At 45.7% G+C, this 112,435-nt stretch overlaps 4 protein-coding genes across 8 annotated transcripts; 2 read left to right on the forward strand and 2 right to left on the reverse strand.

Moving 5' to 3' along the window:
• The first annotated feature begins 242 nt into the window (after positions 1-242).
• On the forward strand, positions 243-35,204 carry Slc11a2 (solute carrier family 11 member 2). 3 transcript variants are annotated; one of them, XM_040753809.1, is made up of 18 exons: positions 267-342; positions 683-843; positions 10,972-11,043; positions 12,659-12,807; positions 13,476-13,601; positions 15,286-15,405; positions 17,339-17,445; positions 17,935-18,005; positions 18,110-18,177; positions 20,065-20,220; positions 20,734-20,892; positions 22,016-22,102; positions 22,780-22,899; positions 23,051-23,200; positions 24,342-24,415; positions 25,899-26,052; positions 27,708-27,761; positions 34,650-35,204. In XM_040753809.1, the coding sequence occupies exons 3-18, from the start codon at positions 11,010-11,012 to the stop codon at positions 34,725-34,727; spliced, it is 1,707 nt and encodes a 568-aa protein (XP_040609743.1). In that variant the 5' UTR covers positions 267-342; positions 683-843; positions 10,972-11,009; the 3' UTR covers positions 34,728-35,204. The 3 variants fall into 3 exon arrangements, with proteins under 3 accessions (XP_040609742.1, XP_040609743.1, XP_005067299.2); XM_040753808.1 differs by lacking the exon at positions 683-843 and having other exon boundaries at positions 243-342; XM_005067242.4 differs by lacking the exons at positions 267-342; positions 683-843 and adding an exon at positions 1,371-1,505.
• Positions 35,205-40,759: 5,555 nt separating this feature from the next.
• On the reverse strand, positions 40,760-76,312 carry Mettl7a (methyltransferase like 7A). Of its 3 annotated transcripts, none has more exons than XM_013111397.3 (4): positions 75,693-76,312; positions 53,770-53,866; positions 49,369-49,503; positions 40,760-40,951 (listed from the first exon to the last, which is right to left on the reverse strand). In XM_013111397.3, the coding sequence occupies exons 1-4, from the start codon at positions 76,188-76,190 to the stop codon at positions 40,887-40,889; spliced, it is 795 nt and encodes a 264-aa protein (XP_012966851.2). In that variant the 5' UTR covers positions 76,191-76,312; the 3' UTR covers positions 40,760-40,886. The 3 variants fall into 3 exon arrangements, with proteins under 3 accessions (XP_012966851.2, XP_021081214.1, XP_005067297.1); XM_021225555.2 differs by lacking the exon at positions 75,693-76,312 and adding an exon at positions 54,429-54,711 and having other exon boundaries at positions 53,770-53,868; XM_005067240.4 differs by lacking the exons at positions 40,760-40,951; positions 49,369-49,503; positions 53,770-53,866 and adding an exon at positions 67,652-68,150 and having other exon boundaries at positions 75,693-76,287.
• LOC106020900 (COMM domain-containing protein 6-like) lies at positions 69,854-70,321 on the forward strand. Its single transcript, XM_040753810.1, has one exon. It carries the CDS (start codon positions 69,889-69,891, stop codon positions 70,153-70,155), a length of 267 nt encoding a protein of 88 aa, XP_040609744.1. The 5' UTR covers positions 69,854-69,888; the 3' UTR covers positions 70,156-70,321.
• Positions 76,313-84,633: 8,321 nt separating the features above from the next.
• Tmprss12 (transmembrane serine protease 12) lies at positions 84,634-100,821 on the reverse strand. The gene is made up of 5 exons (XM_040753811.1): positions 100,548-100,821; positions 99,355-99,550; positions 96,455-96,723; positions 86,660-86,802; positions 84,634-85,183 (listed from the first exon to the last, which is right to left on the reverse strand). Exons 1-5 carry the CDS (start codon positions 100,681-100,683, stop codon positions 84,932-84,934), a joined length of 996 nt encoding a protein of 331 aa, XP_040609745.1. The 5' UTR covers positions 100,684-100,821; the 3' UTR covers positions 84,634-84,931.
• Between the last annotated feature and the right edge of the window lie 11,614 nt (positions 100,822-112,435).

Below are 112,435 nucleotides of genomic sequence, written 5' to 3' on the forward strand. Positions count from 1 at the left end.
CACCAGCACCCATTGCATCCTGGTCCTGCCCTGTGGAATGGCACAGAAATGAAATCTCAGAAGAAAACTTTAACTCAATTAATTTTTATTAATAACTAGGAGTGGCAGAAATACAATGCTCCCTTTTCATGGCCGGTCAAAGATGAAACTGATTACGCTTTGGAGGGTGCGGTTTGAAGTTTTCCTCAGTCTTGACCTACCTCATGTTTTGTCCCTAACCAAGGGAGGCGCACTAGTCCGCATATATAGAGACTGCGCTCCTCCTGGAAAAGTCAAACCCGTTCTGCACCATGGGGAAGAGGCAGCCCAGGGCAGCAGCAGCTGCTCCCAACTGTGAGCTAAGTAAGTGGGCACTAGCGGCAGGAACGCTGGCCAGCCGAGCATACTTGGAAGCTGACAAACAGCCCCAGCCCTTTTCTTTTCTAGATGCAACGGAGGGTCCCAGAGGATAGGTTCTGGGCCAGAGGGTACTCTGGAACTAACGCTTGCGTTTTCTCTTTCAGGAGACCATTCTGTATGGGAAGCAGCTGCCCTTGCCAGGGTGTGGAAGTTTGTTTGGCTTTTTCTTCTTGTCCCCAGTTTGCTTTTTGCTGTTATCCTATTTTTTAATTCCCGTTTTTGGTGGGTTTACGCTTTCTTCCTATCTCTGTTCTTACCAAATAATGAACATTTCTCCCGGCAGTTTCTACATGAAGAAAACAGCGCTGCCATCTCTACTGTTGTAGCCAATAGGGGAAAACGGAAAAAAGAGTTTTTGGTGGCTCTTAAGAACTTCGTGGCAAGTTGGGGGACCTGTCAGGCCATTTGTTTTCTCCCCCACTTCGTCGCCTACAGAGGACTGAGGTGTGAGGCTGGGGATGGAGCGGGACGGCTTTGGGGCAGGCAGGATAGAGTGTGGGGAGAAGACTCAGCTGTGTGGGACGGAGAACAACTCACTGAGAGGCTTGGGAGGAGGACAACCGATGCGGCCCAACTGGCTCCGCTGCTCCAATTTCGCGGTTCCTCCCAGACGTGGGGTGTTCTTGCCGCATCGTTGGACACCTGCTGTGGTCCAAGAAGCCAGAAGAAAAGGGACTACCATGGTGCCTTATTATCGGTTGTAGCTCTATCTCGTGGTCATCATCTCTTAGGAGGAAACGGGCTTGTGGTTGCCAAAACAGCGATGGCGGGAACTATGTCAAAATGTTTATGTCCCTAGCATTCCCGGGCTGGGAGTTGCCACCGTGAGGAACGCGGTAGGTTTGAATGGCTGGGCTGGAGCTGGGCCACGCCTCCGGCTCGGACACGCCCCAACTAGGCCTCGCCCCTAGGCCAGCATGGGTGGGCGGAGCCTTCGCTTCCAGTCCGCCGGCCACGCAGTCCCTCAGCTGCAGGAGTCCAGCCAATCAGGAAGCGGGGCTCCCGTCCTGCAGTCCAATCGTGGGAGGGCAGGAGGTCGACCTGCTAGGCGCTGGTTTCTGGGATATGGAGGCGCCGGCGCGGCGTGTCAGGTGGTGGCTGAGCCGGTAAGCCGAGGTGCTGGTGGGGGTCAGGGGTTACGGCGTTCCGCTTTGTGCGAGCCGGCGGGCGGGCGAGCGAGAGGGCACGGCGGGCGGCCTGCGGGGACGGGGCGTCGGCGAGGCCGGCGGAGAGTCCGTATCCCGAGGAGACGCGGAGGGCTCCGGGGTCGGCACAGGCTCCGGTGGTCACGGGCCTGGGTCTGTCCCCGCGACCTGGGATGGCAGCCCACCGCTCCTCCCCCGGCCGGCCCGACGGAGGCGTCCCCGGGTTAGGGGTGCACATTGCGGGAGCGACGTGGAGCCTGAGGTCGGTGACGCAGTCTCCTCCCGGAGCCCGGGATCCGGCCTCCTGCAGCGCAGCACCCTGCCAGCCCTGCCTGCCGAAGGCCTCAAGCCTCAGGATTGAGTGCAGCCGGGGTCCTTGCGCCTTCCCGGCCTCATTCAGGGACACCTTGCACGCAATGGATGCGCCCCTTCTCGGCGGCTTCCTAGGCCCGGTACTTTCAAAGCTCGCGTGTTTGATATTACTCCTTTGCAGTCTTTGTCCATGTCGGTTCTCTGGTGCAGGACTTCATTGATACATCGGACTGTTCGGAAGGGCATCCTCAGGACAGAAGTTGAGCTTCCTCTGTGTAATACTGAGACACTCCGTTGTCCTTTTCGCTTCAACGATGTCATTCAGGCATCAAGAGCAAACATATGGAGGGAGAGCTGGCCAGGGCCCATGGGCTTCTAGGAGCTTCTTTCTGTGTGACCCGTGGGGAAACCACGGGAAGCTGTCCACCTTGTCCACCGTGGCATCTCCATCACTTCTTGGCTGTGTTGATGTTTTGTTCAGGCCGCTTAGGCTTTTTTCTGTTCCACACACTTAAAGTGTGGTTGATGGCGGGATCTTAACAGGTTGTTGGTATTAAATTAGTTAATACATGCAAAGCAAAGTCCAGTCCCCTGCCACCAAGTGTTTTTATTATTGCCTGCTCGTGCCTGCTGTTTCCTAAGGCTTTGACCTTCTCAGGAGTCTTTGCTTGGAATCCCTTGGGCTGTTGCCAGAGATTGCCCAGGCCAGTGCTTTGCAGCCATATTATTAGTCAGAAATTGCAGTTAATTACAGGTGAAGACAGGCTCTGTGCGGACAGTTTCTTCTTAATCCTTGTCTTTTCTTTCTGAGATTAGATCTTGCTATATAGACCAAGTCGGCCTCCAACTTGCAGAGATCCTTCTGCCTCTGTGCTGCGTTTACAACTCAGGCTTGCCTTCTGCTTAGTGTATATCAAATGAGTTTGGAAAGTAACATTCTACCCTATTTTCTGTAGTAGCTGTGTTGGTAAATATAGCCTTGAGATTGCACTGATCTTTTTTTTTTTATATTAGATATTTCATCCTCAGTCTTGCTTGGGTTAAGAGTTTATTTTGGACACATATCTAAAAGGCAGTGACTACAGCACACATGGTTTCTCACGTTTCCGGAAAGCCTGTGGGACGCAGAAGGGGAATTCCTGAGCATCCTGGCAGCACCTCTTGTTGAGGAATAGGGAAGCTGGATGGGAACCCAAGATTCTGCTCTGAGGAAAGCAGTGGCTCCTTGGGTTACTCAGCAGAGCGGGGGGAGCAGCTTTGGTTCAGTGAAAATTGTATCCACAAAGTAGCATCTTTTTTCTGTTTGACTTTGCAGCCAAGAGCCTGGCTAGGCGCTCTTTTGTCAGCCTTCATTTTCTGATATGCAAGTATGTTTGTATGAGCCTTAAAATCCCTCTTAATTCCTCTTGTTGTTGGAGACCCCAGGAGTTCAGCAGAAGCTGCTGTTCTTAGCAACATTGTTAGGAGCCAATCACTAATTGAGAAACTCTGTTTTTGGAAAAGCACAGTTTACAAAGCTTGCTCCATTTGCAGCAGTGCAGGTGGCCTAAGTTTACTTGCTCATCTGTTTTGAAACAGTTTAATACTTCTTTAGGTTGAAATATGTTCAAATTTGTATGTCACAGAAGAGAAGGCCACAAGTTAATTATTAAAATTTTATCAGGTTCCAAAGAGCAGAAGGAAGCATGTAAGGCTGAAGAATATTTTATTATCTGTTTGTCTGAGTTGACACATTATTTTTCTTCTACAAAAAGAAGGTAAATGTTGAAGGTAATACCTGTTAGGGTAAATGGGTTGGATGTGATGGAGAAAAATTATATAAACAAGTGGCAAAAAAGATTTGGGCAGTAACTTTGGGTGACGAGAGGTAGATTTCTTCTTTTCTTTTCTTCCCTAAGAGAGGGCCTTTGAACTTGTTCACAGGCTGGAGGTGTCAGGCCAGGTGACCAGATCCCCCCCCCCCCACGGGAAACTGCTGTAAAGCTGTGGTTAGAAGGAAGTTTGCAGGAAGCTTACTCTGTCAGAGGTGGAGGAACAAAGAAAGGCCAGGGTAGGGGAGGGCAAAGTAAACTGCGTGGTCCAGAGAGCAGTCAGGATGGTGAACCCTCAAGCAGAGAAAAGGAGTTGTTGTCCTGAGTGTGAGTGTGTACTGGCCTGCCTTCCCCATGTACACAGGAGTGCAGCTGCCCACTGAGGCTAGATGTGTCGGATCGCCAGGAGCTGGAGTTCCAGACAGTTTTGTAAGCCAGTTGACATAGGTGCTGGGATTGAACTTGGATCTTCTGGAAGAGCAATGAGTGCTCTTAACCCCCAAGCCATCTCCAGCCTCAGGCCGTATTTCTAAAGTCATGGTTGATAAATACTTTTGTCTAACAGATCAGTACTTGACAGCTGGGCCACATTTTTCTGTGTTCTTATCTTCTTTGACACCCAAGCAGGCAGCTTCATTATCAACTGTATTCCTCTCCCCAGATCTGTCTCTCCTCCCCTCTCCTCCCCTCTTCTCCCTCCTCTTCTTCCTTCCCTTCTCTGACTATGTGTGTACACTTGTGTGTGTTCAGACAGGATCTGGTGGTCTAGCTTAGTCTGGCTTGAAACTTCTCCTAGACTGGCCTGGAATGTAGCCTCCCACTTCAGCATTCTGAAACCTGGGGTTACCAGTGTGAATCAGTCACCACGCTAGGTTTTCCTTTTCCTGCCTTGTAATGTTTGTCTGTTTGAGAGAGAGTCTTTCTTTGTGTCTTGGAACTCACCACGTAGGCCACACTGGGCTGGAACTCACAGGGCCTGCCTATGCCTCCCTCAAGTGAGTGCTGAGTGCTGGGATTAAAGCCTGTGTGAAGCTGCCACTTCCCCACCCCACCCCGCATCCAAGTAGGTTTTTCTGTCAATCTCAAAGACAGAACTGAAAAGTCAAACTGAGGTGAGAGGCAGCATGCTGGGTGTTGAGCTGAAATTATAGTTCTTGAATAAGACAAGTAGGAGGAGAGATGATAACTATGGCATTTGAAGTTGCAAAATGACTGTCTCAAGTAGTGTCTCCATGACCATTGTGTCAGCGAGAGCCAGTCCTGATTCAGGTATAGTAGCTTTGTGTAATAGGAGCACTGTTTGTATTTTATGATCTGGGTGTCTTGGCTTTATAGTAGAACCCAGGTGAGTAGGGTGTATTATAGTTGTAAGGTCTTTTTTTTTTTTTTTTTTTTTTTTTGCTTATTTGTTTTTGGTTTTTTGAGACAGGGTTTCTTTGTGTAGCCCTGGCTGTCCTGGAACTTGCTCTGTAGACCATGCTGGCATTAAACTCAGAGACCTAAGTGCTGAGACTAAAGGTGTGGATGTCCGCCGCCCCCAGTCCCTGTCCCCTACACACACACACACACACACACACACACACACACACACGCCAGCAAGACTTGGAATCTTTGTGCTTTCCTCCTTTGGTCCCATTCACCTTTCTGAGATATAATCTTACTAAGCAGCTTCAAGCTGGCCTTGAACTTGTGACTCACAGGCCTCAGCCTCCAAATGTTGTTACAGGCCTTTATTTTCTTCTGAGTACATTAAAGCCAGAGAGATAGCGCCAGGCCAATTTTCAAAGTCCTTGAGGTAGAAGGATAGAATTGACCTTCAAGTTGTCTTCTGACCTACACAAATGCCCATGTGCATCTACCACCACCACACACACACACACACACACACACACACACACACACATACAAACACACACACACAACACACACACACACACACACACACACACACACTGTGTCTCTGGAACTTACAGTGTCAGAGGAGGTGGCTTTGCTGTTTCCCCATAGCATCCCTGTTGTTGAGTTACGGAATCTATTACTTCCTTGCAGACACTGTTTTTGGTTGCTTTTATTTTTTTATTTTTAATTTTGGTTTTATGAGACAGGGTTTCTCTGTATTGTTTTGGAGGCTGCCTCTGCCTCCCCAGTGCTGGGATTAAAGGCGTGCGCCATTGGTTGCTTTTATGTACATTCTAGTTTCTGATCTTTGATTTTATTGAAATGGAAGGTAGGAAGGAAAAAAGAGGCTTGGGAGATGGGGAGATTTAGACTGTATACAGACAATTCCCTCTTCCTAGTGTGGGGGTGTGGGTGATAAAACTTTCTTCTCTGTACCTTAAAATTAGTGAAATGGCTATGAATACCTTTACCTCCTACTAGGGACAAATATAAGAAACCATTGTTTTAAGCTCAAGCCTTTTTTCAATATAAGAAAAAATAGCTTGTTAGAATTATACATGTATTTAGTATTTCATACTTTATTTTATTTCTTTTTTAAGATTTATTTATTATGCATACAGCATTCTGTCTGCATATATACCAAGTGAATTGTCAAATTTTTTTTCCTGCATGCATGTCTGTGTGATGGTGTTGGGTCTGTGTGATGGTTGAGTTACAGCTGCTATGTGGGTGCTGGGAATTGAACCTGGGTCCTCTGGAAGATCAGCCATTGCTGAGCTACCTCTCTAGCCCTGTTATTTTGTCGTCCTCCCCCTTTTGGTTTTTTGAGACAGGATTTCTCTGTATTGCTTTGGAGGTTGTCCTAGAACTCGATCTGTAGACCAGGCTGGCGTGATCCATCAATGCCTGGCTTATTTTTCTTTTCTTTCTTTTTTTTTTTTTAAGCTAAGATACTACTGTGTGACCCTAGCTGAGCTGGGTCTTGCTAGGTAGACCAGGCTGGCCTTAAGCCTAGCAGTCCTCTTGCCTCTGCTTAGGGAATGCTGGGATTACAGGTGTGCATCACCACACCTGACCATGTGTGACTTTTAAGGTAATCAAATTTTCTTATTAAAGTAGCAGAAGAATTGCAAGGAGAACACCAGGGAGTAGATATTCTTACCATCTCAGAAGACAAGCTAGTGCTAGGCAGTGGACTCTTGAAGGGTACTCAGTGGATGGCATACCCCAGAGTTAGAGTCAGAAGTGACTCTGGAAAGAGGATGACTATTCCTTGTATTTGAGAGGAAAATCATTTCACAATTTGAACCACTATGTGGACACTAAGACAGAGGGACGAGTAGGTTAAGCTTTAGGCTGTCAGTGCCTGCCCGCTAGACAGTGTAGAGCTGACTGTCCACTCGGGGCTTCTATCAGATAGTTTGGCAGAATGTCCCCAGTGAGCGGCTCTCTGAAAGGATTAAGTAAGGCCTGGCGTTGTATGTCTGTCGCTGGAGCACCTGGGTTTGAGCCTCATTACTACATATAACAATAATATAAGTGTCTGGTGAAACATTTTTATTGCCAAAAAAGATGTAAATGAGCTCAGTGCTTACTTCCATTTGACCTGCTTTTTGCTTTCCTACTGCCTCTCTCTCCCTCCCTCTCTTCTTCCCTTTCTGGCCTGGAATTTGCTGTGTAGCTGAGGCTGGTTTTGAGTTCATAATCTTCCTGCCTCCACTTTCCAAGTACTAGGATTATAAGTGTGAACCACCAAACTTGGCTCCCAACTGCCTTTTCTTTTTTCCCTTAAACAACATTATTCCTTTATTTGTTTATTTATTTGTATGTGTGTGTGTGTGAGAGAGAGAGAGACAGAGAGGCAGAGGGAGAGAGACAGCGAGAATGAGAACATGGAAACTTGCAGGAATCAATTCCATTTTGTTTTCCCACTGTCCACCATATGGGTCATGAGGATGGAATTCAGGTAGCCTTAGCGGCAAGTACTTTTATCAGCTGAGCCACCTCACTGGCTCTCAACCAGGCACCCCCCCACACACACACACACTGGATTTCTTTGTGTAGCTTTGGCTGTCTTGGAATTCACTCTGTAGATCAGGCTGGCCTCAAATTCAGAGACCTGCCTGCCTCTGCTCCCTCCACCCCAAGTGCTGGCATTAAAGGCTCACACCACCACTGCCCAGCTAACAAATTTTATTTTATTAATTTTTTATGTGCATTGGTATTTTGCCCGTATGTATGAGGTTGTTGGATCCCCTGAAACCGGAGTTAAGAAAGCTGTGAGTTACTGCTGGGAACTGAACTCAACTCCTTTGGAAGAGCAGCTGGCACTCTTAACCACTGAGCCATCTCTGCAGCCCTCCTGTCTGTGTTCTAAGTCTGCATCTTCTCCTTGATGCAGCGGGATGACTGGAACAAGGTGGCTAATCTTCATGGGGCTTCGATCCTCCACAGTACCAAGTGTGTCCCTTCCCTTTCTGTCCTCCGTCCTAGTGGATCCTGCAGGCAGTGTAAACAGTGGGACTTGTGGCTTGGTTACTAAAAGCTGTCATGAGTAAATTGTAGAATCTGTTCTCTTTTGAGTGGGTACATTCTTGAAACGCCAGAAATGACCAGATGCTTTGCGTTTTGTTGGCTTTCTCTGTATTAATATAGGAATATCTTAGAATGCTGCTAGTAACTTCAAAACTTTAACCCCACGGGGCTGAAGTGTGACCATTGCTTCAAGTTCCAGGTCAGCATTGGCTTCAGTGTCTCAAAAGAACTAAAAACACAAAACAAAATGTATTCTAAAATGTTAACAATTGCCGGGTGTTGGTGGTGCACGCCTTTATTCCCAGAACTGGGGAGGCAGAGACAGGAGGAGCTCTGTGAGTTCTGGTAGACAGAGTGAGTTCCAGGACAGCCTTCAAAACAATACAGAGAAACCCTGTCTTGAAAAACCAAAAAAAAAAAAAAAAAAAAAAAAAAAGTTTACAATTTAATTACTTGCCTACTTGTATTACATAAAAATATACAATTACATCAATTGTTTGCTTTTTATTCTATTTTTTAAGTTTAGTGTGTGTGTATGTGGTTGGCACATTGAGTGTGGGGAGGTCAGAGGACACTTGTAGGAGTGGGGAGTTGATCTTTTCCCATGTGGGCTCTGGGGGATTGAACTCAGATCACCAGTCTTGGCAGCAAACACTTTTACCAACTGAGCCATCTTAATGGCCCACTTTCCTTTTAAAAACCTGATTTGGATTTTAAGAAATCTCTTTCAAGTGCATTACCTACACTGAGTTTTCTTAAACAGGAAATCAGCCCTTATTATGCAAGCAATCTGATTTAGTCAGTCTGGGTGACAGTTCTCAGAACTGAACAGAGAATACTCCTCATATCATGTGACCCAAAGCTCACCAAGGCACGGCTTGAAGTTTGCTGGTTCCTCATGGCCCACGTTCCTTTTCTTGTGAGAGCTCAGAGCCTGATCTGATGTGTAGTTTCTCATTTCGTATGTGTAGGATAACTGGATGTCTTGCCTTACTCACATAGAAAGACAAAGTTAAAAGGACACCAGGTCCTGGCTGTGATTGGAGCCCAGGGGAGTGGTCAGATGTGTGACTGCCCTCAGATGAGGCCACTGTCAGTGGATGGAAGAGACTGGATTGATGTGTGCTAATTGTCTGTGGGCTGAGTGGAGAGACGGGGCTAGTTGTCTGTTGCAGGAGAATGCTTGACCCTGGTGACTATTGAGAGAAAGGCAGTGTTTCTTAAATTAACCAGTGATGGTGTGTATTATACCCAGAAGACAGGTGAAACCCAGAGACCCCTTTTGGGTCTAGATGATAGAATCTAATAAGGTAGGATATGTTGGTTCATAAACAATATCCAGAAAATAAAGTGGAGGGCTATTCAGATAGGAGTGGTCTACTGGATAAGAGGAGAAAAATTGCTTCAGCATGGGAGGAGGCTCTCTTCGCTTTTCAGTTGGTAAGCACTTTGGGGATCTATGGGAGGGGGTGCCAAAGGTAACTTTCTCAATATATATTTGGAATCAAGTGAGACAACAATTACATAGTAAGTAGGCCCAGAATTGAAAAGTTGAGCCTTTTAGGGCAGAGAGGTGGCTCTAGAAAATAAAGGCACCTGTTGCCAAGCCTACAGATCTGAGTTCCATCCAGGGACCCACGTCGTGGAAGAAGAGAGCTAACTTCTGAGAGTTATGTGGGACCTATGCCCCCTCCCTGAAAACAATGTTTAAAAAAAGTTCAGCCTTTGAGGTGAGGCCCAGGTGCCGGTTTCAATGTGCCAGGGCTCCCCAGCTATGGCTAGGCCTTCAGTTCAGCGTGTTAGTGCTCCCCAGGCCCCAGCTGTGCCTCGATATGCCATTGGCGCCCAGAGAAGCACGGCTTCCCACAGATGTGGCCCAGTCTGCTGGTGCCTCAGCATTCTTGAAGTCCCCAGGTCAGGCTAGCCTGTGGCTGACTAACTTCTCCCCATTTTCAGAACAAGACTGGAACTTTCTTTAGTTTTCCCTCTGGGGAATACTGGCCCTCCATTTGAAAGGCACCTTCTAAGCCCTTCCAGAAAACTGAATCATGAGTTTACACTGTCAGAAGGGCCAGAGAGATCCAGGTTTCTGTCCTTTATTTCTATTCATTTTTGTGATTATACAGCTACTGCTGATCTTGATTTCCCTTTTCTGCGTCCATTTTCTAAATTTTGTTATTGCAAACCTGGTTACCTTCTGTTCTTTAAAAGTTGTGAATTTTGAAGGAGATTATGCTGGTGTTAGATATTTGGGTTAATGTTGAGGCTATTTTGGATTAATTTGGGCTAATAATAGGTTACTATTGAGGCAAAGACTTGCTGACTGGCAGTCTGTTACTGCATATTAAAACACATTTGGTAGGAGCTAGCTGTGGTGGCGCATGCCTTTAATCCCAGCAGAGGCAGGTGGATCTCTGAGTTTGAAGCTAGCCTGGTCTACAAAATGAGTTCCAGGACAGCCAGGGCTATTATACAGAGAAACTCTGTCTCAAAAAACCAAAACAACAATAACAACAGAAACCAAACAGATTTGTTGGCTGATTCGTCTGCTGTGCATACAGAGGGACCCACGTGAGTTTGAAACCCATGAGAACCAAGTGTGGTTCTGGTGCTGTCTGGACCCCTAGCACCAAGGCAATACACACATGGAGGCTCCTTGGGGCTTGCTAGGGCCCAGTCTTGCCATCCTCCTGGCCTCACCTTTTATTGTTTTTGTTAATGTCTCTTAATACTGTTCTGAAAGCTGTGATTATCTTCAGGGTTAGCTAACTGAGTAGAGGGATTGTTCTTTTCATACAAGGGTTCCGTCATACAGTGACAACGTGTCAGTTCTGTTCTTGTTAATCCTTCACCTTTCTGTTCTCTTGTAGAATCCTATTCTAAGAACACAGGCACTCAGGGGTCTACCATGGTGCTGGATCCTGAAGAAAAGATGCCAGATGGTAACTTATAGCTTCGTGTCATTATCTACATGGGATTGGGTTTTAGTCAGTGACAAGCCGTCCCTGTCCTTGTTATCTGTCCTAAGAAATCCAATCAGCAGTCTCATCTGGTGAGGGCTATGAATGAAATGAATTTATGGTTATAGAATTCTGCTTCATATCTTATTTCTAATTGCCAGCTGAGTCATGACTAGCTAGTTTGATTTCTAGAATAGTAATGCTTGCAAGGACAGTGTCATTCCCAGACTTGGCATTGACCTCCAATGTATCCGCTATATCTGCCAGTGTTTCAGATGTGTACAGAGCAGGAACACACAGGGACCTGTCTGAATCTGAGCTCCTCCTCTAGATTTGCCACTGCTTTCTGCTTAGTGAAAATGGTGGGGACCAAGAAAAATCAGAGCTCTGATTTTTTTTAGTTGGTTGTAGGGATTTATGGCAAAGAGAAGAAAGCCATGTGATGCCTGCAGCTCAGTGGACTTTGTATGTTTCTGTGGACTAGCCCTTTTCTGCTAGGCCTTACCCCCTGCATTTAAGATTAGCTGTAAAATGCAGACTTCAGGGAAACACTGCTCTTGGGCCTCTATGAATCCTGCTGTCACAAGGATGCTAGCACCATGATCACTGACCCTTCAGACCATGCCTAGGCCTTAGTCAGGACTCCCAGACTTCCTGCTTAGATGTTTCCTTTAGTGTCAGATGTTGTCAGAACTCTGGCAGGGTTTTCCAGTTCTCTCTTCTGTGGTGTGAGTCTGATGGAGCTATGGTAACCAAGAGTGATTCTTAGAGTAAGTCCTGCGGGATGATGGGATGGGAGGATGTCCTAGTTGACTATCTTACTTTCTTCTAAAAATGAGGATCCAGGGAGGACACAAAATTGGGGGAGGTAGGGCGTGGATCTGAGAGGAGTTAAGGGTGTAAGTAGGGTAAGGGATGAATATGATCAGAATTCATTTAAGGAATTCTCAAAGGAGTAATAAGATATACGCTAAACTGAGCCAAGACTGAGAGCTATTGGAGGCCTTTGAACTCCTCTTTCTATCCTTTGAGATGGGGTCTGGCTGTGTAGTCTCAGTCTTCTCTTAGCTTCCAACAGTTAGGGTTGCAGGCTTGTACCACGCCAGCTTGTGCACATATTACCCTGTAAAAACACTTAGTTTATTGGGCTGGGGATGTAGCTCAGTTTTAGAGTACTTGCCTCACATGTATGAAGCCCTGGGTTCAGTCCTCAGAACTACATAAAACCAGCTATGGTGGCATGTGGCTGTGATCCAGGCACTTGGGAGGTGGATGCAAGAGGACCCAGTTCAGCGTCATTTTGAACTTGACACAAACAGAGTCAACTTGGCACAAACCAGCCTAGGCTACATGAGACCCTGTCTCTAAATAAATATGCATGTTTATTTTAAAATGTAGATTAAATAAACTATTTAGGATAAAGGCAGGCTGGTCTCTTGTGCATGCAGGAGTAAGATAAATTGATTTTGGGTCTAAAGCTGTTGCTCAGTGATGGGTGAGTGCATATCAGACGAGGGTTAGTTCTCCATCAGGGGAAAAGCTTTGATTGCAGCATGACTGAGAATGCCCATCAATGGACTTTGTTACATTAACACAGATGGCGCTTCTGGAGACCACAGAGACTCTGCCAGTCTTAGCACTATCAATCCTGCCTATAGTAACTCTTCCCTCCCACAATCCACTGGGGACTCAGAGGAGCCCTTCACCACCTACTTTGATGAGAAGATCCCCATTCCTGAAGAGGAGGTAAGTGATAGTTCCTCGCAGGGCAATCTATGTCCTGGGGAAAGCCTTCAAGGGAAGATCTGCCAGCCACCTGTAGCTCAACAACCTCGGGTCTCATTTTAGCAGCTAGTTTTTGACATCGCCAGGATAAATAAGCCTCTGGGAAAGATACTAAGTGGTATTAGTGAGCATTTTTGTAATGTATGCAACTGTGGGTTTTGTGTTTTCCTTTTTTTTTTTTTTTTTTCTTTTTCTTTTGAGACAGGGTTTCCCTGTGTAGCTTTGGAGGCTGTCCTGGAACTAGCATTTATATACCAGGCTGGTCTCAAACTCACAAAGATCCGCCTGTCTCTACCTCCCAAGTGCTGGAACTAAAGGTGTGCACCACCACTGCCCGGCTGTGTTTTCCTTTTTCAAACATGACTCTGCTCTTGTGTGGGAGCAGGTGAGCATAAGGTATCATGTTTCTTTAGTTTAGAACGAGTGACTGCTGGTGGAGAGCAGGTAAAGGAGAGGCTGTCACTGAGAGAAGCGGCCATCGTGTTGGTAAAAAGCAGATGAGCTGGATGTGGAGCACATGCCCTGCCCATCCTGACCCAGGCCTTTGGTGATGCTCCCTGACATGTGGCAGAATAGTGGAGACATTAGAACAGGTGACGCTCAGGCTGCTTTTCCTTTCTCTTTTACAGTACTCTTGTTTTAGCTTTCGGAAACTCTGGGCATTCACGGGACCTGGCTTTCTTATGAGCATTGCCTACCTGGATCCAGGAAACATCGAATCTGACTTGCAGTCTGGAGCAGTGGCTGGATTTAAGGTGAGCATTCAGTTTTACCCCACCTATTGTTATTACTGTCATTTTTTCCTTGCTGAGCATGGCCTCGGACCTTGCCATGCTGTCCTCATCTTTTTGAGCACTCATTACACTTTACCCCTTTTTCCTGCCTTTTTCCTGCTCTTGTTGAGTAGACTTAGGCTCCACCTTCAGGTAGATTGACCCTTGAGCAGCCTAGGTTTAAACTGTGAATGCCTACTTACATGTAGGGTCTTTCTAGATTAGCAGCAACTTGTGAAAACCACAGATGAAGTGCATGGCTTAGAAATACTGAAAATTTAAAAGTTAGGTATGTTATATATGAAAAATATATATATAGATAGATAGATAATAATCCATTTTACTTATTTGTATAGCTGTCCTGGAACTCACTATGTAGACTAGGCTGGCCTCTGTCTTCCAAGTGCTAGAATTAAAGGTGTGTACCACCATGCTCAGCTCAGATAATAATCCATTTTATAATTTACTATCCCAGGATATATGAAGATCTACTGCATAAAGGTTAAAATATACCCCATCCTCTACACACACCTAGTTCATGGTGGAGCTGTTCTCAGTTGAGAGAAGTAAATGTAAGATGTGTTGTTAAGTCCTAGTCATATGCAGTCAGTTGTCATGTGTGCGTGCTTCTGTGTTAGCTCTCGTTGAGCTCATGTGTGATTGCTTACGATGCTGTGGGGCTGGTCACTTCTCTATGAGCAGTTTTTCTCTCAGTAAGTGATGCATTTCAATAAAAAGTGTTTCTTGGGTTTCACCACTTGTGTTATCCATGACAATTGCTGCTTGGCCTTTTGGCTACATTATGGGTATGACTTCTGATAAACAGGCTGTTAGTGAAGTTTTAGGGGATGAAATGTTATTCAAAAACTTTTTATTGCATTGCAGAGGAGTCTGAGGCTTGGTGTCTCTACCATCCTATCTTAGTTACTTTTCCAATGCTGTGACAAACACTATGTCAAGACAACTTATAAAACAAAACAAAGCAACTTTTCATTGGGCTTACAGTTTCAGAGGCTTTAGAGTCATGATGGTAGAGCAAAGGTGTGGGCAGTGGGAACAGCTGAGAGCACATCTTGATCCCCAAACAGGAAGCAGAGAGGACACTGGGAATAGCAGGAGACGTTTGAAGCCTCAAAACCAGGCCCTGTGACACACCTCCAAAAAGACCACACGTTCTAATCCTCCCCAAACATTTCCACCAACTGTATTCAAACTTATAAGCCCATGGCCATTTTCATTCAAACAACCACACTCCCTCATTGTTCCAGCATGCACACATCTTCATTGGCAGTGACACTTGCATGAAAAGTCCTTGCTATGTGGTCTCTTGGGTTTTGTTTGGTTTTGGTTTTGGCTGGCCCCAAATTCACAGAGATCCACCTACTTCTGCTTCCCAAGTGCTGGGATTAAAGGTGTGTGCCACCATTGCCTGGCATGGTCTCTGTGTTAGCCACATAATTTCCTTAGGGACACAATAGATGGGAAACTATGATCAGAAAGATGCCAGTTGCCTAGTGGTCATGTGTAGAAGCTGATACAAAGCTTGGAAGTAAATCCCTGACCTGGCTCTGCCCTGAGTGATCTGTTTCCAGTTAACATTCCCAAGCAACAAGGCAAAAAGCTGTTTAAGTCACCTAATGAGTGTTGGGGATGTTGTTCTCCTTAGTTGCTCTGGGTGCTCCTGTTGGCTACCATCGTGGGGTTGCTGCTCCAGCGCCTTGCAGCTAGACTTGGAGTGGTCACTGGCTTGCATCTCGCTGAAGTATGTCACCGTCAATATCCCAAGGTGAGTGGTGTGCTGTCCTGCTAGTCTGCTACCGTGCTGCAATCTGTGTGTCTGGTATTAGTGCTGGCCCCAGACTGGGTTGGGCCCATGGAGGAGCTGGTCAGTGACCCTGAAACTAGAAGTACCAAGGGGCTCTTAATGCTTCTTCTGCTCTCAGCCTTGGCCTCCTTCAGAATCTTAATATGAGACTCACTTTTTTGTTGTTGTTTTAAGACAGGCTTATGCAGCCTAGGCTGACATTGAACTCTATACTTAGCCAAGGCTAGTACTGAATGGTTCTGTTTCTACCTCTCAAGTCCTAGAATTACAGGCATGTGCAGATTTCCTTAGGGGAATTCTGCAGGAGTGAGCATTTACAAGTCACTCCTTATTTTGTTTGATGTTACCATCACTTTGAAAAAGATGTTTTTTGTGTTTTGTTTTGTTTACAAAGTATATGTGGATTTTTTAGTTATTTTCAGTTTACTTTGTTCCTGTAGCCTCCTTCTAAGTATCTTAGCTTTCTTACTTGCCACCTAAAGTGGGAATGAACCTCTGTTGAAAGACTTTTTGCAGGGGGTGCTGAGGACAAAACTCAGGCCTTCACATGTATTTAATGGGTACCCTAGAGACTTCTATCATGGCTGAAAAACATTTTTAAGTTAGTTCACTTATAGATATGGAACAGGCCTCCCTTGGGTGTGCCCTAAATGTTTAGTCTCATTTCTGACTGTGAACATAGAGGTTTTGTCTTGTTTTTCTTTTTCTATTCTCTTAGGCTAGTGGGTCAGCGGACTCTCTGTCTGTCTGTCTCTCTGTCTCTCTGTCTCTGTCTCTCTGTCTCTGTCTGTCTGTCTGTCTCTCTCTGTGTCTCTATCTCTCTCTCTCTCTCTCTCTCTCTCTCTCTCTCTCTCTCTCTCTCTCTCTCTCTCACCTAGGATGTTCTTGAACTCCTGTTAGGATTCCTGAGTACAGGTGTTATAGGAATGTTCCACCATGTGATAAATATAAATTATTTTTTTACTAACTTGCCAGAAAATGTTGCTGTTTCTAATTTCCTTTAGTGTCTTTTTCTTTGTGCATATTAATAACTATTTGTGACAGGAGACTTTTTGGATAGTATCTGGAGGTTTCTTTCTGGTATCAATAAGCCAACATTAACTAAATTTGTTTTTCCATTCATCTATTGGTCTAGATTTACTTTCCTGGTTGGCTATTTTTCCATCTATTCTCAACTGCTTTACCATGAACACTTTAAAAAGAAATTTATTTTTAAATTGTGCATATGTATTTGGATGCATACCTGTAATTATGGGTATTTGTAGAGGCCAGAGGCTTCGGGTCCACCTGGAGCTGTACTTGAAGGAGTTGTGAGCCACCTGACAAGGGCCTGGGAGCTGAGATTTAGCCTGTGCTTTTAGTCTTGATCCATTTTTCTAGCCCCTTACCTCAGATACTTGTGTGTATTTTTCTTCCTTGCTTGCTTATGGCTGTGGTGGAACTCACTCTATAGACCAGGCTGGCCTCAAACTCACAGAGATCCACCTGCCTCTGTCTGCCTCCTGAGTGCTGGGATTAGAGGTGTCCACCACCACCTCCTGACTGGATAGAGGTTTTCTTAGTTGCTCATTTCTTGTTCTCTCTTGACTTCCATTTTGACCATATTTGTATATTTATTTCCTCCTGAAACTTTTTAGGTTATTTTTAGGCAAGAAAGAAAGTAGAAAGTAAATAGAAATTCCACATTCTCCTGAGAAGGATTGAGGAGAGCCAAGCTTCCCTTGGTTCACAGTCTCCCACAGGAAGCAAGCACACCTTTCTACTCTGTGGGGCTGAGCACTGGTATTTCTCTGAGTCTGGGGGCTTTTGGAAGGCTGCCTGTGCCAAATTCTGAATTCCAGATGCAGGAGGAAGTTCTTGGAAATGCATAATCAGATCATCCTTTGCTTTGTAGGTCCCACGGATCATCCTGTGGCTGATGGTGGAGCTGGCAATCATTGGCTCTGATATGCAGGAAGTCATTGGCTCAGCCATCGCCATCAATCTCCTGTCTGCAGGAAGGTGGGGTCTTCCTCCTGAACACTGTCAGTATTGAGCTGGATTCCAAAGATGGGGTGAAAATAGAAAGCCATCTCGTTTTCAAAATTCAGTATTCAGCCTGTCCGGAGCTGCCTTCACCTTCCCCAGCAGACATAGTCTCTGCAGCTCTCACTCCAATGATGTGGACACTTGTATTTAAATGGGCTGTGTGGCGTTTTGTACAGTTACTCGTTTGTAAGGGAGGACTGCTTATGTCACTGCATAGTGAGGTCCTTCTGTGTCTGACCCCTGTTTTTCAGCCATGTGTCGTACACATCAGGCACAGTAAGCTCTCAGGGGGAGCGTCAGTGGATGACCTTTAGTGGATGCTGCTTCTCAGCCATGCATGGCTTCCTGCCTTTGTTGCTCCCCAGGCCCTAGCTGGGGACCCTGGTGTTCTTCTGTGTTGTACTAGATGTGAAGAAAGTGTCTTCAGTGGGCCTTTAATCTCTCTCTCTATCTCTAACCTAGGGTTCCCCTGTGGGGCGGAGTTCTCATCACCATCGCAGATACTTTTGTATTTCTCTTTTTGGACAAATATGGTAAGGACAGTAGAACTGGCGGGTGAATCAGAGCCACTGGCTTCAGGCACGTGGCTGTGGGGAAGTCTGTCCTCTGTGTGCTCACTGCTGCGTTTCCCCTTTAGGCTTGCGGAAGCTGGAAGCATTTTTTGGCTTTCTCATCACTATTATGGCTCTCACATTTGGATATGAGGCAAGTGTCCCAGGCTGTTGGTTAATCATTTAAAACAAAGTTTCAGCCAGGCGGTGGTGGCCCACGCCTTTAATCCCAGCACTTGGGAGGCAGAGGCAGGCGGATCTCTGAGTTCGAGGCTGGGCTGGACCAAAACAATACAGAGAAACCCTGTCTTGTAAAAAAAAAAACAAACTAAGTTTCATTTTGTTTTGTTTGTAATCTTTTATTATAAAAAGCAATAATAAGGCCAGACTAGCTTAATTGTATTAAATCAACAAAAAGCCAGTATACTTCTGGTCTGCTTTTGAAGGACATACATAGCCTATGGCAAGTATTCATGTACAGGAAGGCCTGTAGAGATTTTGGGGTTAAAAGTGACTAGGCCTAGCCGGGCGGTGGTGGCGCACGCCTTTAATCCCAGCACTCGGGAGGCAGAGGCAGGCGGATCTCTGTGAGTTCGAGGCCAGGCTGGACCGACAGCCTTCAAAACAATACAGAGAAACCCTGTCTCGTAAAACCAAAAAAAAAAAAAAAAAAAAAAAAGTGACTAGGCCTTTCAGGACCAGCATTTTCAGTCCCAAATCAGCTAGCTACCCAGACAGCAAACCAGCTTTGGGGTGGGACAGACAGAAGGTTACTGGCGACTGCTAACTCAAAGCATTTCTCTTTATGCTCATCATGGCTGAAATTAATTCATCAGCTTGACTATTTCCTGTATTAAACCAGCTGATGGCGGTTTTCAATATGCATGGTGGTTCATGCCTGCAATACTAGCTACTAAACAGAGGCAGGCTGGTCTCTGTGAATTTGAAGCCAGCTTGATCTACCTAGAGAGTTCCAGGCCAGGGCTATAGAGTGAGACAAAAACATATTGATGAGTGATAGGTGATTGACTACTTTCCTGGCTTGCACCTTGTCTGTCTCACCTTTTTATGTCCAGCTGTTGTAAACTGGTTTCTGTGTACAGGTCTGCCTAAACATTAAAAAGATAGCTAGTCTATGAGTAGATTTTTCAGGTTGTACCAAGGCTTGCAAAAGAAATCCTGAGCCAGGAGCAAGTCTGGATGAGCAGGGCTAAAGAGTGGCCCACTCCCTGCACACAGGTGGCAAGCAAAGGTGTTCCTGGATGATAAGGGTGAACAGCAGCGTGAGGGTATGGGTTCAAGAACTAGTCTATTCTTGGATCTGTATCAGCAGTTACAGTGACGCAAATAACAAGCCCTTTAGCCAGTTTGTTTCCTCAGAACACTGTGTTCTCTGTATATCTGCATTGTACATTTTAAGTGTCCTGTAAGATATTCAGAATACATAGTCCTGAATCCTCTGGCCCCTGGAAACAAGCCCCGGTATTAGTTATCATTGATGATTGCAACCAGAGTACTCGAGGAAAGTAGCAGGAGGTGAAGGGCATGTGTAGCTAGGACTTCAGAGGGCTCGTTCTGGCCTGCAGTTCCTTGGGCAGAAGCCCCTGGTGGCAGGAGATGTGGTGTAGGAGACCACCTCAGTGCAGACAGAAGCACAGACAGACAGAAGTGCAGACAGAGATGCAGGACATGGCTAGGGTCAGGATGCCCCCATGGATCTACTTCTTCCAGGGAGGCTCCACTGCCAAAAGTTTCCACCACATCCCCAAAGAGTACAACTGTAATGAGGCTTGAGTTCAGTCATGAGCCTGTGACAGACAGTTTACATTCAGACCACAGCGGCCCTTTGTTCCCATTCGTTGATGTGCTGCAGTTAAACTCAGAGCCTTGTGCACACTGGGCAAGTACTTGTTGATGATTCTGTATTCCTAGTCCAGGTTGCTGTTACAGAGGGGAAAGGAATGAAGGATGCCAGTGCCTAGTGCTGTGCTCCCCGTTCCATGTTGCAGTAAAGCCTAATAGGTATTATGTTGCTGTGTAGTATGTTACAGTGAAGCCCAGCCAGAGCCAAGTGCTCAGGGGCATGTTCGTGCCGTCCTGTTCAGGCTGTAGCACTCCACAGATTGAGCAGGCTGTGGGCATCGTGGGAGCTGTCATCATGCCACACAACATGTACCTGCATTCTGCCTTAGTCAAGGTGAGCAGTGCCCTTCTGTATCGTTTGTGGGAGATGTTCCTTTAAGTACAAGGGATACAAACTTAGTTTATGATTGCTGGAGCATGGTGTTTCTTAGGCTGGTTGGTCTGTGTTTAGCACCAAATTGACCAGGAAAAGTGACCCTCAAAATTCTAGGCTAGTGTCCTTCATGAAAGATCTTGAAGTCTTGGTCTAGAGGGAAGGAGGGCTTTCCCAGTAAGTGAGACCTTCCTTTGCTGAGACAGTGGAGAGGCTTGACAATTAGTCCAGTAGCCTCAGGACTGAGATTAGTCTTGGGAGCTCAGTAGTCACCTGATTGCTGGCTCTCCCATTTGGGGGTTGTGCAATGTTGTCAGAGGTTGCGGAGGTCTTCGTAGCTTAGTGAGCGAAGATCTATTTCTTCTAGTTAGGTGTTTGCCCTCTTAATCTTTCAGCTGACTCCACAGTTCTGAGTTGTTACAAAGGAACTTTCTACAACTGGTGGAAAGATGACTGCCGCTGTTGTCTCTCTAGTCTAGGCAGGTAAACCGGGCCAACAAGCAGGAAGTCAGAGAAGCCAACAAGTACTTTTTCATTGAGTCCTGCATTGCACTCTTTGTTTCCTTCATCATCAATGTCTTCGTTGTCTCCGTCTTTGCCGAAGCATTTTTTGGAAAAACCAACGAGCAGGTGGTGAGTAAGCCAGGATCATGGGTGATAAATGCCAGAGTGAATTGCATGCTGGAACGGGACAGAAAAGAGCAATGACTTGAAATCCAAGGAAATACATCTGAGGCCTAGGTGTCCCCTACTTCTCCAGGCTCTACACATCAGCCAGTCTGTGGTGTGGGCTGAGGAAGCCTATTGCACCCATTCCAGGGGTGACCTTGAAAGAGCTGGCCTTGGACTCATCGTTGCCTCATGCTATCATGCATCTTGGCTATTTGGTTATCGTTTGGTTATTTCTGTTTTCTTTTTTATTAGCTTCTGTCTGCATGTCTGCTAGTCTTGATGGTTATGCCAAGGACAGGTTAGGAGGCGGAGTCAGTGAAAAGGAAGTTCGAATTCTCTCCCATTTTGTTTGGTTGGTTTTTTTGTTGAGGTTTTTTGTTTATTATGGAGTATTTGAAGATGCCCAGGACCTTGCGTTCCACCATAGAGCTGCTCGTCAGCATTCCTGTCTAGTTTTGGTCATTATTTATGTCTCCAGGACCTCTTGACCCCTGGTTCTGCTTTGATGAAGGTCTTCTGATTGCTGGTGTCCTCCCATACTTGAAGCCTTCTGTTTTGTTTTCCCTTTTTTGTTTTGTTTTTATGTTTTAGTTTTTGAAGAAAGGTACTCATTGTGTAGTCCTGGATGGAAGTTTGAAACTTACTATGTAGATCAGGCTGGTCTGGAACTCACAGAAATCCACCTGCCTCAGCCTCCCAACTATTGGGATTAAATATGTGTGTCACCATATCTGGCAGTTTTTTTTTTTTTTTGATAGATTCTACCTGTGCATCCCAGTCTGGCCTCAAGTTTGGAATTCTTCTAGCTCAAGGCCCCTTAGAGTTTCTCTCCTTATTTGAATTTATAATGCTCCAGCATTTGCATGCTGTCTTATAAACTCTGTCTCAGTAAACACCTTGATGATGGAGAGAATAAAAGGCCTGGGGGGGTTGCAATTGGAGGTGCACCAGCTACTACCCGCATTGCAGCCCTCGAGTGCTTCCTCTGCTTATCTCATGCAGAAGAATTTAGTGAGACAAATACAGGGTTTTTATCTGCTTATTTCTAAGACAAAAATTGTTCTTAAACTGCTTTGGGCTTTAGGTTAATGTCTGTAGAAATAGCAGCAGCCCTCATACTGACCTCTTTCCTAATGACAACTCAACTCTGGCTGTGGACATCTACAAAGGGGTAAGTGAGCACAACTGGTTTGCAGTCTCTGCCCTTAGGTAAGTGTTTGCATATCCTCTGGCCTTTTCGTGAGTTCATTTCAGATCTGAGCATGACTCCTCTGAGAGTTTTATTTCTGAGGCCCATATGCCAGCTACACATTTGGGGCTCTGGGGGGCTGGGTAGAAGATGGGCTGATAGGTTGCACAGTAGCAACTCCTAAACTCAGGAGGACACTGTAAAGTTCTGCAGGCGTTGACTGCAGTAGTGGGTGAATTAATAGGTGTTCTTTCCTAGGCCCTCCTGGGCCCCTCATGCTGCTTCCCTTGTGACCCCCAAGAACAGAATATGTCTACACTGCATTCCCCACACAGGTTCACTGTCTGCACCCCTCCCTCCATTTTTCAGAGCCGTGTATTAAGGAGCACACTCTGGGAAGTGTGGGTTCTGCGTCTTTAGTGTTTGAGGTGGAGGTTAGAGATGAAGGAACGGAGAGGAGGGATGGAGGGACACCCAGCAGAGCAAGACTGGAAACCTCTAAGTCAGACCCAGCACTGAGACTTACTCCTGTACAGTGCCCAGCACGGTACTTGGTGTGTTGGTGTTTCACGAGGAGCGGGGGGGTTCTTCAGAGGGCTGCTGTTCTGAGTGTTATCTAAACACTGACAACCTGTCCTGTGTGTCTCCCCCACCCCCAGGGTGTTGTGCTTGGATGTTACTTTGGGCCAGCGACACTCTACATCTGGGCAGTGGGAATCCTGGCTGCAGGACAGAGCTCCACCATGACAGGAACCTATTCCGGCCAGTTTGTCATGGAGGTGTGTGCTGGGGTTGACTACAGGGGAGCAAAGGGGGATGGTGTAGCTCCTGAGTGTCTAACTCCATGCTTCCATGGGCTTCCCTGACCTTCCCCAACCATTTGTCTTTCTTCTGTCACATGTGGTCACCAGCCCCCACACTTTCTTTCAGGGATTCCTGAACCTAAAATGGTCACGTTTTGCCCGAGTGATCCTGACACGATCCATTGCCATCATCCCCACTCTGCTTGTTGCTGTCTTCCAAGATGTAGAGCATCTAACGGGGATGAATGACTTCCTGAATGTTCTGCAGAGCTTACAGGTGAGCAGGGAACTGGGGAAGCTCACACTGTTGGCAGTAAGTCTTGTCTTGGGCACCAAGCCTCATGCTGGAGGCTGGCTACTAGGAGTGAGTGAGGGGAAGGAAAAGGTCTGGATGTTCACTGAAAGGAGATTATAAGCTCTGCTTAACACAGAAGACAAGTTTAAAGCCACCAAGGTGACTCAGTGGCTAAAGTGCTGGCCGTGCAGCTGTACAAGTGTGAAGACCCAAGTTAGATCCCCTGAAGACACAGTAAAGGAAAGAACTGTCTGCAGAAGTTGTTCTCTGATTTCATATTCAGCCGCAGCATGGGCACATCTGTTTGTCAGTCTGTTAACGTAGTAATACATAAAACGCCACAACATTGTACCTCATTAATGTAGCAAGGGTAAATCATTAAATGAATTCTGAGAACACCACTAACTCCTATGGAGGTTACAAGACAAGTCATATCCAATATGTTATTTATTTATTTAAGATTATTTTTATTTATGTATATCAGGGTTTTACCTTTGTGTATGTATGAGCACTGTATGTGTGCCTGGAACCTGAAGAGTTCAGAAGAGAACATCAGACAGTTGTGGAGTTACTGGACAGTTGTGAGTTGCCATATGGGTGCTGGGAATTGAACCTGGGTCCTCTGGAAGATCAGCAAACAAAGTGTTCTTAACCCACTGAGCCATTTCTCCAGCCCCCATTGTGTTGTCTTTTCATGTTTAAATAAAGGCGTTGAGGATCATGATTAGTGCTGGATTAAGAATATGTTTGGCAAAGGCAAGGTGATAGGAGTGTCCATGGCATAGCTGAGATAGGATATGTGATTCCTTTTTGTGAGCTGTGCTGGTGTCTATGGTGGTACAATAACCTCATGTACCCTGGGAATCAGGAACCTCAACTGAAGAATAGCTTCCGCAGTTGATGTAGAGGGAGAGGGTGCCAGAGCCAGGCCAGTGCCAATAAGCAGCGTTCCTCAAAGTTTCCACTCAGGTCCTGCCCTGACTTCTCTTTGTGAAAGACTGTGACCTGGAAGTATAATCCAGATGATCCCCCAGCACCATGTCAAGTTGTTTTTCCTCATAGTGTTTTATCACACTTCAGAGAGGAAACTAACACCTACATAACTCCATCTTCTTTTTTCCAGCTTCCCTTTGCTCTCATACCCATCCTCACGTTCACAAGCCTGCGGCCAGTAATGAGTGAGTTTTCCAATGGAATGTGAGTACATTGTCGTCATTCTCCAGAAGCACACGGGAAGGGGATTTTACCCAGCAGGCCAGTTGGAAATGTCTCCTCCAGGAGAGCTATGTGTTTCCAGAGCAACTTCTAGCTGCTTCCTTTTTGGCTTAGAAAGAAACTGGTGAGCATGAGTTATAGGAAAGGAGGAGGAACTCTTCCGAGCTCTAGCTCTTCCCCTCAGCCACGGAGGATTGAGTTCTGTGTTATATTACTTGAGAGAGGCACACACTAATAATACCTTCTGTGCACACCTTGAAGGGGGTATTCTGCTGCTATGACAGATACTGTGCAAACAAACAGCCCGGGGTGGAAAGGTTTATTTAAAGTCTTAAAATTCCAAATTACTGCCCGTCATTCGGGGAGAAGTCAACGCAGAACTCAAACAGCTAGTCATGTCCATCCACTCTCAAGAATGAAGGGAATGAACACATCCTTGCTTGTATGTTTACCCTAAGCTAGCTTGCTTCTTTCTTGTACTGTTCAGGTCACGCTGGCTGGGTAATGGGGCTGCCCTGAGTGGGCTGGCTGTTTCCACATCCTGCCCCACGGATATGCCCACAAGCCAGCCCAATGTGATCATTTCCCGTTAAAACACCCTTCCCAAGTGCTGCTTGGCTGTGTCAAGTTGTCACTGAAAACTAATCAGTACAGGTGTTCATGTGACCTGTTAGGTTTCCAAACTCTCTAATTGTCACCACTCTAGAGGCAGTGGGACCTGGAAGAGTGGAGCTGGTAAATGGGTGGACTAAAGAAGCCTCATGCAATAGCCGCCTTTATTCAGAGCTTCAGACAATTGATACCTGAGGGTTAAGATAGTCACACATGCCAATTCTCATGAGTTCATATGTCTACACAAGGACTAGCAGCATATGGCAAAAACATGTTTGTCATAGAGGCACACAAAGGATAGTTTAAACATTTCATTGAGTAACAGCAGCAAGCAATAATGAGTGATCTGAAGTAGATTCACTCCTACCCACTGCACCTGGGAGGGATACAAAACACATCCCAAGAACAATTTCGTGTTTTGGAGAAACAGATTCCAAGACTGGGCCATGTTCCGGTGTCTAATGAAATGGCTGCATTTCTAGGACCTGCTGATTTCTAGGGTCAGGGGATAAATATGCTTGCCACACAAGCCTGATGACCTGAGTCCCATCCCTGGAAGTCATAGAGGATGAAGGAGAAAAGTAGCTCCATAGAAGTGGCCTTCTGACCTCCACATGCATGCTGTAGCATGTGTGCCCACACATGTACACGTCGTATGCACACATTAATAATAGATAAATGCTAGGCTCTATTTCCTCCGACCCCTTCCCCTCCTGCTTTATCATTAACTTTACCCTTTTTTTAAAAATACTTCTCTCAGCCCATGTCCCACTTACCACATGAGACACAGTTTTGTTTTCTGTCTGGTGACCCAGTTGAGCTATTGCACACTTACACACTCCTTCCTTTACAGAGGCTGGAGGATTGCTGGTGGAATCTTGGTCCTCATCGTCTGCTCCATCAACATGTACTTTGTAGTGGTGTACGTCCAGGAACTAGGGCACGTGGTACTATATGTGGTGGCTGCAGTGGTTAGCGTGGCCTATCTGTGCTTTGTGTTTTACTTGGTGAGTCCAATGTGAAGGGAGCAGGGGCACTGGGTATCTGGGATGGTTCAGATGGGGCTAACTTTCCTTTGGCAATGAGTGGTCCCCAAAGCAGTTTGCTAAGGCAGTCCATATGGCATTGTCAAATCAACTCTTTCTGAAATTCCATTTTTTTAGTATTGGAGAGTAAACACCGGCTTATGCAATGCCAAGCATGCATTCTAATGTTGCACTCTATTCTCAGCCAGATTTTTGTATTTTGAATCATCAAATTTATTTTAGTTTTTTTTTTTTTTTTTTTTTGAGGGGAAGGGGTTGTTTCTAGAAAGGGTTTCTCAGTGTAACAGTCCTGGCTGTCCTAGACCTCACTTTGTAGGCCAGACTGGCCTCAAACTCACAAAGATCTACCTGCCTCTGCCTCCTGAGTACTGGGATTAAAGGCATGTGCCATCATGCCTGTCTTATTTTAGCTTTTAATACCTAGTATTTTTATATTTCTGATGATTTTATAAGGATCCAATATTTAATTCCTAAAGAGAATGTTATGATATGTTTGAGAAACAAGATGGCTCAGTGGTTGCACAGCAATCCTAAGAACCTGAGTTCAAATCCCCAGGACCCACTTTAAAAGATTGGCATGGTTGTGTGTCTGTAACCCCAGCACTGGAGGAAGGGAGGCAGCAATAGAATTGCTGAGACCTGCCAGCCTAGCTACAGATTCAGCAGAAGACCCTGTCTCACAGGAATACGTGATCTCCGATGTCCTCTGCAAGTACATTAGCCACACACACACAGAGGACAAAAATAGATGTATTGTCTATTTCCCATCTTTGTCACTACTTTTACTAGTGAAAAGTATATAGCAATGAGAACAGATTCAATTACCTGTTTAATACAGAGTTCATACTAAGGTTGGGGTTAAGAAACAGCAAAACTTTGGCCATGTCTGCTATGGAAAATGTTGAAGATGGGCTAAAGCCCTGCTGTTCTCTCTAGAGCATTTCACTCCATGCATGCTGTGTGTACCACAGATTAGAATCAGTTTGAGGAAACTGTCAATGCATATTTTAATATGTGCCTTGGCTCAGTGAATTTTTTCCCTTTCCAATAAACCTTGGGCATACAAGGTTATACTCACCATAGGAGTTTGGAAACCAGGTAACTATATGTGTCCTTGGCAGGAATTGTTTTAAAATTCTCTTAGAAGTTCAGCCAGTTGTTCCTTCATGCAAATTGGATGTGAGTTGAGTCAAAACCCTCAGACTAGTGACATTGTCCAAGCCCCAAATGTGGAGGTAGGGTAAATTCTGTATCTTGGTTACTGTTGTTTAGCTCTAAACCAGGAGCTTCATAGAGTAGCTTGTCTTACTACTTACTAGTCTAGGGCTGTTCTCCGTGTACTTGGGAAGCTAATGAGAAACGGCCACCTGAGAGTTCCCACTGAGTGAAACAAGTCATAAACACAGCACAAAGAGAACCCAGTTTTGAAAAGCCTTGGAGGAAAACTCTGGGGTGTTTTGAAGCAGAAGAGGAGCTGAGAGCCTGACTTGGGCAGCCCTTGCTGCAAAGAAATGGACAGAGCTCAATGTTTGGGGCAGGAAGCAGGTGTGTCCCTGCATAGCGGGGATGTGCCTGCCATCTTGGCGGGTGAGTGACAATCGTGTTTTCTCTTCCAGGGTTGGCAATGTTTGATTGCATTGGGCCTGTCTTTCCTGGATTGTGGGCACAGGGTAAGCATCTCTAAGGTCCTGCTGAGCGAAGACACCAACGGTGACAATACTAAGTAAACACTGGGTCAGTCTGTCTGTCTTTACAGGGAGCCATCAGAGCCAGTGTGTTTCTATGGTTTACTGTGTGAACATAGCCACAAGTATGTGCTGTTGCACAGACTGCATTTAGGACTCAACTGTTAGTTGGGAAACACTGTTTTGTGTGTGTTTTGAGGTCTTTGTTTTGTTTTTGTGAAATAGGATCTTGCTGTGAAACACTAGATAGTCTCAAACTCACCATGTAGCTCAGACTGCCCTCAAACTTATGGCAATCCTGTCTCAACCTCCCCTGTGCTGGGATTATAGGCATGCACAACCATGCCTTGATTTTCCCATGTGTACTTAAAAGATGATTATTTTTGGCAGGGGGTGAGTCTCACCCTATAGCATTAGGCAGCCCCTGGAAAAAGTTACATTGGAGCTATTTTAAACACTAAGTCCCTAAGTAGCTATCCAAGGGCAAATAGCTTATGATTTGTGAATGATATGTGAATATTAATCAGACTGTGTATTCTTAAAACTATATGAATTAGGAATATAGTAAACTGCAATTATGTTTTTCACTAGGTGAATTAAGATTATAGCAACTCTGGGCATGCAAATTTTATCACAAGATAATGGATGCTGAAAGTTGAAAATGCTTTTATGCTCCCTTCAAACTATTTTAGTTATAAAACCCCAAATAGAATGATGCCATACATTTGAATTACAAAATTAGAGACAGCTGTCTTCTTTGAGTTCAGGATTTGTTTGTTTGCTTTTAAAGATAGGGTTTCTCTGTGTAGCCCTTGCTGTCCTGGAACTCGCTCTGTAGACCAGGCTGGCCTGGAACTCAGAGAACCACCAGCCTCTGCCTCCCTAGTACTGGGACTAAAGGCATGCGCCACCACTGCCCCTCTAAGTTCATGACTTTTTATTTCTACTTTTAATTTCTCAGTGGAAACTAAGAAGGGTAGGAAGCATAAAAGGTGGGCGTGGACAGGTGGTCCACCTGCAGGGAGTTGCTCATCACCTACAGGTTTTCTCTACGATGCAAGCTTAGCAGGGCTTCCTCTTTAGTCTTGAGGTTAGTAGCTTTCATGTTACTACCAAGGGTTTCTGACAGTGTTTAATCTTGAGTACACACAGTCGCAAAATCTTTGCCTTCCTCTTCTAAGAGAGCGGCGATAGCAGAAGAACATAACACTCATGAACTGATATTCTCATGAGACTCTAGACTCAGCATGGGTCAGAGAGCTAACTGCGTTATTCCTGAAAGTCACCCTTCACCACATCACGTCCCTGACACCCCAGTGCTTCATGTCCAAGATGACTCACAAGGCTTTAGAAGCTCTGGACCTAACCTTTGCAAAGTCAGTAGGTGTCACTGTGGTTGTGAAGTTCTCTCCCTGCAAGACGGGACTAGTTCCCTCAGAGAGAGCACCTGTTGAGGCCAGATGGCGAAGCTCTGGAGTCTTCAGCAAGGGACTGCTGCTTTCACTTCAGCCACGTCTGACATTTTTACTCGGGAGCCCGAGATGTGAGTCTGCCTTGTTGTCAGCGGAAATGAGAGTGGCCTTGAAGGACGTCCTCATCTTCGAAGCAATCTGGCTAACATGATCTTGGCTCGTCTGTACATTTTACACACAGTCAGAAGCTCAGCCTGGATAGATTCTTTATGAGGCATAAAAAATTTGGTAAATTGTTATTGCACTCACCCTACATCAGCCTTAGCCCTTCAGCTATTATAACACAAAATTACAGGTGACATGTCCCTACAGCAGTGGTCCTCAACCTGTGGGTCGAGACCTCCTTGGCAAACCTCTGTCTCCAAAATAGATTTGTATTACGATTTATAACGATAGTAAAATTTCAATTTTGAAGTAGGATGAAATAATTTTATGATTGGAGGGTCACCACAACATGAGGAACTGAATTAAAGGGTCACAGCACTAGGAAGGTTGAAAACCACTGCCCTACCGGGTCCTTCTCATACCTACCCCTTTTACCACCGTTGTTCCTAAAACTGATCTGAATGGTGCCTGAAGATGCTGGAGACTGACCTTTGAAACCTTGTCTTGCTGTAGAATGTGAAGGCCAGATTGATGGCAACAGAATTCTTACAAAGATGCTGTAGTAACATTTACATTTGTCTCTCGGGGCAAGATTCACAAACATTGATCGTCTAGCCCAGAGTGCTAGGGATGGACCTAGGGGCCTCGTGTGTGCTAAGCAAGGCCTCTCTCTGTTGTGGATCTTATTTCCCTACCCTACAGTTGTTCTATGTTATGTTTGTTTACAATAATAGAAGGTTCACCATAGTTAGGTGTTCTTTTCTGATTCTATGACTACAATATTTTACAGTGCCATTTGATTGTCACTGAGAAGGTGTACTTCCAACAGTACCCTGTACAGTAAACAATGTGTACAAATGTCTAGTCTTCCATGCCAGTGTGGTTCTGGCTGTGTATTTGTGAGCCATCTTTGCACTTTCCCTAAATTGGTACTTGTTCTCATGTGACATGAAATAATTGTACTGCTTCGGTACACTGCAAGTTGACAGGCTGGGGTATAGCTACAGCTTGGCTTGTGAAATCCTGCCAGGGCTGTAGGAAGGCGCTACAACGAGGCTTTTAGTGAACCTTTAATAGCTTGTAAACTTGATTTGTAATTAAAAAAACAAAAAACAAAAAGAAAAAGAAAAACTTTCCTTTTTCCTGTTTGCTTTTCTGGCTATTTTTTTTAAACCTTGAGAATACTTTATTATAGGGTCTCAACAGCTTTGATACAGAAATACAGACATGCCATTACCAGCAAGAGTGACACTGTAAGTGCCCAGTGTCCAAAAGGCTAGTTGGTAGTAGACACCAAGATTTTAATTTCACTTTAAGGGCTGAGAGGAAAGATGGTTTCAGAGGTATAGATGCCAACAGGCTTCACAACTGGAATTAGATGTCCAGGGTGCACACAGTGGAAGGAGAGAGTGCCACTCCTGAAAGTTGTCCCTGACCTCCATGGCACTTGCCTACTTGTCCCCACATAGGTACACAACAAATAAATAGCAGATTAAATTGTTTTCAGTTTAGATGAAAATTAATTTTAGTTTACCACTTAGTTAAATACTTTTGTTTGTGGTTAAGACCATAACTTTACCCCTTTGCAAGATGAAATTTTTTCTACTTTCCTCTACCCTGTCTGTAGTCTTGCCATCTAGGAAGGGTTTTAAAATATGTATTTGCTGCCAAAATTAACGAGAGAAAGCAGAATTAATTAGCTTTAAACCAGGTGTAAATTTTGGCAGACCTGATGTAAATGCAGATCCTGGTGGTGAAATTCAGGTATGATGAGCTAGCAGCATTGTTACCAGGCACGTGATGAGGAATATGTCCTTACTTGTCTGTCCCAAGACAGGCAGACTTCATGTTCCCTTCTTGTGGTAGCTTCTTAGCCCTGCCTCAGAAGGGCTGTCCCCAAGAAGTTGTCTGTGCTAACTGTATTCACCAGACTTCCCTGAATTTGGGTGTAATTTCAGAACTAATCCAGAATGCAAAGCAATTTCCAGAACCTCGTGTGAGCCTTCCCTGTTACCTCATATGTATTTACAAGTGGCAGTCACTGAAATTGAGTAGTAGTCCTGAAAGACCTTGGAACAGTAGCAAACAGTGGGCTACAGAGATGGCTCAGTGGTTGAGAGCAGGCGCTGTTCTTCCAGAGGTCCCAGGTTCGGTTCCCAGCACCTATGTCAGGTGGCTCACAACCATCTGTAACTCCAGCTCCAGGAGATCCAATGCTCTTCTTTCTGGCCTTTGTAGGTACCTCTCTCTCTCTCTCTCTCTCTCTCTCTCTCTCTCTCTCTCTCTCTCTCTCTCTCTCTCTCTCTCTCTCTCTCTCTCTCTCTCTCTCTCCTCACCCTCTATACTGAGAGGCAACTGAGCAACCTAAAAGCCAGAGGACTGTTGTTCATTCCCAAACCCATCTTGTGTAATACACAGCATATGCTTCAGGCTGTAGTAAGACTCTTCAACATTTCTCCAGTGTCACCAGGAACACCAAGACGGGCAAACATTTCATTCAGATGTTGATCTCAACACTTGAGAGGCATGCCAGAGGTTGGCAGACTGAAGGCCAACCAGTCCACACAGCTAGTCCAAGGTCAAAGTGACCTACACAGAGAAACCCATGTCAGCACTTATTAGTGGCTTTGGATGCTTGAGTCAGGCTTAGAGAACAGATAGTGTCCTACGTGACAGCTAAGAAACAATAATAGATACACTGGTGTATCACCTGTCTACACCCCAGAGTATTTTAGCCTATTGTGATACTTAGCCGCATTTCCCAGTGTCTCACAACTAGAAAACAAAATTCTCCAATTACGTTCTCTAAATGTTAATACTCTAATGTCACGGAGAGAGAAAGTCCACCATCTTTTCTCACTTGGGAGAGGCTTCCATGAATTATCAGTGAGTTTGGCAACAGTTATCAGTTCTCAAGCCTGGATGTCAGGCCTGCAAATGAAATGTCAGTGTCTTCCAGCACACTGGCTGGGAACATTTGACCCAGGAAACTATTCCGTCTATGTTGTCTTCACACAGCCACACAACATTCCTGTGAGATAACGTGGGACAGTGTAATGTGCTCAAAATAAACTCTTTAAAGATGTGATGAGCTATCTTATCAGTGTGCTTGACCTCTCCAGACATAGCATGCTTCCTTTTTACACACACGGAAGATAAGGAAGATACACAGAGCTCATGGTGGTGCTGCACGACTGTAATCCTAGCCTCACAAGGCAGGAGGATCACTGCGAATTCCAGGCTAGCCAGGGCTGCAGATTGAGACCCCCGCCTCAAAAACTAAACAAGGTGTTGGGACTTAGCTCAGTGGTATAGCACTTGCCACAGTTCTGAAAATAAAACCCAAAATATACATTGGAAGGACTAAACTAGGGCTTGGCCCCCCACCCCCTCCACCACTCCCGTGCCTGCTCTACAACATTCCATGATTGTAGTTCATTCATACAGATGTGTGGTCTGCACTCTACAACATTCCGTGATTGTAGTTCATTCATACAGATGTGTGGTCTGCACTCTACAACATTCCGTGATTGTAGTTCATTCATACAGATGTGTGGTCTGCACTCTACAACATTCCGTGATTGTAGTTCATTCATACAGATGTGTGGTCTGCACTCTACAACATTCCATGATTGTAGTTCATTCATACAGATGTGTGGTCTGCACTCTACATTCACATTCCATGATTGTAGTTCATTCATACAGATGTGTGGTCTGCACTCTACATTCGCACACAGGCTGCTGGTGTCAAGGGCGAGACTAATAGGAAAGTCAGCTTTTGTCCCAAAGTGTGTCACTGGACATTAAGTATGATTGATTTCATTGCCAGGTGTGGCAGAGCACACCTTTAGTCCCAGCACTCAGGAGGAAGAGGTTGGCAAATCTCTGAGCTTAAGGCTTAAATAGTAAGTTCCAGGCTAACCAGGGTTACTTTGTGAGACCCTATCTCAAAAAAAGAAAAGGAAAAAAAAAGCATAGATCCCAGCAAACCATCTGCATTTGGCTCACAGGAGTGGGGTCTAGAAATGTTCTTCTGAAGCATCGAGACTGGGACATGTTTATAAGCACCTATAATCCCAGTGCCTGGGAGGTGGGGGCTGGTATCAAGGCAGCATCCTTAGCTCCATAGTATTTTTGAAGCTAGCCTCAACTACATGAATCCCGCTTTGAAAACTCAAAACTACATGACATGAAGACAGCTGAGGTTCCTGATTCAGCCTGGCAAACTCTGGTGACCTATGGATTACCCCTTCTCAGCACACTCTTTTTGTTCTTTTAATGGGAGGCTCTACTCAACTGTCAAAGGATAATAGGACCAGAATTACTAGGCTTAGAATTTAGATCATTTGAAATCCGATTTCCAGTACATAATGCTAAAACACAAAAGCGTTCTGTTTGGTCATATTATCAGAAAGTCCAGTTGTCACAAGGTAGTCAGACATAATTTGGTACTGTCTCCATCCTTAACTCTTTCAGCTCTGTTAGTCCGTGTTAGAAACTACTTAGGCAGCTACACAGCACATACCCATAAAACTTGCCTCTTTCCCATAGGTTTGAGCATGCCTTTCCTGGCACTCCGGGCTCTGCCCTTCCTCTAGAATGCCTCTCTGCCTCCCGTCTGCTTGTCTGCTTGTGGATGACCTCCTCACTGGCTTTCCTCAAGCAGTACTTTCCTCTTGTGATTCACTGTCTTGCTCCGGGTGTCTTGGCTGCCTCAGAGTTTTTCTTTTAAACTCTAATAAACTTATTCCTGATGGGCTGGAGACATGGTTCAGCCATGATGAACGCTGCTCATGCAAAGGACCTAGGTTCTAGTTCCAAGCACCCATGTGATGGCTCACAGTCACCTATAGCTCCAGTTCCAGGGGACCCAATGCCTTCTTACCTCTGTGGACACCAGACACATACACACCACATACACGGAGGCAAACCACTGATGCATACAACACAAAAATCTAAAATTAACAATCTTGTATCCACATAAGGCATTTTCTTTTCTGTTTTAGAATTTTATTTGATATGCATTGGTGTTTCACCTGCATGTATGTCTGTGTGAAGGGGTTGGAGCCCTGGAACTTACAGACAATGAGTTGCCATGTGGGTCCTGGGAATTGAACCCAGGTCCTCTGGAAGAGCAGACAATGATTTTAAACACTGAGCTGTCTCTTCAGCCCTGCCATTTTCTGTTCTGAAATAAAACACAGAAATACTGAGAAAAAGGATCACTCTAAGATGTGGGTTTACCGTGTGGTTCCTGGACAGTCTCACTAACTCTCTCCTGTGTTCTTGTCCTCAGTACCACCTGGGATTGACAGCTCAGCCTGAACTCTACCTTCTGAACACCGTGGATGCTGACCCATTTGTGTCTAGTTGACTAACAGCCGGAGAGACTTTAAGAACATTTTCTCTAAGCCCTTTTGTGCTAAGTATCTGTTAACAAATCTCTGTTAGTTCAGAGGTGAGTTTGTTCAAATGATTTGAACAAAGGCAAAGATTTCCTGGTGGGATCAGGAGTAAAAGCTAACAGCTGTGTATGGGTGAGAGTCCCACCCGCCTGTCTCCAACAGTCATACCGTAAGGAGAGGTAACAACGGGCCTGTGGCGGCCATGGGTTCCCGAAGGCCTGTGTCTGCGCTTCTGGGATTTAAAAATGTATGAATATGTATTTATGTAAACCCAAACTTGCCAGTTTGGGTAAGATTTTAAGATTATAAAAACTGATAGATTTTTTTAAAAAAGTGTTGTTGAGGTAAATTAGGTATTTGTTTTTATCTCATAAGTGAGAAAAGGAATGAGTCTTTAATGTTGAACCTTCTAAATTAACTACCTTTTAAAGAGCTATTTTGCTACACTGGTTGTTTCAGTTCATTGTCATCTACCAGAATATCTGTTTGGTAGGTACTAATACTTGGACATCGCTTAGAGTGTGTGTGTGTGTGTGTGTGTGTGTGTGTGTGTGTGTGTGTGTGTGTGTGGTCATGTGTGCCTGTACGTGTTCATGCTTGTGCAGACCCCAGGTTGCTATCAGGCATTTCTTCAGCCTCTATACCTTACTTTTGAGATGGGGTCTGTCTCTGAACATGGAGCTCACTGGTTGGCTATGCTGACTGGCTAGTGAGTTTGGGGATCCTCCCAAGCCCTGTGCCCCAACACTGGGGTAACAGATTTGCTGCTACACTTGGATTTTACACGGTTCTGGGGACCCAGACTCAGGTCTTTGGTCAGCAGGTGCTTCACCAGCTGACGCGTCTCCACAGTCCCTGGCACGTCAGCTTTAACCTTTCTTCCGTTTGTTTTCTTATTGACTGTGTTGGGTGCAATTGTTTTTCTAGTGTTTGTGTTAGTCCATGGTGTCCTTTCTTTCCACCTGAAGCTCTGACACTCCACATACCATAGCTAGAACCTCATGCTCCTAAGGGCACTCCTAGGATGCCGTTGGGTGTGCTGGGGAATTCTGAGCATTTTAGGGTGTGTATAACAAGTGGTACGAGACTGGTGCTCCGTGGGAACCCAGAGGCTCAGTCTACACAGTCCGCTGCTTGCCTGTGTGCAGGTGGTAGATTTTTTTAATCCCAATTGCTAGCCAGAGGTTCTTCTCCTTCAACTTTTGTAATAAAGTTCATATTGAATAACTGCTCCCATGTAGAGCTCTTGCCTACAAGACAAGGTTTGGGGTATGATTCCCAGTAGGTCATACACATATGTGTACACATACATGCACTTGCTCACTCTCGAGTGCACACACACACTTATCATAAGTCTTTTACAAATTATTTATTTGTATTTCATGTGTCTTGGGGTTTTGCCTACATATCTGTGTGAGGGTGCTAAATCCCCTGGAACTGTAGTTACAGACAGTTGTGAGCTGCCATGTGGTATGGGTTGTGGGAATTGAACTCAGGACCTCTGGAAGATTCATTTCTCCAGCCCTCATCACTGTCTTCTTGAGGAATCCGTTACAGCACTGGACCCGCATTCTTACACAGCAATACAGTAGGCTGGAACAGGACCACTATCCATCGTCATTGGCATGTGAGCCACAGTGGCACTCGGCCCGTAGCATCCTCATTTCCATTTTGGCTCCCTAGGTGCTGAGTCTACAAACTCTGTGGACTTTGATGACCTTAAATGTCACATTCATCTTTCAGCACTAAATGTAATTGTCTGATCACCCTGCTTTGTTTTAGAGCAGTACCTTTTAGTGTGTGTGTGTGTGTGTGTGTGTGTTTCCAGATATGCCTGACTTGTTCAACATCTAAGTGCCAGGGAGTTTTCTTTTTCTTTTCTTCCTTCCCTTTTTTTCTTATTTTCTTATTCTGTGTTTTGAGACAGTTTCTCTGTGTAGCCCTGGCTGTCCAGGAACTCACTTTGTAGACTAGGCTGGCCTCAAACTCACAGACCTTCCTGATCTGCCTGCCTCTGCCCCCCCCCAGTGCTGGGATTAAAGGTGTGTGCCACCACCTGGCATGCCTTTGCCAGGAGTTTTCCTTTACTTCCACTTCAGGGCCTTTTTTTTTTTTTAGGGGGAGGGGCAGTCTCACTGTGTAACTCTGGTTGGTCTGGAACTTGCTATGTAGACCAGCCTGGCCTTGGATTTAAACAGATCGCTTGCCTCAGTGCTGGGACTAAAGGTATGTGCCATTATGCCTGGCCATAGGCCTCTTGAGATTTAAGAGAACAACCATACAACCAAGGTCACAGTTCTTCTGGTCTTAAAATCGAGACAAAATCAATGCCAGTATTTTCACTTTGGTAATTAAAGTTTCTGTGTTTCAGTTTTTGTGTACACAGATGGCAATCTTAGATGAACCAGTTTCTTGTCTACCGGCCCCTCCCCTCCAATTCTCTTTCTCGGTACTTCTCTCATGGGAGCTAATGTTGGAGAAGAAAGGTCAAAGATAGGTGTGTCCTGTTTTGCAGTTCACAAGAAGGTGAGGTAGTTGAACGGAGGTCAAGAACTCTGCGGATCTCTACTCTTTTGTGTGCTAGTAGGGGCAGAGTTGAGTTGGCACAAGTTCAGGAGTATCACCCTGAGGCCACAGCACTCTTGTCAGAAGAAAATATAATGCACATTAAATCCACTAGCGGACTGAGGTTAGAGAGGCAGCCTCCGATAAGCATCTGTCGTAAGAGCATGTAGAAGTTAGAGATGTGGTACCACAGGCAGAGTATCTGACTACCGTGCATGGAGCCTTGCACTCAACCCAGCCCTGAAAAAAATGTAAAGTAAAAATTGAAAAGAACCCAGGTCTGGTGGTGCAGACCAGCAATCCTGGAACCCTGGAGATAGAGGCAAGGGAATCAGAAGTTCAGGCTCATTCTTGACTTTGTATCAAGTTCAAGATGCTGGGGTTCGTTTGTTTGTTTTGTTTTTTTAAAGATGGGGGGTGGTGTTGCTGGAAAATTGGCTTAGTGGTTAAGAGTATCTATTGCTCTTGTAGAGGGCTTGGATTTGGTTCCCGGCATCCACATGGTGGCTCACATTATCCCTAACTCCAGTTCCAGGGGTTTCAATACCCTCTTCTGAACTCTTCAGACACTCGGCATACATGTGGTACACAGACATACATACATGTAGGCAAAACATACGCATAAAAAAATCTAAAAATTTTTAAATGGAGGTGCTAGCTCAGTAGGTAAAGACCCATGCCACCATGCCTGGTGACCTGAGTTACATCCTTGGGAGCCATGTGGTAGAAGAAAACCACAACTCTCACAAGTTGTCTTCTGATCTCTACACTCATGCCTCGGCTCCCGTGCACCCACCCACACATATGCACACAGATTCAAAGTGTAACTGAAAAAGTAACAAGACAGCATTAAACATTTAGCTAGGTATGGTGATCCATGCCTGTAATCTCAGATCATAGGAGGCTGAGCCAGGGGGATCTCATATTCCATACAAAACCCTGTCTGGAAACACAGGGGACGAGAGAGGTCTCTCAGTGGCTGCTCCCAGCACCTTGGTGGCGGCTCACAGCCATCTGTAACTCCAGCCCCAGGGCACCCAGTGCCCTCTTCTAGCTTCCTAGGGCACTGCACATGTGGTGCACACATGTGTATGTAAGCAAACACCCTAGACACAAAATAAAATAAATTTAAAAGCAAGTGAACCAGCAGCACGTCATCATTTTCTACTACATGGTAACAAATCTGGGTTTATGTAGTGGCGTTGTGCAGTAGTATTAATCTTTCTCAGAAAAGAGATTCGTTTATTTATCTCACAGTCTAGTTCAAGGACATGGGGCTAGTACTTCTCTCTAATGAGGGACCATGTCTGTGTCACCTGGTGAATGCTGTCATAGGGGGCCGCTAGCAAAAGGAGGAGAACACTGAGAGACTAAGATCTCTCTCTCTCTCTCTCTCTCTCTCTCTCTCTCTCTCTCTCTCTCTCTCTCTTCTCCCAGCTGACCTCAGCTCTCTAGAAGGACTGTTCCCTGTTCCCTTTTTATTTTGGGTTTCCTTTTGGGGGGGCATTTCAAGACAGTGTTTCTCTGTATAGTTCTGACTGTCCTGGAACTCGCTCTATAGACCAGGCTGGCCTCGAATTCAGAGATCCGCCTGCCTGTGCCTCTGCCTCTTGAGTGCTAGGATTAAAGGCGTGTACCACTACCAACTAGGACTGTCCCTTATAACAGCCTGCCCTCGTGGAAATGGAGTTCCATGAGAGCAGCCCATCCCTCCCCTGTGACCTAGCCATCTCTCATTAGGCCCCGCCTCTTTGGAGGCTCCTCCCATCTCAGCCTTGCACACTGGGCCCAAGCTTCAAAAACATCTTCAAATTCTCACCTGCAAATGTTAGTGTAGTCAATCTCTAGATGAGCTTACAGGTGTCCACTGAGTCCCTGGGACTGAACACGATGGCGTGTGACTGTGAGTGGACGCTCTGACAGTGTACACTAGAGAGAGTAGCAGCAGCCATACAACTGAGTAATTGTACTGAGCTTCTCCTCCTTCATAGCTGTGTCACCTTGCCATGGGGACAAGTGGAGAGCATGCAGGCTTGTGATGTACTTTAGTTAATGGACAGCATCAAAGATCTTACTATCCAGTGAAGATACCCTGTTTCAGACATTATGGCATTAGGCCACTGGAGTATTTCACCAATTCAGGTGTGTAGCACCTGTTTATAAAGCCTTCCTACAGTGACTCTCCCAATTTACCCAGACTCTTCTCATCCTTTCTTACATATTACTCTACTACTCACATCAACTGAGTTTGTAAGTCTGCATGCAGTGATGTCATTAAAACTTGGCATTGCTTTTTTAACAATAAGTATATTCTTTTCATTCACTCACTAATGTTACAAAGTAGGCTTTGGCAGGGTGGTGGTAGCACAGGCCTTTAATCCCAGCATCTGGGAGACAGGGACAGGCAGAATTCTGAGTCTGAGACCAGCCTGGTCTACAGAGCGAGCTCCAGTACAGCCAGGGCTACACAGAGAAACCCCCCCCAAAAAAAACAGCATTGTAAGGAGGTCTGAGACAGAAGGATTGCAGTTTTGAGGATAGACATTGCTGCATAGTAAAATCCTGCCCCACCCCCAACAGTGTTTTTGTTTATTTTTGAGAAATGGTTTCACAATAAATAACCCTAGACTAGTCTGGAACTTGCGATTTCCTGCCTCTAGCTCCTGAGGTTATAGGCTACCATCATGTCCCAATTTCTTAAAAAGCCATTCCCTCCCCCAAAGATTGATTTACTTTTATGTGTCTGAGTATTGCCTGCATGAATGTACATGCCCTGTATGCATACCTGCTGCAGGTGGTTGTGAGCTGCCGTGTGGGGATTTGGAATCAAACCCTGGTTGCCTGCACCCCCCACCCATTTCTACAGTTACTTATTTGTTTGTCCTTTGGGTTTTGTTTTTGTTTTTTTGAGACAGAGTTTCTCTGTAGCTTTGGAGCCTGTCCTGGAACTCACTCTGTAGACCAGGCTGGCCTCAGACTCACAGAGATCCACTGCCTCTGTCTTCCGAGTGCTGGAATTAAAGGCATGCGCCACCAACACCTGGCTCAGTTACTTATTTGCTCGTCAGCATACAAATGTGGGGATCAGAGGAGTTCATTCTCTTCTTCCACTATTTGGGTTCTGGTGATCAAACTAAGGTTGTCAGGCTTGGCAGCAAGCCCCTTCACTCTGAGCCATCTTGCCTCCTCCACAACCGTTTTCTAAGAAAACACACTTGCACTGCTTGCTGAGTGTATAGTGGCTACATTTTTGCTGAGAACCTGCTTAGAAATCTGTCAGTGTGCGGTTGATGCAGGTACAGCTGCTGCCCACACACACAAGAGCCTGGGCTCCGGCTGTTGTTACTGCAAAGGGGGATTAAGTGAGAAGACATCAGCAGGGTAATTTCTCAGTTCACTGCCTGTGGATTTCAAAAGAACTTCTTAAAAACACAGAGACATCAGTATGGATTTTATGTGCATTCTGCAAGGCACGAATGCAGGGTGATTTGGAGCACAATGAATGCCCTTTTGCTAAGGATCAGCACTCAGAAGGGTCTTGTCTTCTCTTCCAGCTCCTGGCTTTATTTTCTGGGTACACTGAAGAACCGAGGTCTGATGTAATCCTTGTACATAGAGTAGAGAACCCCTGGGACAGAAAGGCATCATATCAGTCATGTCCGTGAGAAGCAAACACTGACATTTCCCACATGCTGAAACTAGCACACTATTGCAAAATAGAGGGGCAAACAAACCCCTCTCAGGAAGCTTTGGCTCATGCAGAGGCTGCAGAACCAAGCAGCATTTAGTCATTTAAGTCAATATTGACACAGGTGCGCATGTGCACACACACACAAACACAAAATAAACCCATAAAAGTGCGAATTCTGTAATTTTTTAATTTAGAAGTCAATATTACTGTGAACTTAGGCTGTTACAACACTGTCCTCAAGTTTATATTTTTATTTTGTTTGTATTTTGAGACAGGGTTTCTCTATGTACCTCTGGCTGTCCTGGAACTCACTACATAGACCAGGCTGACTCTGAACTAGAGATCCTCCTGCCTCTGCCTCCCAAGTGCTGGAATTAAGGTGTGGGCCACCATGGCTGGCTACCTTGGTGACACATGCCAGCAGTCCTAGCACTTGGCAGGCAGAGGCAGGAGGATCCCTTCAGGGTAGTCTTTGCTGCACAGTGATTGCAGGCCAGCTTAAGGTACATGAAATCAAAAGAACAAAGCAAATCCTGGGAAACACTAGGCAAGTTTGGTCAGATACAGGCATCTTAATTAACCAGTCACATATTCAGCATCTGCCTGTGCTCAGCATCTCAAGGAACAGGTGACTGGATGGACCCTGCTCTGGGATTACAGCCAGTGGGGGAATTAGCGGTGAGGAGCAGATGCTGACTGTGTCTTCCACAAGGTTCCTAGGCTGTGTTGAGGGAGGGAGAGGGGGTACTTCGTGAACTCCTGGCGTGTTGGTAAGTCTCCATGCCCAAAAGCACGAGGAATCAGGACTGAGCTGTATTCTCATCACCATCCTATCTCTCCTGTCAAGACATTGGGTACCTAGTTATCTAAATCGTTCACTCCCCAAGGCTGCCCACTGCTGTCTTCCTAGGGTGCCAGAGGATAAAGACTGTGACTTCTTGTAGCTCCACATGATAGTAAGCTGAGGCCGAAGCTGCAAAAATTGTAGTGAAATACTAAAATAACCAGAATTGATGCATAGAATTCAAGCCAAAATATTTTCTTTTGAGCTGAAGTCACTGTAACTGACATGACATTCTCAGAGCTGGAGAAGTGGCTAAGAATGTTTACTCAGCATGCACAAAGCCCTGGGTTTGATCCCCAATGCCACACACACTAGGCGTGGTGGCACACACTTGTAATCCCAGCATTCAGGAGGCAGAGGCAGGGATGTCTAGATCCGTCATGCTTGGCTACACAGGGTTTGAGGCCAGCATTGGATAATCACACTGTCTCAACACATACGTAAGTAAAACCTCTGGACTCTTACCAACCGTCTCCCTGAAGTTAGCTCACTGACCTGTTGCTTCACTGGCGAGCCAGTTAGTTAGCCACCTAAGAGTGTGGCCGCCTTTATTTCTGTATGACACAACTCCATATATAACAGCAACCCCCAAGCCTCTTATCAGACTTAATTTTTGTTTGTGTATGCTGAGAGCAGGCATGCTTGTGCCACAGCCTGTGTGTGGAGGTTAGCAGAGCCTCGGGTGCTGTTCTCCCCGTCTCCTTTGAGACAGGGTGCCTCTGTTGTCAGATCCTGTGTACACCAGGCTAGCTGGCCAAAGCTTCCCGGGGTTCTCTCTCTAGCTCCCATCTCGCCACAGGCACACTGGAGTTTCAGATGTGCTCGCTGCACCCAGCTTTATGTGAGTTCTGGGAATCAGAACTCAGTTCTCAATGTGTAGCAAGCACTTTACTATCAAGCCATCTCCCTGCCTCTCCAAGATTTTCAATTGTATGTAAAGAAATGCATTGAATATGTCCTCAAAATGTGTCTGTTTTGAGACAAAGTTTTGACGTGGAACCCAGACTCAGACTGACCTCAAACTGGTAGCCTCCTGTCTCAGAGTTTCAAGTGCTGGTATTATAGGCTTGTGATTTATTTTTTTAGCTATAAATTTAATATAAGCAGTCTACACATTAACAAATTATGATGATGATGATGATGATGATGATGGTTTTTCAAGGCAAGGTTTCTTTATGTAATAGGCCTGACTGCCCTGGAACTTGCTTTGTAGACCAGTCTGGCTTTGAACTCACAGAGATCTACCTCTGCCTCCCAAGTATTGGGATTAAAGGCGTGCACCACCAACGCCTGGCTGCATTGTTATTTTTTATTTTAACCTGTTTCCTTTTGAGACAGGGCCTGGCTATCTTGCCTGGTGTAGCCTCTAACTCCCAAACTCAAGAGGGAGGACAGGTGGGTTCTCCCACATCTGGCTAGCTTTTTATTTCCAAGATACAGGGTTTTCTTCCCACATCCCTAAGGGCCTCCTTATACACAGGGTGTGAGTGCTACAATTCAAAGGGTTTGTTGGGGTCTCACACAGCCTAGGCTGACTTTTAACTTGCTATGTACCTTGAAATGACATTGAACATCTGATAATCCTGCCTCCACCTACTGAGTGCTAGGATTACAGGTATGAGCCACTATGCATGGTTTTTATGCCATGTTAGGTTTGAAGCCCAGGGTTTCCTACATTCTCTGCAAGCACCCTACTAGCTGGGCTCTCTCCCTAGCCATGGAGACATTTTGAATAGGGATTTCAGTCAGTATACTGTGAGACTAAAGGTTTGAGTCTAAAGTGATTGTCCGTCCAATGACTATGGACAAAAACCATTTTTTCCTCTCTAAACCTCAGGTTCCCAGTCTGTACAATGAGATAACAGTGCCTGTCTTAAAGTAGATTTGATGAGTCATTGTATAATGAAGAATGAAGACTGTCCCAGGGACGGCACTAGCTTCTAAAAAGCTTGTAACAATAGACTTTGAGTGCCCATGCCACAATATGGGAGGCTTTCTCATCCGGGACTCTTGGGGGGAGGACCTAGGTCCTGCCCTGGATGAAATGACAGATTCTGGAGACCCACCATGGAGTGCCTCACCCTCCTTGGTGATCGGAGTGGAGATTGGGTGGGGGACTGGGGGACCTGGTGGGGAGGGCAGGGGAGGAGGGGAGGGAGAGGGAGCTGGGATTGACATGTGAAACAAGATTGTTTCTAACCTAAATAAAAAATAATAATAATAACAAAATAAAATAAAAAGCTTGTAACTGCCGGAAAAATAACAGTGGCCATTATTGCTAAGCCTCTCCAGCCATACCAGAGGCTTATGCCATGAGAATACAGCTGGCATCAGTGTAGGAGGGGACCTGACACCTCAGTTCCTGGGCTTGTGGTCAGGACTAAATTGAATCCCAGCAGAGCAGGTGGACTCTGAAGAGGTGTGGTTAAGAAGAAAGCATTAACAGCAACAGAGGGCAGGTCAGGGAAATGTGGGGTGTTTACACAATGGAGCTGTTTTCTCAGCCAAGAGAATGAAGTCCTGTTGTTTGCAGGAAATAAATGTACCTAGAGATGAACAGGTTATGGTGACCTCAGAAAGACAATCATTTTCTCTCTTTTCTGGTTCTTAGATTCTATATAAATCTCTCTCTCTCTCTCTCTCTCTCACACACACACACACACACACACACACACACACACACACGGCAGGAAAGTAGATGTAAATCTGTTCAGGGAACAAAGGGGACTAAGGAAGGGGAGGGCTGGGAGGGCAGAGGAGAACATGCCCGCTATACAGTGTGTACATGTGTGGAACCCTGAAGATGCACTAAGGTAATGATGTGTAGGCTAGGATGGGGGTACTCATAGTGCTCGCTGTACTGTTCTGTCTGCTCAGCTTACTGTTCCTCAGCCGTGACCTTTGTTCTTCGTTCTCCGGATGAGGGAGGGACAGATCATTTCTTTGTACAAGCCAGGAACTTGGGAATCATTTGTTTATTGTGTGTTCCTGTGTGTGCCACAGTGGAGGTCAGAGAACAATGGATTCTCTCCTTCCACCATGTGGGTCTGGCAAACTCAAGCTGTCTTTACCTACTGAGCCATGTTGCCTACTTGGGAATTATGGTTGATTTCTCTTTTCTTTTCCCAGTCACTTGGTGGCTACATTATAAGTTCAGTTTTACAGAAGTCATTTCATGCTCCAAGATGATCTGTCTTCTACCAAATAAACTATATGGGGATATGTTAGCAGCATCACTGATGTCTCCAAATCCCTTGATGAAGGCACTCAATCTCCACGGTCCCATTTTGGCTTGCCATTTTGGAAGAAGCAAGCAGTTAGAACGGCATCCTCTTGGTCCTCTACCATAGAGGCTCTTGCTTCACAGGCTAGGGAACCAATGTGGGAATTCTGATAAGTGCTGTCAAGACAGCTCAGCAGGTGAGGTTTCTACCTCACAAGCCCAGTGACCTCAGAAACCACGAAAGGTGGACAGAGAGAACCCCTCCAGAGTTGTCCTCCACATGTGTGCCATGCGTCACACCTGCCATATGTGCATACTTCCATGCACGCATCACACACAACAATGCTAAACTGTGAAACAATCCTGAAAGTTTCTGCGCATATGTATCTATTCCAAGTCACATTCCCAAATTAGAGAGCAATACGGCCAGGGCAGGAGACAGCAGGATGTGTGTGAAACAGACCCTTTGCAAAACACTGACCTCTATGAACTGCACGTCACTGTGATTCTGCCAAGGCAAGATCTGTCAGCTGACAACCAATGTTCTACCCACCCCGGATAGTCTGATTATCTTCTCTTGGTGCAGGTTTCCTGGTAAATGGTTACAGGTCTCTTTGGGAAAAGCTAGAGAGATGATTATAATACATTTGTTTATACATAGATGTGTATGTACATACACGTTATATGTTTATATGCATATTTTGTGTGTGTTTGTAAAAACATAACTATGTTGGGATATGTGCAATATATTCCCTTTGGGGCCAGAACTCAACGCTGTGAGCTTTAAGTTCAAGCCTAGCCTTTTCTGCTTCTGTGATGCCCCCATTTTCAGGGTTAGGGCCACATAGCCAATGCCCACACCGTAACCAGTGCCCCTACTGTAACCAGGGCCCCCACTTTCAGTTCTAGGATCCCCACTTTCAGTTCTAGGATCCCCACTTTCAGTTCTAGGATCCCCACTTTCAGTCCTAGGATCCCCACTTTCAGTCCTAGGATCCCCACTTTCAGTCTAGGATCCCCACTTTCAGTCCTAGGATCCCCACTTTCAGTCTAGGATCCCCACTTTCAGTCCTAGGGCCACCGTACCCAGGGTCCGGATCTCTGTGGCTTACAGTTCTCGTCACCATTTGGACTGCTGCTAATCACAAAAATCAAGCACCCTTGCCATGGCCAATCAGATGCTACCAGCGACCCAGTTAAGATCAGCATCTCTCTGTCCCTCTTGAATCCAGGGAGGCCAGCCACTCACTGTAGCATTCTCGGAATAAAAGAGTGCTATCAGGACTTGTGAAGGGTGCCAGGGCTACTTGTACACGGACATTTCCTCCCCGTGGCAGAGGGGGGATAGACTCAGGGAGGCAGTAAGTCCCTCTGGCAGTCTATCTCCCTCATACTCTGGCTGCCTGCCTCGATGGCAGTTTCTCAGCCTCAGTGCTGGTGCCAGCTGAGGCTAAATTGTGTTTGCTCCAGGATGCCTTGTACTTTGCAGGCTAGCTGCCAGCATCCTTACAATGTTGGTAGAATTTCCTTCTGCCCCTGTCTTTCCTCTCACAACATGGCAAACAAAAAATGTTCCCATATATTACCAGATTAGATTTTCCTGAGGGAGCAAACAGCTTGTCACTTCCTAAAGGCCATGGGACCAACCAAGCCGTGAGCATTTGGAGACTCTTCATATCTAAACTGTGACATTTGGTAATAAGAGGACCAAACAGTGAGCACTCCAAGACCTTTGTCCCTTATGCCACCATGGAGTGGCTGGATGCAGCCATGGACATAAGGACACATAAGGTGGACAGAGGGTTGTAGAACCAGAGTCTTCTCAAGGAAGATTCTCAGAGACCCAAGTGCCCACTGAACTGTGAAAAAGAGCTTTGTTGGTGACACTAAAGACATGAAGACAGACACCCAAGAGATCATCTTGAAGAGATGGAGTGACTGACTCAGCGGTGGTAAGGAGAGGGGCTTTGTTTTTGTGAAATTCTTTCAAAGTCCACACCTGTGACTGTCCAAAGCAGCTCTGGAAGCCTAAGCTGTTGCCATTGAAGTGGAGTTTGTGGATAATGACAACTTTGCCAGTGTGGCTTTGGTGGATGGTCTGGTAACAATAGAGGCAGGTTTGGAGTTGGGGGGGACTACAATAGCTGGAGAATGACAATAATCAAATCTTCAAACTTGGAACCCACAAACAGAGGAAACCCAAGCAGGAGCTGGTCCTGTGGTGTGGAAGCCACAGTGACCAAAGGCTCTCTCAGCAGGAGAGGCAGCCACAGCTGTGGTGGGAGGTTCTCATTATTTCAGGAAACAAAGCTGGCTCTGCCAGAAAGTGGCAGAGCCCTGTTTCCGTGTACCTGCCTTGCTGCCGCAAAGGGACGTGTTACATTAGTTACTTGTGGGCAAAATCTTCGAGGTCCAGACTGTGACCAGTGCAGTCTGATAGTGATGTCTTTTAATGTCCCTCTCTAAGCTGTACCATGTAAAGTTAGTGTGTTCTGAAGCCACCTTGGTACACTTCTCCCTGGTGAGAAGTTTAGGGTCCCCTTAGGGTTCTGCCAGGTTTCATTGGAAATTGAGTTACAATTGCTTGGGTGAAATGGCCTTGTCTCCTTAGAAACTTTGATGTAATTGAATTGACAGTTCCTATTGTTGCAGTATAAAGTTCACATTGAACAGGTCACTTAAACATATTCTGCTGAGCCAGGCATGGAGCAAAGCTGTAATCCCTGTACCAGGAGGCCTGAAGCAGCAGGAGTTTAAGCTCCAGACAGCCTGGGCTGCTTCCTAAATTCTGACTTGGGCTATAGTGTAGCACCCTGTCTAAAGCAAAATATTTAAAGGGTTTTGGCACCATCTATGCAATATATAAGCTCTATAGGTCCATAGGAAATATATAATGCCCACATTAAAAAACACTGATATATAAAGTCCATAGAAAACAGCCAACCAGAACCACTGTAGGGATCTAGTCTGTCCTGTGTATTCTATCTAGCTAATGTTCAAAAGTTCTGAACTGTCCTTGTTCATCCTATCAGGAGGATTGTTATTTTGAGTCTGGCCTGACTAAATAGCGATTTTTTGAGGCCAGCCTTGACTACCTAGAAATACTCTGTCTCAAGCAAACAAACCTCAGAAATGCAGACCAGGCATGGTGGTGCACAATTGAAATCCAGCACTAAAGAGACAGTGTCGGGGAAGACCACCATCCGCTGAAGAGAGACAGTGTCGGGGAAGACCACCATCCGCTGAAGAGAGACAGTGTCGGGGAAGACCACCATATGCTGAAGGCCAGCCAGGCTACACAGTGAGCTCATTTTCCTAGTGTCTGATTGAGGGGGGAGGGCCCAGCTCATGTGAGTGGAACCTATGCTGGTGGTCCTGGTAAGAAAGCAGGCTGAGCAAGTCATGAGGAGCAAGTCAGTAAGCAGCTCCCTCCATGGCCTCTGCTTCAGTTCCTGCCCCCAGGTTCCTGCCCCCAGGTACCTGCCCTGTTTGAGTTATTGTCCTGACTTCCTTCAATGATGGATTATGATGTTGAAATGTAAGCTAAATAAACTCTTTTCTCCAGTTTACCTTTTGGTCATGGTGCTTCATCGAAGCAATAGAAACCCTAAGACATGGTCCTATCTTTTCTTGTAAGTACTTTGCCTACCGGGGAAAGCTTCATTCCTGGGATTGAAGTAAAAAGGCTGTTTAGAGCTGGGTGGTGGTGGCGCATGCTTTAATCCCAGCACTCAGGAGGCAGAGGCAGGCGGAATCTCTGTGAGTTCGAGGCCAGCCTGGTCTACAGAGAGAGTACCAGGATAACCTCCAAAGCTACACAGAGAAACCCTGTTTAAAAAAAAAAAAGATGCCCACCCCCTCCTTAATACCTGGCAGTGTCTTTGGATTTTATCAGGTGAAAATCATAAGAAATTAAGAATCCTCACTCCTACTAGTTTGCCTTTTTAAAGATTTCTTTTTATGTTATGTGTATGAGCACCTGAATGTATGGAAGTGCACACTGTGTATGCCTGGTACTTGAAGAAGCTGGAAGAGGGTTCCAGAACCCTCAGAATTAGAGTCAGGAATGATTGTAAGTGCCCACGTGAGTGCTGGGAACTGAACCTGAGGCCTCTGCAAGAACAGCCGGTGCTCTTAACTGCTTCGCCTCTCCAGTCCCCAAGATGCACTTTTCTATCTCCACCCTCCTATTGTCTCATGTTTATCTCTGCCAAGAATGAACAGAATAAGGCGACCAGAGTAAGCACACGCATGCTGTGGAGGACAGCCATCCCTGAGAAAGCTTACCTAGGGTCACAGCTCCCACGGCACATCCTTGGGCAGCAACACGCACATGGATGAGACGAAGGGACATCTTTTCCTCTCTTCTGGACTTTAACTTGTAAAGGCCATAGGACAGCACAGCCACAAAGCCCGCCACCCCTGTGGATTTAAAACACGAGTTAGATAAACAGGAGGCAGGAATTCCCCTGAGCCAAATGAAAGCCCATGTAAAGGAGGACTACCCAGAGGACAGCAGTCACCTGCAGGCAGAGGCATGAGTTCAAGACCAGCCTGGTCTACAAGAGCTAATTCTAGGACAGCCTCCAAAGCCACAGAGAAACCCTGTCTTGAAAACAAAAAACAGCAACAACAACAACAAAAAGAGTAATCTAATGCAGGTAAGCCATAAATCTCTTCTGGCCTCCAGGGGCACCAGGCACACACATGGTGTAGAAATATACCTAACTATGAAAACACCCATACATATAAACAATTACCAAATAAATCAAAAAATGTTTAAGTAAAAATCTTCTTAAAAACATAGTGCTGTTCTACTTGGGGTTCTCTGGTTGCCCTTCTGATTTATGTTTCTCTCCATCAGCAGCCACAGTGTCTGGGTTACCTGAGCTAGGAGGCAGAAGGCCTCCTTTATCTTAAACAAACAAACATCCCAGAACAGAACGTGGTGCACTTATTTGTAGTCCCAGCACTTGGGAGGTTGAAGCAGGGGGGATCAAGGAGTTAGAGGCCAGCCAGAGCAAGACAGGGACACTACCTCAAAAAATAAAAACCAAAAGCCAAGAGTCTCAGTGCACTTACCTATCATGAGCAAAACCTCTAGACTGCCCTCAAGCTCTGGAAAAGAAACACTGTTTTAGCTGTTGGAGAATTCATGATTTCCATATGCTATGTGTGTCTATGTACATGTGTATTGGCATGCTTGCACCTGTATACACAACATATAGTGACCAGAGGACACCCTAAGGTGTCTTTCTTCATGTGCTGTTCACCCTGGCCTGGAAATCACCAAGTAGGCCAGCCTGGCCGGCCAGGGAGTCCTACAAATCTGCTGACTCCACTTCCCCAGTGCTGGGTTTACAAATGAGCACCTCCACACCCCTGGCTTTTTTAATATAGGTTCTAGAGGTCAAATTGAGGTTCACATACTTGCCTTGCAAGCATTGTAGCCACAAAAACCTTGTTGGGATTGTTATGAGAATTATATTCATCCTGTGGATCTGTTGGGGGAGACCTGACCTCTTTACTATATTACAATATATATTACTAATTACTAGTCCATGAACATAGTACTACATTAAGATATTAATGGTACTATCCTTACTATATTAAGCTGTAAATTTATTATATATTACTAATTACTAATTCATGAACATAGTAGGTAGTCTGTTTATTCATGTCATTTGTGATTTATTTCATTAGAATTTTGCATTTTTCCCCCTTAAATTGCAGGGTCTATATGTTTGTTCATAGTTTATAGAATGCAGCTAATTCTTATGGGGACAAGAAGTTCTGGTTAACTATTTTGGCACAGGAGATTCTAGGGTGAATGATCACAATGCTGTGTTGTTTTTTGTTGTTGTTGTTGTTGTTGTTTTTGGTTTTTCGAGACAGGGTTTCTCTGTGGCTTTGGAGGCTGTCCTGGAACTCACTTTGTAGTCCAGGCTGGTCTCGAACTCACAGAGATCCACCTGCCTCTGCCTCCCGAGTGCTGGGATTAAAGGCGTGCGCCACCAACGCCCGGCCACAATGCTGTGTTTTATAGACTTGTTGAGTGAAGTGATTAATGCACAAGATGTATAAATAGCAAAAAGTAAGCCAATAGGACAATGATGATGGGGCCAGTGAGATGGCTTGGTGAGGCTGTGTGAGTCTGACAGCCTGAAGTCAATCTCTGAATCCCATTTAAAGGTGGAAGAAAGCTGACTCTACAGAGTTGTCTGTGATGTCCACACATGCCCATCCAAATCACACACACACACACACACCCCTCACACACACATTCACACACACACACACCCCTCACACACACATTCACACACACACACACACACTCAGTCTCACACAGACACATGCACTTACATATACACACATACACACACAGGCACACACACACACACACTCACACACACACACACTTACAATAAATAAGAGTCAAAGAGAGTAGAGAGACAGCTCAGCAGGTAGAGCACTTGCTGCTCTCCCAGAGAACCAGAGTCTGGTTACCATAGCCTGTGTCAGGCAGCCTAGGACCGCCTGAGACTTCAGTTCCAGGGCATCTGACTTCTCTTCTGGTCATCTGCACTGTGCTCATACGCACACACACATACACACATACACTCACACACACACACATGTACACACATACACTCACACACATATGCACACATATAGTCACAGACACAGGCACACACACAAATAAGATTTTTTTAACTCCCTCAGTGGTGGTGGCACACACCTTTAATCTCAGGCAGAGGTAGGCAGATTGATGAGTTCAAGGCCAGTGTGGTCTATGGAGGGAGTTCCAGAACAGCCAGGGCTATACGGAGAAGTCTTCTCTCAAAAGACAAACAAACAAACAATTTTTAACTTAGAAAAAGTATATTACATAAAATTGTTTTAATTAGGACTGGAGAGATGTCTCAGAGGCTAAGAGCACTGGCTGCTCTTCCAGAGGTGCTGAGTTCAATCCCCAGCAACCACATGGTGGCTCACAACCAGCTATAGTAGGATCTGATGCCTTCTGGTGTGATGGCATACATGCAGACAATGCACATTAAATAAATAAATAAATTGTTTTACATAAAAATTTTAATGATCTTAAATTGCTCATGCTTCCTAATCTAGAAATTTTACTTTTAGATTATGTTACAAGAAAATAAACAAAAGTACAGAATATTACACAAAATTGTTCATGATTGTACCATGTCTGAGGAGAAGCAAAATTCCTAAGTGGTCTGAACAGAAGAAAAACTGTATACCTACAAAGTGTTATAAGAAGAGATCTCTGTGAGTTCGAGTGCAGCCTGGTCTACACAGGGAGTTTCAGGTCAGCCAAAGCTACATCAGGAAACCCCATCTCAAGACAAACAAGAAGAATCATAGATTTATTTTTATTTATCTCATCCCAGGGCCTAGGTGTGCCGGACAAGCACTCTAACAATAAATCATATTTGTAATGATGGAAATGATTTCAGTCAATCAATAGAAGTATTTTGTCAATTATCTGTGTGACACAGTCCATCCCATGGCAAAATATCTGTAAGTATTGTTAAAATACTAAAGCTAAATGGAACTTCAATGATACATACAAATTTTATCCTAATTTATTTTTGAGCAAAACCCCGAGTCTTTTTTTGATCAGGTCAGGGTCTGTGCTCACCTTTGGGAGATGAGAGCCAGTGCCTCCCTTGTTTCAGTGTCTCTGGTCTGCAGGTAATTGAGTTTAGCTAGGGACACTTTCATCTTTCTGCATTAGTCAGGCTGTTCTCCGGAACACTAATTTAATGTATAACAGACACCGTGGTTAATCTGTTCATTACCAGGATCTGTTCAAATAGCATCCAGGGACTTGTTTTTGTCTTCTGTTGTTCCCTCTTTTGAGGCAGGGTCTTAGGCAGCTCACACTGGCCTGAGCTTACTCTGTGGTGATGATGACCTTGGACTTCGGCTGAGAGCTGGAATTACAGATGTCATCTGCCACCCCTGCCCTCTGCCATATGGAGACTTGAGCCTTATGCTCTGCACAAGCTAGGCCAACTGAGCAACATCCCAGCCCCCAAGAAGTAAAGTTCTCCTTCATACCTGACAGCAATGAAAGGAACATCTAACAGCAGACACCAAGACTTAGAAGCAATGTATAGAGCAAAGAGACAGACGTTTCGAGCCAACCCTCAGGATGTTAAACTGCTGCTCCAGGCCTCTGTCAGAAATGTGTGTCTATTTAGTGACTTCTATTTGAGTCAGTATGAACTAAAGTTTTAGACAGACTTCTAGGGGTTGGCGAGATGGCCCAGCAGGCCCAGGTGCTTGCTGCAAGCCTGATGACTGGGGTTCGATCCCTGGAACCCACATAGTGGAAGAAGAGAACCTGTTCCCAAAGTTGTCCTCTGACTTCCATATTCGTGATGATGCATGTGTGCAACACCCCCCACCCACACACCAAAATAAATAATTAAATGTAAAAACATTAGTTAGGCCTTTGATGAAATGTGTAAAACGGAATAAAAGGGTAGGTAAAATCCACTGGAATCTGAACTAGAAAGTATCCCCAAGCTCAACCTGTGTTGCTCCAAGGGGCAAGCTTTGGAGAATCAGAGCTTGCCCACACATATGGGGAGTGTCACCCTCAGAGATATTGAATTCTTTTTCATCGTGGTTTTCCTGCAACTGTCAAGGGGCACTTACCCACAGGGACGAAGGGGGAGTCTCTCGATTTCCTTCGGAGACGGGACAACTGGCCTTCATCCTCAGCTGCTGACCACTCATCTGAAGACATGCTTCTCTCTAGGGACAATGGGATCTGTGTGGTTGCTGCCATCATCCCAAGAACCTGTTTCCCCTTGCTCCACTGCTAGGAGCCTGTCTGCTCAGCTGGAATAGGCAGCTGTCCTTTCCTCCATTGCACCTCTCACTGCAGAATCCCAATCGGCAGAGGAGTAAAATATATGTGGGCAGTCAGAAACCCTGAGTGCAGCACCTCGACCCCCTTCCAGTCCCCTTTCCCAGTTTGACATGTGAAGTCACCTGGAAGCACCGGACTTCTCCCCAGACAACAAGACCACAGGCTTTCTCTTACGGCACCAACACAGGCAGAAATAGTCTGGAGTCGAGGTGATGGGAGTCTACCACTCTGCAGGATGTGCAGAGCCACATACAATTGTTCAGGTATATACTGATCACGCCTGGTCTGTATGCAAAAACACACGCATGGTGTTCCAGTCTAGTGTCTGTGCAGCCCACCTATCCATGTGAAAACATATACAGTGCATGGCACTCAAACACAGCAGCTCCGTTTTATGGATGAGATTTCAACAGACAATCAAAGCCAGTGAGAGGCACCATACCTTGCACGTGCTGGAACACAATCCCACCACTTGCTGACTGTCTCCTGCTGGGCTTGAGCAGCACAGGAAGGGGCTGTCACAGACTCCTGCGATTTCCAGCTAATTGGTGACCATATGAAAGCTGAGAGACAGCCCTGAGGGAGTGGCCAGCTGGCATTGGCTGAGGTCTCCCATCCTCCTGCTGAAGATCCAGCAGCAGCAGCACCTTGCCATGAATGGCAGGCTTTGGAAGAGTCTATGTTTCGTTTGCTTTTTCAAGACAGAGTCTCACGCTATAACCCTGGCTTTCCTGGAGCTCACAATATAGACCAGGCCGGCCTCGAACTCAGAGATCTGCCTGCCTCTGCCTCCTGAGTACTAGGATTAAAGGTGTGTGCCACCACTCCTGGCTAGAAGAAACTGACTGTTCAGGGGTCTCCTGGGGCCTCTGTGACTTTTAGATATCCCTGCCCAGGACCGAAGGGAGGGAATGTGCAGGGGTGCTATTCGGGAAATGCCACTCAAGGCCAACGTCCAGCTCATGTTTTAGGAATCCAGCACAATCCTGACCCTGGGATTCACTAGTAAATAAGAAGAAAACATCACTTAAACCGGCCAGCTGGGACTTGTAGCTCAGTAGTGGCATGCTTGCCTCACGAACATGAAGCCCTAGGTTCAGTGCAAAGTACAAAATCAAAAAGCAGCTAATGGAAACATGAATGATACACAGCAAAAAAAAATCTTCCAATAACCAATTTCAGCAGACGAGGGTGAAGGCCAATTATCCTGACTTCTCAAGGGTTCTAGGTGCCCCCGTGTTTCAGAGGCACCTGTGGGAGACGTCACACCTGCAGCCTATACAGAAACTCAAGTCCACGAACACTCCTTAAAAAGGTCCACGCCTCACTGCCCCTTGGCCAATCAAAGGCACGGTGGGCGGCAGAGAAGGCACTGAAAGCCGGCCAGAGGGTGACTTGCACCCTAGGCCATGAGCATGCAGCCTGTCCTGGCTTCTGTTGTGTGTGTGACACTCTTGAGTCTTGGAAATCTCCACGTCTTGCTGGCCCCTCCCTCCAGCTCCAGCTCCACCCATCTCCACACGAAGGCCCTGGACCAGGTAGAGTTCATGGTTTTTGGTTTTTCCTTACACCTTTCCGCTAAAACTCTGGGATGCATCCCCTTGCTTTTTCTTCCTTCTCTCTGGTAAGTTGCAGACTGATACCCTTGCTATACTTTTTGGGTGCATTTGGGGCATTCTCTTGCATAACCGTAATGCAATAGAAGAAATTAACGTTTTGTCAGCTGTCCTGTGTCTAGCAAAAATAAAGAGGTTTACACTTTTTTATTATGTTTATTTATCCTTGATCTATAGAGGTCAAAGGACAACCTGTGGGAATCCGATCCACTTCGACACGTGGGTACCAGGAATCGAACTCAGACTGTCAGGCTTGGCAGCAAGCACCTTTCCAGCTGTGCCAGCTCACCAAAAATTAATTTCAAATGTGTATGGGGTTTTGTTTTATCTAGGATCCAATCAGGATCTCATATTGCTTGTCATGTGGCTTGAGTCCTCTTGATCTGAAAGACTGTCTTAATTGATTCTGACTTTCATGACCCTGATGTTACCAACGAAGGCTTTTTCCTTTTATGGTACTGAGAACCAAAGCACAGCCTAGGGCGTGCAAGGCAAACACTGTTCCTCCAAACCATCCCCAGCCTCCAGGCTGCTGATTTTGTAGGATTTGAGCATAGTTTCCCTGGTGTCTTCTCCTTAGGCTGAGACCACGCGCTTGAGGCAGACTGCTTGTGTTGTGCTGTATGATGCCAAGAGACACCACCTGAAAACAATAGACCTCCACTCAGGACTGTGCTCTTAACTGACCCACGGGGGTGGTGGAGTGTGGGCTAACCTGGAACACTGGCCAATCTCTAAGATGTATTTCAAGCTAGTGTCTGTCATCAAGTAACTTCAAGTAGAGAAGTGTTTGTCTCCTCTGCTGGTATTGAGACAGGAAAACAGAAAGGGACGTTGCCCCCGGGGCCAAAGTCTCTTGTCAGCTGAGAATCTAGAGACCCAGAACACTTAACAGCATGCTGAGGATCATCCACATAGAGGCAAGATTCCTTGTATACAGAGGCAATTTCAAATGAGAATGGAGTATCCGTGGAGCACTGGTAAGACCCCCGAGGTGGCCGTGCCCTCTTCCCAGGTGTAAACCAGAAACCTTCCTGGAATCCCAAGCAAAACTCTAAAAGTCTTGTTTACGATAAAAGCACCTGGTACTCACTTGAGTTCCACTGGAGCTACAACCCCAGGGCCCATCAGGAGGTGTGTGGCCACTGTGAGACACATATGTGTGGGATTCCTTGGAGGAGCCCCGCCCACACACCTCCTGTAACTTCCTCTTCCTTTCTGTGCTTCTGTTAACTTTAGGTTGGTGGCGCACGCCTTTAATCCCAGCACTTGGGAGGCAGAGGCAGGTGGTTTTCTGTGAGTTCGAGGCCAGCCTGGTCTACAGAGTGAGTTCCACTGTCCTGCTTCTTTTAGTTTTTTGAGACCATCCCGAGTAACTCAGGCAGGCCTGGAACTTGATAAATTACTGATGATGACCTTGACCTCTCTGCTCAGTGACATTGTGAAGAGAATTTTGGTAAACCACCTAACAAGTGTCTAATGCTGGGAAACAAACTAAAACTAGACAACACTTTTCAGAGATTAGTGGTCAAATTCACAGCATTTTGATGTGTAAAACTTCATAAATGGAACAATCCCCTCAATAGAGAAAATGTAGCCAGGCGTTGGTGGCGCACTCCTTTTATCCCAGCACCCAGAGTCAGGTGGATCATCTCTGAGTTAGAGGTCAGCCTGGTCTACAGAGTGAGTTACAGGATGGTGAGGGCTACACAGTGAAACCCTGTCTCAAACAAAACAAAATAAACAAAAACCCCCAAAAAACAAAACTAAAAAATAAAATGTAGCCAAAATCTGTTTAGATGGATAGTGTGTGATCACCAAACAGATCTGTTTAGTTATTAACCTCTGTCTGCCTATGGGGAATCTTGCTGTAATAATAGCATAGAGAGTTAAAAAAGTAATAAAAGAGTTTTGCATCTTAAAAGAGCTGGCAATGCTTGATTTAGTCCCTAGTAACACACACTCACTGTCACACACTCTGACACTCACTGTCACACACTCTGATACTCACTGTCACACACTCACACACACTCTGATACTCACTGTCACACTCTCACACACTCTGACACTGTCACACACTCACACACATTCTCTCTCTTACAAAGACTCTCACACTCCCACACATAACAAAACACCAGTAGCAGCCCAGATGTGATAGTAAGCAGAAGAAGGGTTTGGAGGGAGAAGTGAAGGTTGGGAGGGTTCCTTTGCTTTTATGGGAGGGAAGGAGTGGGTGGAGGTGTCTGGACAGGGTGGAGGGCTCTCTGGGGAGGGGAAGACAAACATGGGCAACAATGGAGGTCAGAAAAGAACATTGGATCTCCTGGAGTTTACTGAGGTTGGGAACTGCTATGTGGGTGCTAGGAATTGAACCCTGGGTCCTCTCCAAGAGCAACAAGAGCTCTAAACTGCCGAGCTATCTCTCTAGTCCATTACATGCAAGTGTGTAGGTCAGGCAAACTTGTGGGAACAGCTTTTGTCCTGCTGTATGGGTTCCAGAGGTTGAAGAAGTTATCAGGCTTGCAGCAAGCCCTCTCACGGGTCCAAGCTTTGTCTTTATTTATTTGGTTTTTCAAGACAGGGTTTCCCTGTGCAACCCTGGCTGTCCTGGAACTCACTCTGTAGACCAGGCTGGCCTCGAACTCACAGAGATCTTCCTGCCTCTGCTCCCTAGTGTAGGGATCAAAGGGGAGCACCACCACTGCCTGACTTTAAGACAGGGTTTTTCTGTGTAGCCCTTGCTGTCCTGGACCTCAGGGTATCCTTGAACTTGGAGATCCACCATTGCCTCTGCCTCCCAAGTGCTGGAATTAAAGTTGTTCACCACCACCATCCAGGAAGCTTTGCATTTCAAATAAAGGATTTTGAGCTCTAATCTGAAAGCCTTGAGTCTCCACAGAGGGATTTCAGACACTTGTAGTGAAGGCTCGGTGGGAAGGGTCAAGCTGTGCAGAGCAACAGAGGGAGTTTTAAGATGAAATTACGGTTTTCAGCTCGAGTGGCAATGACAAAAGTGGCAGACTGGGGTACAGAAAGGTCCTGGTTGGAATCGGCAGGTGTGGATGGTAACAGGCCAGGAAGGCAGGGCAATAGGAGCAAGAGTGAATTCATCTGCTGCTGCCCCTGGGGAGAGGGGAGCTAGTGTAGGGTGTTTCCTAAGACTCTCCGGTGGGTGGAGACACATTTCCAAGTAGAGAGAGGGGCTTAGAGGGAAAGATAAAAGACAAAGAAGCCTTAGGGAAGGGGACTTCTGAGTTTAATGTTTTGCATGTGGCATTGGGAGGCTATGTCACCATGCTTACAGAAATACTAGGCTGTGTTTTCCTCCTGAAATGGTGTGTTTATTGTAGGAACATTTTTTTCTTGAGGCACTGAGTATCAAATCCAGGTTTCTCACACACTAGACAGGCACAGTGCCATGAAGCAGTATCTCTGCCCTGCAGGAATATTTTTAAATCATTTTTTGTGTATGAATATTTTGCATGCATGTATTTGGTGTTCATGTGTATGCCGCTCCATGGAAGCCAACAGAGCCCCTGGAACAGGAGTTACAAGATGATGTGGGTTGCCATCTGGGAGCTGGGAACTGAGCCTGGGTCCTCTGGAAAAACAGACAATGCTCTTAACTACTGAGCCATTTCTCCAACCTTGGTTCTTACTGTTTAAAGGGAAGATCTACATTTTTTTTCTCACATTTTCAAGGTTGTCTGTTCTCCACAAAGTTAAGAATTGGACCCAGCTTTTACCGTTTTAGCGTAACTCTTTACCTTTTCCTGTACATTTGTCATCCATGTGTGAACATTTGTCCAGTTTCCTTTTAGAATTTTTCCCAAGAGTCTAGAATATTCTAAAGTTTCCCCAGAGTATGATAAGATAAAGGCCTCACAGAAAAAAATGTAGACTGACAGTTTATCAATGTATTTATTAATTTTTTTGAGACAGGGTCTTCCTAGATAGCCCTGGCTGTCCTGAAACTCACTCTGTTGACCAGGCTGGCCTCCAACTCATGGAAAGCCTCCTGCCTCTGCTTCTCACGTGCTGGAATTAAAGGCATGTGACAGTGCCTGGCGTCTCGCCAGTTTGTTAGTAATTTGTTTTATCCAACATTTTCACTTAAACACGGACTACAGCACTCAAGCTGTGTTTTGGAAAGTCTGTCATTGGGGCTGGAGGGATGGCTCAGTGGTTAAGAGCACTTGTCATTCTTGCAGAGGGCCTGGGTTTGTTTTCCCAGTACCCATGTGGAGGCTCACACCCATCTGTTCCAGGGGATCCAGTGCCCTCTGCCACAGGCACCAGGGACACGTGGTACATGATGCAGATAAAACACTCATGCACATAGAATATTTTTTAAATACACTAATAGTACATATTGTACCCATGTGTTGAATGTCATACTACTAGATATATATATTCCCAATTGCTGTATTTCAATGAAAAAAAGCATAGTTAAGAAGAAAAAAATGGCTGGGTATTATTGGTGGCGCATGCCTTTAATCCCAGTACTTGGGAGGCAGAGACAAGAGGATCTCTGTGAGTTCAAGACCAGCCTGGTCTACAGAGTGAGTTCCAGGACAGGCTCCAAAGCAATACAGAGAAACCGTGTCTTGAAAAACCAAAAAAGAAAAAAGAAAAAAAGAGAGAGAAAAGAAAAAAGTTCCCTTAATAAAAACCTGTGAATCTTCAGAAAAAATTGTAGTGCACAACTCTCATGCTGATTCCTAAGCTGCATTAATAGACGAAAACTCTGTTTCTGGTAGGAAGACCAGCGTCATCCCGCCCTTCCCAGGTGTGTTTAAAGGTGCCACTGTGGCCAGAGTGAGCTGTGGAGCTGCCTCAGCGCTCGGCAGTAGCATTTCTAGAGTTTACAAAGTGTCTTGGTGCTCTCATCTTATCTCATGTCCTCTTATGTAGATGGTAAGGATCTCCTTTACCAAGTCAATACTAGTGAGAGCCTTGGTAGAAGGTGTTTTCAAATTGCCTTGTAGAAGCCGGGCGTTGGTGGCGCACGCCTTTAATCCCAGCACTCCGGAGGCAGAGGCAGGTGGATCTCTGAGTTCAAGGCCAGTCTGGTCTACAGAACGAGTTCCAGGACAGCCGGTGCTACACAGAGAAACCCTGTCTTGAAAATAAATAAAATACCTGTAAGAGATAGCAATTGGTTTGGGTTCAGGTATTGGTCCTCCCAACCCCTGCACCCACAAAGCTGGGAAAAGGGTTGAAGAGTCTGTTGGCAATGGCCCTACATGCCGAGAATTTGATGACGAATGAGTAGGTATCTTCATAATTTGAGTGTAGGGACCAAGTGAAGCTGCAATGTAAGAGCCTTGGCGATGGTGCCTGTTCCCAGCCAGGTGCCCTGAGTTCCATTCCCAGGCCCCACAAGGTGGCAGGATAGAGCCAGTTCTGGAGAGCTGTCCTCTGACCTGCACGGGCACCATAGCGTGTGTGGGCCTGCACCTGCACAATCAGATAAAACCAGTGGGCTTCAGGCCTGCCAGGGCCTGTCTTAAAAATGGCAAGTACATAATTAAATGACACTGGTCCCGGACTGATGTGTGGGGAGACACTGGGGTGAGCACTTGAGTGTGGCAGGTCTTCCACAGCGACTGGGAAGTGAGTCTGTTAGTGAGAGAGCTGACGGACTGACGTCTGTGACGTCACTTGTATCTCAAGGCATTGTTGATGAGTTGCTTCTTCCTGGCCCACCACAGATTTGGGGTCTTTATAAAAACAATGTCTGCTGCCCCCATGGTCTGCCCAGCTGCTGAATAGCTTTGTTAAAATGGAGTCATCTTTCTTTAAATCCCCAAGGAAAGCTTTACATAATCACTTGGCTTCTCCAACCCATGTCTAGTGTCATCCGATAGCTTTGTTTTCCTCTCTTCCTTTCGCAAATCCTTTTTAGAAGAGGCCAGCCCAGCAGCCAGGCTGTCCCTGAACCCCACAAGGCTCCCTGCAGAGCCCAGATCTGCTGCTGCGTTCTCTGCAGTTGGGGACAGGACATGCTGCAGCCACTGACTGCCCTCCCAGGCTCCCAGAGCATGACTCTCACACCCCGGGGGCAGAGGCACAGATCTTCAAGGTCATCTGGCTTCCTGTGTCCTGTCATTTTCTCTCTCCAGCCATAAAGCAAACGGTACCATGCCATATTTCACATGACAGTTTTGGGGGCTTCTGGCTGCTGCTTATTTCCCCTAGCTAATAATAAAAGTAGGCTGCTGTACCAGGACCAGGTTTGCTGATCCACCTCTTCTTGTTCTGCTCCAGATGTTTCTGGAACCCTGCACTTGCCTACCCACAGGGTGTCTGTCGGCTGAACTTTTGTCATGTTGTTAGCAAGAGTCTTAGGGTTTCTATTTCTGCAACCAAAAGCCATGGCCGAGAAGCAAGCTGGGGAGGAAAGTGTGTTTCACACTGCCACATTGCTGTTCATCAGTGAAGGAAGTCAGGGCAGGAACCCAACAGAGCAGGAACCTGGAGCAGGAGCTCATGCAGAGGCCATGGAAGGTGCTGCTCACTGGCTTGTTCCTCACGGCTTGCTCAACCTGCTTTCTTATAGAATCCAGGACCACCAAACCAGGGATGACCCCACCCACCATGGGCTGGGCCCTCCCCCATTGATCACTAAGTGAGAAAATGCCTTACAGCTGGGTCTCATGGAGACATTTCCTCAGCTGAGGCTCCTTGTGCTCTGATGACTCTAGCTTGTGTCAAGTTGACACACAAAACCAGCCTCTACAGCGGGGTTGTTACTGGAGGTTTTAGGGCAAAAGCCCTGGGTCCAGGAATCCAAAGGTTCTAAGCTGAGCCACCCAACCAGCCAGCTGAAGAGAGCAGCAGTGCAGAGAAGAGTGGGCACGTTGGAAGTACAGATAAAGGGGTTCAGTGACCCCAGGTCTGCTTTCCGAGGACTGACATGATTTAAATGGAGAAAGAAGGAGGCTGGAGTGATGGCTCAGTGGTTAAGAACATTAGCTGCTCTTCCAGAGGACCCAGGTTTGGTTCCCAGTATATATGGTGTCTCACAACCTTCTGTAACTTCAATTCAGGGGGTCTGGCACCATCTTTTGGGCTCCTTGAGAGCCTTACATGCATGTGGTGTACCATTCATGCAGGCAAAACACCCACCCACACACGTACATTAATAAGAGTAGGGCAGGGAAGTAAAGGCAGTCTAGTCCGGTAGAGCCTTGTGTCTGTTCGTTTCTGCATAGTGGTAGAGAGTGGCCGTTACTGCCTGGGGTGGGAGCGGGAGCTTGTTCTCTGGGAGCTTACCCATGCTCCACGATAGTCTGCCACCAGAGACAGTTGCCCTCATCTAGACCAAAAGACTCTGCTTCTCCTGTCGCCCAGGGTCACTGCAGGTCACTGAAGAGCCGAAGGTGGTGTAGTGTGGGGTCTGGATCAGGGATGACATCGGTGGTTTATAGCTTAACAGCAGAGTAGGGGCTAAAGGGAGGAGGGGAATGGGTAAGTATGTCTGCCTTTGAGTCAGAGAATCAGGAAGTTGGTGAAGTCATTGTGTGGTATAAAGAAAGGCACTTTTAATGTGTTCAGGCAGGGAGAGTATTGACATGTAGCCCGGGCTAGCCTCAAAGTTGCCATTGTTCTGCCTCAGTTTCCCGAGCACTGCTGAGGCTATAGGCACGCCACCGAGCCTGGAAATCTGCATTGTCAGCTGTTAGAGGCGTGGATTGAAGGGTCTGTCCACACGGGATGGACATGCGTGCTGGTGCTTGGCGGACTCCTGGGGTTTTTGTTTGTGTTTTAGGCAGAGTCTTGCTCTATAACCCAGTCTAGCTTTAAATGTCCACTGTAGCCCGAGCTAGCCTCAGACTCACCATCTTTCTTCCTCAGTTAGGACTGTGCCACCATACTGGACAGGGTTTTGTTGTTGTTTTACTTTTAGGAATGACACATTTTGACCCATAATTTTTGGAGTTTATACACACATCCCAGTGTAATTCTCCAGTCTCTCAAATGTTTCTCTTTAGAAGAAAAACACTATTTTGCTTAGTCACCGTTATTATTATTTTTTAACTGACTGAGGAATTGGGTGCAGTGACCTGTCTTGGTCCTTGGCCCTTGGTCACCATGACCTCTGCCTGTTCTCTGGCACAGGGTGGAGCCTGTGCCTGCACAGCTCATTAGGAAATTCCTATGAGTCTCTAATGCAGCCCAGGTTGGGTTTTAAATGTCGAGATTAAGTGACTAGCTCTCTCTCTCTCTTGCTTTTGTTGATATTAGTGTTCCACAACTCATTGCACTGTCAGTTGCTTTAACTGACAAACGGGAGTTTAATTTCAGCTAAGCACCGTGCTTTTTAAAGCCACACTAAGAGGAAGGGCTGGCTCTAGGGCCAAGAGTACAAAAGGAACAATTATGCAATGTTTGCTTCCCTTTCAACTCAAGGAACACAGAACATCAGAACCTGGGAATAAATATAGGACATTTGAATGTTTGCAGGGGTGGAAGTAGGGGGTGGTCCATCAAAATACTTCTGAGGTTCACAGCCCTACGCTCTCAAGAGGTCTGTGGGAATGGCTGTGAGCACAAAACTGCCCTTCCTTGAGTTCTGGCGCCTCGCCCTGCTTGCCTGTTTTGTTTTGAGACAGAGCCTCATTATGTAGCCCTGGCTGGCCATGTTATATCTGCCCCCTAAGTGCCAGGATTAAGGTGGTGCCACTATGCCTTGATGACCTTGCTTCCTTTATCTGCCTATGGGCATGCACCTGCTGTGTAGAGGCCAGAGGGCAACTTTCGGGAGTTGGCTCTCCTTCCGCTATGGATTCTGGGAAGTGACTCTGTTGTCAAGCTTGGCAGCAAGTACCTTTGCCCACTCAGACATCTTGCCTGGGTTGCCTTCACTTTCTTGGACATGAATTTCTTGCTTTCATTTAACTGTAGCCCAAGAGGCCCATGCATGAAATACTCTCCATCCTTTGGAATTTATCTCAAAGAAGCCCTGGGTCAATGGGAGAGCATTTCCTAGCATCTATGCATTGTCTTAGAGATGGCTAGAGAGGCAGTTGCTCCATAACTTATTCAAGAGTAGAACACACAGTAGGTACTCAATATTAAGCATCAGTTAAATAAGAAATCAGCGGGAGGCGCGGGGGTGGGGGGTTGGGGGGCTAGGGTTCAACCTTCAGCACCACAAGAAAAAATATCAAAGTGTGTGTGCGTGCATGCGTGCGTGCGTGCATGTACGTACCCCCTATGTGTGTGGGCCTGCCGGCCTGTCTACTTGTGTTGTGTACATGAGCACTGGGCACGGTGAGGCAGACCTGTGATCCCACACTCAGATGGTTGCAGCAAGAAGATTGAGACCCTGTCTCAAACAATACTTCAGCATGTATTAAATATATTATTACTTCATTGTTTTGTTTTTGTCTTGAGAAAGGAAAACTCACTATGTAGACTAGGTTGGCCTCAAACTCAGAGAGATCTGCTTCCCAGATTCTGGGATTAAATGTGTACACCACCACACCTGGCATTCCATTGCTTCTTTTTCATAGCCCTTTAGATAGAAGATGTCCCCATTTACTGATGAGGGAGGAAACTAAGACTCAGAGGCAGGGGGATCTCTGTGAGTTTGAGACCAGCCTAGTCTACAAATTGAGTTCCAGGACAGCCAAGGCTATATAGGGAACCCCTGTCTCAAAAACAAAACAAAATAAAAAAAACAGAAAAAGAAGTAGCTTGCTCAAGAGCAAAGTCAACAAATAACATTATAGGGGTTGAAAAATTCTCCCTTTATCTTACTACTGTCCCAGAGGAGACTGAGAATTAAACTGAGGTAACATAGAAAAGTATAATTCAGGATTTACTTGAAATGGAAGGAGCCCACATAAAGAAATTCAGACCTGGAGATGGCTCAGTGTGCAAGAGTGGGGAGCCGAGTTCTCATTTCCAGCATCCTCGTATCTCCCTAGCCTAACTGCTCTATGGCAGAAGTGAGGCTGTGTGCCATGCTATTCAGGCAAGGATTTAGCTAGTCCTCTGTACTGGGGTATTACCTTCTGTAGTACTTTGAATGTTATTGCCCCCATAATCTCATAGGGAGTGGCACTATTAGGTGTGGCTTTGCTAGAGTCGGTATGACCTGGTTGGAGGAAGTGTGTCACTGAGAGGACAAGCTTTAAGGTTTCCTATGCTCAGGGTACCACCCAGTGTCTCAGATCATTTCCTGCTGTCTGCAAGATGTAGGACTCCCAGCAACTTCTTCAGCACCACATCTGCCTGCACGCAGCCACGCTCCCCGCCATGATGATCATGGACTGAACCTCTGAAAATGTAAGGAACCCCTCCAATGAAATGGTCTCTTTATAAGAGCTGCTATGGTCATGGTGTCTCTTCACAGCAATAGAAACTCTAAGACACCTTCCAACACGAAGAGTACCTCGTGAGGTACACCCGTGCCTTTGCAAGCATCTCCGCCATCAGACCAGCATAACCTCGTAGTAAGATGTGTGGGTGAAGGAAGGGCTGATTTTAGGGGAGAAGGTGCCCATCTTCCAGAGTAGAGGGAGACAACTGAGCCCCCCAATACTGACTTTGTGTTCAAGCAGCAGAGCCATGAGCTGCCTTCTTCCTGCTCTGCGTTCACCAGCAGGATGCTTGGACTCAGACCTTTCAAAACTCATTCTGGATGGCTGTGGTGGCACACGGCTTTGAAGAGCATTCAGGAGGCAGAGGCAGAGGCAGACAGCTCTTTGTGAGTTTCAGGCCAGCCAATGATCCATAGTGAGAACCCGTATTAAAACAAAGTCCCCAACACAAAATTCTTCTCCTAGGACATGAGCCTGGCTCAGTGGCATAGCCTTGCCTGGCATGCCCTGGGTTCAATCCCTAACACAGCACCACAACCAAAATAAATTTAAAAAATGGCTGCTTTGGAAGACTTGCTGAAGGAAGTGAGTCACTTGGATTTTTATGGTCTAGTCCTAGTGCTGTCCATTCTCAAGTTCCTGACTGTGAGATGTGACAAGCTGTCCATGCTCCTACCAGGATATCTCCCCCTCATAGGACTGTCTGCTTTCAAACTGTAAGCCAGATCAAGCCCCTCCCACTTCAGTCATAGTATCAAAGACCATCCCTTGTATGTTGTACATCATACCTGGCTGCAGAAATATACACCCGTATGTTCAAATGCATCCCCTTAATTGTCTAAGGGGACATTTCCTCCTTAGAGACGCTAAGACACAAATGAAGCCAAGTCAGCAAGTGTAGAAACTTTTTACTTCCATTCCTTAAATGAATATGAATTTATTGATTTGATATTCAAAATAGGACTTCTGCAAAATCATCTCAGAAAATATGCATTTGTTTAGATACATACAAAACTAGCTGAAACCCTCCAATAGGCCCACCCAGACACACTTTCAGTAGGTACACAATGATGTCCATGGTTCTCTCTCTCTCCCTCTCTCTCTCTCTCTCTCTCTCTCTCTCTCTCTCTCTCTCTCTCTCTCTCTCTGTCTCTCTCTCTGTCTCTCTCTCTGTCTCTCTCTGTCTCTCTGTCTCTCTGTCTCTCTCTCTCTCTCTCTCTCTCTCTCTCTCTCTCTCTCTCTCTTTCCCTCTCTTCCTTCGCCTCTCCCCCTCCCCTGGGTTTTTCAAATTTTTTTCTGTACCGTAGAGCTCACTCTGTAGACCAGAGGAATTTGGTCAGAATAATCCCCCCAGGCCTTGCTGAATAAACTTGCAGATTGCTTTTAGAGTCCCCCACATAGTGTACCAATTTTCCCTAACCACAGTGGGCCCTTTCACTGCCTAGAGTCTATTGTGTTCAGCAAAGTACGTGATAGATAAGAAATTAACGAAGAATCCCGACTGTAGTGTATAGTTCTGTGGTGACAATGGTATATCAGGTGCACTTGTAAAAACTGGGCATAGTGCAGCAGGATTTGGTGAAACCCTGAACCAAAAGACAGTTGCTGGCCAGGGACACCATGGCAGCGGAAGCCAGACCAGAGACATGAAGGCAGCAAGGGGGTTCAGATTTCATTCTCCAGGGGAGGATTTTCTGTCTTGGTCAGACATTGGATTTTCACTTAGCTGATATTTATTTATTTGGTTTGCAAGCTATTAGTTTCCCTCTGCTTCATTATCAATGATTAATCAAAGACCACTGGTCCCTCTGAAGGGGAGTTCAAAGCTGCTCTGATTTGGTGGGAGATACTATAGAAAATGGTTAAACAGAAACCTGCGAGGATGAATTGGACTTCACCTCTCCCAGTTAGAATTTTACACCTAAAACTGAAGCCGTGAACCGTTGCAGCCGTTCAAGTCTCTCCTGCCACCTCCCACTATTTCACAGCGTACCCATAGATGTGGGGCCGCACCAAAGTCCAGGACAGCGGAGCCTGGATATGCTGCAGCTTCAGCTTCGAGAAACCGGCCTGCTCCAAGGTCTTCCAGCTCTCCCTCGTTAGATTGCATCCATCAAACAGAAGGTACCAGGCAGGATCCAGAACCTGTTGCCAGAAGTAGTTCCAGGTGGATGGCTTATCCGCCACGTGCTCCATGAAGTAAAAAGCCCCTCCCTGAGAAAGAAAACACACACACATTTTAAAGACACTGGTTTTAGGGAAATAGCTTTACAAGACATGTGCAGTTTCAAATTTCAGTGACCTGTGGCCAGTTTTGAGAAGACACTGGTGGGCTGGACTGGAGCAAGGTATGACCTGGGTAATGGAGTTTGAATCTCGGGCACATTTTGTACAGCGTTAGCTGGGCACAATAGCCCATGACTATAACCCCACACCAGAGAGGCTAAGGCAGGGTGATCTGAAGTGACAGGCCCAGTCACAGTGGGACCCTGTCTTCAAGCAGAGCTTTTCAAACTGAGCTGATAATCTAAGCAGTAGATAGATATTTTATGTGGTCATAGAGAATTCATAATCACGGAAACAAAAAGTGCTTAGTGTAGCCTACCCTGACTACGCTCATTCTCTCAACAGGGTTATTTGTAGCAGAGCAAACCTAAAGTCACCCAGCACTCCAGTGGGGTAGGGGACTGCTGCAAGCTTGAGGCCAGCCTGGTTTACTGTAGTTAGTTTGGGGTCAGTGTGGTCTACATAGACACTGTCACACAACACAGGCAATGCTATTTTTATTACTGCCACTGTTTTTGTTTTATTTTTGAGACAGGGTCTTACTGTGCAACTTGACTGGCCTTAAAGTGAGAGATCCATCTGCTTCTGCCTCCTGACTGCTAGGATTAAAGGAAATGTGCCATCATGCCTGGCACGTCACTGTTTTTAACCCGAGAGGGAACAGAGTCCAAGGGGACAGTTTGTAAGTGTCAGAAAGGAATTCTAAACCTCAGTATGTGACTCCAGAACTTTCTCAGCAACATTTAAAACAGAAATGTTTTAGAGCCAAGTCATGGCACATATCTGTAATTCCAGCCCTTGGGAAGTAGAAGCAGGAGGATAAAAAGTTCAAAGTTGCCGGGCGTTGGTGGTGCACGCCTTTAATCCCAGCAAGTGCTGAGGTAGAGGCAGGTGGATCTTTGTGAGTTCGAGACCAGCCTGGTCTACCAAGAGAGTTCCAGGACAGGCTCCAAAACAATACAGAGAAACCCTGTCTGGAAAAACCAAAAAAAAAAAAAAAAAGTTCTAAATTGCTGGGCGGCGGCGGCACACGCCTGTAATCCCAGTGCTCAGAAGGCAGAGGCAGGTAGATCTCTGTGAGTTTGAGGCCAGCCAAGGTCTACAGAGTGAGTTCCAGGAGAGCCAGGGATACACAGGGAAAAAAAAGTTCAAAGTCATTTTCAGCAACACAGCGAGTTTGAGGCCAATTCAGGCTACACGAGACCCTGTCATAAAAACAAAAAAGGATTAGAGCTATGACTCAGAGGTTGAGAGAGCTTGCTGCTCTTGCAGGAGACCCAGATTCAGTTCCTGTGCCTACATCACAGTTCAGGGGATCCAATGTTCTTTGGCCTCCATGGACGGGCACACACGTGGTGTATATAACTCAATCAGATATGCACAGACATATAAATAGCTTTAAAAATAAACAGAAAAAGAGGGAAAGAAAACAAGCCACTATCCTGCTACATGTAAATTGGCAATTTTTCCTAAAATTAAGTATGGACCACACATTGTTCATAACCTTCTTTACTTTACTTTGTATTTGTTAGGCTCTTCCCAATTTTCCCCTGTAATAAGCATTAAGGTTAACCAAGTTTGAAAGCACCTTTAATAACTGCCAAACAGATTATTGTTAAAAAGTGGGACTGAGGCCGGTCCCGTGCCGGCGACTTCCTGTCTGGCCATGGCGGAGTCTCCGCCGCTCAGGGAACCGGTGCTGGATGCCAAATCCGAGGTCACCTGCCAGCTTATAGATTTCCAGTGGAAACTGGGCATGGCTGTGAGCTCTGACCAATGCAGATCGCTCAAGTATCCGTATGTGGCGGTGATGCTAAAAGTGGCCGACCATTCTGGCCAAGTAAACAGCAAGTCCATCAAAATGACAATTCCACAGTTTCAGAATTTCTACAGACAGTTCAAGGAAATTGCTGCTGTAATTGAAACTGTATGAGAACGGATTCGTGATTCTAAAGTAATGGACTCTATCATCCAGAAAAGAACTACATATGGATCAAAGGATATTTATGCGATGAAAATTGCGCTTCTGGGACTGGAGAGATGGCTCAGAGGTTAGGAGCACTGGCTGCTCTTCCAGAGGACCCAGGTTCAGGTTCAGTTCCCGGTACCCACATGGCAGCTCACAATGTCTGTAACTCCAGTACCAAGGGGTTATGCCCTCCCACAGATGCCTATGCAGGCAAAGCACCAAGGGGTACACAATAAAAAATTAACTAAAAATAAAAAAATAATTAAAAAAAGTGGGACTGAGTCAGTGGTGAGTGCCTTTTAAAACACCTTGGTAGAAGGTGTTTTCAAATTGTCTTGTAGAAGCCGGGCGTTGGTGGCACATGCTTTTAATCCCAGCACTTGGGAGGCAGAGGCAGGCGGATCTCTGTGAGTTCGAGGCCAGCCTGGTCTACAGAGCGAGTTCCAGGACAGCCTGCAAAGCCACAGAGAAACCCTGTCTCGAAAAACCAAAAAAAAAAAAAAAAATTGCCTTGTAGAAAAATTGGATCACGTTTACACTAGAACCCTCCTCAGTCCTGGTGCTGGACACAGGAAGAGGGTCTCTTCCTGCAATGCCATGGGCCTATAAGATACTATGTGTACTGGCTGACCTTGATCTCCTGTCTCTGCCAGCCCTGGCGCTGGGACAACAGGTGGGAGGCATAGGGCACCCAGCTAATATAATCATATTGTAATAAAACAACTAATCATTAAGGGAAAATCAGCAGTTATTTCCATGAGCAAAACAAGAGTGGATATCAACAGAAAGACTTAAAAGGAACCCAAATATTCAAGTTTTCTGGTAAAAGATGTTATATCTACTAAGAATGTTAAAGATAAATGTTTTTTATTTTGTTTCGGTTTTTGGAGACAGGGTTTCTCTGTGTAGCCCTAGCTGTCCTGGAAATCACTCTGTAGACCAGGCTGCCCACTTGGCTTCTATAGACTCTTGTTCTCTCTCTCTGGAGAAAGACTCCAAAGTTTAATGACTGTTGTCTGCATATCACACATGTGTGTAATACAAATAAATAAAAAAACCCAGAGACTGATACTGGGATTCAAGCTGAATATCAGAAAAGCAAAGCAGCCAGCCACCAGCTCTCCCCTCTACCTCAGGCTGAAAGGGCTGATCCATGCATGAGCTCTTCACCAAGTCTCAAACTCCTGCCTCTCCTCAGTGTGGCTGCAGAACAAATGCCTCCCTGAACACTAGTTTCTGCCTTCTATACGTCCCTAATGTTGGGATTAAAGGTGTGAGCTATAATTCTTTTAGACTGATTCACTCTTGTGTAGATCTGTGTGGCCTTGGACTCAGAGAACTCTGTCTACCTCTTAACCCTGAGTCCTAGGATTAAAGGTGTGTACCACCACCTCCTAGCTTCTGGCTGCTGGTATTAAAGGTGTGTGCCTGGCTTCTAAGGCTTGTGGGTGACTTTGCTTTTCTGAATCCTCAGTCAAGCTTTAATAAATTATAAATAATATATCACTACACAAGTATGTGCACACATTCACACACCCACACACTAATTCCAGAACAGAGGAGTCAGGCAGATCTCTGAGACCCACTGGTCATTCAGCCTAGCCAACTTGTTGAGTTCCAATCAGTAAGAGATTCTGTCTCAAAAGTGAGGACTGCCTCTAAAAAGTGACATCCATAAGTTGTCCTCTGACCGCTACACAGAGTTTTACACATGTGCATTCACATACACGTGAACACTCATATAAAACACACTTATCTACTGAGTGGTGCTCCTGCTCACCTTTAAACCCAGCACTCGGGAGGCAGAGGCAGGCAGATCTCTGTGAGTTTGAGGCCAGTCTGGTCTACAGAGTGAGTTCCAGGACAGCCAGGACTGTTCCACAGAGAAACCCTGTCTTGGAAAATAAAAAAGTTTACTGAATAAAACATGCCAGGTTTCTGTTGCTTCTATATTTGTTGTTACTTCTATACAACTTTGCTTTGTAGTTGTTGGGTTTGGGTGTATATGTTTGTTGTATGAATCTTTCACGACTGAATTAACCCCCAGTATCTCTTTCTGTCTAAAATGTTCATGACGTTAATTTAGTCTTGAGTGTAAAAACGTGTGTGTGTGTGTGTGTGTGTGTGTGTGTGTGTACATATGTGTTCTTTCCTTCCACCATTCGGACCTCAGGGCAGCAGACTTGATGGGGGAGGGGGCTTTGACCTCAGGGCAGCAGACTTGATGGGGGGGGAGGGGGCTTTGACCTCAGGGCAGCAGACTTGATGGGGGGGAGGGGACTTTGACCTCAGGGCAGCAGACTTGATGAGGGGGCTTTACCGGCTGAGCTAGCTCACTGCTGGTCTTGAACTCCCAATCCTCCTGCCTCCGCCTCCCTAGAGCTGGCATTACAGGTGTGTTCTACCACACCTGCCTTCTACTCTTATCCTTAAAAAAACGTTTTAATCCAGTACTTTCCCAGGCACTGGCTGCAGCTTCTGGGAACATAGCAGCTGTGAGGGAGAGCAGGGACCTACAGGAGGCGCTCCATAGTCCGAACTGAGTTGTTAAGACTTTGTTATTTCATTCCTAATGCAAATGACCCCCGGGGCAGCATTTCATCCTTAGGTTTTATTCAGCCAGTGATGGTAAGCAATATTGCCCTTAGGAGGACCTGAACTTTGATTGTCATCTGTAGCCCAAGTAGGTCATGTTAGGTGCACATTACTAAGCAACCTCCGTGCGTTTCCTAGAAAAGAAAGAAACCTGCCCCCCCTTTGTCGGCCTCCTCCTCAAGCCATTCTGGTCCTGGCCACCCAAAGGCGGAGTTGTAGGGAATTCAGCATTTAGGGATGTAGTTATCTGAAATTATACAGATGAATTCAAGTAAAACATATATTTAGGAATAGGAAGCCGAATTTCCTAATAAAAATGAAAAACAAAAACATGTCATTTCCTTGAGCTCGGGCGGAGACTGGAGGGAAAGCAGAGAGACCAGTTGGTTTGGGTATGCCGGTGAATAAACCAGGAGCATGACGGGGCGGGGTGGGGGTGCAGAGCAATGTCTGGATGGGTGCTGAGATTTGGAAATCAGCTGGAAACACTGGGGAATCAGACCACTGGGAATCATATATGCCCGGAAGGTGAGCCAAGGAAGGGACCCTCAGTGTCTAGGGACAGCAAAGGGGAAGAAATGATAGAGTCCGGACATGACAAGCAGCTCTGAAGAGCTAGTTATTCTCACTGAAGAGCTAGACCTGGGCGGGGTGCAGTGGTGCATGTCTTTAATCCAGTACTTGGGTCAGGTAGTGGTGGCTCACACCTTTAATCCCAACTCTAGGTAGGCAGTGGCAGGCAGATCTCTCTGAGTTTAAGGCTAGCCTGGTCTATAGACCAAGTTCCAGGACAGCAAGAGCTTTTATACAAAGAAACCTTGTCTGGAAAAACCAAAAACAGCAAGCAAGCAAACAAAAAAAAAAAATCAGTGCTTGGGAGGCAGAGGTAGGCAAATCTGAGTTCAAGGCCAGCCTAGTCTACTTACAGAGTTTCAGACCAGCCTACCACTATTTACTGAGAATGAGACCTGGTTTCAAAAAAAAAGTTAAACCCATTGCTGTATAACTTGGGTGCGTTTCTAAACGTCTTTTCCAAAGCAACAATCATAAGTACCTGTTTGAGAGGATATAATTAGGTAAACTGAGGCTGCCATAATGCTCCAGGTTCTATCCAGCAACTGGTGAGCTGGTAACCATAGGAGATAAGGAAGACATCTGAGGCTATGTCTGCCTTGCACCGAGGAGACATGAACAGGTCTGCCTATGGATCTTTACCTGCTGGTGATATCCACCTGTCCTTGAGCCAGAGAGACCATGCTGAGCTGAGCCTCCAAGACTTTCTCCCAAGGAACTACAAGGGCTCACGGAACATCCCTATGTGTTCCCAACTGAATGAGTTAGGACCGCCTCCCTTCATGTTCAGCTTTGTTCTAAGTAACCCACTTAACCCGATAATCGCAAGTATAAGGAATTTCTCTGAACTTTTAGAAAGACAGGGAGAATGGACCATTGCTCTTGCCTGCACCCGGTCCTGTTCCCTGGAGGAAATGCCTGTGACTGTGCATTCTATCTTTCGTACGAACCTATTAGCATTTCTTGGGCACTCTTCTTTTTCCTGCTCAGCATACATCACTCTTTTTGGAGGATTTTATTTATTTATTTATTTAGAGACAGGGTTTCTCTGTGGCTTTGGAGGCTGTCCTGGAACTAGTTCTTGTAGACCAGGCTGGTCTCGAACCCAGAGATCCGCCTGCCTCTGCCTCCCGAGTGCTGGGATTAAAGGCCTGCGCCATCACCGCTCAGCTTTTTTTGTCTTTTTGTTTATTTGTTTTTAATTTTTCACCAGTGTTTTGCTTTTGCTTTTGGTTTTGTATAGTTTCGCTATATAATTGAGACTGACCTTGAGCTTACTGCACAGCGGGGCTTGCCTTCCTTCCCCCTCAGCCTCTGACACACTGACCATTGCTGGGTTTATGTGTGTGTCCCACCACACCCAGCTCTTGAACTTTTTAACACTATGTGACAATCTGCCCTCCACAGCAGGTTTTTTCCAGTTTCCACTAATGCTGCTTTTTCTTTGGGGGGGGGGGTTCAAGACAGGGTTTCTCTGTGGCTTTGGAGGCTGTCCTGGAACTAGCTCTTGTAGACCAGGCTGACCTCGAACTCACAGAGATCAGCTGCCTCTGCCTCTCGAGGGGATAAAAAGCGTGTGTCACCAACACCCGGTTCACTAATGCTCTTTTAATGGCTGTCCTTGCGGTGGAAAAGTTTTTATATGTGTATATCTGAAGACAAGTTTCTAGTAGATGAAATTATGTTCACTTGACATTTTGGTATTAAATGTGCCTTCAGAATCCTCCCCATGCTGGGTGGTGGTAATGCTCACCTTTAATCCCAGCACTTGGGAGGCAGAGGGAGGCGCATCTCTGTGAGTTCGAGACCAGCTTGGTTGGTCTACAAGAGCTAATTCCAGGACAGGTTCCAAAGCTACACAGGGAAACCCTGTCTTGACAAACAAAAAACCAAAAACCAAAAAACTTCCCCTATGAAGGGACCCTTCACAGATCCACCCCAGGACCTAAAACTATAAGACTCCGACAGAGTCACTGGTAAAAATGGCATCTAGCTGTAATTTATAGGTCTTTCTCATATAATGGCTATTTTAATTCCTATTCCTGTTCCTGCCCAGTTGCTCATCTTTGATTTTTATTTACCCTGATCAGTTTTAAAAATCAAAACCATTGTCTTTAGTGACTTGTTAATTTTTGGTTTTGTTTTTTGAGACAGGGTCTCAGTGTGTAGCACTAGCTGACTGCAGGGCTGAATTCTGATTTGTCAGCCCTTACCGTTGTAATTCTCTGCCACTCTTTTCTTTAAAAAACAAAAAAACAAAAAACTTCCCGAGATTGACCGGACCACCCTTGCTCGTGAGAGCTGTTATGAGCCAGTCCTCATCTGTCACTCACCGGCCTCAGCACACGGCACACCTCGCGCAGAATCTTTCCTTGGTTCTCCACCGAGCACAGCACCAGGGTGCAGACCACCGCGTCCATAGAGCCATCGGCCACTTGGTGCATGTTCTCGCCGGCCGCCACCACGAAGCGCTCGAACTGCAGCTGCCGGTTCTCTGAGACGCTCTTGAACAAGAACTTCTCGAAGTTGGGGTTGGGGTCGACACAGGTCACCCTGCACCCGGGGGGATAGAACTTGAAGTTGGCCCCGGTGCCGCAGCCCACCTCCAGCAGCGACAGCTTCCCCGAGGGGCCTGCGAACTCCTGCAGGTTGCTAAAGAGCTCCTTCTTTTTGCTCGCCATCTGCTCGTTGTAAATCACCGTAAATCGCAACAGGAAGTAGGGAAAACACCTTTTGCATATCCAGTTCCACACTCCTAAAAGGTTCAGCAGATACATGGGAAATGCCAGGATGCCCACGACCAGTCGGAGGACCAGGATGGGGAGCGTCATCGCGGTGGCCCAGCGGAGGAGAAAGGGCCACGGCCTGGAGCAGTCCCCTAGAGAAGCAGGGCGCAGGCTCCGGGCCAAGCTCCAGAGCCAATCAGGGAAGAAGGAGGCGGCCGCCACCGAGCTGAAAAACAAAACCCTAATCTCCCATCCCACCCCACCCTACCCAGGCAGAAATTGGCACATCTTGGTGCGCACTTGCCTTGGGCTGTCTGCTGCTTCTCCCTCGGAAGGTGGCAGCCTTAATTCCGATCTGGTCCTGCCTGGTCTTCCTTTGGTCTCGAGGCTGCAGGGAGTTTCCTGCTGCGGTTTGTTATGAGCAGTGTGTCCTTGCACCCAGCCACCCAAGTCTTTCCTGAGAAGAGTCCCTGTGTGGGTTAGAGCACCCGGGGGTATAAGGCTGCTGAGACCCCGTATCCTAATTTATTTTCCCTTTCCCTCTCTGCACTGCACCCCACCCACGTCCTTTTTTTTTTTTTTTTAAGGAAGTGAAAGGGAACCTCGCCTAGCCTCAGTCAACAATTTCCCAAGTTCTAAAGGGAGGCTATCATAAGTTAATAATTCATCAGAGGAATTTCTGCTAAGTCAGTCTGTTGAACCGCCTATCATTTAAAGTGCAACTGTCAAAAAAAAAAGTGCAACCGTCAGTCTTCACCTTCATTATCCTCGGTTATTATGTAACAGCCAGAGCAGAGTAAACTAGTACTCAGAGTATTCACATTTGGAGGCTGTCTGGTTGTTTGGGGTTTTTGTTTGTTTGTGTTTTTTTTTTCTTTGCCAAAGGCAGGGTCTCACTCCTTAGCCCAAGCTGGCTTTGAATTCTTGGTCATGCTTCAGCCTTTTTAAGTGCTGAGATCACAGGCCTCTGTCGCAAAGCCCAAGCTGCACGGACTTGTGAGCTCATGACTCAAAAAATAACTCAACAAGAAGACAAGTTGCTACTAAGCTATTTGCTCCCATTCCTTATGTACACTCTTACAGGTCTTCATGAAATTAAGTGAACTGTTGCAGCAATTCTAAGTGAAGTGTGGAGCTTTTGATATGTGCATGACAATAGAATCATAGACACAACTAGAAGAATTGCAAAACTAATGAATACACTCACAGTTCTGCAAGTCAGATCAAGAACTCCACAGGTTTCCAGATGAAACGGATCGAGGCATAGATACAGCATCTGGATGCTGTGGCAGCATCCAGAGGAGAAAAAAACTCTCACACTAAAACCTAGAGTGGCGGGGACTGGCTGAGCTGTGTTCTTTTTGGTGTTTCTTTATTTGGTGGTGGATGTGGATTGGCACTAAGGGTTGAGCCCAGGGCCTCATGCATGCCAGGCAAGTACTCTGTCAAGTATCCAGTGACACAGGAGCCTGCCCCACCCCCACCCCCAGACCATAGAATAGAGAGATCTGTCTCAAACCAAAAAAACAAAAACGTAACAACTACTCCAAATGTGTGTGCACATATGTGTGCTAGAGCATATGCACTTCTTTACATTTAATTTTAAATTTTTCTTACTTGGTTTTTCAAGACAGGGTTTCTCTGTGTAGCTCTGCCTGTCCTGAAATTTACCCTGTAGACCAGGCTGGCCTGGAACTCAGAGATCTGCCTAATTCTGCCCCACAAATGCTGGGATTAAAGGCGTGCACCATCACTGCCTGGGGTTTTTTTTTTTTTAAATTGTGTGTGCACATGTCCAGCCCCTGTGTATAAGAACAAGTTTCAACAATGGGGTCCCCTTCCACCTTGCTGAAGGAGGGGTTTTTGTTTCCACAGCTGTGCTAACACCCCAGGTCAGCTGGCCCACTGACTTCTAGGCAATTCTGTCTTTGCCCTCTGTCACTGCAGGAGTGCCAGAATTGTGGGTGTACACCACCATTTACCCAAGTCACTGGGTGCGTGGCTAGTGCTTTTGTGAGCTGAGCCAGCCATGTGTTTGGTTTTTGTTGTTTTTTTTTTTAAGCAGCTGAAGGATTCAGGGGCCAATTTATTTCATTATTTGTCATACCCTACATTGTTTATCTCATCACTTGTTGGTATGTGATTGGATTATTTCCAGTTTGGAGCTATGAAAAATTAAGCTATTATGAGGCTGGGCCTGGTGGCCCACACCTTTAACCCCAGCAGAGACAGAGGTAGAGGCAGTTGGATCTTGAGTTCAAGGACAGTCTGTTCTACATAGTGAGTTCTATGCCCGCCAAGGATACACAGTGAGACTCTGTTTCTACCATTGTGTGTGTTTGCTTTTGAGCACATCAACACACACCACAACAGTGTTAGTTTCCTGTTGATGGGATAAAACACCATGACCAAAGCAACTTAAAAAGAGAGCATTTAATTGGGCTTACAGTTCCAGAGGGGTAGAGTCCATGATGGCTGAATGACAGCCTGGTGAGAGTGAAGGTATCGTGGTGAAGCCTAAATCTCATTAATCTTATCAAGAAAAACCAGGAGTCAGATATCAGGTTAAAAACCCCAAAAAAATCAGAGGAGGGGAGCCACAGTTGCTTCCTACCTCTCTGGTTCCTCTGACCAAAAGAACTAAGACCCTGTCTCAGCCCTGCCTTACCACTTCCTGTCCTCTCTCTACAGTCCTCCACACCTCTATGGTTAGCTAGTGGCTGGCTCAACCCTCTTACTCCAATCTAGCTTTGTCAGAACACAAGCAAAATATCATAAAAATCATAGTGGCAGGAATGGCTGAGAACTCCCATCTCAAATTGCAAGCATGAGACAGAGAGACCCTTGAAGTGGTATGAATGTTTTGAAACCTCAGGGTCCACTGTAGACAGAGTTTCTTTCCCACTTGGTCCCGCTGCCATTTAGCCCCAAATAAACACACAGAGACTTATATAAACTGTTTGGCTGATGGCTCAGGTTTTTTACAGACTAGTTCTCTCTTAATTGTTAACCTATAACTACTAATCTATGTATTTCTGCATGGTTTTATCTTACTGGAGAATGCCTGGACCCTGTTACTCCTTCAGCGACTATATGGCATCTCTCTGGCAGCTCCTCTCTGCCTCCTCTCCCCAAAATTCTCCTCGTCTGGTAGCCCAATCTATACTTTCTGCCTGCCTACTGGTCAGTCAGTGTTTTATCATCAACCAGTAAGAGAATCATATATACAGAAGGACACCCCAACCCTAGTGACATACTTCCTTCAGTGAGGCCACCTCCCATCCCCCCTATGCTGGGTTGGGGGGACCCCAGCCTGGTCTCACTATGTAGCGCTGTCTATCCTGGAATTCGGTAGATTAGGCTGGCCTGGACCGACAGATATCTGCCTAATTCTGTCTCCTGAGTTCTGGGATTAAAGGTGTAAAGCCATACCTTCTAACCCTCCCTTAACAGATAGCAGATGGGGACTGTATTCAAACACCTGAGACAGTCCATGTGTGAAGATCAGGGGACAACTCCTGGAAGTCAGGTCTCTGGGCTCTCAGGAGTGGCAGCAAGTGCCTTTGCCTGCTGAGCCGTCTTGCTATCCCACCCCTAACTGTATTTTGTTGTTATTTTGTGTTTTGAGACAGGGTGTTATGTAGCCTAGCTGATCTGAAGCATCATTATGTAGCTAAGGATGAGCTTGAACTGCATCTTCCTGCTTCTACCTCCTGAGTGCTGGGATTGCAGACTCCTCTCATCATGCAAACTTTACACAGCAGTGGGTGCCAAACCCAGGCAGCAAGTGCTCTCCCAAGTGAGCTAAAGATTTTTAGGTAGATTTAAGCAAGGGGGTGGGTGTGGAGGGAAGTTTATTAATAGGACAAAAGCTCAGGAAAAGAATAAGGCAGGTCCAAGGAGAGCCAAATTTAAGGTTCTGAGTGGTTGCCATTTATGCAATTGGGGTAGACTGAACACCACCTGTCAAGGGTTGCTAAGAAACTTTTTCTCTTTTACTCGATTTTGTAGATGACTCTGGGGATATCATGGAAAGAATTGTAACCTGTCTTAGTTACTTCTTATTGCTGTGGTAAGACACCATGACCAGGGCCACTCATAGAAGAAAGAATTTGTTGGGGGATATTTACAGTTCCAGAGTATAAATTTGTCACCATGGCACAATCACGGTGGCAGGAGACAGACATGGCACTGGAGCAGTAGCTGAGCGCTCGGATCTGATCCACAAGCACAAGGCAGACGGGGCAGAGAGGGAGCTAGCTGACAGGTAATGGTGTGGAATTGAAGCCTCAAAGACCACCCCCAGTGACGTACCCCCTCCAACAAGGCCACCCCTCTTAATCCTTCTCAAACAGTTCCACTAACTGGGGGCCATTCCATTCCATTCTCACCACATAACCTGATAAGATAAAACCACAGGAGAAACCTGGTGATGGTGCTGCATACCTTTAATCCCAGGATAGGCGAGGCAGACGCAGGCAGATCTCTGGGAGTTCAAAGCCAACTAGGTCTAGAAGGCTACACTAAGAAACCCTGTCTCAAAAAACCAAAACACACACACACACACACACACACACACACACACACACACACACACACACAAAATCCCAAAAATCCCACAGGTGAAGCTAGAGATGTTGGTAACTAAACTTCGTTTTGTTTTTGAGAGGTAGGAAGGAAGGCTAACCATGTAATTCCCTGGCTGTCCTGGAACTCACTTTGTAGACCAGGCTGGCCTTAACACACACAGAGATCCACCTGTGTCTGCCATCCCCTATGCTGGTATTAAAGGCGTGTGCAACTGCAACTGGCTGGTAGCTGAATCTTTAAAAGCCAATGAATAAATAAAGCCATGAGTCACAGGGTTGTATGAAGGACTTAAGGCAAAGACTTGTTTTTCTTTTTGTTTTCTTTTTTACTGAAATTTCTTGCCAGAGCCCTAAAAATCAGCTTTATAGTTGGGAAAAGTAGGGAAAAAAAGTAGGACAGCCTCCAAAACAATACAGAGAAACCCTATCTCGAAAAACAAAACAAAACCCAAAAAACAAAAAGTAGAGAAAGCCATATATGTGTAGACCTTAAGTAATCATGGTCCATTGCTATTTTAATACTACTGTTTTGTGTGAGCACTATAGAATGCATATGTGGGTGCCCAAAGAATACAGAGGAGGGTGTCAGATTCTCCGGAGCTGGGGTTACAAATGGCTGTGAGCCATGCAGAGAGGGAGGTAGCGCTCTCCTTCCACTGTGGGAAAAGGGATTGAACTCCAGTTGTCCTGTTTGTGCGGCAGGTGCTGAACCCCCTGAGCCCTCCCATCAGCTCCCGTTTTTTTTTTTTTTCTTTTTCTGAGACAGGGTTTCTCTCTGTAACAGCCTGGCTGTCTTGGAACTCACTCTGTAGACCAGGCTGGCCTTGAACTCAGAGAACCGCCTGCCTCTGCTTCCTGAGTGCTGGGATTAAAGGCGTACGCCACCAATGCCCAGCTCTAGAGTAGCTCTTATAAAGGAAAGAATTTCTCCTCTGGAAGAGCAACCAGTGCTCGTAACCACTAATCTGTCTCTCTAGCCCCACTTTAGAAACTTTTAAAGATTTACTTTTAATTGTATTGTGTATGCGCTTGGGTAAAGGTGCTCAAAGAGTCCAGGGGCAGCAGATCCTCGTGGAGCTGGAATTAAAGGTGGTTGTGAGCCACCGGTCAGGAGTGTTAGAACGCGACTGGTTGCTCTGCAAGAGTAGTGTGTGCACTTAACCACTTAGCCATCTCTGCAGCCCACTGCTACCCTTCTGCTGGCTGTTTTCTGATTCTTCCTTTCTTCCATGTTCCTGAGTGACTTGACATACTTACCCTGGCAGGAGAGATTCTCTGTAGAGCCTGTGCCCCTCCCTCTGGCTGTTCAAACAACGGGCCCCAAGGAATTGCAGATTCTGGTGCTGTCCAGGAAGATCTTGTCTCCCAGGAAGAGACTGCACACAGTGCTGTTAACTGTTTGGTCACTGTGCAGGATGGGCTGGGCCACTAGTGGGCAGGGCCACATCTCGATAGGGACTTCTTAGTTATGTATGCCTTTTTCTCTCTATTTAAATCCAAACCTGAGGTCAGGACCCGAAGAGGGACTTAGTCATCTTGGACCTCTTGGTTCCTCTCCTAGAGTGGCCGCACTGACCTACCTGCATTTCCTTCCTCTATTTTCACTATGGCATCTCTTAGCTAGCCTCACTTAGGAGGGCTGCAGGCCCAGGCTCTGACACTGAAAACTCCACAGCAGTTTGCTTTGATTCTTTGCTTTGTACTCTTCTATAGGTTTTGCTTTGTAAAATTACATTTTATTGGGGGGGGGGAATGTATGTGTAGTGTGTAGAGTATGCATGAGTGTCAGAGTACATGTGTAGAGCTTAGAGGACAACTGTAGGAGTCTGTCTCCTTCCCCGTGTGTGTGTTTGTGTGTGTGTGTGTGTGTGTGTGTGTGTGTGTGTGTGCATGCAGGGATCACAGTCAGGTTGTCATAGTCTTTACCTGCTGAGCCATCTCACTGGCTCTCTGGTACAAGATTTTTATTATTTTTTTAGTAAAACAATGATGTGCAGCCAGGTGGCAGCCTTTAATCCCAGCATTCTGGAGGCAGAGGCAGGCAGATCTCTGTGAGTTCAAGACCAGCCAGGTCTACAGGGCGAGTTCCAGGACAACCAGGGCTACACAGAGAAACCCTGCCTCAAAAAACCAACCAACCAACCAAATAAAACCATGATGTGGACAATGAAGCATTTTAAAGCTCTAAATTCTAACTTAAAATACAAAAACCATTATATTTTTAATCCATACCTTTACTTATATGTTAGAGTATTAATATAATGGTTTATATTTTTAAGATACAATGCCTGTAGTCGGGAGATTGAGGCAGGAGGATCATCAGTTCAAGGCCAGCCTGGGGTCCATAAGGCCCCATCTCAACAATGACAACACATTGTGTGATGCATTATTGTAGATAATTATCCCTAGTCATTTGCTTTTTTTTTTTTTTTGTTTTTTTTTTTTTTTTGGTTTTTTTGAGACAGGGTTTCTCTGTAGCTTTGGAGGCTGTCCTGGAACTCACTTTGTAGACCAGGCTGGCCTCGAACTCACAGAGATCCACCTGCCTCTGCCTCCCGAGTGCTGGGATTAAAGGCGTGCGCCACCACCGCCCGGCTCCATTTGCTTATTTTTGAGACCGAGTTTTGCTACATAGCCAGATAAGTCTTCTATTCCCAAGCCTCCTGCCTCAGCCTCTCAAGTGCTGGGATTAGAGGTATGGGCCACTATGTGCAGCTGCAGTAATTTTATACCAATTGAAGTTGATTTGTTTGTGATGTGAAATTCCAGGATCCTGGATTTGTCTGTGTACTTAATCTTTTCCTGTGAGTTTGTACATTGTGTAATTTGTGGTAATAATAAACATTTTTTCCTAAGCTTGAATTGCTTATAGCATGTCTCACAGGCAAGGATGGTGGTGAGCTCACTAGGCTTGCGCTTATTTGGAAATGCCTGTATTTTGTCTTTATTCTCCTTTCTCTTCCCCTACCTCCCCCCCTTCATGGTGGAGACTGGACCCAGGGCCACACATGCCAAGCAAGCAGTTTTCCACTGACCTGCTCTCCAGTCTTGTCGTTCTGATGTCCCACTCTGCTGGGTCTAGGGGTCCTGTGTTTCTGTTGTTGTTGTGGCTTGGTTTTCTTCTTTCAAGATTTTCAAAATGTTCCATTCTTTTCTTCACTTCAGGATGGCTGCTGAGGAACATGCCAACAGTCTAACACAGACTTTTTCCTTTTAGCTTTTGAAACTTTCTCTTTGACTGTAGACAATTTAATTGTGCCTTGGTGTCCTTTGGGTCAACTTGTTGGACTTATGGGCTTCATGAATCTGGACAGCCATTTTACTCCCCAAATTTGGGAAGTATTTAGTCAAGTGTGTATGTGTGTGTGTGTGTGTGTGTGTGTGTGTAGGGAGAATCTGAGAACATGATTTTAGTGTGAGGGAATAAAAATAAAGTATTGTGGATAATTATGGCACTGTTTTTTCTAACTATTGAATAATTGGGAAGCTATCAGAATAGTTGGCATTAAATAATGAAAAGATAGGATTTCCTGGTCACCATCTTAGATAGGGCTATGGAAATTTTCCTTTCTATTGTTATGCACTTTACAAATATTTAGCCAGAAGCAGTGGCTCATACCTGAAATCCTTGCACCCAGGAGGCTGAGGCAGGAGAATCTAAAACTTGAGACTAGCCTGAGCTACACAGTGACTCCTTATCTCAAAATACTACAAAAATGATTTTTAGATGTCTGTAGTTCATGGATACATTGCCTCAGCCCCTGTTGCTCCTGGCTGTCATGAGGGAACAGCTTTGCTTAGTATCTCTTGCCATCATCACATTTGTCTGAGCCCAGGCCCAGAAACAGTGGAGCCAAGTGACGGGGACGTCTCTCTGCCACCACAGCCAAACTGACAAGGAAGTCAGATAAAATCCAACTTAAAATGCGTTCTGATTAGTTTAACAAAAACATTTTCAGTTAAATTGTGAACTGTTTATTGGCATTTATACACATAAAGCACACAGTGAACTGAATAATTCATACAAACTCTAGGAGAGTATTCCAAATACAGAATTGTGATTTAACAACAAAACAATCAGGTTCTAGGAAGTCTGTATGTGATTTGGTGCTGAAATTCACAACTGTATCTGTCACAATCCTTTTTGTTCAAAAAAACAATGTTGACATGAGACCCCTAAAGAGAGATGAAAAGAACCATCTTTTTGTGCTGAACACAGCAAGGGACAGAATGACAGGCGCAGCCTTCAGTGTCTCTTTATGTAACTCCTAGAAGGATGATGGCGCCTAGGACCGTAAGGACCTGACGCCGCACCATGTCCACATTAAACACTCGAATAGTACTTCCCTGTGACAGATAATCGGTGAGCCACTGCTGGAAGAAGGACGGACTACTGTAGACGCCGGGGAAATGTCTCCGCCCACAGCCATGTCCGTAACTGGTGATTCCCATCACAAAGTATCGTTTGTGTTCTGGTAAATAGCACATGAGTGGTCCACCGCTGTCACCCTGTTAAAAATCCAAGATGTGTTTATCATTTCTTACACTGAGACAACCTAGTAGTTAGGCCACCTTTTCCTGTGAAAATTCCTTCTCGGTATACTCCAAGGACAGCACAGGTTTTCTTTCAGGCAGCAGTTGACTGCTTCACATCAGGATGTGGTGCGGGGAAGGGCAGGGAGCTGGTGCTTTGCTGGGACAGCCCCCAGGCCACACACATTACTAAGATACCCCTAACATGTTAATAGAATGCTTTGGGAAATCAGGACACAGTCAGTCTAATGTCCAACTCAGACAGAGGTGTGAGAAGAGTGTGTGCCATTAGCTACCTAGAGAACACATTGCCGTCCACAAGGGATGGCATGTCAAGGGTTGAGATGGGCTACTGCAGGAAGGAAGGGGTGCAGGGAGGACTGTCAAGTATGTCATGACCAACCAGCCCCTCAGTGTTTATACAAGACCATCAGTGCACCCAAAAGTGCTTGTCATGATCACTAGTAATGTCCTCAAAGCAGGAAGAATGCGAAGGCCACCATTTCAGTGTCCACAGGCTAAAGCCTGGCTCTGAGTGTGGACAGTTCTTTATACTAGGCAGCCATTGAATGATATTGAAATCATTGTTTTTGGTGAGGATGTGTCAGGGAATGCAATTCATTTAAACCAAATGTTTCATTGTTTCATTGATAAAGATTTTTAAGGAAAAGAACAGAGGAAACACCAGGCCGTTGGTGGTGCACGCCTTTAATCCCAGCACTCATGAGGCAGAGGCAGGCGGATCTCTCTAAGATTGAGACCAGCCTGGTCTACAGAGTGAGTTCTGAGGCTCTACCTCACAACCTCACGCTTTCACAGCAAGCACTTTACTGAGCCATCTCTCCAGCCCTGACACATGATTCTTAGTGGGGAAGGTTTCTTTTAGTGATGACAAAGAAGTCCTGAAGTTGGACCTGAGGTGATGGTGGCACACTTCTAAAAAAAATCTGCTGGGTTATATACTGCAAGTGGGTGTGTGGGTGCATTATGGTTCTGGGTGACAATAAAAAAAGAAAATGGTTCTGGTTGATAATTTTTTAAAAAGCAAGAAAATGGAGACATGGCTCCGTGGTTAACAGCACTGGCTGCTCTTCCAGAGGACCAGGATTCAGTTCCCAGCACCCACATGGAAGCTCACGACTGTCTGTAACTCCAGTTCCAGGGAATCTGATGCCCTCTTCGGACCTCCTCGGGCACTAGGCACACACACAGTACAGGGAAAAAAAGACATTCAGGAAGACACAAAGACACAATAGACAAATTTTAAAACGAGAGGAGGACAGAGTCAAGGCAGATTTTGCCTGTGTTTGAACTGATGGGGATAAGAACTAGGAAACTTCATGCAAGGTTTGGATTGTTGGAGTAGGAAAAAAAGAGAAGGATTTTGTATTAGCCTGATGATTAAGGCCTCTTTAGAAGACCTCTCTCTCAAAGGGGAAGTATTGGTCTTACCCTGCACGTGTCATAGGTCCCATTTTCATGACCTGCACAGAATGAAGTGTTAGGAACCACTCCTCCATAGCTCCGTTCAGAGTTACAGATCTCTCGAGAAATGAAGTGCACTTTCGCTTCTTGTAGGATGTTTGTACCATTGCCTGTCAGCAGCAGACAGAACAAAGCTTAATAACTCCAGGCATTTTTACAATGATTTAAATGTTGGTGTTTAGTACAAGTGTGGTGACTCACAGATGTAATTTTAGCAGTCAGGAGGCTGAGGCAGGAGGATTACTACTGGTTCAAGGCTAGCCTGTGCCACAGAGTGAGATTTAGACTCAAAGAATAAAAACAGTGGCAGTGAGTCGGGCGATGGTGGCGCACGCCTTTAATCCCAGCACTCGGGAGGCAGAGGCAGGCGGATCTCTGTGAGTTCGAGGCCGGTCCGGTCCGACAGCCTCCAAAACAATACAGAGAAACCCTGTCTCGTAAAAACCAAAAAAAAAAAAAAAAAAAAAAAGTGACAGTGGTGTGTAGGTCACTTGGTGTAGTGTTTGCAAGTGCACACAAAGTCCTGGGTTGGGGCCCCCAACACTGCCTAAGCTAAGCCACGAGTGGTGATACATGCCTGTGATCCCAGCACACAGGAGGGAGAAGCAGGGTCAGAAGCTCAAGGTCATCCTCAGCCACACAGTGAGTTTAAGGCCAGCCTGGGCTACGTGAGCTCTTGTCTTTAAAAATAAGTCATAAAAAATTAAAGCGTGAGCATTTAATGAGACCTCACTGGTTTCCTTACTAAATGGACTGGTTGCTGGTTACATTACATGTTATCTCTCTATCACTGAATCAAGGCTTGTTTTCTCCAATGCCCCTGGGTGCTTGCAGCCACTCATCTGCTTTGTCCATGGCTTGCCCATTTGAAGCCTTTTACTTATAAATGGGGCTGTGGACTATACTGCACTTTCTGTCTGGCTCATTCTGCTTAGGATAATGTTTATTTATTTATGTGCCAGTATTCCACCCCTTTGTGTAGTTTACATTACCTGAAACTACTAAAAATCCAATAAGGTTGGAGAGATGGCTCTTGCAGAGGACCCGAGTTTGATTCCCACGCCCATAATCAGATGGTTCCCAACCTCCTGTAATACCAGCTCCAGGGGACTTGACAATCTCTTTGGTCTCCTGGGGCACTGCACACACATGCATACACACACATAAATTAAAAATAAATGAATGCTGGCTACAGTGGCACACACTTTTGTTCCAGTACTCAGGAGGCAGAGGCAGGCAGACTTCTGTAAGTTCCAAGCCAGCCTGGTTTGCATAGTAAGTTGCAGAACAGCCAGGGATATATGGAGAGACCCTGTCTCAAAACAACAATAAAATAAAATAAAAATAATAAGCTAGGCATGGTAGTGCATGCCCTTAAAAAACAAGAAAATAGCTGGGTGGTGGTGGCGCACACCTATAATCCCAGCAGGCAGACACAGGAAGATCTCTGTGAGTTCGAGGCCAGCCTGATCTACAGAGTGAGTTCCAGGGCGTCCAGAACTGTTTCACAGAGAAACCTGTCTTGAAAAATAACAACAAAAACAAATTTAAAAAAACTAGGAGCCTCCAAAACAATACAGAGAAACCCTGTCTCGTAAAAAACAAAAAAAACAAACAAACAAAAACTAGGAAATAGATGCTGGGTATAATGGCACACACCTTTAATCCCAGAATTTTAGAGGCTGAAGTAGGCAGATTTCTGAGTTCAAGGCCAGCCTGGTCTACAGAGAAAGTTCTAGAACTACATTGTGAGACTATTTCAAAACTAAATTAAAATCAATGGCTGTGCTGTGTTTGGTTTACTCAGTCATGAGTTGTTGGGCCTCTGCGGTATCTCACATCTTTTTGCTGTTCTAAAGCTGCTATAATTGTTTACCGACAGGTTCCTGTGTGGACATGCACATTCAACTCTTTCTAGCGCACACCATGAAGTTGGATCAATTTTGAGGAACTCCCAAACTGCATTCCAAAGCAGCTTCCCCATTTTATAGTCCCAGGAGCAATGCAGCAGGGCTGCAATTTCTTCAGCTCCTCCTTGGTGCTTATTTCCCGACATTTCACTATCATCAATCCATGTGAGGCATTGAATTAACTTTTATTTACATATTTTTTGTGTGTGTGCTAGGATCTAGTCCAGGGCCTGATTCATGCTAGGACATGCTCTCTCCCTGAGATACATTCCAAGTCACTGACTTTTAAAATTAAATTCTCTTAATTTTTGCTAGTACTGAAACATGTTTGCATATTATATATTGGTCTTATACCTGGTCACTTTACTAAACTGTTCATTCCAATTATTTATTGTGTTTTAAATGTTTTAGTGATTTTCAAATTTTATGCATATGGATTTTTGCCTGCACGCATGTGTGTGTGTATACATACATACATACATATCATGTGCATTACTACCTAAGGAGACCAGAAGAGGGATTAGGTACTTTGAATTAGAGTTACAGTTGTGAGCCACCATGTGGACACTGGGAACCAAACCAGGTCCTCTGGAAGAACAGCCAGTATCTTAGCACTGGGTTTTGTATTTATCAAAAGCATCTTAAGGAGAATTTTATCAGCATTTAAGAGAAAAATCATAACAGGTTAGCTAAAATTCAGGTGGTGGCAGCAGCAAGAGGGATGAAAGAAAATTCATGCTTGCTAAATCAGGCATGGACCAGACTGACAGCTCATTAAGAAAAGGACCTGGGCTAATGAGCTGAGGAGAGCTTGCAAAACCCTGGTTTTTGTTGGTTTTGTTCTTTACACAGGATCTCTTGTATTCCAATCTGGCCTTGTATGTAGCCAAGGATAGTCTTGAACTTCTGATTCCCCTGGTTCTGCCTCTCCAGCACTAGGACCACAGGCCTGCATCCTTACCCACAGTTTATTCAGAGCTGGCATTTGAACCGAGGGCTTTGTGCATGCCAGGCAAACTTCCATCAACTGAGCTACACCCCATACTGTGCCGATGGATTTAGAACCTGCTTAGTGTAGACGATTCAATAGCCCATGACTTTATTCTAGACAAGTGCTCACTCAGTGGAATATACAGCATGTCACTATTTGCTGGGCATTTAGGTTGCTTCCACTTAGGGGTTTATTTTTTATTTTTCGAGACAGGGTTTCTCTGTGGCTTTGGAGGTTGTCCTGGAACTTGCTCTGTAGACCAGGCTGGTCTCAAACTCATAGAGATTTGGCTGCCTTAGGTTTCTTTTTTTTTTTTTTTTTTTTTTTTTACGAGACAGGGTTTCTCTGTATTGTTTCAGAGGCTATCGGTCCAGCCTGGCCTCGAACGCACAGAGATCCGCCTGCCTCTGCCTCTCGAGTGCTGGGATTAAAGGCGTGCGCCACCACCGCCCGGCTGCCTTAGGTTTCTTAATGATGCTGTCATGAGAATTTCTGTGGCAGTTTCTCATCTGATAGATGCCTAAGAGTGGCTCATATAGGGCTGGAGAGACAGCTCAGAGGTTAAGAGCACTGGCTGCTCTTCCAGAGGTCCAGAGTTCAATTCCCAGCAGCCACATGATGGCTTACAACCATCTGTAATGAGATCTGGTGCCCTCTTCTGGCCTGCAGGGATACAAGCAGACAGAATACTGTATATAATAAATATTTTTAAAAAGAGTGGCTTATACAGTAGCTGAGTTCAATGTGAAAATTTTGAAGAAACTGTCAAAGCTAGATGTGATGGCACAGTTCTGTAATCTCAGTACTTGAGGAACCAAGGCAGGGGGATTGCTGTGAGTCTGAAGTCAGTCTGGTCTACATAGCAAGTGTCAGTCTGGCCTGGGAGACTCTTATTTTACAAACAAAAAGAAACTGCTTACATATTTTCACTATTTACATCCCCCATCATGCCTCAGTTCCAGTTTCTCCAGATCCTTGCCAAGACTCGGTATTGTCCATCTTTCGGGTTGTGACCATTTTAGAAGATGTGTGGTGACTTCTCACTGTGGTATCGGTGATGTCTCTATCTTTTCACCTAGTATTGGCCATCTGTATGCCTACTTTGATAAGGTATCTTTGCAAATTGTCAGCGAACTCACAACCCAGTACTGAGTCATACAAGTTTTGGGTTTTTGTTTGTTGTTTTTCAGGACAGAGTTTCTCTGTGTAGCTCTGGCTGTCCTGGAACTCACTCTGTAGACCAGGCTGGCCTCGAACTCACAGAAATCTGCCTACCTTTGCCTCCTGAGTGCTGGGATTAAAGGCGTGAGCCAACGTAGCCTAGCTCAGTAATACCTCTCAGAGGATTTCTGTATCAAATGTTTTTCTCTTTGAGTTGAAAGATTATCTTTTCCATTCTTGTGGATGTGTCTTTGGGAGAGCATACATATTAAAGACTCATTTTTATGTGTATGGAGGTTTGCCTGGATGTGCGTGTGAATGTGCACCACATGTGTACCTGGTACCTATGGAGGTCACAAGAGGACAATGAATCCCCTGGAACTCAGCTGTGAACCAACATGTGAGTTCTGGGACTTGAACCAGGTCCTCTGCAAGAGATTAAGTGCTCTTAACCCAAGTCACCTAAGAGCATACATTTTAAATTTTGACAAATTTATATATCATATTTACTCTAAAAACAAAGCAAAACATAAGCCAAAGTTAGAACAGGGGCAGTGCACATGCCCGTCTCTGTGCAGTGGCCAGAGGAGGACACTGGGGTCCTTATCTATTGCTCTCCACCTTACTCCTTTCAGCCTCAAACAGCATTGGGTTTACAGGCATCTGGCATGTGTGTGGGTTAGCATGTGCACACGAGAGAGGAGGGGTTCAACCCATTGGATTCAGAGGCTTTTTAAGACAGGGAGGGGCTGAAGACGCCCTCAGTGCTCCCTAGCTTTGTCCTCTTTACCTTATGGATACCGGGGATTTGAACTCAGGTCCTCATGCTTGCACAGCAACTGCTCTTACACACTGAGCCATCTTCCCAGCCCTAGGTTTACTTTTTTCTAAGTGTTCTTTTATTCATTTGCATCCACCATCACCATTTTTAAAGAGAAGAACTCATATAGCTCAGGCTGGTCCCAAACTGTGTAGCTGAGGCTAGCCTTGAACGCTAACCTTCCTGTCTTCACCCTCTGAGTGCTGGGATGACAGGTGTGGGTTATGTCCAGCCTTCATCGCAGTCTTCTTCCCCTTCAGTCATATCCTTCCTGCTCTGCTGGCTTGGCAGGTCCTTCAGCGGCATCTTCCACACCTTTCTTCCTTATCCAGCTAGTGCCAAATAATGTTGTTACCGTTTTTATTTTTAAGGAGTTTATTTGGCTGTCATTGAAAACGTCTGGTCATTTAATCATCTACTAAATTATAACTCTACTTTTTTCTTCCTTCAAAGAACTAAAATATGTTTATATTCTATACCTAAATATTAATACTATATGAAGTCCTTAGGCATTTAATCTATTATTTGCTATTTCTATTTGTTTTGTTATGAATAATGTTGATTTACTTATTTGGTGATCTTTGTGCGTCTCCATCCCTCCCTTCCTCCAAAAGTACTGTTAACCCTCTGCCACTCAACTACATCTCCTGCTCCTTATTTTTGCATTTTTTGGGGGAGGGAGGAGTTATGTCAATTATTATTTAATATAAGTTTGTATTATGATTATTTAGTGTGTGCATGTGTGTCCTAGCACACATTTCAGGGTTAGAGGACAACTGTGGGAATCGGTTCATGACAGGCGCCTTTAGCAGCTGCCATCTGACCAGCCTTATTGATGGTATTTCCATGTATTATTATCATATAATAGTGGGGCTACGTAGTGCCGTGTTATACATGTATATATTTTGATCATATTCACCCCATTACCCTGCTTTGTCTCCCTCTCCCCCATCCCCTGCCCTTATCCCCCATATCCACTTTTATGTCTTTCTTTTGTAAGCTAATGAGTTCTGTGGGTTGTTCACACGGACACCTGACCAGTGGCTACACCACGGCTGTTTCTTCCTCCCTTGGCTCCAGTATTGCTGTCTTCAGGGTTCCTTTCTCCTCTCTTGAATGTTTCCTGTTGACTATGGTATCTGAACTTTTTAAGGTCTTTTTCTGCTGAGTCTCCCTAAGTTTTAATGATTAAAAAAAGAAAAAGAAAAAACAAAACCACCAGAATAGTAATCCATTCATTTTCCTTAACCTCTGTGAAGCAATGCACTGAAGCCTTGGCTAAAACTGGAGGCTTATAAACATGGCATGCACTTGATCTGGTGCCAGACAGACAGCTCCACGTTGTCTAAATTCTCAGTTTGAGTCTGCGTCTTTGCAGACTTGGTATGATTCCGACTGCAAATCCAGGGGAGTGGTAGTCATCATTATACCTCATTATCCCATTTGGCAGGTTTTCTATTTCCCAGTGATTTTGTGGCTGATTGTAGCTAAAGTGAGCTGCATATTATACAAAGGTAGAGGTCCACGGTACTCCTTATGTAGTCTTCTGCTATGATTTCATGCAACTAAAATACAACATCAAAGTTGTCATTGTGTGTGCATGTGCACGTGTGCTTACATACAGAGTCAGTCTTCTCTACTGAGCAGATCCTAGAGATCAAACTCAGATCATTAGCCTTGAAGGCAAGCCCCATTTCCCACTGAGCCATCTTGCTGACCCCACAAGTGAAACTCTAGTGCACCTCTGTGGGTATAGTGCTGTGGGCATTTGGCTTTCTTTCTCCCTCCCTCCCTCCCTCCCTCCCTCCTTCCCTTTTTTCCTCTCTCTCTGTTGTTTTTGAGACAGGGTCTCTGTGTAATCCTGGCAGTCCTGGAACTCACTCTGTAGACCAGACTGGCCTGGAACTCAGAGATGAGCCTACCTCTTCCTCCCGAGTGCTGGGACTGAAGGTGTGCACCACCACTGCCTGGCTCTTGTTTTGTTTATAGGACAGGATTACACTCGTTACTGAGTGCTGTGACACAAGCTGTCGCCTCAGCAATGAGAGGCTGGGCTAGGATGACTGAATACTGCTAGCTTGGGCTTCAGAGTGAGATCCTGTCACAGTAGAGAAACCTTCTTTCTTTGGGGCTGTGTATTTACAGTTGCTACTTCTTCTGGTGGATTGAACCTTTTCTTATTATCCAATATTCCTCAGCATTCTGATAATTTACTTTATCTGGTCTACTTTATAATATTAATGTAACAATTCCTGCTTGCTTTTCCATTATAAATTTATTTTATTTTTATTATTATTTTACACAGATGTGTGTTTTACCTGCATATATGTCTGTGCACCATGAGCACACAGTGCCCATGCAGGCCAGAGAGGGCATCAGATTCCTTGGAAACTGGAGTTAGAGACAGCTGTGAGCTGCCATGTGGGTGGTGGGACTTGAATCTGGGTCCTCTGAAAGACCAGCCAGTGCTCTCAACCACTAGGCTATCTCCCTAGGCCCTAGATTGTTTCATTTTTAAGCTACTGTTATCATGTCTTTCCCGTTGTTTCTCACATGGCCATATAGTTTCCGGGGCTATAAGATGGAGTACTATTCATGTCCTGGCTCAGTGGACTCTTTGTTTTCCTCAAGGTCCATAAAGCCACTCAAATCAAGAATCAGTACTCTGTTAGGTTTGGCAAGCACTCTCAAGATTAGCATTACCTTCGTGCTCCAATTCCCTCCCCTTGTGCTCAGGTTCCCTCCCCAGGTTCCTGTCTCCACGCTCCATATTAAGTTTTCTTGTTAATTGTGGGGGTGGGCGTGTGCATGCTATGATGCATGTGTGGAGGTCAGAGGACAACTTGGTGAAATCAGTTCTCTCCTTAAACTCGGGTCATAAGGCCTACTTAGCAAGTCCCTTTACCATTCATTTGAGCCATCTTGCCTATTTTGCATGTTCCATTCCTGCCGTATGTATCCTTCCTGTTGGGTAGTCCTCAGTGGGAAAGCTCAGGTGTGATTGTGGTATACTATTCTGGAACACCAGTTTTATCTGAACTGTATCCACCTGCCTCTGTCTTCCAACTGCTGGGATTAAAGGCATGCACCACCACTGTTCAACATAAAAGTCATCTTTGACAACATGGTGAGTTCAAGGCCAGTCTAGGCTACCTGAGACTGTCTTTAAAAAAAAAAATCCATACTTGTCGGGCCCACATGCAATGGAAAACAAATCTCCATGCTTGATCTCATATGCTCCAAACTGGTCTGTGATGCTCTCAGAACAGGTCAGTCGGCTAGGCAAAGGCTGACTAGGCTTCAGATCAGGAAGAGTTCCATCTGAGTCCTGGCTGCTGCTCTGTAAAGGATGGTGGAGCAGGAGGAATAACGGGGGCAGGGAGGTATTAAAGGTTGAGACAAGATTTCATGTAGCTGAGGCTGGCCTTGAGTTCATCCCACACGTAGCTGACGATGACCCGGAATTTCTGATCCTCCTTCCCTCTCCCCTAACCGAGTTCTGGGATTATACATGCAGACCACTGTTTCCATAAAGTCTCAGTTCTTAACACCCGTGGTCTCTGTGCTGGCTTTATCACTGTGACACAAGCCTGACCCACCCGGGAAGGAGTTCCCTGCATCAGACTGGCCTGTGGGTAAGACTAGGCACTTTCTTGATTACTGACTGGTGTGGGAAGGCCTGCCCACTGTGGATGGTGCCACCTTTCAGCACTGGCACTGCGTAGATATGGTTGCCAGTGCTTGGGAGGCAGAGGCAGGTAAATTTCTGTGAGTTCAAAGTCAGCCTGATCTACATAGTTCCAGGACAGGTAGGGCTTTGAGGGCTTTGTAGAGAGACCCTGCCTCAAACAAAAGAATCAAACAGAAAAGGTGGGCTGAGGAAACCATGGACGCAAGCCAGCGAGCGGCCTTCCTTCATGGTTGCCGCCTGCCTGCCTTTCTTCCTAATAGACTATAATGGGGAAACACAAGCCAAAAAGAAAGCCTTTCCTCCCCACACTGCTTTTGGTCGTGGGACTTATCACAACATTAGAAACTCCTGGCCCATCACAGAGAATGACAGCAGCAGCATTTTCAAAGGGCTACTGAGGGGGCAGGAGCCTGAGACACTAACATGCTCCCTCCAGAAGCCTTTTCTGTCCTCCCTGTCAAGCCTATGGCTCAACAGTCAGTGACTGTGTGAGAGACGACCACACACAGCCTCCTGCCTGATCCTGCACAGGGCGTTAAATGAAAAGGAAACTAAATAGTCCTGGGCATCCCAAACTTGGGATTGAAGGCGGGCATTTCTGCCATAGTTCTCATGTCAACTCTGAGTGCTGGGCTGCAGAAACAGCAAGCTGTCACCCTAATGTCTGCTATGAGTTGAAGGATTTTTGGTGTTTGTAACCAACTTCTCTCCCATAATGGGGAAAAAACAAAGTAAAACTTTTCTTTCCCACAGTTTATAAAACTCAGTTTTTAGCTTTTGGACAAAAAGGTAAGAATAAATAAATAAATTCTGGCTGGCCAGTGATGGCACATGCCTTTAATCTCAGCACTTGGGAAGTAGAGGCAGGCATATCTCTGTGAGTTCGAGACCAGCCTGATCTATAAGAGGGAGTTGCAGTACAGGCTCCAAAGCTACACAGAGAAACCCTGTCTGTAAAAATAAAAAATAAATAAAAGTAAAAATTTTTCATAAATGGGGCAAGAATAAAACTGCTTATCTAGCTTATTCAAAGCATTGAATTTGATTCCTAGCATAATAAACTAATTAGTCAACTAATCAATCAATCATTTGAAAGAAATACACACAGGGATATTAACATGTAAGCGGATTCCCTCTGCCAATAATCAGGAAGGTGTGTTTGTATCAGTTGAATTTAGACTATAATTACCTTCTTCTTTGGTTCTTCCCCAGCCACTTACAAAACACGTTGTGTTTTGGTCCAGTTTTTGGAAAACACCAAAAGGTAGACAAATAGGCTGAATATAGTCATTATACCTCACGGCTTTCTTTAAACGGAACAGTGCGATATCATTTACGAAAGTTTCCAGAATGAAGTCTGGCTGAATGACGATGCCTACTACCCGTATATTCCTGATGTGGGTGTGCCTCCGGGAGAGGTCATTGGCTCCGATCACTGCTCTCCACTTGAAAGGGTCACTGAAAAGAAGCATATATTCTTATTACAGGCAGGTTCACTTAAACTCTGTTCTTGATTTTCCACTAGATTGGAGTTTTTTATATTAGACTGGCAACCAAGTTTTAAGTGATTTTTTCATGTGACATAAAGTATAAGATAAAAGCCCAAATGTCATGATGCAGCAGAGGGGAGAAAGAAACTTAGATTCCGGAACAGGAGAACTTCATGGCCGATTAGGACAGTGTCTCTTACTAGCAAACGGAAGTCTGAACTACTTGACACATGGTGTTGGAGACACCTAGCTGTTTGGAAAGAAAAGAAAATGAAATCCCTAAAATGACGCAAACCACCAAAGTAAACCCCACACAGATTAAAAACTTAGAACTCTCTAAAGAGTTGTGTCTTCAAGAGACAGGGAGGTGATAGATCTGGGATTTGCCTCCAAAGAACTGGAAAACAAGGCGAGGAGTTCAGCTCTGCAGGGTCCAGGCTTAGCATGCATAAGGTGGGGCGGCCAGAGGTGATAAATTCTAGTGCCTAGCTCTCGTTTTCTTTTTTATTCAGTCTAAGTCTCCTTCAGTTAGGGTTGGTCCCAGCTCAATTAATCTACTTCAGATAATCTCTCTCAGGCATGCCCAGAGGCATGAAAGTATGCCCTAACTATAAAAGAAAATAATTAGATAAATGAGAAATGACAGAAAAGAAAACCAAATCCCAATGGTCTGACGTGGAATAATCCTTCTGTACACTGTAAATATGTATCACTCTCATTGGTTAGTAAAGAAGCTAATTGGCTTATATCAAGGCAGGATAAAGTTAGGACAATCAACCTGAGGATACTGGGATGAAGAGGGGCAGAGAGGGAGTTACTGGGAGATGCAGAGAGAGCAAGATGGGCACACCATACTGAAAAAAGGTACGGAGCCACATGTCAAAGCACAGCTAAGAAATGTGTGTTAATTTAAGTGTAAGAGTTAGCCAGTAAGCCGGGCGTTGGTGGCGCATGCCTTTAATCCCAGCACTCGGGAGGCAGAGGCAGATGGATCTCTGTGAGTTCGAGGCCAGCCTGGTCTACAAGAGCTAGTTCCAGGACAGCCTCCAAAGCCACAGAGAAACCCTGTCTCGAAAAACCAAAAAAAAAAAAGTTAGCCAGTAACAAGCCCGAGCTATCACCCAAGCATTTGCAATTAATATTGAGTCTCCATATTGGTTAATTGGGAAACAGCTGTGGCACAGGAAAACTCCACCTACAATGGTCATTTCTGGCAAAATGAAAACTGGAATCGTAGGAAAAGCCCTGTGGTTCTGCCCTGTGACAGACACCAATGCCATCCCACCACACAGGCACTTTTCAGGGTCATATACATGGCTAGAGATTGTGGTTCAGCATTGGAACACTCACCTGGCATTAGTAAGGCCTTAGATTCAGCCTCCAGTATCAGAAAAACAACAAGGATACTCTCCCTTTTGCTAGAAGAATACACTGATGATTATATGTGATATATCTATCAGGAAATCTGATCTGCCCACATTATACCCTCAAGGTGACCCCATCCAATACATGACCCAAACTGTTTACCCACATTTCTGTCAGACAGGGGTGGATACTTGGCCATTAATAAACTGGGGAGTATTACTTCACCTAGAATTGGCTAGGTAGGGTCAATGAGATAATTCATCATAGAAGTTGATGAGAGAACCACTTAGCAATAGGATTAAAAATGAAAGATTAGTATATAGAATGAAGGGTTGTAAAGGATCATGGATAAGCTAGTGTTATGAGGAATTCATTTAGTAGAAAGAGGGAAAAGAACAGAAAAAAAAAACAGCTTCCCCCACCACCCCGGCTCACTAGTGTCTTATACGAGATGCCTGTGAGCTAGAGAGGCAGCTCCGGGGTAAAGAGTGTCACTGTGCCTGCAGGTGACCCAGGTGCTGCTTCTAGTGTCCTCATACTGGCTCACAAGCATCTGTAATTCCAGTAACGGGATCTGGTGCCCTCTCTGACCAGTTTGGGCACCATGGACACACATGGTACTAAAACATACACACAGATAAAACACTCTGTAGGTATAAAAATGTTTTAGAAAAGAGACCCTTGAGAAAAGTCCGTCATAATTGTCCTATACCATAGGGTCACTAGGATGGAAACTAGGAAGTTATTGGATTGGGCATGGAGTTAGTCTTTGAAATTATGTTTGGGTCATAGAAATCATATGAAAATGGGATTTTATGACTCAGTGCAAATGAGGCCCAAGAGTCTTTCAGAGCTCAAACAATAAAGATTAAGTCTGACCTGTCTTGTTTTTATGCAACCCATAAACATATGTTTTATGCATTCACATACATAATTATATGTATGGATTTACAGGGCCATAGCAACAGTCATTTAATTATGTATTTTCCACTTATGTATAGTTATTTTCATACTAAGTAATGTGACAAACTATATGGCCTGCAAACCCTATAAAGTATCCACAGAAAAAGTTGCCCATGTGTGATTTAAAGAATTCATTTCAGCAAATCCAGTATCATATAAATAAGGAATTACATATAACTACTCTGTAGATGTGATGTTTAACTAAAGTCCTGTGACACTCTACCGTGTCACTATTTCCTACGAGAACGGGAGTCACACTGTGAATACATACCTTGCCTCTTTAGTGCAGTGGGCGGCCGTGAGGACCCACCTGTCTCTCACTAAGGCACCACCACAGATATGCACAAGAAAATCACCATCTTGAATCTGCAGGCTAACGAGCCATGGCCAGGCACCAGTGGATGCTGGTGTGCCTCCTATAATCCGAGACCCTTCCATTACACCCTTAAGTGGTGCTATTCCACAATCTAAAAACAAAGCAATATGTTATTTGGAATAAACACCCACATTCTGTGTTACTTCCTAACCTGAATACATTAACATATCCTTTTCCTCTTTAGGCACTGATGAAGCAAGCCAAATCTGAGGCAAACTGAAATTTTGAATGGCAAATGAATTAAGACAAACATGCCATATTTGATTACTTAGGAAGTCACAAAATCAACATAATTTATTAATAACTCTATTGCTCAAGAACATAAAAATAAGTTTCTCTGGCCAAATACCATTTCTTTCCTTTGTGAAGCAGTGACTGAGAACCTAGGAGTCAGCAAGCATGGTAGTATATACTTGTTTTTTTTTTCTGGGTTTTGTTTTGGAGACAGGGTTTCTCTGTGTAGCCCTGGCTGTCCTGGAACTCGCTCTGTAGACCAGGCTGGCTCAGACTCAGAGATCCTCCTGCCTCTGCCTCCTGAGTGCTAGGATTAAAGGCGAGCGCCACCACCTCCCGGTGGTAGTATACACTTGTAATCCCAGCACTCATGAGGATCAGACAGGAAGATCACCAGACCCAGGTCAGCCTGTACTATATAGTGAGACGTTGAAAAGTGAGCATGTGTGTGTGTGTGTGTGTGTGTGTACGTACATAAAGCGTCACACTTAGTGGCTTGAGATATATAGCTCGATGGTAAGGGTGGGTAGGAAGCATGTATATAAATAAGCTCCTGGTTCAGTTCTGGCATAAAATAAAAATTGCAACTTATTAAGTCCAGCGGCACAAGTTATATAATTCTTGCCATTCAGCCTGCTGAATAATTGTCCTCAACTGCATTCTGAAAAGGCCACCTAACAGCCCTTTGAGCCACGAACAGTAATGCATTTGTTTATGAAATGGTGAGTGCCGAGTGTTTTGGGGCTATCACTGACATCGCTAACGAGGGTCTGAGAGCAGCTTCGTTCTGTATCTTTGGGATGAGGCGAGTCTCCCTGAGCTGTGGCGGCCAGGGCCTCATGACCAGATACTGCCCTTCGTGACAGGCTGTTCCTCTTCCGGGGTCCTGGCCTCCAGCCCTTGTGTGGTGGCCTGTCTCTGCGCTGGGAGGGAGCACACAAGAGGACCGCCCAGACACAGCAGCGCGGCTCTCAGTGCCCACGACCCCATGGTGCCCACAGGCCCCAAGATGGCGGCCGAGATGGCGATGGCCCCTGAGGCCCACGCACGCGCAGTGCCTGCTGGTCGTTTCCCCCACACACCACCGCCTGGCTCTGCAGAGTTGGCAAGGTGATCCCCGGGCCCTGTTGCCTACCGGAGGACTTCCGGGTGCTGCCAGCTCGGGGAGGTGATAGAGGCATCCCGAGGGAAGGCAGAGCATGCAGGGGTTGGGACTGAAGACGGGAAAGCCGGGGCTGGGCACGGAGCCATCACGGCTTTGAAACCGGCTTTGAAGCCGTTTATCACCAGCACCTCAGGAGAGAAAGGCAGGGGACATGGAAGGGAAGAGAAGCCTTACCATGGTGTCTGCTGGAAGCGGCCTAGCAGCAGGTGAGAGACTAGAGCTCTGACAGACACCACATAGGTGGGTCAGCAGGTAAAGACCCTTGCCTCGCAAGCATGCCCTCCTGACTGGGAAGGGGAGGGCCAATTGCAGAAGATGGCATCTTCCCACAGCCACAGGCTCCATAGCACGCCCACCCATGCTCCACAGACACGATAGCACTCCCATGCATGCTCCACAGACACGATAGCACTCCCATGCATGCTCCACAGGCTCCATAGCACGCCCACCTGTGCTCCACAGGCTCCATAGCACTCCCATGCATGCTCCACAGGCTCCATAGCATGCCCACCTGTGCTCCATAGCCACCATAGCACATCCACTCATGCTCCACAGACACAGGCACTATAGAATGCCCACCCGTGCTCCACAGGCGCTGTAGCTCCCACCCGTGCTCCACAGACACCATAGCAAGCCCATCCATCTCCACAGACACCATAGCATGCCCACCCATGCTCACATATGCCATACACCCACGATGACCACAATAATAAGTCAAAATTTAATGACGTGAAGGTTGCCTATATATAAATAATATTCCTTTTTTGTGGGAGTATGAATAAAAACATTAAGATGGTGGTGAATCATCTTAAGGCCTAAGCGTATATGACTTTTTTATGTTTCCCAGCTATGAACCTAAAAGTTCCTAGGAATCTCAAAAGAGACCCCATTTACAGTGAAAGAAAGGTATTAACTTCCATGTGAAGCCCTTGGATTGTTTTTCTTTTTAAGATTTATTCATTTCCATTTTGTTTTGAGTGTTTGCCTGTGTGTATATATAATTAGTGTATATATAGCTGGACTTATGGTTATGAGCCACCATGTGGGTGCTGGGAACTGAATCTAGCTCTTCCAGAAGAGCAGCAGTGCTCTTAACGGCTGAGCCACCTCTCCAGCCCCACACTTACCTAGAGAGAGATTTTGTGTGTGCATGGGTGAACACATGTACACCGCTGTGATGGCAGCCAGAGGCTAGCTATCAGAAATTGGTTTTCTCCTTCCACCTCATGGGTCCTGGGGATTAAAGTCAGTCAGGCCTGGTGACAAGTACTTTCTCTCAGTCAGGTCAGGGACCCAGTTGTTGTGGAATATTACTTTAATTATGTAAAGATGTGTTAAATTTGTTTATGTTGTGGAATATTGCTTTAACTAGGCAAAGATGTGTTACATTTGTTTGTTATGGAATATTGCTTTAACTAGGAAAGATGTGTTACATTTGTTTATGTTGTGGAATATTACTTTAATTATGTAAAGATGTGTTAAATTTGTTTGTTGTGGAATATTGCTTTAACTAGGAAAGATGTGTTACATTTGTTTATGTTGTGGAATATTGCTTTAACTAGGCAAAGATGTGTTACATTTGATTATGCTGCATTTGTCTAACTATGTAAAGATGTGTTGCTGTTTCACCTTGCCTGCCTAAGGTACCTTATTTGTCTAATAAAAACCAAATGGCCCATAGCCAGGCAGTAGAGGGTTAGGCACGGCTGGCAAGCAGAGAGAATAAGTAGAAGGAGAGAAGAGAATGAGGGAGAAAAGAGATAACGGAGGCAGGCCAGCCAGCCAGCTAGGACAGACACAGAGCACAGTGGAAGTAGGACATACAGAGAGGTAAAAGCCCCAAGGCAAACTGTAGATGAAGAGAAACAGGTTACAATAGGTTATAAGAGATAGTGGGACAAACATAAGAGAAGGCTGAGCATTCATAACTAATATTAAGTCTATGTGTCACGATTTGGGGGCTAGCGGTCTAAGAAAGCCTGCTACACCCAGCCATAATTTTATTTTATCAGATTACAATCCTAACCAAGGTACCTTTGAAGCCACTCTATAATTTCACTTAGCATTAAAGGGAGGAGGAGTTTCTTGGCAACCCTTTGAGATGTAACATTAGAGCCACCAACCTTGTTCATATAATTAACCATGGCTGAGACCGTCCCGTGATTCTCCTTTGAAAAGCCTACACCCTCTTTCTCCTAGAGCCTCTCTCTTTCTACCGCCTGTTTTTCAAGACAGGGTTTCTCCATGTTGCCCTGGCTGTACTGAAACTTGCTCTATAGACTAGGCTGGCCTCAAACTCACAGAGATCTGTCTGCCTCTGCCTCAAGTGCTGGGATTTAAGGTGTGCACCACCACACCTGGCCATTTGTTTTTATATATGTGTGTGTGGTGTGTCTGTCATGTAATACCCATAGAAGACATAGAAGGTACCAACCTCCCTGGATTAAGAGAAGTGCTCTTAATCACTGGACCATCTCTCCAGCATCTTGTGCTTAAATTTACTAGAAATCTATTCTTTCTTTATCTTATTGAGACAGGGTCTCACTATGTACCTCAGGCTGGCCTAGAACTTAGCATGTAGATCAGAATGACCTTGATGCACCTGCCTCTCTGCTTCCTAAGTGCTTGGATTAAAAGTGTGCACCACTGTACCCAGCAGAAATCTCTTTTTAATAAATTCCAGCCCTGCTTCATACTGGCTGATCCCAAAGTTGTTGGCTGGGGCAAATTCAAGGATGCAGCTTTACCCTAGTAGAGGCCCCTGAAGGATAGGGACCTCTCAGTCAGCCAGCTCCATGCTGGCTGTTGTCTCCCCTGAAAGATATGGATCTCTCAGTCTCCCACTGTATTGCTGCTGACAAGGCTGAGGTGATAAAGTCACATTTAAGGACTTCCCTCTCCCCCAACCAGCCAGATTCCTTGCATCGCTGAGAGACTCTGGACACATTCCTTGACATTCCAGCCACTTTAAGGAGGGCCCTTAAATAGCCCTGGTTAATCCATGGAACGAGTTAGTAATACCTTTATGCAACACATGCTGGCTTTCTTTTCCTTCCCACCGAGCTGGCTTTTAATTCTTCAGCCAGTTACAGGCTTGCGCCACTGTGCTTGATTTAGAGCTGGTGATGGAACAGCACTTTGTGCGTGCAAGGCAAGCAAGTGCTGTGTCAACTGAGCCATGGCCCGAAGGCTCATGCACCTATCATGTTACCTTTTAAATCTGCGTTTCATTTCATGTGTAGGGGTATTTTGCCTGCATTTGTGTCTGTACATTGCTTTTGTGCCTATGCCAATGGAGGCCAGAAGAGGGTGTTGGATCCCATGAAATTAGGTTACAGACAGTGAGCTACCATGTGGTTGCTGGGAATCAAACCCAGGTCCTCTGGAAGAGTAACCAGTGTTCTTAACTGCTAGCCATCTCTCCAGTCTCTCATGTCCCTACCTTAATAACCTTGAGTAAAGACCACTTTAGTAAACATTGCTGACTAGTTCCCAGAGTTTTAAAGACTGATGGATAATAACGTTCAGTTTTAAATGTTTTTTATCCCCATCTTGAGCTATGCTGAACTTTATCGTGCTAGCCCCATACTTTCATGGAACAAAGGAATACTGTAGGTGGTGACAGTCTTAGGGGTTGGTCTTTTGACAGAGTTGTGGGAGGGGTCAATACAAGGACAGCTGCATTGCCTGTATCATATCTCCAGGCACAGATGGGTGGCAGCACTGGATAAAAGGAGTAAATTATGTGGGTGAGGTGTTAAGCTTGAATCAGTGAGTGGAAAGCAGACACTTGGAGAAGCAGCTGCAAGTGGTTCCTGGGGGTTGACACTGGCAAGCAGCAGTTCTTCACGACGTACTTGTCAGAAGGTTTGAGGAGAAAACAGCTGGAGCAGGCATGTTTCTGTGAGAGGATTGTGCAATTAGATTGGCAATGGTTTTGGAATTTGCAAAGTTTTGCTATGACAGAGAATAGGGGTTCAAAAAATGGGTGCATGTCATCAAGCTATGAAACAGCAGGAAAGGGGCTGTGAGTGCCGGGCCCCCTCTGCCCTTCAGTGTCCCGTCTGTGTTATCACTTCTCTGTGGGACCATGGGCCACCTTCTTCCTCAGAAGGACCTCCTCTCAGAGGTGACAGACACAGCAGTTTGAATATGTCCTCCAAAGGTTCATGGCCTGGAGGCTTGGTCTCTAGTGGGTGACACTGATGTGTTGGGTCATTAAGGAAGGAAGGCCCAAGTTGGGATTTGGGGACATCAGATTTTGGACTTTTAGACTCCAGACTGACGTTTTTTGTTTGTTTTGTTGTCTGGAGACAGGGTCTCAGGTTGACCTGGCTGTCCCAGAACTACCTAAAAGCCAAGGGCAGGCGTGTGCCGTGTCCAGCTAAGTCAGAGCTTTTAAATAAACCTCTTTTCTTTACAAAGTGCCTATTATCTGGTGTTCTGTTGCAGCGACACAAAGTGGATTAGTGCTGTGGGTTAGCACTGTTGAGATTAAAGTTGTAAGAGATTGTGACTTCTAGTTTGGACACTCTCCAAGGGCTGTTCCTCCAACATCAGTTGCCTTCTGCCACATGAGCTGCCCTGTAGCCTTTTGGGGAGAGGCCTCTGAAAAAACAGGGAACACCGGGTGAGCGGGGTTGGAAGCAGAACAGCAGTTGTAGCTGACACTGAGGGCCAAGCCCAGTGACTGGGGGGTGGAGGGGCAAAGCCCAGGGACAAGGGAGAGGCAGGAGCTGCTTTCCTTCCAATCTTGTTTAGTTGTTAAGGCTTTTTGTCTGTTACTGTTGCTTTGAGGGACCAGAGCACTCCAGTGTGGGGACTTCTTTCATGGGGTTCAAGAAAAGGAGGGCCTGTTACTATTTTGATAGATCAGATCACACATTCGTTTTTCCTGCTGCTCTCCCTCTTCCTACTACATGTCTGATCTTAGTCATATGCATGTCTGACTTCACACAGGCATAAGATGGTCCCTACAAGGTGACCAGAGGGCACAGTTTTGTCTTACTGTGCATGTACCCAGAACAAGTTCATGCAGGATCGACCTTTCTAGTCTTCATATCAGGATACATTGGTATACACTTGAATAGAAATTGTCTTGTTTGACTGTTACTAGGAGCAGGGAACAAGCCATTGTTTGCAGGTGAAGGTGGGGACTCGGGGGCTCTGAGGCTGCTAGATGTCATCCTCTTTGGAGAGAGGCGTGTGAACAGCGTGTGCAGATTAAGGGACTCAGCTGCCAAGTACATTACTACGTGGGAGCGTGCCGGGCTGCCGGGCCAAAACCAGCTAGGCTCCCAGATAAAGCTATTTCCTATGCTTACCTGTCTGCTGAAATTCCCTCAACAAAATTAAGTGAGTATCTCAAGCGGATGTTCTCTTCTCTCCCTTCCTAAGTGAGGCTTGGGAACCATGTTCAACAGCAGGTGAAAGCATTGTGCCAGGGCTGGAGACCTGGAATCAGCTGGGAACACTTAGACCAACAGTTCTCACCTTTCCGAATGCTGCAACCCTTTAATACAGTTCCTCATGTTGTGATGATGCCAACCATAAAATTATTTTGTTGCTACTTCATAACTGTAACTTTGCTACTGTTATGGATTGTAATATATCTGATATGTGACCCCAGAAGGGTAGAGATCCATAGCTGAGAACCTCCAACTTAAGAAAGTCAAGATAACCACACCGGGATTGTCTTCCTAGTTGTCTTCTGTTTCACTTGGGGCATATGTGAGTTTTGTTTTTAGCTCATTCTGCTCCTCAGCGTTGAGACAGTCTAATTTAGCTCCGGCTGGCTGGCCCTGACCTGATAAGCTGGTGGTACACGGTGCAATGATTCTGGAGGCTGCTACAGTTTCCTACAGTGTAAAAGAAGCTGAAGATCAGGAATTGGTTTTGGAAAATGGGTTGGTGACAGCTTGGGAGTTTCAAACCTGGGGAGGGAGACTGCAGAGTCTGTGGAGAAGATGAAGCAAGAGTCAGAAAGTATGTGTGCCCTCGTCTGAGCGGGAGGTGAGTTCCTGGAGCTTCGTGAGCGGAGAGGAAGATGTGTAGGCACTGTGTGCTCAGACTTCCGGGAACCAATTGGGAAAAGCCAGGTGCAGCAATCAGAGGAGACAGGAGTGCTGGGTTAGCTTTAATGAAAGAAAAATGAGCAGTTAATAAGCAGAAGAGAAAAATCAGTTCATCCTGAGTTTACCCACTGGGTGAGCATGTCAAACTTTAGAGAGTCTGAGCCTGGCAGCAGTAATGCACACCCTTAATCCCAGCACACTTTTTTGGGGGGGAGGTGAGCTGGAGGGATGGATTTGAGGCTAGGTTCTCTGTGTAACAGCCCTGGCAGTCCTAGAACTCACTGTAGACAAGGCGGGCCTCAAACTCACAGAGATCCACCTGCCTCTGCCTCCTAATGGTGGGTTAAAGGGTTGTGTGTTCCATGCTTGGCATATACTGTTTTTTAAGTAAATAATTTTTGGCATGCATGTGAAGTGATTGAACTCATTCAGCACTTGTGACAGTCACCATTGTCCACTGAACCATCTTACCAGCTACTTACCTGCCTGGGCAGTAGTGCTGGAATGCTGTCCTCTCCTCTGGGTGAAGAAGGTGTCTTGGGCACACCAGTGGGCAGATCTTCAGGAATGTGGCTGTGAGTGCTGACCCTGCCCTGGGCAGTTCCTGATATCTCACGTGTTTTTGTTAAAAGGGAGAGTAATGAAGGGGGGAAGTGAGAAAAGAAACGGCAAGGAGGCAGAGGGATTTAAGGGGAAAGGGAGGGCTCAGTTATACTTGTGCCTAAATGTTTTATTTAAAAAACAAATGTGGAATGTCTTCCTCTTGCTCGTACTGGGATTTTAGCCTTTTCCTTCAGCATGAGGTTATAGGGGAAATTTGAGTTATTTAGAGACTATTTTTGTGATGGCTTGTGCTGTCAACTGAGGGGAATATAGAATCACCTGGGGGATAAGTCTCTGGGCTTATCTGAGGGGAGTCATCTAGATTATGTAGGTCCAAAGGCCTGTCCACTGTGGCCGGCACCATCCTGTTTGGAGAAAGGGAGCTGAGCATCAGCATGCATCCGTCTCTGCGTCCTCACTGTGGAGGCATGCATCCATCTCTCTGCACCCTCACTGTGCAGGCATGCATCTGTCTCTGCGTCCTCACTGTGCAGGCATGCATCCGTCTCTGCATCCTCACTGTGGAGGCATGCATCCGTCTCTGCACCCTCACTGTGCAGGCATGCATCCGTCTCTGCACCCTCACTGTGGAGGCATCTGTCTCTGTGTCCTCACTGTGGAGGCGTGCATCTGTCTCTGCACCCTCACTGTGGAGGCATGCATCTGTCTCTGCACCCTCACTGTGGAGGCATCTATCTCTGTGTCCTCACTGTGGAGGCATGCATCCGTCTCTGCACCCTCACTGTGGAGGCATCTGTCTCTGTGTCCTCACTGTGGAGGCATCTGTCTCTGCACCCTCACTGTGGAGGCATGCATCCGTCTCTGCACCCTCACTGTGGAGGCATGCATCTGTCTCTGCACCCTCACTGTGGAGGCATCTGTCTCTGTGTCCTCACTGTGGAGGCATGCATCTGTCTCTGCACCCTCACTGTGGAGGCATGCATCCATCTCCCTAAGTTCTCATTGTGGATGCATGTGACCAACTGCTTCGGGCCCCTACCGTCTCGACTTTCCTGCCATGAGGGAGTGTGAACCCTGGTTGCCTTGCGTTACAATTTTTTTCCAACCATAAAAACGAATGAAGTTATATTGTTGGCAGGAAAATGAATGCAACTGGAAAGAACCTTAAGTGAATTGAGCTGGTCATGTTTTCAAAATATGTTTTCTCTCATTTATGGTTCCATGACTTCATATAAATACATAAAATTTTTTATGTATCTGTGATCCCCAAACCCATAAGGGCCTGCTAGGCAGAGGGGGAAGCACCACCACTTCCTAGGGGCCTACTTCCTCTCCAGAGCCACCTAGAAGCTCTCTTTTGATTTTACCTCAGTCATGAGGGATCTGCAGTGATGTCCTGGGCTTGTGAAAATTCCTGGGGTCTGTGTCTGAAAGGACTGTCACAGAAGAATGCAAATAGGAATCAAGGCTAGACATGAGGGTCCTGCCGGCCCAAGGGAGAGGTGGTAAAGGACTTTAGAACCTTACGCAGACTAGCACAAAGAGAAAGCTAAATGTGCTGGGGCTGCAGAGATGCAGTCAGAAACAGGCACAGGGACCCGAGCTGGCTCCCCAGAACCCACATAAAGAGTTGGGTGTGATGGCACATGCCTGTAATCCCAGCACTAGGAGGCAAGCCTAGTGCTCCTCAGAACCCACATAACAAAGTTGGGTGTGGTGGCACATGCCTGTAATCCCAGCACTAGGAGGCAAGCCTAGTGCTCCAGGCCAGTGAGAGACCCTGACTCAGAAGAGAGGCTAATCACCAGAAATCGACTCCGGGCCCCCACATGCATGTGCATGCAATCTACACATGTGCACACCTACACAAACACTTCCCCCATTTACACAATAAAGAGAAAATATGCTGCAAAATCTCAACGGGAAGAGACAGTTGTGTCCTGAGAGGACTGAGGTCCTTAAACAGTTAAGGGGAAGTCGTCTGGTCTACTTCATGTGCTGGGCCCATGTCGGTGTGGAACCGGCTGCTCACTGCTGTGAGTACTTGCACTGTGTTGATACTGGCTACCTCGGACTATGGAGAGCCAGCTCCTAGACTGTGTCCAGGGTATTGAAATCCATGAGTTAGCGTAAAGCTGAAACTTTTTTATCGAAGGGGCCTTAGAGAAAAGAAAAGCACTCGCATACTTTGTTGATGGTTTCTCTCTTTATTCTCTCATGCTGAATTCTGTTCTCTTTGCTTTTCACAGCTTATAAAGACAAAATCTTTCAGGCATAACATTCGAAGGTCACATTTCATTTCTAAGTAAATGATAAGGAACAGAGTCCTTTAAACAGCTCTCATACAATAAATCTAGATGACAGAGAAGGAAAGGGCACTCTCAGACAGCTCCCTAATTGGTGGGTTATAACTTGCAGTTGTAAGGAAAGAATTTTTTGGTTTGGTTTTGGTTTTTCAAGACAGGGTTTCTCTGTATTGTTTTGGAGGCTGTCCTGGAAACTTGCTCTGTAGACCAGGTTGGTCTCGAACTCACAGAGATCAGCCTGCCTCTGCCTCCCGAGTGCTGGGATTAAAGGTGTGTGCCCTACTACTAAGGAATCTAAGAAAAATAAGGACATTGTGTGCTGTATCCTGTGCCTCTCAGTGTATAACCATTTTAAATCTTTTGTGGCTAGAAGTCATAAAAGCTGGGCTTTCTTGGACTCCAGACTGTTTACAAAGAGTGATGTGTCCGTTGTCAGGCAAAGTGTAGAGAATGAGCTGCAACAGCCCCTGGCTGGGAGCTGAACCCCCCTTCCGCCATCTGGAGCAGGGCAGGGGGCAGATAAGCTTACTCAGCACTCTCCAAGTCACAGTGACATTAAAAGCATTTTAAATCTTAAGATATATTTCTTTCTGTCCTGCATGTAACCCTTGACCATAAAAAGGAAACCTGTAAGTCTTTCTCAGGGCTGTGAAGTTAGTTTATATTTTGTAGCCCTGGCCAGGTAGAGACTCTTTCCCCTTGGTGTCTGAGCAAAGGCTGTAAAACTGAGGTTAGGAACTTGTGTAGAAGTTAACCGCTGTCCTTGGTTATCAGTCAGACCTGGCACAGCAATTAAGTTGCTTCACACTTCTTACCTTGGCTCACCTTGGCTCAGCAAACCAGAGAGCTGGCTACATGTCCTTGTAAATAAGATTGCTTTTCTGGAAACAGTTTATCTTACAAACCTGGTCTAATCTAAAGCTACTTTGAAGTTTTATATCAGTTGATAACATATAGCTATCTTGGCAGCTGGGGAAATACAGCTTTTTAAAAAAAGATTTATGTGCATTGGTGTTTTGCCCATGTGTATGTCTGTATGCGGTGTCAGATCCTCTGGAACTAGAGTTATAGACAGTTGTGAGCTACCATGTAGCTACTGGGAATTGAACCTGGGTCTTCTGGAAAAGTAGCCATTGCTCCTTAACCACTGTTTTCTTAAGCTGTGTTCCAAGGCAGCTCTTAAGAGGAACTTATAACCCCTGGCTTGAATAGCACCTCTTTGTATTCATTTTATTTATCAAAGCTCTGTATAGGCTAACATTATTACTATCAATCTAACAATACAACTAAGGAGGAGCTACCTTCTTGACAATCCACAGATAAAAATGCCCAGTAGCTCGGGATGTATCCCTGAGACACCCACAAACATACTAGATGCAGGCAGTGGGGATCCCCCATAGCTACTAGGGAAAGAATAATAGCATGCATGCAGTTATAGTCAGGAACAAAGGATATTCCTGGCTCTGCATTTCTCGTAGCCTCATTTACATGGGACTCCTCCAGCAGAGAGTACGTTCCTGGTGGGTTGTCACCTTCTGTTTATGCCATGACTCTCAGTAATTGACCATCAAGGATAAAGCTCAGCAAGCCATTCTAAGCCAGGCTTCAAGTGTGTGTGTAAGAGTTCCCTGGCTGGGGCCAGCAATGCAGCTCAGCAAGTGAAGGTGCTTGCCAGACACACCCCAGAAAGGTGGGAGAGAGCCATGCAGTCAGGGTCCAGTGGTTAAAGTGTGGGAATCTGCTTGCCTTTGACCGTTGGCCTCCACCATTCAGTTAGAGTCTGATGGCCACACAGAAGAACTGCTTGTGTACAGTCTCTTAGAGTTGGCAACTGGGGAAGTGCTGGCACAAGTGACCTATTTGTTGGCTTTGAGACTGGGCCTTGCTGGCCTCACACTAACAGTGCTCCTGCTTCAGCCCCCCAAGCACAGGAACTGTGGGCATTTGCCCCCAAGTACTCATGCCATCAACTCTGATAAACCATCTTACAGCAGTTTGTTGTGTTGAAACAGAGTCTCACTATGTAGCTCTGGCTGACCTGGGACTTGTTATGTAGCCCAGGCTGGCCTCAAGCTCACAGAAATACACCTGCTTCTGCCTCAAGTATTGTGATTGAAGGTGTGCATTACCACACTTGGCTCTCGTGGCATTTGTTAACTGTCTCCCATTGCTGGGATGGCTTTTCCTGGTTGGTCTGATTCCATTGGTGGTTTTACCCCATGCTGGAAGGGACATGGTACAAAGTGTAAGCACTAGGGAGGGAAAGAAGGAAAAGTCCCTGGGCTGAGCCTCTCAGGAGGAGAGAGTCCCTTTTCTCTTTGAATTTGGTAGGACATCCTTTGTCCTTTTCTTTGACAGGTTTCAGAGTGGAAGCGTTTTCTCTTTCTTTGAAGGTCAGCATTAAGTCTGGTCCCTGTGGTGGCTATTAAACAATGAACTTCTTAATTAAAAAAGGTCTGTAACAAAATGTCAGTAGTAAAGAGATCCCACACCTTTAAAAAATATTTATTTTGTTATTTTTAATGAAGTGTATGCATGGGTGTGCACACATTAATGAGGTGTATGCATATGTGCCTGTGTATGAGTATGTGTACATAAATGTTGTGTTCTGTGAAGCCAGAGGCATTGGATCC

This window comes from Mesocricetus auratus, unplaced genomic scaffold, assembly GCF_017639785.1.
Source record: "Mesocricetus auratus isolate SY011 unplaced genomic scaffold, BCM_Maur_2.0 Super-Scaffold_100010, whole genome shotgun sequence".
NCBI classification, from domain to species: domain Eukaryota; kingdom Metazoa; phylum Chordata; class Mammalia; order Rodentia; family Cricetidae; genus Mesocricetus; species Mesocricetus auratus.

What these genes read in the sequence shown, in the direction of transcription:
- Tmprss12 (XM_040753811.1), bottom strand. Translation starts at nt 100,683, where the DNA reads ATGGGGTCGTGGGCACTGAGAGCCGCGCTGCTGTGTCTGGGCGGTCCT. An exon ending in GGGAAGAACCAAAGAAGAAG is followed by an intron (nt 86,803 to 96,454) that starts GTAATTATAGTC and finishes TGCTGCTGACAG; the next exon opens with GCAATGGTACAAACATCCTA. An exon ending in GGACCTATGACACGTGCAGG is followed by an intron (nt 85,184 to 86,659) that starts GTAAGACCAATA and finishes GATTTTTAACAG; the next exon opens with GGTGACAGCGGTGGACCACT.
- Slc11a2 (XM_040753808.1), top strand. Translation starts at nt 291, where the DNA reads ATGGGGAAGAGGCAGCCCAGGGCAGCAGCAGCTGCTCCCAACTGTGAG. An exon ending in GTCACCGTCAATATCCCAAG is followed by an intron (nt 15,406 to 17,338) that starts GTGAGTGGTGTG and finishes TTTGCTTTGTAG; the next exon opens with GTCCCACGGATCATCCTGTG. An exon ending in AATCTCCTGTCTGCAGGAAG is followed by an intron (nt 17,446 to 17,934) that starts GTGGGGTCTTCC and finishes TCTCTAACCTAG; the next exon opens with GGTTCCCCTGTGGGGCGGAG.
- Mettl7a (XM_013111397.3), bottom strand. Translation starts at nt 76,190, where the DNA reads ATGACGCTCCCCATCCTGGTCCTCCGACTGGTCGTGGGCATCCTGGCA. An exon ending in TGTGCCGTGTGCTGAGGCCG is followed by an intron (nt 53,867 to 75,692) that starts GTGAGTGACAGA and finishes TTGTCCCTAGAG; the next exon opens with AGAAGCATGTCTTCAGATGA. An exon ending in CTCCCCCTTCGTCCCTGTGG is followed by an intron (nt 49,504 to 53,769) that starts GTAAGTGCCCCT and finishes TTAAATCCACAG; the next exon opens with GGGTGGCGGGCTTTGTGGCT.
- LOC106020900 (XM_040753810.1), top strand. Translation starts at nt 69,889, where the DNA reads ATGGCGGAGTCTCCGCCGCTCAGGGAACCGGTGCTGGATGCCAAATCC.